At 42.7% G+C, this 144,179-nt stretch overlaps 2 protein-coding genes across 3 annotated transcripts; both read left to right on the top strand.

Moving 5' to 3' along the window:
- The first annotated feature begins 1,194 nt into the window (after positions 1-1,194).
- Positions 1,195-10,855, top strand: LOC120391125 (norrin cystine knot growth factor NDP). Its single transcript, XM_039514488.1, has 2 exons — positions 1,195-1,404; positions 9,988-10,855. Exons 1-2 carry the CDS (start codon positions 1,231-1,233, stop codon positions 10,213-10,215), a joined length of 402 nt encoding a protein of 133 aa, XP_039370422.1. The 5' UTR covers positions 1,195-1,230; the 3' UTR covers positions 10,216-10,855.
- Positions 10,856-50,056: 39,201 nt separating this feature from the next.
- On the top strand, positions 50,057-125,059 carry LOC120395245 (amine oxidase [flavin-containing] B-like). Of its 2 annotated transcripts, XM_039519447.1 has the most exons (16): positions 50,057-50,310; positions 82,774-82,868; positions 83,343-83,480; positions 96,878-96,982; positions 98,242-98,333; positions 103,561-103,702; positions 104,926-105,075; positions 105,733-105,892; positions 106,987-107,083; positions 108,515-108,568; positions 115,381-115,438; positions 116,679-116,776; positions 117,932-118,043; positions 120,083-120,145; positions 121,024-121,184; positions 121,764-125,059. In XM_039519447.1, exons 1-15 carry the CDS (start codon positions 50,265-50,267, stop codon positions 121,177-121,179), a joined length of 1,566 nt encoding a protein of 521 aa, XP_039375381.1. In that variant the 5' UTR covers positions 50,057-50,264; the 3' UTR covers positions 121,180-121,184; positions 121,764-125,059. The 2 variants fall into 2 exon arrangements, with proteins under 2 accessions (XP_039375381.1, XP_039375380.1); XM_039519446.1 differs by lacking the exon at positions 121,764-125,059 and having other exon boundaries at positions 121,024-121,575.
- The last annotated feature ends 19,120 nt before the right edge of the window (positions 125,060-144,179 follow it).

The raw sequence follows: 144,179 nt of genomic DNA, 5'->3' as shown, positions 1-144,179 counted from the left end.
TGTTCCTTAATTAATGGTGGGGAGAGAGTGAAACTCAGGAAGTGCAACCTGATGAGCAAGCAAGTAAAAAATTTTAAACCTTTCTGTGGGTGAATTTGGTGCTCATGAAAGTGAAGGTCTAAGACCACTAACTGGAGCCAGATATGTAGGTAGGGGCTCTGCAACCTTCCCTATTGGATATGTCTACACTGCAATCAAAAACCTGTGTCTGGCCCAGCTGGCTTGGGCTAAGGGGCTGTTTAATTGTGGTATAGATGCTTGGGCTCAGGCTGGAGCATGGGCTCTGGGACCCTCCCTTCTTAGAGCCCTCAGCAGGGGAGGGTCCCAGGGTCTGGGCTCCACCCTGAGCCTGAACATCTACACCACAATTAAACAGCCCCTTAGCCCGAGCCCTGTGAGCCAGAGTCAGCTGGCATGGGCCAGTCAGGGGGGTTTAATTGCAGTATAGACATACCCTTAGGGCACACTGCTAATGTACCTCAGCTTTGACCTGCAATATCCCTTCCATTCCAGTCCCAGGCCTCTCTTGAATAAAGACTGACAGTTATGCCAAATTGTGTGATGGCTTGTTGATGTGGATGTATGACCACTAGAGATTGTGATGAGACTGCCAAATACATTTTCACACGCTATCTGAGCCAGAATTTCCATCTTTTAATGCAGAAGATAGTTTATTTTAGTTCCTTGAAATATGCCCTTCAGCATTTTAAGTGAAGGCAGGCTCTTTCATTTGCAGAAATCCTAAATTGTGTTACAAATCATCAGTACTAAAGTGAACCCATTATAAAGTAAAAAGCGCTGGCATTACAGCACTTGTGATCATGGAAGTTAATATCATCATTATTAAAATGATAGAGAAGTGCTTAAAGTAACAAGGCCTTGACCTTTTCCTTCATAATCTCGTATACTGTACCTACAGTGAAAATGATGTTCACTCAGTGACAAATATTTTGGTTAACAGAAATCCCCTGAGCCTTATTTATGTCTGTTTTTATCTTGCAGGCTTTTTTGGGGGGTCAGGACTGTAATTTATGTTGTTTTTGTTCCAGCCCTGGAGAAGATTCTTTGATGGATTACAACCTCAACAAAACGCCAATTTAAAAAGAACAATGACAACCAAGAGACTTAAACCAGGTTTTTCATCTTTCTTGAAAGGAACTGAGTCCCATATTTAGAGTTTTTTTAATACTCTACCTCCCTCTGCTGTTATTACTGAGAAGTTCTTCAGCAATGGGAAATCATGTACTAGCAGCTTCGATTTCCATGCTCTCCCTTCTTGCAATAATGGGAGACACAGACAGTAAAACGGACAGTTCGTTCATGATTGACTCAGACCCAGGTCGCTGTATGAGGCATCATTATGTTGATTCCATCAGTCATCCATTGTACAAGTGTAACTCAAAGGTAAGTACCTATTTAAAAAAATGATACCAGGACTTTGTTATCAAGAATATTTCTGAAACCAACTAATAATAATAATTATTCTGATGTGAAATATTAGTACCAAAAAAACAGAGCAGGAAGCTGAATGCTTAGATCAGAGGTTTTGTGCTTTCTCAACAGCATAGTATGTGAATTTGTGAACAATAGTTATCAGATTCATTTTTAAAAGGAGCAAGATTAAAGCTGAGTTGCTTGTACAATGCTCCTAAGGTTGGAATCTCAGATCACCTTTTAACTTTCTCCCTCAATGTTTAGGCTTACTCAGAGTGAATATTTGATTCCAAAGAAATGGTGGTATGTAGACAGGTACCTGAGCCACAGATTTCACATCCAGATCTGAATTGTCCCGAGGTGTTGGGACTGTACCTGGAAACTTCCTTGGGAGATCTCGAAGTGCTTTATCATGGAAGGCAGTATCATTATCCCCATTTTATAGATGGGGAAACTGAGGCACAGAGCAGTGACGTGACTTGCCCAAAGTCATACAGCAGGCTGCTAGCAGAGCCAGGAATAGAATCCAGGTCTCTTGAGTCCACGTCCAGTACACTGACCACTAGCTAACACTGCTCAGGATTTTGATACAACCCATTATAGGGAGGGGTCTAGCTGTGAGGTCAAATCATCACAATCCAAACTTCCTATAAACTCGGATCCAGTTTTGGTTTGGGCCAAGATCAGTTAATATGGGTCGCATAAGACATGCACTTTGACTGGCTATGCTTGAGGTAAAGAATTAAGCTATACAAAAGTAATGAAAAAGAGTCTGAAAAACTTCTCAACATTTTTACTATTTAGTTTCTAGTGATTTTTCACCGGTCAATATTGCTTTTCCACCAAATTTCAGCTGGCTTATTGGGGAGGGATAGCTCAGTGGTTTGAGCATTGGTCTGCTAAACCTAGGGTTGTGAGTTCAATTCTTGAGGGGGCCACGTAGGGATCTGGGGCAAAAATCAGTAGTTGGTCCACCTAGTGAAGGCAGGGGGATGGACTTGATGACCTTTTAAGGTCCCTTCCAGTTCTAGGAGATAGGTATATCACCTATTTTTTTTTTTTTTTTTTTTTACTTTTGGCTTGGGCTATTTTGCATTTGCTCATGTTTCTATCTTTCATTTGAAATTTCAAGCTTGGAAAACTTTGAGCCAAAGTGTTATATTAGCCTCTGTAAATAGTCTACAGTAGCTTCTGACATGAATTATAAATGAGGCAAGAAGGAAGACATAGAGTGAGAGAACCATTACTGATCCCTTTCTTTTCCTTTGAAAAAGTTAGACCAGTGTGCATTCAAACATGTGGTCAATGGTCTGGCCATTAGAACTGTGTGAATAACTGATTTTTTTGATTCACTGACTGAACCAAAACATTGGGAGTAGGGGGAGGGGAATAATTGTGTCAAAAGAAATGTTTCATTGTGTTTTTGAGGCTTTTTAAACCTTTTTTTGAAAAATAAAATAGCCGTAAAATTCAAAACAAGAAGTCATTTTGAATAAAACAACTGAAACATCATGTTGAAAATGTCAGTGTTTAATTTTTTTCAGAATTGTTGTTCATTTTTCAGCTGAAACAAGTTAGCGAATTCCACACAAACTCACAAAATGTTTAGATTGACCCAGATCTACATTTTTTGGCAAAAAAATTGTCCACAAATTTTCACCCAGCTCTGCTGACCATCCCGCTCTCTGTTGGCTGCTGGAATGGCCTCCTCCGCTCCCAGATCAACAAAAGAGAACAATGAATGCCAGCGCTGTGTAGGTGCCCTTCAAGCTCTCCTCTCAGTGAGTTCCCATAAACGCCCACAGTTGCTAATGAATAACAAGGGGTTGCTCTATTAGGGCTGCCAGAAATACAAAGTGCAGTTCAAGTTACAAACAAAAGATGATAAACACAACAGGTCCCAACTCAGCCTGTACAGCAAGTCAGCACAGGAATACAAAGGTGGGGCTCCCCGGGTCTAGCGCTGGGGATATTCAGATCAGGCTATCCTTCTCCTGGAGGCAATCACATGCTGGCCTGCAGATCCCCCAGACAGAGTCTAGTCCTTTCATCAGGCCTGTCCCCATGTCCCCTATCCACCAGCCACAGCTTCTACTGGTCCCTCATAGCCAGGCTGTCAGCCCTTCAGCACCTAAAATGCCCTGCCTTAGCCATAGCTCCTAGGCTGCTGCTCCTGCCTACTGGTCCTGCTCACTCACAGCCTTTAGTTCCCTCCTGAGCCATGTCCCCTCTGGCAGTACTTCCCTTTCCTGTGCTGCAGGGATTTTGGAGCCCACTGGGAATTAACACAATTGCCAATAAGGAGCCAGCAGTTTTCATTATATTATTGTTTGGGTGTCTCTCTCTGCTGTGCCCTTACCCTGTGGGCATCCTGGATTGGAATGTATGAGTTTCATAATGTTGCCAACTTTTGCAATTTTATCACGAGTCTTGCAATATTTGATGTTTTTCTTAATCCCCAATCTTGAAGATGAGAGACTGCATGAAAATCTCTGCTTTCACTTAAAAGCAAAAATTTCTAGTCCTCCAGGTGGCAGAGAAAAGCCAATGTGAAGTGAGTATACTGTAAAGACTCAGAAATCAAAAGGCAAATTAAAAAATAATCATGATTTTTAAGCCAATGGCATGATTTCTTTGGGAGGAGGTGGGGCTGTGACTCATGATTTTTCAATTTTTGAGGTTGGCAATACTGATTTCAGTCCAAGATCTTGCAAAATTTCTCTTATTTCTCTGATTGTAAATGGAATGTGTTCATGCTAAATCCTTAGGTATACCATCCCTTTTAATTGGGTTTATGGTCATTGGGATGATGTGGTGCTGCTTTCTTCTGGCCTCATTAATAGATTTATTATTTAACTATTAATAGAGTTGGGGGGACTATTTTGGTATAAAAAGGTTTTCTGATGAAAAATGAGTCTTCAAAAACAGAACTTCTTGTGGAACAATTGGTGACATCTTTGAAATTTTTCATTTTGCAAAAGCTTCCGTGACATCTTAATCTATTTTTATCAAAATTTTGTTTGAAATCTGTAAGTTCCATAATAATTTTGAAAATGGTTTTGTTAAACATTTGAATTTAAAAGTTTCTATAAAAATCTTGTGGGAACTTTCATATAAACTGGAAAGTGGGTCCATTTCAAACCCTGCAAAATGGAAAAAAATTGAAAATTTCCTACGGAACAGTTTTTCAACCAGCTCATATTGTTAAGATCCTGTAGATCCAGGACATTGCTTCTGTGAGAGTGACTATTCTGAAGCTACCATACACTGCTAGCACAATATTAGATTCCCTTATGCAGTTTGGCCTCAGAATCTGTCTTAAAATATGGTCTGATAAAATATTAATTTGAAATATATAGGCATGGTATGTTCTTTATATATAGTGTAGAAACACTGAGCTTCTGTTGTATTATCTGTGTGTTTTTTGTGTGTTGTTACCCCTTGTACTGTTTCTTTGTAGAACACAGACTGATAATCTATTTCAACCATAGATTTGTGTCCTTTTTTCTGTGATGGGTTTGTTCCACTGCACACCCACTTTTCTACACAGTTCTGCTAATGGGCCTATTTCCTGATCTGTGTTATTCCTGCTACTGCATCATAAAATCATCAAAATTAGAGATGGAAAATCCCTATTAGGTTTTCTTGTCCATTCTGGGCTAATGAAGGATTATGCCCTAAAATATATCAAGTGCTTTGTTTTCGCCTTCGAGGCTGCCAATTGGGTCCACTTGGAAGGTGTTTCTGTGACATTTAATATGTCCATTGAATGCAATTCGGTTGATCAAATCCCATTCACTTGTGACCTCAACTGGATGTTGAACACAGGCTTCAGGACTGAGAAACTAACATAGTAATACACTATATACAGTATGTAGAAGACACACCAAGAAGAGACACTAGAAGGTAATTCAACCCTAAAAGACAATGTTCTTCTACTTTGACCTAAAGCAAAGCATTTGTTTCAGCTCATAATGAATTGAATTCCCTGACCAGTCTTAGATTCCATCTTACCTCTGCCACCAAGATTCATTGGACCCTAAGGCACTGAATCCCCAATGCCTTATGAATCAGTACCTCCTGAATTACATTACTGTCATAAGGCACTCTTTCTGGATGTGCCAAAAGAGTGCTGCAAGTGACATCTGAGAATGATGAAGCCAGGCTGGATAGAGGCATACTGTAAGAGGAGTTTTTAGTATATGTTTAAGATAATAGTGGTAGTGGAAAAAGATCCCATGAGATTTGCAGTAATTCCAGCTCGATGCCAGGCCAGAAGTACTACAGATATAAAATTAGGACAGCATGTCCACTTTCAGACCCAGCCAGTCACGGGAAATGTGCAAATGAGAAATACTACCACTAATAAAAGCTTGAATTCCCAAAAGGATATGGTTTGAGTTAGGGAAACGCTCTAGGCCCATTTGTAATTATCTCTGAACGTGTTATAAGAACTACTCCCACTCCTTTACCCAACCTTCAGAATAGTTGAGTCCTGCTGACTATAAATTAGGGTGGGGTTTTTGCTTATCTGATTCACTCCCAATACAGAGGGGCAATCATGATCCTCCCTGTCATTCCTGTATTGCATTAGGAAGGCGGTACTGTACTTCCTAGGGTGACCAGACGTCCTGTTTTTAAAGGGACAGTCCCGTATTTAAGCCCTCCTGCAGCTGTCCTGACTTTTTCTGAAAAACTGGCAAATTGTCCCGTATTTTCTGTCTCCCGCCCCCAATCAGTACTCCCGTCTCACCAACCGCCTGTCCACCAGCGGAGGGGGGGGGGTCCAGTGGACATCGATGGGGGTGGGTATGCAAGGCTGGTGGTGGGGCAAAGATGCAGCGGGATGGCCACTCCCCCTGCTGGTCCATCAGTGCAGTACCTCTGTGTGCCAGTTTTTGGCCAGCTGGGCCCCCCCTCATCCCGTTTCTGGCTGGCACTGGCTGCGCACTGCGAGCTGTGGTGGTTGGTGACTGCAGGCAGGCACCAGGTAGCAGCCATTTACGTGTTGCCTCTGCTGCCCACCCATTGGCCTTTTATGTGCTTCCCTTCTCGCTGTTCTCTCCCTGCTTTGCCCCTTCACCCCCACCCAGCCCTGCTGCTCCTCCATACCCCCTCCCCCACCGGCAGGGCACATCCCACTCCCAGCCCCCGGTTAGAGCGCTCAGCTTGCTGACACCCTGGCCGGCAGGCTCCTTCCTTCCCCCACTGCCTCTGGCTGGGCCGGTGCCCCAGGAAAGCCCAAGACCCTCTGGCCCAGGGCTCTGGCCAGGAGGAGCCAAGCCCTGCATGGACCAAAGCCCTGCACAGCGCTGGCATGGGGGGGGCCTCTGCACCCCTCAGCTAAGCTCTGGAGTGGTGGTGGTGGTGGGGGAGCGATTTCCAGCCTGTTCATGTCCCAAACCTGCAGGCTCCACAGCAGCCCCTGGGGCAGGAGTTTAGCACCTCACCCCCCACCCCCACCCTGGGTCCTGCCCCCAGGGAGCGCAGGGCTGTGCCATTCCCTAGGCCCTCTCCCCTGCTGAGCCACTTCTCTGGCCGGGTTCCTTAAAGCCCCTGCAGTCAGATTCCCTGGGCCCTGGTGCAGAATGCATCCTTAGGGCTTAACCCCTTCCTGTCCACACTGCCGCTGGAGGCGGCTGGGTTATGTTGTGGCCAGCAGCAGCCTGGAGGTGTCAGCTGCCTTTTGACACTGTGAAGGCAGGATGGGACAAGCTGCTTCCAGACACACACAGGGTGGGGGTGGGGGGAGGGGGAAGAGATGAGCTCTGCAAAGATACATGCTAGGTCATCCCTCCCCCCTGCCCTTCCTCCCCTGCAGCTGGAAGCAGCTCCCATCCCTTCCCTCCTGCACAGTGCTGAAAGGCTGCTGCTGGCCACGCTCAGGTATGAACCCTGGCAGAAATCTGGGGGGGGGGCACGGGGGGATATGACCCTGCATGCCCACCACGTGTTGCCTCAGGAAGACATGGCACCAGGTACCAGGAGAGGCGGGGCCATCCAGGGGGCCCAGCCATGCATGGACGGCGGAGAGCCCCAGGCAGGGAGGGTTGGGTTGGTCGATCACCGCCCCCTCCCCCTGGGTGAGAGAGGTGTATGGGAGTGTGTGTGTGTCTCCTCTCCCCTTGTGTACGTGTGGGGGTAGGTGTGTGTGTGTGTCAGTCACCCCTCCCCATGTGAACCCTAAAACCTTAAAGATAAGAAGGTAATTAAAAAGAATCCAACTACGCAGTATTTCTTTTTAACAGACTCAGTCAACTTGATGTTAATTTGAATGTTTGTACTGCATAGTTCTGATTGATTGCCATTGAACTCACTTGAATATGAGTAATTTTACCTGGTGTCCCATGTTCAGCATAGGAAAATATGGTCACCCTAGTACTTCTGGAATAGCATGACAATATGACATGTACATGGTTTTGTAGGGGAGGAGGAGAACTCACACTTGGATATTGGGTTATAAAATACCCATACATTTCTACTATATATACACACTTACTCTATTAGTGCACTATGCCATCATAGCATTACTAATTATTTAATGGAGTAATCTCTATTTCACTATTGTATACATTGCAATAAACAGCTGCTGCAATTGATTACATGGCAAAGCAAAGCTTTTAAAGTACATGCTATTTCCAGCTCATTTGCACACCTGCCAAAATATACTGGTGATGTTTGGGATTTATGAGGAGGAGGTTAAGTTACAGGTTAGTCCAGGAGTTTAAAAGGCTATCTAAATGTGAATTCTGACTACTTTTTTTCCCTACAAAGTTTATGATTCCCATGATGCAGTTCCACTCTTAAAGTTTACATTGTAACCTATAAATAGGGGCTGTAAGGAAAAAACATAGTTTTAAAAATTACCATGCACTAGAAAGCCTATCTTCCCATTGATACCTGAGCAAAATTTTGCAATTATATGATCTTCATAGAATATGATGCTTTGTTTTAAAATCACTATGTTAAATTTATTAGACTAACTAAACAATTACAATGCAGTTTTATTGCAAAAAAGTGTCTTTTTTGTGGAACACTAGTATTAGTGTCAGCTCTGAATAGATTTCTTGCTGGCACATAAAAAATTCTGCTTTGCAGTTGTGTAATATTTATCCTGTCCCCAGTTAAGTTCCCCAGTTCCATTGTTTTCTGCTGCTTCTGGCGACACCTGCAGGTTTAGGCAGAGAGTAGTGAGATTAACGTTTTGTTTTTTTTAGGACAGTAGAGCCAAAAATGTATAAACATTCCAGTGCTAAGAACACCATCATTTGCAGGTATTCTTCACCGCATGGTAATGTATCCCATGATGGATCATGTAACATTTCAGTTGAAATGCTTTTCTATTAATCTTTGAAAAAGAATTCTTGCAATCAGATAAAAGACATAGTGGCACAATTTGGCATTCTCAGGATTCTGGGGGAAAAATTAAAGTTAAAATGTTAATTGAAGAAGGTTCAGAAAAAGAGCAACAAGAATGAATAAGTAATTGGAAAATATGCCTCAGGGAACTCAATCTATTTAGTATCAAAGAGAATGTTAGGGAGTGATTTTATTGCAATCTATAAAAACCTACATGGGAACCAGATATTTGATAACAGAAGGCTCTTCAGTCTAGCAGAGAAAGGTATAACACAGTCTGGTGGCTGGAAGTTGGAGCTAGACAAAGGTAGGAATTTTGGGGCAGTTCAATGGCTTGTGTTACACAGGTGATCAGACTAGATGATCACAGTGGTCCCTTCTGGACTTGGAATCTATGAATCTGTCTTGGCTAACTAAAGTTTGCTGATCTAGTTTGAAACACCTCATGTAGGCATAGCAAATTACCAGCAGTAAAATCATGCTGGTTGGCCATGGTGTAGCTTTAAAGTTGTTAAATACTGACTGTGTCTAAATGAACTGTTAGCCACTGTGGTTTGAAATAACCTTTAACTCGAGTTAGCTAACATGGTTTTAAAAAGCACCCTTTTTTTTGTCCTTTAGACAGGGCCTAACACAGTTTCTACTCTTCTCCACAGCTGGACAGCAGATTGTTTGGAAGGGAAATAAATGGGTAATCACCATGGAAGCTCTTTAGTTCTTTCCAGGTCTGTAATACATCTTCATCTATTCACAGTTCATTCAGTGGAAGAAGAGACAGACCAGTGGGCCTTTAATATTGTTAGGAAAAGTCAGTGATAAGCTTTCAAACCCAGCAAAGAGTTTATATTGGTTTATATTTTCATTACATTATATCTTCATTACATTATATTGATTTACCTCTTTAAGGTGATCCTTGCAAAGAAAAGGTCTAGAAACTTACTTTAAAAAATAAGAAAGTTGAGATTCTTCTTTATACAACTTAACATTGAACAATCTGGACTGGGCACAATCCATTATTACTGTTATGCATCATACTAGACAGTCAAGAGCCACTACCATGTGTTTCCCAGTTAATCCTGAGACACTTAAATTCAATTACATTTGAATGAACTCCATATCTGTATTCCTTGGCCACCCACTTACACAGATGGGGTGTGTGTATGTTTCCTAATCCTTCTCTATTCTATCTTGCAGATGGTGCTGCTGGCTCGTTGCGAGGGACGCTGCAGTCAGACATCACGCTCTGAGCCGATGGTCTCCTTCAGCACAGTCCTAAAACAACCATTCCGTTCTACCTGCCACTGTTGCCGGCCCCAGACCTCCAAGCTAAAAGCAATGAGGTTGCGCTGCTCAGGTGGCATGAGGCTCACTGCTACCTACCGCTACATCCTATCCTGCCATTGTGAAGAGTGCAACTCCTAGGGGGGACACCAGATGCAATGAGGAGAGGCGGGACACTGCTCCCAGAAAGCAACCCCAGCCACTGAGAACTCACCAGCACGCTATTAAAGTATTCCTACTACCAGGGCTCATCAAGCTGGGTTGGATTTGAGAGGTAGAAAATGAAAGACACTGAGACCCTGAATTGTGCTGATTGTGAAAACAAAGACATCCATCTGCTGGTCTGTGCTGAAGACAAAATCCTGGAGACATGAACCCTTTTTTCCCCCTGAAAGGATACTTTGGGAGGTATATTTTCAGGCTCAGCCTTTCTTCTGCTCTGAATAAGGACTGATGGGAGTTTTATTTTTTTTGCCGGTGAACAATAAAGACACACAGAGAACAAAGGGGGTCCATCTGCTGGAGATACTATATTCTACAAGAGTTGACATTGGGAAGCAGGATGGCTCCATTCCTGCATATGACTGCTTATTGTGTCATTTTATTATATTGCCCTTCAAAATGAACTGCGTTGATGGTAAGGGATATATGTTACTTGATCTGGCAGACAAGTTCTGGACAATTTTAACTGTGGTTTAGCTGAAATTACAAATAAATAATTGAAAAGTGAACTGGATAGCAAACGAAGCATGGGAATTGTCCAGTTCTAAATGGTTCAAATGATTATTTGTAGTCGATTGCATCACAACTTGGTGTCTGAGTGACATTTAGAAAGAAAAAGGTCATGCAGTTCATTCTTTCTCCTTTAATATCCTGGGGGTGATCATTATAGGCAGACTGTAGCTGTCACAAAATGCACTAATTAAAAACTAGAAACTAAGCACCAGTTTACAATTTAAAAATGGAGCCTCTTAAACAGAATCTCTTCTTAAACTGGGCTGGCCTCAGGAGGAACAGATCCCAGAGCTGCCAGAATAATAACAATATGTAGGAATACTTTTTATCCATAGATCTCAAAGTACTTCATCCAAAGTGAGTAAGTATCATATCCCTGTTTTAAAGATAAAGAATCTGAGGCACAAGGGAGTTAATTGATCTGCCTACAACAAGGCCATGGCAGAGTCTGAATCCCAGTTGTGTACTAATTATTGGATCATGCTGCTTCTCTGCAAGGGAGGTTCTGACCACCAGTTGCCTTCCCCTCTAGGACCACTATTGTACAAGGAAATAGGCCTAGCCCATGAGTTACAGAGGTTGCCTGGCATGCAAACAGAGGTGATGTGGGGGGCAGGGAGGGGTTGGGTCACATGGCCCCCCAATTTGCTGCTTGGCTTGTACTGAGCATGCTTACATGGACTGAGCATGCTCAGTAACATATGCTGAAGCCACTGACCTCAATGTACATCCCCCGCCCCCCCACTATTGGAAGGCCATTGTCTCTGCAAAGTTTCAAAAAACGGTGCCCTTAAGTGGCAGATTACTTTATTTGTAGTTAAAGCTGGCTCTACTCTTAAACAGTTAGCTTTTGGGAGGGTCAGTTGAACAATAAATACCTATAGCCTTCCACAACGTGGAAACTATGTAAATTTATTTGGATCTTGGATCCTATTAATGGCGATATACTGAGTAGGACAGTCAACCTGCTACAGAATCTCTTCCCTGCACCCAGATCAACCTAAACAGGTGTTCCATGTGAGATAGTCAAAGCCAAAGAAGTAGAGAGCTCATGGAAGCTTCTTCCATGGCTTATAATGCCAGATTCAGTCCAGCTTCAAATCAGCACTGACACCCACCTGGAATATGGCTAAAGTCCAATAGTTACTCCAGCAGTAATCTGAACGTCATTGCACAATGATGAATAGGAGGGGCAGAGGTTGGGGTTGGGAGTGGGTAGTCAAATCCAGAATGCAGCCCATCTGTTGTATGCCATCTAATCTGTCTTGAACAATTGCCATATATAGCAACCAGGCTTTTGACAGTTACATCACAGGGAATCCATTGAGCATGCTCAAGGAGTCCCCAACGTCTTTCTCTAATATAAAGAAACAGATTAAGTGGCCTGAAATTGGGAAGTGAGCATTTCCACGGCTTATATATGCATTACTGTGGTCGACCAGGCAGAGCCAATGTCCTTGACCATTACTGCCCCAGGAGTACTATGGGAAGTAGCGACAAGTGACAGGCATATACTCAGCTGAATTATGGAGCAGGATATAAATCAGTAAAAGTAGAAAACGACTGGGGCCAAATGTACACAGACACTTATAGATATTAGTGATAGATAGGTGGTATCAGGGGCGGCTCCAGACCCCAGCACGCCAAGCGCGTGCTTAGGGCGGCATGCCGCTGGGGGCGCTCTGCCGGTCGCCAGGAGGGCGGCAGGCGGCTCCGGTGGACCTCCCGCATGTCTGTGGGAGGACCACCGGAGCCGTGGGACCGGCGACCAGCAGAGCGCCCCCCGCGGCGTGCCACTGTGCTTGGGGCGGCGAAATCGCTAGAGCCGCCCCTGGGTGGTATAGACTGAAAAGGGTAGCCCCTGTCTGCTGGAGAGTATCTTGTCATTGATGGCCAGTTTTAAATAAGAACTCTTAAAGCTGTGGATGAAGAGTGAATCAAATTGTTATGAGCTATGTAGCTCATTGTAAAATGCCAGGACCATGACTGAAGGACCACGATGAAATCATTGGACATGATTCATTATTTCATTCTGATGGTGATTCTTTTCATATCCAATGAATGGTTTGAACATGACAGATAAGTGTGTATACTGAGCATTATCACTTAACTAGTTTGTACAAGACCCCCACCCCCACCCAAAGGAACATTTTTGTGTGTCTTTTTGTCTGTCCAAGCTTCATCTAAAATTCTTCATTATCCACAACAGGATCATGTCTCCATATTAATTATATAGAAAATTCCCCTGATTATCTGAACCATTAATGATCTAAAATTATAGTGGTTGCCCTAATACATTTTCAGTTTTATCTTTGATAACTACATACTATTACCTCAAAATATACAAAGTATCCTGTACTTAGAATAGAGAATTCTGCATGAGCTGAAGTCATGTTATTTAGTTATCAAAGGTATTGGAAACATTTTAAGGGGTACTTGTGGCACCTTAAAGACTAACAAATTTATTTTAGCATGAGCTTTCGTGAGCTAAAGCTCACTTCTTCGGATGCATAGAATGGAACACACAGACAGGAGATATTTATACATACAGAGAACATGAAAAGGTGGAAGTATGCATACCAACAGGCAGAGTCTAATCAATTGAGATGAGCTATCGTTAGCAGGAGGAAAAAAAACTTTTTGAAGTGATAATTAAGATGGCCCATAGAAGGTGTGAGGAGAACTTAACATAGGGAAATAGATTCAATTGGTGTAATGACCCAACCATTCCCAGTCTTTGTTTAGACCACAGTTAATAGTATCTAGTTTGCATATTAATTCAAGTTCAGCAGTCTCTCTTTGGAGTCTGGTATTCAGTGTCTCTCCCCTTTTCCCCACCACATGACATCAAGGGGCAGAGCCTTAGCTCCACTGAAGTCACTAGAGCACCAGGCAGAGTCTAATCAATTGAGATGAGCTATCGTTAGCAGGAGGAAAAAAAACTTTTTGAAGTGATAATTAAGATGGCCCATAGAAGGTGTGAGGAGAACTTAATATAGGGAAATAGATTAAATTGGTGTAATGACCCAACCATTCCCAGTCTTTGTTTAGACCACAGTTAATAGTATCTAGTTTGCATATTAATTCAAGTTCAGCAGTCTCTCTTTGGAGTCTGGTATTCAGTGTCTCTCCCCTTTTCCCCACCACATGACATCAAGGGGCAGAGCCTTAGCTCCACTGAAGTCACTAGAGCGCTGACAATTTACACAGGCTAAGGATCTGCTGCTTGAAGCTTTTACTGTACAGTAGCCAATGTCTCAAGCTAGACAGGACTGGATTGATGAATAATACCAAATTGAAAAACTCATTGGTTGTGCTGTTGCTCTCCCTCTCTTTGGTAAGAAGAGAGGGGGGATTTAAAGAAAGACTTTCACACCAGAGCCAACTTAGAAAAAAGAGAATATTTATAGTGAGAGAAAAACTCGGGATTCATTTATTCCTGTGTCCCTTTTCCATCACAATGCAAGAGCTAATATTGTGACAATAGGTCTCCTAGAAGATATTTGTGTTTTAACAAAAGCTTTCTTTCACACCCAAGATTCCTTCCCCTTCTCTTGATCCAATAGTGACATCATCTCCTTGTAACCTCAAAATCTGTTGCCAGGCAAATAATTGTGATGTCAGTTCAACTTGTTTTTACTTAATTATAGGGTCAAATAAATATAATAGAGTTGGGACATGAAGGTGTCAACCCTATTTGCAAACAATTTGAATTGGTAAATAAACTCTGAGCCAAATCTTTACATTCTTACTTGGTTTTTGCTTAGCCCTTCCTCAGGTAAAACTCGTATTGACTTCAGAAGATAAGGACTGAAGGCCCAGTTTTCATGTAGCATGGGAATTGTCCAGCCCTAGACAGTTGAAATGATTATTAGTAGTGGACTTCATGACAACTCAGTGGCTGAATGATGTTTAGAAAGAAAAAGGTCATGCAGTTCATTTTTCCTCCTCTAACATCCCTGGGGGTTATCACTACAGCCAGACTGTAGCTGTCAGTAAATGAGTGTCTAAAATTTAGCACCTAAATACATATTTTGACACCTATATATCAATTTTAGGCAACTAAACAAAGCACATACATCATCAGTTATGTGCCACAATATGGATTCAAGTGCCCCATGTAGAACAACCATCTTTGAAAACAAAGGACCACAGGATTTGACTCATTGTGCGAGAAAATATGAAAATTAAATGACTTTGTTTCCTTAGCATGAGATTGTACTTGATACATATCTGATATGTTCTGAAGTTTGACTACACTCTAAGTACCTCTGTAATAATGTTGTTCCTTGAGAACAGAAAGGGATAATTGTCTAGATAATGCTGAGGAGCGGGTTCTTTGCCATAGTGTCCTCTCCTCAGCATCTGAATGTGTGTGTCTGTGTGGTTTTTCTTTTTCCACTGAGGTTCACCCTTCCTGAAGAAGGATCCACCACACTTGCAGGATGGGCAGCGTCCTCCAAGAACATTCTGTGGTTTGCCCAACAGGTGATGCTCCTACAACCAAAGGCCACCATCACCTATCCCTGCTTTCCTGTCTCATCCTACCCTTTCTTCCTTTCTCTTCATCATGTTCCTAATGTGTGGGCCACAAAATCAGACTCCCAATAATCTCTTCTGTATCCACATCTCCCATCTCCCACAGCATCATGCTACCCAATTAGTTTACTTTTTAAAACCATATACTATCGCACCAGCAGTGCTATAGTTCAATTTGAATTGGGTTAATTGCATTAAAATGATTTACTAATGGAGCCCAGACAGAGAAAGACACAAACTCGGTGCATAGAAAAGAACTATAATGAAGAGCTTCATCAGGATTGTTTATGTGTAAGAAGTATGTTATAAGCTAATGTTGTATATCGGAGACCCCATTAGGAAGAAGTTGTGATGTGCCGGAATAAAAAGACCATAATCTAGCATACGTTGAGTACTAAGGTCCCACTTCAGTGGGACCACTCGTGTGCTTAAAGTCACATGCATGTGTAAGTGCTTTTGCTGGGTCAGTCCCTATATAAATAATAACAATTAGCTTAAGAGCTCACTGTTTTCCTGAAGATGTCCACAGGGACATTAATTACGCTTTCCCTTGGCTTGTGAGCATGGAGAAGTTTTATAGATAAGAGACCCTGAGCCTGGCTGTCTCTGCTTGGCATAATCAAGTGCTTTTGTCAGCTGTTTGTACATGCTAAGTACAATAAAGGGGCCTGGTATGAAGTTCATTGACATTAAGGGGAGTCCATTGTCTTTGATGGGCTTCAGCTCAAGTCCTAAATGAGCGCTTTTTACTATCCATTAGTAACAAATTAAAACATTTTATAATCTCAGAGACAAGTGTGCGACAGGGCAGCTCTAGCAGATTTGCACTGACACACAGACCAAGATGTATAATTTGCAGTTAAATGTGTTTTTGTGAACAGGCAAGAAGAATACAAAATAAAAGTTACTGCAGCAGTGGAATATTCTGATCTCCTGCTCTTGTGTGTGTCTTTCTTCAGTGCTGCTTCTGCTTTTTAGCATCTGATTTGGGAAGAAGAGCTATTTAGAATGGTGGTGTGTCCTTTTCTGGGAGGTGAGGTGTATTTCAGTGCCATTTTCCTATGCTACTAAAGTCAATGGAAGGTTTGCAATGGCGTTTGAGAGAAATGGGATTAGGCCCTAAAGAAAAGACAGCTTTGCGTAGCAGGGAATTTGCCCTCCAGTTCTGTGCATAGGTATTTTTCAGAAAATCCAAACAGTTAAAAAAGTTCAGAGTACTGGCAGGAGACTGAAACAGATCACCACGAACATATGGAGCATCTGTATTTATAAAGGTGTTTTTCTTACCTTCTTTGACTCGATAGAAACACAAAGGTTGAAACAAAAACATTAATGCAGCACAAGTGATTGACAACTTTACTAGAAAGATTACACTACTACAGTTACTGAAACAGATGCCCTTACAAATATGCTGCACAGAGTGTTTTACACTAGCTGCAGATCAGCTTCCTATACTGTACAAGTGCAAAAAGGGGTGGTCGGAAATGTGAGTAATGAGTCTATCCTTGGTATTCTGTGAGTAATGGGTCAAAAATCTTTACATGTGGCTCAAAGAAATGCTGGACAGGTAATCAACAGCCTTCAACTTACTTAGCCAGGCAGGGTGTTGTACTGGCCCTTCAGTGATTCGTGCTAGGAGAAAGATGCTTTACATGGCTCTGAAGACAGTACTCCAGAGTTCAAGGGTCTTGTTGGTGGGAATAAGCATTCCTGTTGGGGCTTCACAGAGAAATCCATCTTCCAGAAATACCCATGTTGATAAACAGACCATTCTGGAACATTGTGAGGAATCTAAAAGGGATATCAAAGAAACACCATGAATTTTTTACCTGTGACAAAAATCAATCCCTCCTTTAGCCAGCTGACCAAAATTAACCAATAACAACATTGCTCATTTACAAAAAAATTAAAACTCTGAGTAATTTACTAACCAGGGCATCATTTGTTAGGGGATTCAGGGGGCAGTTGCCCCCTCAACTTTCATAGGTCTATTTGCTTCCTTATGTCTTCCGTTTCCCTCCAGCCCCAGCTTTGCAGGGTATAACATAATCACATAGAATGTTCTATATGCTGACACAACTTTGCCTCCCACCAGAATTTTTCTGAAATGATGCCCCTGTTTACAAATATTCTTCTTCTAGGAAGAGTTAAAGCGCTAGTCTATAGATAGATCAGTTTGCCTTGAACTGTAACCACGAGCGCTACATGGATTTTATGATTTTTCTAATTTTCCATCAGGACTAGGCTCTTTTGACTGCACTCTACTTTCAAATAGAAAAAAAAGCATCTGAAAACATAAAAGCATCCATTCCTTTCATATGAAAGCAATATGAGGTTTTCAATATTGTAATTTTGCAGGGGTACTAAGATTCTTAAGAACAATTAGCCTCAGTTTGCTGCTTTATTTAGAAGCAATTTGGTAACATTAAAAATGAGACTTAATATATATAATATTGTATTTATTAGATGGTTGAGTCTTTTTTTTTGAGGCGTCTCCCTGCAGCCTCACAACTGTCACTCCCTCTGAGCTCTATCAATGTTTCACTTCAATGACCAGCGGGTGTCCCTGTTGAGCAAGAAGAGGCTCAGCTTCTCTGATCTAGTCGCAATGCAGCCGCAGGCAGCTCAAACCCTTTTGGTTTAGGGAGCAAGAGGTTAATATTGATGCTCATTTGTAAAATACTTAGATCCAAATAAACACAATGCTCTAAATGCTATGGAAAGAGGGATGTTTACATACGCCAATAATGTTAATGAATCTATGTGCATAACACATTTATATGTATATACTGTATTGCTATCTGCCAGATATGTTGCACGGCTATAACATGTGACAATTAAGCAGCTTTTGCAAAAAGAATAACTACACTTTTGTGAGTTATAAATGCTGCATGAACAAAATGACTTGCCATGACCAAAACCACTTGCCAGATTTGGGTCACTTGGAGTTGGCTTTGTGCATAATACTATCTTGTCAGGAGCATCACTGTTTGGCACTGAGGTTTCAAATATGGGAAAGCTCACGGGCTATAAAGTTTGAATTTCAGAGTTGCCGTAGCAAGATGGCTGCAGCATAATGTACATATACTGGGGTGCAGGAGGGCAGGCCTGAGCACGCAGTGACTGATACGATAGTATTTATTTCAATAAACCAGTAAATGTTTTGTGTGCTCTGTTGACAATTTGTAAAAGTAGAAAACCTGTTTTGTGATTTTTTTTTGTGACAGAAGATGTTGGTATGCTGTTATAGACAAAGGAAGGCCTCCAATTATTTTTCAAATATGTTGTTATTTTAGTTTCTCACCGTCTCCTGTGGCTACAGAAGACCAGCAGCTGCAGTTTTTATTTGGTGGCTCATTGGGTCTGGATTCTGGTCTCACTCATATTGGTTTTGCATCACATAACTCAACTGAACTGAATCCAGTTACTTCTGATGTACATTCGTTTTAGAGGAGATGCAGGCTCTTTTTGTGCCCATAAGTGTAGAAGCCATCAGTGTAGAAGCCATTCTTCTGATCAATCTAATTTCAATAGGGGCCAAATCTGGGCATTCTTGCTCACTTTCACTAGTACCTAACTTATTGACCAGTCTCACTGAAAGCAGGTGAGTTATTCAAGAAGCAAGGCATTACTTATTGTGAGAAAAGGAGTTAGACTTTTACCTGTAGGAAGTCTCATGTCTCTAGTGGGTACACTTGCAATCTGTATTTTCTCTAGTCCTCTTCCTTATAGTCAATCCACAGATATTTTTGTTTTAATAACTTCAGGATGTTTGCCTGGTTTATTGTCTAATAAAATTATTGCTCTGGCCATTTGGAAACCGTTCCTCATGTAAACTCTTGTATGATATTAAAAAGTGCAGCTCTTTCCCCATTGACAATAACCATAGGAAGGAAAAGATGGCACAAGAGGAGCAGTGATCTCTAATTCCTTTAGTTTATTATTAAATTGTTGTGTATTTGGGGACAATGAGAGTGTGTTCTATTGAGCATAGAGTATGGGACTAGTCCCAAGAAGATTCCTTAATTAACACTACAGGCTTATCAAGAGGAACAGTTCCTGTGTTGCAGACGGGTTTAAATCTACCTTACACTAGTGTGCTGCATACCAACTGCCCATGTGGATGTGGCTGCCCCACACTAACAGTACCCTGGTGTGCTTTGATCTACTCCCATTTCAAAGCAGGGTAGATCAAAGTGCACTAGGCAGCTTTTAGTAGGGGCAGCCGGTTACACATGGATAATCATTATGTGGTGTGAATTTATACCCCCCGTCTATCCTCCACTAACTGTAAACCTAGACAAGCCCTAACTCAATTAACATTAAGGGCTTGGCTACATGGAGGCATTCAGGGAAGCTAATCTGAATTAACTTTCAAAGTGGATTAGTTAAACCACATTAAACCCCTTTATGGAAGATCCTATTCAGAATTAAAGTGCTCTTAATCTGATTTAGCTTAATTCACCTTGGAACTCTGTGTGGACACTCTTATTTAGAATTAAAGTGGCTTTAACTCGGTTTATCTTAGGGTATGTCTACACTGGCAGAGTTACAGTACCGGCAGTTACAGCGCCGCTCAGAGAGCACTGAAGGGAAAGCACTGTTGTGTGTTCATGCTGTCAGCTGCCTGCGCAATAGCGTGTTCACACTTGTGGCACTTGCAGCAGCATTCAGAGCAGTGCATTCTGGGCAGCTAGCCCACAGAGCATCTCTTCCTCTTCTGCTGCTAAGAGTTGTGGGAAGGTGGAAGGGCTCGTGGGCCATCCTGGCAGGGGCAGCTCTCTGTTTTTTGCCGCCCCAAGCACGGCAGTCAAGCAGCCTTCAGTGGCGTTTCTGTGGGAGGTCCACCGGTCACACAGATTCAGCGGCAGCTCTGTGGGTGATCTGCTGGTCCCGCACCTTCGGCGTACCCGCCGCCAAATTGCTGTCGAAACCGCGGGACCAGCGGACCTCCCACAGAAATGCCGCTGAAGGCTGCCTGACTGCCGCCCTCGCAGGGACCGGCAGGCCGCCCCCTGCATCTTGCCGCCCCAGGCACACGCTTGCTGCGCTGGTGCCTGGAGCCACCCCTGCATCCTGGGTCCTGTTCCAATTCCCCATGATGCATTGCTTCACATCCCAGCAACCTCTGTGCTTCCGTCTGCATTTGGTGCCATCTTTCAATGGTTTATGTACTGTGCGCTCTGCCTCTTCAGTCTGTAGGACTGGATCCCAAGCTGTTGACCAGTATGCTGCTTGCTCTGACTAACACGTCACAAGTGGCAGTGGAGTTATTCCTTAAACTACAGAGGCAATAGGAGTTCAACATTGATCTTGCCACGCATAGTAGCTACAACACAAGATTGCTTGTGGCATTCATGAAGGTGCTGACCACAGTGGAACGCCGCTTTTGGGCTCAGGAAACAAGCACTGAGTGGTGGGATCACATTGTGATGCACGTCTGGGATGATGAGCAGTGGCTGCAGAACTTTTGGATGAGGAAAGCCACATTTATGGGACTGTGTGATGAGCTCATCCCCAGCTCTGCAGCACAAGGACACGAAAATGAGAGCTGCCGTTGGAGAAGCATGTGGCGGTTGCACTGTGGAAGCTGGCTACTGCAGACTGCTACCGAAATGGGAAAGTCAACCGGTGGACTCGTGTTGACGGAAGTGTGTAGGGACGTTAATTGCATCTTGATCTGAAAGACTGTGACTCTAGGCAATGTGCATGACATTGTGGATGGCTTTGCAGAAATGGGCTTCCCTAACTACGGAGGTGCGATAGCTGGCACGCATATTCCAATTCTGGCACCAACCCATCTAGCCACCGAGTATGTTAATCGGAAGTGATATTTCTCTATGGTTCTCCAGGCACTTGTGGATCTCCATGGGCATTTCACAGACATTAACGCAGGCTGGTCTGGAAAGGTGTATGATGCACATATCTTTTGGAACACTGGCCTGTTCAAGAAGCTGCAAGCTGGGACTTTCTTCCCTGACCAGAAGATCACCCTAGGGGAAGTCGAAATGCTGTTTCTTTATTTGAGATACCCTTGTTTCTTGCTCGCTTGTCCTGTGTTGGGGAAATTGCTGCCCAGCCTTCTGCTTATAAAATGTGCAGATGACACGAAGCTGGGAGGAGTTGCAAGTACTTCAGAGGACAGGATTAAAATTTAAAATGATTTTGACAAAGTGGAGAATTAGTCTGAAATTGACAAGATGAAATTCAATAAAGATAAGTGCAAAGGATGTCACTTAAGAAGGGGAAAAAAATCAAACACACAGCTACAAAATGGGGAATAACTGGCTAGGCAGTAATTCTGCAGAAAATATGAGGCCAACAATGTAATGCAGTTGCAAAAAAGCTAATATCATTTTGAGATGTATTAACAGGACTATAATTTGTAAGACAAGGACGGTAATTGTCCCACTCCACTTGGCACTGGTGAGAACTCAGCTGGAGTATTTGATTCAGTTTTGGGTGCCACCCTTTAAGAAAAATATGAACAAATTGGACAGTGTCCAAGGGAGAGAAACAAAAATGACAGAAAATTTAGAAAAAAGTGAGTATATTTTGGCTCGAGAAAAGATGACTCGGGGGGGGGGTTGTAATAATAGTTTCCAAATACATTAAGGGCTATTAAAAAGAGGACGGTGATAATTTGTTCTCCCTGACTGCTGAAGTTAGGACAAGAAGTTATTGGAGATTTAGGTTAGATATCAGGAACAACTTCCTAGCTCTAAGATAGGTAAGTATTGGAAGGGACGTTATAGAATTCCCATCACTGGTGATTTTTAAGAGCAGATTAGACAAACACCTGTCAGGGATGGCATAGGTATGTTTGGTCCTGCCTCAGCACAGGGGGCCAGAGGTGCTGGAACTATGGGTGCTGGGGGCCCTGGGTTGAAATGGTTTCCATCATATACAAGATTTACAGTTTGGTTCAATGGCTCCCAGCACCCCCACTATACAAATTGTTCCAGGACCCCTGCAGGTGGCTGGATGAAATGATCACTTCAAGTCCCTTCCAGCCCTGTATTTCTATGATTCTGTGATTCATTATAACCCTGGCAGTTTCAAGAAAGATACAAGAGAAAAAAAGACTTGGAGACTCTTAATTTATTCTTGACAATATTTTCAAGCACTGAATGATAATTCTGTAATTCAGACCTTATATTCACAGGTACTATAGAGTTTTGGATCCTCTGGATAATCTGACTTCTGCTGAAACATTTAGAAAACACTCTCTGTTTTTCCCCTCTTAAGGCTAGGTTTGGATTTTAAATTTTAGAGCAACAGAAAAATATCCTGTTTATTGTCAAATGCTGGTTTCCAGCCATGACTTGAGTAACAGCAGCTTGGAGGAAATGGTTTGCAACCTTTCAGCAAGAGGTAAAAAATTTACAGATGGGTTTTAAACTTTAATATTGCTATTGCTTACAGATAAAATAGGTGCATGAATGACAGCCTGACCTTGAGCAGTTCAGAGGTTTTAAAAAAGAAAGCAGTTGGGCAAACATAAAAATCCTTTTGATCTGAGATGCTTTCTGGGATGATGGAGTACAGAAATTCCACATCTGCTTATTTCTCTCTGCATGTAATATGCCCTTCTCCAGGGAATCGGCGCATAATCACAGCCACAGACAATGACATTCCTCCTGTTTGTTCATCCATTTCTGATGAGAACTGAAGAGAACTGGAGTTAACTATGTAGCCTGTAGGTGGTGCTCCTGTATCACTGCATTCTGGGAATAGCAATGCTTCAGTTCATGCTGCACACAGCTCACTTTCTTATCCTCTGCACATAGAGACATCTGGGAATATAGAACCGCTGTCCTTATTTTCACAGTTTGCATTAACTGGAGCACACCTCATAAACTGAAATATTGTCTCTGTGGAAGGCTGTTTTAATGAGACTTTTGTTCTGAGTTGTAGCATTGACTGTGTGGGGTTTGTGGCATAAATTTGCTAGTGAATTCATCCTGATTAGGCTTTATTGCTCCTAAAGGGTGATACATATTTTGTAGCTTCTGTAGGCAGAGCTTATAGGACATACCGAGGACTCCTTGCATCCATCCAATCCTCCCACAAGCTCCCTATGTGCCACCCTCTCATCCCCCTCTATTTCAGGGACTCCCTACAAGCCCATCACCATCTCCCTCCCTTGCCAAGGGCTCTGTGTGCTCCCTGTTTCCTCCTTCCACTTCATACCAGAGCTGCCCCATACCCACTACCAGCCATAGCAGGCTGTCCCTTCTCCCTCTCTGCCAGGGGCGCTATGTGCCCTCCTATTCCTGCTTCACACATCCCAAACCAGAGTCTCCCACTCTTCCCCTCAGGGGTTCTGTGTTCCCCCCTATTTTCCCCCCATACCAGGGGTGCTTATTGCCTCCATGCCAGGGTCCCCCATTTTTCTTCTCATGCCAGGGGCTCTGTATGCCCCCCTTTCCCATGTTACCCACCATTTTAAATTCTATTGGGAGGATAAACTTAACTGGGCAGGAAATGCTCTACAGGGCGAGGGGAGGGGCGGGGCGGGGACTACAGTCTACAAGTAGAAACTCACTGTTCAAACCCCGGCATGTTGTTGTTACTCAGTAAAACAGCCTGTAAAAAAATACCAGTCTAAGTCAGCACTGACCTCTTTGAGACTGGAATCTCAATGGATTTTGACAAGAATGAAGAATGTTATTGTTATATTTTATTCCTACATAGCGCCTATAATGAGAAGTAGCCAAGAGTTGTACTATGGTATTCAAACCTATAGAATCCAACTGTCAATGAGAAAAATCAATAGTGTCCCATCCTCTTACGCCAACTGATTTAAAACAGCCATTAATTCAGCAGTGTCCAGGGAAAAGCCTGAGCATGGTCTGACACTTGTCATTCTCTGGCTCAGCTGAACAGTCAGGGAGAGCAAGTTTCAAAAGCAGGAGCCTTACACTGAAAATACCCTGCTACCAGCCATGGACAGTTGAGATCCATGAAACTACAGCAGAGATGTCTCAGCAGATGTCAGACAGCATGGCAGGATGCTGGGAAAGAAGAGCATGTAGGGCGTTAGTGATTGGACATGTACCTGAACTGAGCAGCCAGTCATACAAGACACCATAGCCCTGAAGTTATTTTCTGGAATACTCCATGGCACAAAGTCACCAGGGCGATGCTCTGGAACTACTCCCTATGAAGCCAGTCAGGTCTCTGGGGGAGCCTTCTCTCTCTGAGCATACTGTCTCCAGGGCAAGAAGCTTACACAGCTTTGACCTTCCTGGGTCTGACCGCAGAGCATTCAGCATCCCCTTCAACACCATGCCTTCCCACAGCGAGTCCACCAGGGTGGGGCTCCTGGGTAAGCCAGAGGGCCCTGAACCCCAACTCCTCAGTTAGCAGTGACTCTCAGCCAGCCGGTAAAGCAGAAGGTTTATTAGTAGACAGGAACACAGCATAGAACAGAACTTGTTAGCACAGAAATCAGTGACTTTCAGCAAAGTCCATCTTGCAGGGAGGGGAGCCCAGAGCCAGGACTCTGATCCTTCCCCTGCGCCCCAAGCCAGTCCAGACTTACTTACTTCCAGCTGCCTGGCTCCTGCCCTGCCTGTTGCTCCTCCTCCAGCCTTTATCTCGCTTCCCGGGCCAAGAGTCACCTGGTCGCATCCCTCTCCTGGGTCTCAGGTTATGAAAGGGTGGCCATAGCATCCATGCAGGCAGCTGGAGCAGCCCCGCAAAAGTCACACACCCTTATTCCCACCACCTAGACATTGGTGGAATACACAGGGAAACTGAGGCACACACAGCATTCATGCAGAACAGTAAGACTAACGTAGGCTCGCATACAACATAACAAGGGAAAATCCCCACTTCGTCACACTCCACCACAATCTGCTTCCATAGTGGTGACATGTGTCAATGGAGAGATTGCCATAATGCTGGTGTTATAATATAATTAATATACTATAATTTAATATAATTAATATAATATATAAACTATCATGCCTTTAAACTATTGCACTTACTGTAACCTGATATGAAATCTTGTTATGGGCTAAATGACACTGTGATTGTGACACCTGTCATTCAAGGAGACTTCTATTAACAACAGCCTTATTTACATAACTGGAGAACCCTACGGGGAGTGGAATTCAAAAAAGCAATTGGCAGCAAAGATTTATAAAGAACAAATCTCGCCGGACAGATTTGATTGCTTTTTATGATGGAATTAGAAAATTAGTGGCAGATGGCAATGGAACAGATGTAATAGACCCAGTTTGTAGTCAAGAATTTGACAGAGTGTCTCATGAAATCTGACTTGGGAAAATAAATCAAAATGGCTTGGAAATGAACACTGCCTTCTGAACTGATAATGGGTGGAAAGACCAAAGATAAAGAGTTACAATCTAGAGCAATGGATTGAGTTTTTTGGGTGTGTGTGTGGGGGGCGGATTAATGGGATGTTTAGCCTGCTCCTGTGTAATATCTCCATGACTGACCTGGAAAAGGGCTAAAGATTCACAAATGACTGTAAACAAGGAAGTTTTGTGTACCCCAGTGAGGACAGAGAAATAATAAAAATACACTAGAGGAGTGCAGAATAATAACAGGGATTTTGAACCACCAGCTGTTTTCATAAGGGGGAGGAAGGGGACTGGAAAAGGGCTTTCACTTGAGCGTTGTATTGATATTGTAAGTCTTCACTTACAAATGTGGAAGCCTAAAGGAGGAATTACAACAGTATTACATAGTTCCTAGACACTGTTCAAAACAACAAGGAATCCGGTGGCACCTTAAAGACTAACAGATTTATTTGGGCATCAGCTTTTGTGGGTAAAAAACCTCACTTCTTCAGATGCATGGATGCATGACTCCATGCATCTGAAGAAGTGAAGTTTTTTACCCACGAAAGCTGATGCCCAAATAAATCTGTTAGTCTTTAAGGTGCCACCGGACTCCTTGTTGTTTTTGTGGATACAGACTAACACGGCTACCCCCTGATACTAGACACTGTTTACTTTATTCATGGCTAGTCACAGCTACGTAGCTTCTGAGGGAGAGAGCTGCCATTTTACAAAATACTGTCCTAGCTCTTTAACATTCCTCCTGACCTGATGGAAGGAAGTGTAGTTTTTTTTTCAACAGGAACTCAGTATTGTTCCATGGAGTTTATCCAACAGGGCAGGAAATGCTTTGCAGGGCAGGAGGAATTTTAAAGAATTAAGACAGGACTACATTATATAACTAGAAACATGCTATTCAGACCCTACACATTTATTATTACTAAATAAAAACTAAATTAAAAAAAAATTCACAGTCTAATTCAATATTGACCCCTTTGGGAATGGAGTTGCAGAAACTCATATGTGCTTCCTGAAAATTAGCTATTACTCGCAGAATTTTGGAATGGTACACCACCCACACCTGTAAAGTCAGGGGCATGCACAGGAATTTACATTCCCCAGCTTTTGGAAGGGCATGTTTTGTGGCCATGGGATGGAGGAGCAATGGGGGCTGCAGGAAGCGGCGCAGGCTGAGGGATGTGCTGGCTGCCCTTCCCGCAGCCCCCATTGGCCTGGAGCGGTGAACCGTGGCCACTGGGAGCTGCAATCGGCCAAACCTGCAAACGCGGCAGGTAAACAAATTGGCCCGGCCCGCCACGGCCTTTCCCTGAACAATCAGCGCCCCTAGTTTGGGAACCACAGCTGTAGAGGAACCTGCAGTGTTGTGTAGACAAGCCCTAGGCTGGAGGAGTTCTGTGCCCTCCACGATTATTTGGGGGGGGTGCCCCTGCTTGCACCAACTTTTGCATGCCTCTGTGTACAGTAAATGCTTTCTCTGCCACAAAATACCATAAGAAGGGTTTTCTTATTCATATTATTATTTCTTATACAAACATCAGAGTTAATTGTGATCATCTCAGTGCTCCATGGCTCCCAGACTGTGAGGTCTATTATTTTCCCATTTTCATATGTAAAATGTATCCTCTTAGGTTACCCAGGATGGATTTTCTTTATGATGCATTTTGCATGTTCCTTTCCAGAACAGTCACGATGCAACACAGTTTCTACAATGTCTATATATATGGTGAAAGCACACATATCTTTGTGCAAGATGGGATGTTTTAGTCACAGAAATATGCATATGGAGTAAAGGGTAACATTTTCAAAGGTGCCTAAGGCATTGTCTACACTGGGTGTGGCATGTAGGGTAGGTGTAGCCAAACACCACAGGCTGCCTCAGTGCTGCAGTGTGTAGCTAAAAGTGTTAGTGAAAGGCTCTGAGAGCTCCCCACTACTGGAGCCTTTCCCCACTGCCTCCCCTCTGCCAGCGCCTTTCCCCACTGCTGGAGTCTTTCCCTGTGGCAGGGAAAGTCTCCAGCCATGGCTTGTGGTGGGGAAAGGCTACAGCAGTAGGGAGCTAAGATGCCCTAATATTCTAGCATGTCTTTACTCTACTCACCTAAGCCATGCCTCACCACCTACATTGCTATTTATACCTGTGCTCGGGTGCGTGCGCGCAATGCATGTACTCCACACCCCACCATCAGTGAGTGTGCGGTATAGACACCGAAAAGGTGATTTGAAAATGACCTTAGGCTTTTAAATCATAAGGGCTTGTAAAAACGGTGCCACAGTGTTCTCTACAGGGATGTTAATTGTATGTGTTGCATTCTAACTGCCCTGTGGAGACCCTGCTGGAATGAATGGAAAGGTACCTAGTTTGCACTGATGTAGTCCCTTTTCAAGCAGGACTACAGTAACATGCACTAGGTGCCTCTTGGTTTGTGCCAGCAGAGTCTAAATGGGGCAGTTAGAGTGCAATATGTTAGAGCACTCTACAGTTACATCCCTGTAGAGCAGTAGTTCCCAAACTAGGGGCGCCGCCTGTTCAGGGAAAGCCCCTGGCGGGCCGGGCTGGTATGTTTACCTGCCACGTCCTCAGGTTCGGCCGATCACAGCTCCCAGTGGCCGCAGTTCGCTGTTCTCGGCCAATGGGGGCTGCAGGAAGCGGCATGGGCAGAGGGATGTGCTGGCCGCCCTTCCCGCAGCCTCCATTGGCCTGGAGCGGTGAACCGCGGCCACTGGGAGCTGCGATCGGCCAAACCTGCGGATGCAGCAGGTAAACAAATTGGCCCGGCCCGCTAGGGTGCTTATCCTGAACAAGCGGCGCCCCTAGTTTGGGAACCACTGCTGTAGAGTAGCCTGCAGTGTTGTGTAGTCAAGCCTTAAGGTGCTTTGGAAATGATACCAAAAGATTCTTTGCAAGTTTCTGTATCAGACAGAACCCTCCTCCCAATGGCTTCTATCATTGTAGAACTTCTTTCCTCAGAAAGGCCACATAGACCTCAGAAGGAAGGACCTACGTTTGTCCCCTGACTCCCTAGCCCACTTTATCCATAGCTACTTGGTCCCTCTGGGTCCCACACTCCCCCCGTACATAAAAGAGCTCCAAGCCTTTAGCCCCACCCTGGCACTGTTCTTATCATCCCACTATTTTCCATATGCCCCAACACAGCTCTAGCTTTGTTGCTCTTCTCCCCTATTTGAGAAAGCTCTGGGGCCCCCACATCCCTTCCACACACACCCCAACTCCAATTTTTTTAAATTTCCCAAATACAAGTGAATTTATCTATACAACACCTCTGAGAGATAAGGAACTAGTGTTATCGCCATTTTATAGAGACGAAATTTTGAGGCACAGAGGTGAAAGCCAAAGATAGCAGCCACCTCCAAAAGTTCTAGTTAAAGTGACTTGTCCAAGATCACGCAGGAGGGCTGTAGCAAAGACCATGGATGGAACCCAGTTCTCCTTGCTCCTAGTTCTTTGTATTAATCATGTGACTATTCTTTGTTTTCCGTTTATAGTGTCCTCCTCATTCAACTGTTTTCAGGAGGATCCTGGACCTTGCGTTTTCTCTGCCTGTGGTCAAAAAAGCATTGTAAGAATATTGATTTTTTTAAAATTAGGACATACTTTGAAGAGTTGTAGCTCAGATAAACCTTGATCAAATGGAATAAAATACGCATCACAAATTCTACTCCAATCCCTGAAATGACACACTTATTTCCAAGCCTACCTGCCCACACACATTGATTTTAAAGAGGGTGCAAAATTCATATTTAAATAAAAACTATCCTGCAAACTTAACTTTGGTACATGTGTTGCTGGCCCATAATTGAAGAGCATGCTTTTTCATGCCATTTTTTTCTTATTTTCCTTTCCACATTTTCCCCTTAATTTGAGTAAAACTCAGTAATTATACAAATAAGGAGCAATATTAAATAAAGATGTCACAGGAATGTTGGCAAAAGGCTAAACTTCATTTCCTGGCTCCAGTCACCGTACACGGGTCAGGGCTACAAAGCTTAATACCCTTTCACATGAGAGGGGTCACTGACGATGTTTATCATTACAGTAAATAATGATAGACTCTGTGGTTACCATATTATTCCTATTTGCATTAAATCATATTTATTGCTTTCAGCTGCTTTCCCCCAACCTCTAAAAACATGTGTCAAGCATGAATAAAATAGTGAACACAGCACATTAACCTTGCCATTGGCTTGTGATCTGTCACTGTACATTGAGTGTAATGAGATATTACATTAGTAATTATTATTTGTATTGCAGTAGCACCTAGCACCCCCAGTCCTGGACCAGGACCCCATTGTGCTAGGTGCTGTACAAACACAGGTCGAAAAGACAGTGTTTGCCCCAAAGAGCTTACAATCATAATATAACATGGCCCAGATCCTCTGAGGTTTGTAGGTGCCATGAGAGTTAGCAGCTTCAATATCTTTAAGGGTCTGGAGTCATATGCATAACATCACATCATGATGGTTTCTTAATCTGTAGCACAAGTAGTGCAGGCTGAGCAGCGAAAGGGTCAGGTAAACATTCAGACAGAAGGATGCTTTGTTATAGGGTATATAGACCATGGCTCAGCTTTGGTGAGGAGAGGTCCCTGAGCAAGGGAGTTACAGGTGTCTAGTCTCACTGCAGGGATTACAGAGAAACTACTATTGAATGGGCATGAGCTCAGGTGATGATGATTCCTGTATCAGGAAGCAGGAATATGTATAAGAAGGGAGATCCAGTAGTGAATCAGTTTCTGAGGAAGCTGAGCTAAAAGGATGGTAGAGACATGATAACATTAAAAAGTGCTTCTACCACAGACTTATTTAACCTCAGGAGACTTGCTATGTAGATACCTTGCACCGTTTGCTTGTTTGCTTTGCTAGTGAATGGACTGTGAGAAGCTGTCTATTGGGTATTATATTTTGGCCACAGGAGGTCTGGTTTGAGCCTGAAGCTGCTGGGTAGTGAGCATGAGCCCTCAGTTTCTGCTGTAGATAGATAGCGGGTTGCCTATCCTACAATATGCTTAATGTACATTCTTTCAGGATCTTTAATCATGTCTTCTTGCACCTGCTCTTACCTGATTTTCCTTCTACCCTCTGACAGATGCTTAATTCTGTTCCAACTGACCTACATTTCCTTCTTCAGGTCTTTGGCTGTGCCCTGCGTATTTTTCTAAGGTCTACAACACCTCCATCACATGCTGAGCAGGCTTAGGAGTCTCTGAAGGCTTGACTTAATGGTTTCCAATTGCCCAAAAGGTTCTTGCTGCAATCAGTAACAACGATAGCACTTTTTTTACAACAGGGCCTAAGTAGAACAGTAGGCCATCTGTTTAATACGGTAACATGCAGGAGGGAAAAAATAAGACAGATAACTGTATTCCTGAAGAAAGATACAAAGGTATCCATGCAAATAGCTGAATAACACATAGGGGGAAAATACTTGGAACCCTCAGAAACAGAACAAAAATGTTTTGAGATTGTAAGGCACAGGCCAGGCCTGTGACTCGTAATCACACAATTCAAAGAAGAGGGAATGCTGGTTCAGTGGAGGATAGATAAATGGAATTAAACGCAAAGTGAGGTTACTTGTTTTCTGGGAGTCTACCTAATGAAAAAGAGTTTTGGATAAATGAAACAGTATTGTGGAGCACTACCTCCTTCAAGACTGGGCCCTAGGGGAATTTTGGTGTAAGTACATGTTTACAAAAATATTATAGCTATGAGATTGTGGTTGCATACTCCTCTGAGGAACACAAATACCATCCTAAGGGCTTGGCCACATGTACAGCGCTGCACAGGTGTAGCTGCACTGCTGTAGCGCTTTAGTGAAGATGCTACTACACCGATGGGAGAGCTTCTCCTGTCGGCATAGTTAATGCACCTCTGCGAGAGGCGGCAGCTATGTCAATGGCAGAAGTGTTTTACAATTATTAATATGATATTGGGATCGGAACAAATCATAACAAGGGGTTAGGATGAGATCACAAAGTCACTTTCACTTGCAACCTAAGTTAGGATTTGAACCTGCCAACTTTGTTATTTATGTAGTTTTCTTTAAAAAGATGCACCAGGCAATGAAATACCTTTGGCTTATTTCTTTTAATTGCTATGTTGTACCTTTTAACTCCCGTACTAAAGATTACTGTGTACTGAGAGCTAACTGTTGGACACCTGTATAAACACTGTAGCCTCTTGGGCCTACAATTACAACCAAAGCTTCAGTTTTGATTACAGTCTTAGGTTTCTGATTTCACTCAGGTGAGAATTATTGTTGAATAATGTTATCAGACAAAACTACTACAACTAGAATTGCGTGGAAAAAATATCTCCTGTTGGGCAAAGCTGCTGAGATTTACCCTATTGTTGCTTTTTGAAATAGGGTGAACAATTCACTTAATCCAGGTGGTTGCATCAGTTTCATTATAAGTAATTATCAGTTTGTCAGCAATTATAACTAGTGCATCTCACCAGGGGAATTTTACTTCAATGGAAGAAGGATTAGACCAGGGGTTGGCAACCTTTCAGAAGTGCTGTGCCAAGTCTTCATTTATTCACTCTAATTTAAGGTTTCACGTGCCAGTAATACATTTTAATGTTTTTAGAAGGTCTCTTGCTATAAATATATAATATATAACTAAACTATTGTTGTATGTAAAGTAAATAAGGTTTTAAAAAATGTTTAAGAAGCTTCATTTAAAATTAAATTAAAATGCAGAGGCCCCGGACCGGTGGCGAGGACCAGGGCAGTGAGAGTGTCACTGAAAATCAGCTCGCAGCTGCCTCTGGCACGCATGCCATAGGTTGCCTACCCCTGGATTAGACAGAGGAACAGAAGTCTTGATTACTTATAACTAAAGTCAAGAGAATATAATAGAAGACTGCCCCAGTCAGAATGAGAAAAAAGAACAGGTGTTTGATAATACAGACGAGATTAATCCACTTTTTGCTATTGTGCCAGAAAACAAAATTAAAATACTATGTCTTACAATGAATGCAGATTAAAATAATTTGATAACACAATAAGATAACCAGATCAGGCAATCAAATAATAAAAGCTATCATAAAACATTTTGCTGTGTTTCTAAATCTTTTAAAATTCTAGTTTTTCGTTAACTGTTAGCTAATTCTAAATAGAAAAATCCATTTTATAGCCCTAATGCTATTAATTAAAACATAACTAAATAATGCCATTAATTAATAATAAATACTGTTAGTAATATTACACAATTTTATATAGGTATATAGGCATAATTACATCTGTGACCCTTTGAAATAAACCCATTAACATGGTGTGAGGGCATGTGGGTAACAATCTGTGGAAAGACAATGAAAGCAAACTCCCATCCAGATGTGTTGGTAAGATCTCATAGCAAGACATGCAAGCTCAGATCGTCTTAAAATCAGTGGGAGTGATGTACCTACATTCGGTTAAGGATCTGAGGCACAAACCTTGTGCTGTCTCTCTACTGAGATAAAACTGAGAAATGCTGAGATAAAACTGTCAACTAGAAACAAGCATTTGTGGCCAGAAAATCCTCTCTCACCTTTAAACATGCCTGACCATATCACAGAGTGGCACTGGCCCATTAAGAGGGCAGAGGCTAGTGCACTTGTGACTCATCAGCTCACTCCAAGTGGTCTTAAAAGAGGGCATCTGGGCCCTAGAAGGGAGGGAGCCCTGGTGGCCAGTCAGGGAAAGATCAGGTGAGAGCTGCCTGAGAGAGACAAGATTTTGGCAGGTGAGTGCTGTCAAAGTATGTGGGAGGTCCCTGCTGGAAGCTGTAGGTGGTTCCTGGGAGAAGGCTGAAGGCAAGACTGCACCAGGAGCAGTTTGCTGCTCCCCAAGCTTGACCTTCCCCAGCAGAGAGCCAGGGCTGGAGAGGGCTGAAGGCTTGGAGCAGTAGAGGAAGATGTCTGCTGGCTCTCTGAGCAGGAGCCAGAGGGCTGGAGAGGCTAGCAGAGAGATGACCGCTCCCCTGGTGGTGATGCCCTCCCAGCAGAGGAGCTGTAGGGATTTCTGCTGGGAAGACGGGGTTACACTCCAGCTGGAAGGGTTATGGTGACTGTCCTGGCAATAGGGCAGGAGGGGACTGAAGAACTACCCAAGAGTGGAAGAAGTTGCTGGAGTGTGGTACGTGCTATGTCAATTGGTTAGATGGGGAGGTAGGATTTTAAGGACATTGCATGTGAGAAATGGACTCTGACTGGGACTCCTGTTATGGGTTATTTGAACTATATTATGGTAATAAATTGGCCCTAAGGAGGGTATTAGTGAGTCAAGAACACATGTGTGGAATTAGGGGGGACACTGATGGAGGACCTGATCCATTACTGTGGTTGCCCCAGGCAGGGCTGTCTTATGACAGCCCATAATCAAAATAATCAGCCTAATAAAGAATGTTACTCTGAGCCCTAAAAATTATGGCATCAGATAGAAGGATAATTGTACCATCTACCATGATACATTACACAAACACTAATATTAATCCTTACTCCTCCAAACCCTACAAAAGGACACAATATGATCCCATGTATCCTTTGGCACTGCAAACATTTACAAGATACTCAGGGACATTTTCCTACTCAAAATGATGTTATTGGGTGTTTAATAAGTACCTACAATGACCATGGTACAGGTGCTTGTTTAGGATGTACTTCCTGGCACAATCAGGCAGATGGTGAAAATGGCATGGCTGCACTGCAGCTGGGAGAGAGCTCTCAGCCTGGTTAGAAAGACTCATGCTGGCAGGGCTTGAGCTAGCATGAAAAATAAGAACATAAGAACGGCCGTACCGGGTCAGACCAAAGGTCCATCTAGCCCAGTATCTGTCTACCGACAGTGGCCAATGCCAGGTGCCCCAGAGGGAGTGAACCTAACAGGCAATGATCAAGTGATCTTCCTCCTGCCATCCATCTCCATCCTCTGACGAACAGAGGCTAGGGACACCATTCTTACCCATCCTGGCTAATAGCCATTTATGGACTTAGCCACCATGAATTTATCCAGTTCCCTTTTAAACATTGTTATAGTCCTAGCCTTCACAACCTCCTCAGGTAAGGAGTTCCACAAGTTGACTGTGCGCTGCGTGAAGAAGAATTTCCTTTTATTTGTTTTAAACCTGCTGCCTATTAATTTCATTTGGTGACCCCTAGTTCTCGTATTATGGGAATAAGTAAATAACTTCTCCTTATCCACTTTCTCAACATCACTCATGATTTTATATACCTCTATCATATCCCCCCTTAGTCTCCTCTTTTCCAAGCTGAAAAGTCCTAGCCTCTTTAATCTTTCCTCATATGGGACCCTCTCCAAACCCCTAATCATTTTAGTTGCCCTTTTCTGAACCTTTTCTAGTGCTAGAATATCTTTTTTGAGGTGAGGAGACCACATCTGTACACAGTATTCGAGATGTGGGCGTACCATGGATTTATATAAGGGCAATACTATATTCTCCGTCTTGTTCTCTATCCCCTTTTTAATGATTCCTAACATCCTGTTTGCTTTTTTGACCGCCTCTGCACACTGCGTGGACATCTTCAGAGAACTATCCACAATGACTCCAAGATCTTTTCCCTGACTCGTTGTAGCTAAATTAGCCCCCATCATATTGTATGTATAGTTGGGGTTAGCATGAAAAATAGCAGTGTAGACGTTGCAGCTCTGGCAGAGACTCCGGCTAGCTTCCCCAGGTCAGACCCAGGGGGTCAGGTGAGCTTGAGAGCCCAAGCTTCCACCCTAACTACAATGTCCACGGTGCTATTTTTAGTGTGCTCGCTTGAGATGAGCTAGTGTGAGTCTGTTTGTCTGGACTGGGAGGCTCCCTCAGAGCTGCAGTGTAGACATTGTTTTACAAAGATTATTACGCTGCTTCCCATGGAGCCTTACCATCCAACTCTCATGTCTAGAGGCAGAGACCATTCCAAAGGATTATGCACAGAGTTGCACACTTGTCCTTGCCAGGATCTTCCCGAATCATATGCTACACTAGCTAGCAAATGGGGTAGCATAACATGATACATAACCTGTTTCTATGATTATAAGTCAACCCCAGTTTGTTTGCAGCTCGGGAGATCCCTGTATAGGCCACCGACCATACTTGTTAAAAGTGGGCATAGACATGAACATGACTGAAAACACATTCATCATACAACATCAAACAGCTACCACGACAACATTCTACGTCCAGATCAACGTAGTATTCTTCCACTAGCTCTCCTGAGGCATCACAGACCCTCGTCTCCCATATGTCTAGGTCTTCTCTTCCACCTCACTGTGTGGGGTTTTACTGATATCATCTCTCTTAACAGTAAGCCAGTCATTGTTTTTAGACATAGCAAGCCACAATATTATTAGGGATTACTACAGTGATAGGAGAATGGAGTAGCAGGAGATGATACACCGGGAAAGCAGGTCACTACACTGCATGATTTTGCCAATTTATCATATTAGATTTACTTTTCTTTACCTACAGTACATTACTTTTACTGGGCAATCAATCTCAGATATATCAGAGGCAAACAATAATTACTGTTCTAATGAGTTCAGGGTATTTGAAATCACTAGACAATATTCAAAAGGCCATTTCTTCCTGCCATGGTCTATAATTTAAATAACTTTGCAGAGCTACTTTTGAGCACAAAACTTCACATACCATAAGGAGAAAAAAAAAGCTTCCAAAACATGAAACTGCACAAATATAGGTTTTTTTAAAAATACTGTAAAAGCTTAGATAAATGCTAAAGCTTGTAGAGTTGTGAATTCAGAAGACTTGACTGCTCATGTGAAATGTTGTGATAGACCCAGGCCAGTTGGGAACAGCAGAGTAGTCAAAGGCAGATATACTGGCCACTGGATAAGCAGTTTTCTGTTCCCTGAGTGACCAGAGCAGGGGCTCCTCCAGGATAATGAGAACACCTGACTCCAATTAACCTGCTAGGTGAGGCTGTTAAGCACCTGACTCTAATTAAGGCCCCTCTCATGCTATAAAAGGGCTCACTCCAGTCAGGCAAAAGGGAGCCAAAGGAAAGGAAAGGCACGTGAGGAATTGGGAGCAAGAGGTGTGCAAGAAGCTGAGAGTGAGTAGGCATACTGCTGGATGACTGAGAAGTACAAGTGTTATCAGACATCAGTAGGAAGGTCTGGTGGTGAGGACAAAGAAGGTGTTTGGAGGAGGCCATGGGGAAGTAGCCCAGGGAGTTGTAGCTGTCGCGGAATTGTACCAGGAGGCACTCTAGACAGCTGCAGTCCACAGGGCACTGGGCTGGAACCTGGAGTAGAGGGCAGGCCTGGGTTCCCCCCAAACCTCCCAACTTCTGATCAAACACAGGAGGAATTGATCTGGACTGTGGCTTCTACCAGAGAGGAAGGTCTCTGGGCTGTTTCCCGACCCACAGGGTAAATCTGTGAGGCGAGCAAATCCGCCAATATGTACAGGACCCACCAAGGTAGAGGAGAAAATTTGTCACAAGGTATATAGTGGAAATATAGCAAGAGTTACAATATTTCTTTGCTAGAAACCCAGATGGCTCAGATTAGTCACAGGCATGTTTGTTCTAGCCTGTAATACTTAACTACCCGTCCAGTTCTGGACTCCTGCAGTTTTTTGCCCAAAAGAAAATGAAATGGAGTCCAGTAAACTCCTCCACTGCATTACACATGTTGTGACCTAACAAATCAGCTTATCACAACAGTGATTTCAAAACAACAATTAAGAACACACAGTCTGAACCTGACAACCAAAGTTACACTGCACAGTATGAGCAGAATTATTGGACCAATCAACTAGCAATGTGACAAAATTGGTCCACTGAATACTCCATATTGTAAGGGTAACTTTGGTTGTAATGGGAGACTAAAGGGACAACAGCAAAAACACCACACTTAGACAGTGAGGGTCCAGAACGCCGAATATCCTTGGCACGTTGTACAGCTTTATTCACAGTATCAAAAGCTCCCCAGGTTTATTACAGGTCAGGTGCAGCTAGATTAATCATGCATGATCGTGTTGCTGTTGCCAGTCCATAGCTGGGCAATGTCCCCTCCTGACAACAAGTCCGATCTTCAGGGCTCCACGTGCAAGGGCTTTGTCTCTGAGGTGGGCTGTCTGACCAAAAAGTGCCAGCAATCTGTATTACTGATAAAATCAAACCAATTTATGACCAGTAGTCACTACTACCAATGCACATGAAATGCCTCCAGTCTCCTGATGTCTTGTTCAAGCAACATTCATATTTCAGATCCATATAAGAGGATCAGAAGTACACAGGTTTGATAAATCCGTACTTTTATATATAATTTCCTTTTTTTTTAACTCCGGACCCTATGCAGATCCTTCATAGCTGATGCTGCTAAATGATTCTCCTTAGGATGTCTGTCTGGCTGTACCTATTGGATAGATGAAATCACCCACTACTTCCACCATTTGTCTGGCAACACAGATGTCTTCTATCACAACTTTTGTGCCAACACTCTGGATTTTTGTTCTTGCCCAAGAAACCCTTAGCCCAAGGGCAGCTGCCATGTGCTTCTAGTGTGTCTTCAAGGTCGTTTGTGTCATCACTGAAGAGGACAACATCATCCACATAATGCAGGTCAAGTAAATGAAATTGAACTGATACTTACACCAGTATTTATGGAAATATGTTCAAGAAGCCAATCCTTTGCAGGGCAGAATAAGCCTAGGGGAAGGATGCATCCCTACTTCACCCTGGATCTAGTGTAAAACTTGCCAGACGGTGACCTGTGTCCCTTGCCCTCTACTCCCCAATCGCACCCGTGCCCCTGACATCTTGAATTAATCTTATGAGGAATGTCAGGAACAGAACATACTTTCACTTGAGTGTTATTGGTCAATGTCTGTATGCAATGGCAATTGGTCCTCTAGCAACACCTAAGTTAAATATAATGAGGAGACCTTGTGGCACCTTAGAGACTAATAAATTTAGGAAAAATGGGCCACTCTCTTACCACTTCAAAAGTTATTTTTCCTCCCTTGGTATCCTGCTGTTAACCATTTTATCTCATTAGACTGACCTCACATTTGATAAAGCAACCCCCATTCTTTCACGTATTTATACCTGCGCCTGTATTTTTCACTTCATGCATCCGATGAAGTGGGTTCTAGCCCGTGAAAGCATAGGCCCAAATAAATTTGTTAGTCTCTAAGGTGCCACAAGGACTCCTCGTGGTTTTTACTGATACAGACTAACACGGCTACCACTCTGAAATAAGTTAAATATGTTGATTTTTATTGAAGATAGGGAGAAGATCTGATTATAAATGAAAAGTAAACTCCTCAGCATAATTTTGCAGTAAGCAAGGAGACAGATGGCTGATCCTGTCTGCACTGTAGAAAAATATTAAGAAAAAACAAACAAAAACACTTTGCAAGTTAGGGTTATATTGTTTCAAGAAAAGCAGGATTTAAAAATTAAGGACAGTAATGTGAAGGCATAGTTATATATTTAGAAACACCAGATATCATCATAAAGATAAGAACAACAAAAGGCCCTAATGGATTTTGAAATCCTGGTTCTGAATTTTTTAAACTACAGTACAGCTAATAAATAAAAACATGCTAATTTTTGGTTTAAGATTACTTTTCAGATGAAGTTTCGCTTTATTAAAGCTCTGTTTAAAGGAGGGAACAAAGAAATGTCCACAAGAAGATTAATTTGTGAATTGATAGGGTAATTAAAGATTTTAAAGAAAGACTAGTGCTTAAAAGGAATGAAACAGAGTATTCAATGGAAAGAAAAACCCTAAAATGAATATGGAAAATCTCACTGATAACTGACTGAGAAACCTGAGTATAATTCCAAGGTCCTGACCCCTCTGTGTTTAGTATAGAAAGCTTTGGATTAGATTGAGTACATGAGGTGGCATTGTTCTGAATATTTAGAAAATACAGTGCGTAGAATGCAACTATAATGTAGGAAATTAGTTCAGGCCCAGCATGTGGCAGAGGTTGGCTCTCTCTGTGTGTGTGTGTGTGTGTGTGAGAGCTTAAAATCCTTGCAGGGGCACTAATACTTAATAACTAAAAACCTAATCATCCTTCTGAGATTAGTGTGTAGCGGGGACCATGCATGCCAGTGCAGGAGTCCTTATCTGCATGGTTCCAGAGAGCTAGAACACACTGAACAGGGAGACGGGAAGTATGTGGAGAGGCACAGGTCCTTTGCAGAGTTGTCTCTGGTCTCCACCTTATCACTGAGGATCAGCAGGGCTTTGAGGCACAACTGCTTGCTGCTTATGAGGAGAGAGGGAACAAAAACTCACCCACTATACAGAAGAATTTGGAAGGTTAATTCACTGAAGAGATCCTCCCAGAGTTGCATTAATAGATTAATAGATTTTAAAGACAGAAGGGACTATTGTGATCATCTAGTCTGACCTCCTGTACAACACAGGCCATAGGACTTCCCTGAATTAATTCCTGTTTGAAATGGAGCATGTCTTTTGTAAAAACAACCAATCTCGATTTAAAAATTTACAGCAATGGAGAATTAAATTGTTCCATGATTAGTTACCCTAGCTATAAAAAATGTGCAACTTAGTTTTAGTATGAATTTGCCTAGCTTCAACTTCCAGCCATTGGAGCATGTTATATCTTTGTCTATTAGACAAAAAGAGCCTCCTATTATCAAATTTCTGTCCTCCGTGAGGTATTTATAGATTGTGATCAAATCATCCCTTAATGTTCTCTTTCGCACTAAATAGATAGATTCAAGGAACTCAGCCACTATAAGGTATGGTTGCCTAACATTTAAATCATCCTTTAATTTCACAGGCTCATCTGTGAACCCTCTCCAATTTGTCAATATCCTTCTTGAATTGTGGACATCAGAACTGGACACTATTCCAGCAACAGTTGCACCAGTACCCGCATCTACTCAATATTCCCATGTTTATTTATCCAAGGACTGCATTGGCCCTTTTGGGTACCCCATCCCAAAGGGAGTGCATGTTCTTGCCTCCGGAGTTCCTCCCTGTGGATTTCTCTGTAAGAGTGGGAAACTGGGCCCAGAGTTTAGTTGCTGGTGCAATTTTTTTGTCTAGTGACTGGCAATGAGAGAGTGAGACATTAGAATAATCATTGGAGAGACGACAATCTAACATGCTGAGAAGTGAGACGAATGCCAAAGTGGAAATGCTTCTGATTCCAGTTCAAGAGAAATAATTTAGCAACAAACTAATAATAGGTGGCAATGGCTTGTCTAAAAAAAGAGCTATCCTTCAAGACCTGGGTATAAAGTGGAAGATGTGGCGTTGGTAGTTGCTAAGCAGCAGCACCAGTATGATAAAAATGAAAGGTCGCACACTGTGAAAGCATTAGACATAACTGAGGGGTGAAAACTGTTTCTCTGTGGGAACTTTGTGAGGCAGAGGGAGAAGAGTTTATTTTGTTAATTGGATGCAAATGTATTGTTTCATCAGGAGCATAGAATACATTTTATTCAGGACAATTTCAGCTTGATAGCGGTGGCAGGCAGCAATTTCTCTGTCACTGCTACAGTTTGTTCTGCATCTTTAAACTTTACTCTTTAAATTCAAGGTTAAGACTGAGATCACCAAGGCTGTAGTGGGAGGGTGGGAATTGAAAATGGCATTACATAGCAATGAGAACCCTGAGAGCTCTTGTCACAAGAAGAGAAATTAACCAGGTTTTAAAAAGAAAAGATTTTATTAAAGAAAGGGGAAAAAAAGTACACTGTCTCTGTAATCCAAGATAGAACAATACAGGGTCTAAACTCTAATTAATACTCACTATTAAACAGTAGAAACTACTCCAGGAGAACTTGGAGAGACATGACCTCTCTCTTAGAAAAAAAGCTCTGAGCAAGCAAACAACAGACACAGACTTCCCTTCTCTCCAGAGAGATTTGAAAATAATCCTGTTCCTTGATTGGTCCTGTGGTCAGGTGTTTCTCAGGTTACTGAGCTTGTTAACCCTTTCCAGGGAAAAGAGACCTTAACCCTGATCTGTTTATTTATGACAGCTCTCTTCTGGCCATTGCTCACAGAACAAAAATAGTAACTCTGGATTGAAAAATTAGACATGGCTCTGTCTCAGGGATTGGCAACCTTTGGCATGCGGCCCGTCAAGGAAAGCCACTGGTGGGCCAGGCCGGTTTGTTTACCTGCAGGTTCGGCTGATCGCAACTTCCACTGACCGCGGTTTGCCGCTCCAGCCAATGGGGGCTGCAGGAAGTTGCGGCCAGCATATCTGTCAGCCCGCACTGCTTCCTGCAGCCCCTATTGGCCTGGAGCAGTGAACTGTGGCCAGTGGGAGCTGCGATTGGCCAAACCTGCGGACACAGCAGGTAAACAAACTGGCCCAGCCTGCCAGGGGGCTTATCCTGGTAGGCTGTGTGCCAAAGGTTGCTGATCCCTGCTCTATCTGAACCTTTTTGATTTCCATTTGGCCTGCTTTCTCCCACTCTGGCTTGTCCATAAACTAGCATTCCCTTCTGCAGCACTCAGAGTTATTTTACATTACTCATTTTTTTTTAATCTCCATGTCTCTCTCCACCTGTGGCCTATCACATACAGCACTCCCCAGCTCCCTCTCATATGACAGAGAGATGAGAAGGTAGGAAGAGCTGCAGGCTGTTAGAGAGAGGACCAGCTAGGAAACCTTCTGAAAGCAGCACTCTCAGTATCTTCCCCAGTTGCCCAGCCAGTGCTGCCAACTTTTTCGGCATTGCTGTTTACTTTCTGGGCCTTCTGTGGCTGCAACCTCCCTCTCTTGATGGAGACACCTCTGTTAGAGTCTCTGCTGGTAGAAGCTGGCATAGACTCTGGGTCAACTGAGCATTTATTTTGAAACTAGTTGAAGGCAAAGGGTGGCAGTGCCAGGAACCTCTGCTGCTGGGTAAAAGCAGGGTCCCATGGCAGACAGCACATCTCAGTTAACTTCTCCCAATGTGATTGTGGGGATACTCTGGAGGGAAACATGCAAAAGAGATAGAAATAATAGGAACTTGGAAACAGCAGTGACCGTGGCCAGTAGGCAGAAAGGGGGCACACGTATCTGTAGTATCCCTGACAAAGGAAGAACTGAAATCCTAAACCCCAGCAAAGAAAATTATTCTCACAACACCAAACCAGCCAAGGCCCCATGTACTCCTTTCTGATTACTGGCCACAGCCACAATCATTTCCAGTTTCCTACTACTTCTATCTCTTTTGCCTAGATTTTTCTCCAAATTAGCCCCAGAGTCACATTTGGGGAAGTTTCCTGAAATGTGGTATCTGCCATTGGTCCCTGCAATCACCTACTGCAGAGGGATTCTGGCACTGCCATATAGATAGCTATAGCAACTGGTGGAAGTTTTAAATAATCAAATTGGGGAAATGAGGGGGAAATGAGTCTGCTGATGAAAAACTGAATGATTCAGTGTGTAACATATTTGCATTTACTCACCAATCCATCTGTTTCATTTTGTAGGCTGTCTTGTTGAATCTGGTCTAATGTAACTGGGATCTAACTAATATTAAAAATAATTTGATTATTTGTATGACAGTAGTGCTTATAGATTCAACTGAGATTTGGGCCCATTGTTCTGGGCACTCTACAAACACATAATATGAGACAGTCCCTGCCCTGAAGAGCTAGCAATCAAAATAGACAGACAAATAAAGGGTGAGAGTAGAAACAGCTTTTGTAACCTGAAAGTTACACACTTGTATTTATTTCATATAATGTTAACAGGATCCTTATTTTGTTGACTTTTCTAATAATTAATCTGATAAATATGGACAAAGAGTCCTGTGGCACCTTATAGACTAACAGACGTATTGGAGCACAAGCTTTCGTGGATGTATAATCACTTTGTCGGATGCATGTACAAAGTGAGTATTCACCCACGAAAGCTCATGCTCCAATTCGTCTGTTAGTCTATAAGGTGCCACAGGACTCTTTGCTGTTTTTACAGATCCAGACTAACACGGCTACCACTCTGATACCTGATAAATATGCAAACCAGTTTGTGACACAGATCCGTGTATTATTCTTGTATTAAAGTTCTGTGTTCTCAAGAGTCATATGTTTGCATTCACTCACCACTTAATGGGCTTAATTTTAATCCTGTTGGATTTTTGCATTTAATTAAAAACCAGTCAAATTTAACTGATATATGGTTGATGAAATATTCAGTTTTGGCTTATTAGTTCTAGATTATATGTTAAATTCTCATATACTGGAATAAAATTGTTTAGTATAAGCACCTAGCATTTGTATATTACATTCTCTTTTGTTCAAGGTATACTGAGGATTTGGCAATGAGGTTATATTCATTTTATTGCACAATATTGCCTTGGTGCTGGAATGCGCTTGTCAATTTTTGCTGTGATTGTTTTATTGATCTGCCTTTTGAAATTATACATAATATTCATATATATTTTGTAATATAATAAAGCATCTTTTCCATAGCACATCTGTCTACCTGAAGCAAAGCTGCGACTGACAAAACTAGACTCCCTTGGTTTCAGACTATAGAAAGACAGGGATAGTTACTATGCCCTCACAGAGATTTGTCCTGGGACTGTTAGTCTTGATCTGATGATGAAATTTAAGCATAAAATAACCTGTTGCCTGCAGGGGCGGCTCCAGGCACCAGCACACCAAGCATGTGCCCGGGGCGGCAAGCCGCGGGGATGGCCTGCCGGTCACCATGAGGGCAGCAATCAGACTGCCTTCCGCGGCTTGCCTGCGGGAGGTCCGCCGATCCTGCGGTTTCGGTGGCAATTTGGCAGTGGGTATGCCAAAGGCACAGGACCGACGGACCTCCCGCAGACATGCCGCCGAATCCGCGTGACCAGCGGACCTCCTGCAGGCATTCCGACAAAGACTGCCTGACTGCTGTACTTGGGGTAGCAAGATACATAGAGCCACCCCTGGTTGCCTGAAACTGTTAAAATCTTAGAATGCAATTGTGTTTCTGGAAGATGGAGTACCTTTAGATGTCCTTGTCTGCCCCCTTGGCTAGCATTCTCTTTTAAAAGTTTCCTTGTGTGTGTGTGTGTGTGTGTGTGTGTGATTGGTACTATGTATACAGCTAACTGATGAAGGAGAATTCCTTTCTATTGCTATGATTAAAAGCTATGTCAATATTTCCACTACATGCTGCTTTCTCAAAGGCGGTGGTTTTCAACCTGTGGTCCACAGATTCCTTGGGATCTGCAGACTATGTCTAAGATGTCCAAAGGGGTTTGCACTTCCATTTGATATTTTTCAGAGGTCTGCAAATGAAAAAAGGTTAAAAAAACCACTGCTCAAAGGGATTTATTTCTCAGCAGTGAAAATTTGCTTCTTCTGTAGCCGAAACTTGCTCTCTGCATACAATCAACACACAACAAAAGATGAAGTTTGCTGTGCAAGGGACTGCCCCATAAAAAGCAGAAGCTGAGTGGATATGTGATTTTTAAATTGCTTGGTTTAAAAACATTTGAATGTTTCCATAACTAGTCAGGCAAGAAATTTGAGTATTTACACAAATGTGAATGATATTCATGAATCAAGTGTCTGAAATCTTCCAAAGAACTTCTGCAAATTTGGCCGATAGAATAGTTGTTTGAAATTGATTAGTCAAAATAAATTACCTACCCACCAACTTTTGAATATCTAGTCCACAATGTCAGTTCAGTATGCTTATCCAATGTCTCCAGTTATTTAGGTCACACTCATAACCACAATATCACAGTGCCTGGCAAAAACAAACACCTCTCCCATCCTGGTAAGCCCTATTCAAATGTTGAAAGCTCTTTTTTACTCTGGTTTCCTTATCTCTTCTCCATCATCCACCCTCCCTTTTTTCTTCTTCCACATGTTTCTGCTTTCTCTTTCCCACATTTCTCCTTTGATAGCTTGTGTTAGTTCAGTTATTTTGGTCTCTGATAGGAGGTAGTTAGATAGTCATGATCCAGCCTCCAAGAAAGCCATAAATGGTTAGTAACTTGCTCTGAAAATTTGCCTTTTTCCCCAAATGGTGCTGCTGCAGCATTTTCAAGGACAGTAAATTAGATCAAATTTTAAATGAAATAGAGTATTCTTAGTGTCAAACATCTTATAGAAAGATATGGCTACAAAGTGAATCTCTGATCTATATAAAGACATATACTGTTCAATTAACTTCATCTTGTGGTTAGGATACACTATAAGTATCTATCTACAGTATAAGTACTAACCACTAACCTGTTGGTTAAAAAGTAACAAATCTATCAGGTGAGCCAAAAGAAAACCTCCTCCTATCTGAGCCCATAAGAGCTGTGCTAAACTAGTTTGAGCTGGATGTTGCTCTCTATAGATTTATAGAATCTCTAGTTAATATTAAATAACCCAACCTCTTCCCTTATCCTGAAATCAAAAGTTTCAGAGTTTGCCGCCTGCTTGGGTTTATATTGGGAGAGCCAGTTATTTTAGTTCGCTGCTTTCTAATCTGCTCCTTCAGTTTCTGGAGGCATTCATTTATGGTGCATTTCTCTGATAGGTAAAACAGGCATCTGATGCCAATATTTTACAGGGCAAGAGAAGGAAAGTTGTAGTGCGTGGTATGGAGGGGACTAGAGAAGGGTAAAAAGAGGAAAGGACAGATACAGAGAATGGCTAGGGAATGACAGACCAAGCGGACATGGAGGGAAAGGTGAGGTGAGGAATAGGAGAAATACACAGCTAAGGAGAAAAGAGGACAGCAAGATGGTGCACCAGGGAAAGTGAAGACAACCAACCAAAAATGGACAAGTTAGTAGCACAACTTGACTTCTGAATTAATGAATACAGTCCTTGGGCCCATGGGGGAGGTATGTGACTTTGTAGGAGGGCTAAGAGAAAACTTGGTTAAGTTTAATTGCAAGGGGAAGGTAATACTTATGCCATTTGAATTTCTTACATAGAAAAATCCAAGGAAAGGGCCAAACCAAAGACAATCTGCCCATCTATCCACCTTAAGTATTTCTAAGGGACCTTATCATGGTATGTGAGTGCCAAAGTATCCAGGAGTCTTTGCTGGGTGGGAGGGTGAAGCAGTCGGGTCTGCGGATGGGCTCCCACCTGCCCTTTGCAACCTGAGACCGGAACGGGACACCCTTGGACCAGGGCAGAAGGCTGTAAGGGCCAAGGATTATCATTGATTAGGCTTTATTTGTGGCTAGACTGTAAAGGGCCTTGCATATCCATCCCAGCCAGTGTTTTCCCCAGGAATTGAAATTAGGGGGGGTGTTCAAATTTACGGGGGGGGGGTGTCAGGGCCAATGAGGGGTGAGATTGTAAGGGTGAAGGTGGGCTGTATGGCACCATAGTAAAAACTGAAAAATGTTTCATGACCATTTTATTAAATTTAACTCATGTTTTAAAATCATCACACAAATTAAAGTTTGGCTACTCAAGCCTTCTATGAAGCACTACATCTACATCCTTCTTTGTTTCTTGTTATAATTTTGCACAACTCTGTTAATAAACGTATTGAATGCAATGCGTTCATCTTTGGTGGCTTCTCGTGTGTCTGGTACTTCCATTCCTTCAGTTGATATGCTCATTAGTTCATTCACATGATCAGGCAGAAGGCGACTTCTTTCAGAACAGAAAATTCTATTCAGTGATGAAAAACAACGCTCAACTGTAGCTGTTGTGACTGGGAGTAGCATGAGATGAATTCCTACCTCTTCCATCCCGGGAATCATACCATAAAGATTGGGTCAAGCCACTAGGGATGATAAAAAAGAAGTTGAAGTCAAATCTTCATTAATTTGTCATATGATATTCCACTCTGTGTTCAAATTCTCTATTCTGTCCTGAGCACAAAGCAGCCCCATTGCTGGTACTGCCTCACTACACTCAACTGTCAGTGTTTTATAGGACAGGGATCTGTAAAAGCTACGTAGAGGTTGAGTAGAATTTAGAGGTCACTGTTGTAGATCTTTAAGGATCAAGTCTCTGTACTTTTTCAGTTGTTTTAACAAACACTTCTTGTCCTCTTCACTTAAGGATTCAATATAAATGCCTTTATTAGTCAACTTCTTGACGGAAGTCTTTGCTTCTTCCAGTGCTTTTTTAATGGATAGCTCTCTGATTGAGCCGCATGTAGCTTCTATTGCTGGAAAAAAATCTACTACTGTTTTAGCAGATGCCTGGATGGCATTGTGTAATGACCCAAGTGGTTTCAACAGTAGACTTACAAGAGAGAGAATGGCAATAGTCTTCTCTGAACATAGTAGCAAAAGTAATCCACCAGCTTCACTACTTAGATCCATCCCATCTTGGTAGATACTTACCAATGTCAGTAATAATGGCTGGAGTAATTTTAAGACAACAGACAAGGATTGCTCATGGGAAAGCCAGAGGGTTTTCCCAGGTTGGACTAATTTGAACTTCAGTCCCAGTGTATCTTCTATATTTTCCAAGATATTCAGTCTTTTTGGACTCTTGCTGAAAAAATATAATGAAGACATTACATTTATAGCTTTTTTTAAATGTCTTTTGAAGAGTCTGCAGCTTGTATTAGTGCTAGTTGGAGTAGATGGCCTCTGCGGTGTGTATAGGAGAGATTAGGGTTACACTTTTCTCTGAGCAAAGCTTGTACTCCACCATGTTTTCCAGAGAAGTTTACAGCTCTGTGAAATGCACTAGCAGCCATCTGTTTGGGGTCCAACTGACAAGCATTTAACTCTTCTAAGATGTGGGTTGTCACAGATGCAGCCGATGTGTCTTCTATAACTTGAACATCTAGAAATGCATCTACTGGCCTACCACTGACATCAAGATAATGTACACAGTGACTTAATACTTGATGCTCATTTGCATCGGTGCATTCATCAGCCATGTATGCAATTTTTTTTGAATGTTGTGAAAGAGTTCTTCACTTTTTCAACTGTTGAGACTTTCACTGTTGCACCACATGCTTCTAACCAGTCAGTTGAGTTTCTTGCAGAAAGATAGTGAGCATTTGCTGGTCTTGTTTGGAACCAGTGTTCAATTTCAGGACGAATAAGTGACAGTGCACTTAACATTGGCCTCCAGTTTGTAGTGTGTGGTATCCCTTGCTTAAATAGAAAGTATGATGCCACAGCCATGTTTGTTCACATGAACTGTATTGTGTCTCCAGCATTGTTAACAGCCTCATTAACACTCACAGGTGTTGTCCTTGGTCAGTGGAGACTCAGAGGTGCTTTCACATGAGTTCACCTCCCAGGTGGGGGGCAAGAAGGCACCTTGCTCTTTCCTCCAGCTGTTCGCTCTGGCCACTGTTGTTCGTTGTGCCACCGTTCACTTCATTGCTCTGTTGCCAATGGCCCTGCGCAGTCACCTTCTGCTGCCACTGTGACCGCTGCGAGTTGGTATCTTGAGGTTCCACCAGCTCTCAGTGATTTCAGGTGAGCTCTCAGTGGGGGAACCTCACTGCTGGCGCAGACTGGGCCATCTCTACCATAGAAACACTGTCCCACAGCAGGTCTAAGAACTTAGACCTGATTATCAGTGATTTCAGCTGCAGTGGTCACTTAATAAAACATAAGACTATCTATGGAGCCTAATCAGCTCTATCTTTAAACAGTGGAGAGGGGCAGGTCAAATAGTACCATCAAGCAAAACACCTGTCCCCACCCTCTCTTGTGATGCCCTCAATCAGCACAGGCTAAGTACAGTTCTACTGCCCTTGATTCATACAATAAGAACAACATTTCATTCCCCGCCCCTCCCCCCGCATTCAAGTGATTTGTAACCCAACCCCAGCCAAAATCTATCACTTGGGAAACACAGCTCTGTTTGCTGGATACCTAGGTAGATTAGGTGTGAATGTAAATACAATCTGGTCCTGAAGCCTTTCCCCCCAGCCCCAGCTCATCACTAACTGTCAGGGAGAGCTCATTTAGACTTTGCTTACAAATCATCATTTGAAATGATTAGGTTGGCCAACATCACTGAAATGAATGGACTGACATTGTCATAAAAAACAACAGCTGTATAAGGAAGCTGGTCTATGTTCTTACTTTTCAAATCTATTATACTTTTTCAGATGCATGTATTTTATCATACACACTTTAAAAGCATATAAAGTATATTAATGTTTCAATTTCAATTCAAATTTCCAAACAATCACTAAATTGGCAACACTGTGATGTAACTAGTTCACAAAACTGGGGAGGGGGAGCCGGTTGTTGGAACAATTCAGGGGGGTATACACCCCCTAGGGGTGTGTGTGTAGGGAAATCCCTGATCCCAGCTACAGCAGATGAGGTGCCCCAGCCAAGGGACAGGACAGCAGCATGTTTCAGTCGCTTGACCATAAACTCCCCCCCCCTCCCCCCGCTTTAGAGGTTAGAGCCCCTGGTTAGAAAGGGGGTTGCTGGGGGGGCGGGGGGCTCCCACCTGCCCTTTGCAGCCTGAGCCGGTCGCGCTCTCCGCTCCCCAGCCCCGTCTCGCCCCCCCGCGCTGCCATTGGCGGGGCGGCGGGCGGAGCCGGGGGCGCCGCTGTCAGACGCGGCCGGGCAGCGAGGGAGGCGCGAGCGGCAGCTGCTCCGGGAGCAACAGCCGCGCCGAGCCCAGCCCAGTCCGGGAGCGGGAGCCGGAGCCGAAGCGGCGCCATGAGCCAGAAATGCGACGTGCTGGTGGTCGGGGCCGGCATCTCAGGTCAGTGCAGCCCCGCTCCGGGCGCACCCCGGGGGTCCCAGCCCGCTCCCTTTGCGCGCGGATGGGGCTGGGAGCGGGGCGAGGGCGGAGACACTGGTGCCCTGGCCGGGGGGAGGCAGGTGCCTGTGGCTGGGAGTCTGCTCTCTCCGGGGTCAGCGCTGCAGGGAGAGCTGGAAACTGCTTCTCTCGGTGTCATTGCGCGGCGTGGGGCTGGACACTGCCTCCCGCCGCCGCTCCTCTGGGCAGAGCTGACATTTGTCCGCTGGAGGAGCCGCTGCCTTCATCCCCACCGCTCGCCCCCGGCTGGCCTCGCTCCGCGCCACAAGTGCAAGGGGGGTCAGTGCTTGGTAGGAGGGCACCTTGTTTAATGGCCCAACACACGAGCTCATTACCCAAACTAATGTACTAGAATTTAGCTCATTATATGCATATCATCTGAGCACCCTAACCACCTGCAAGCCCTTTCTTCATAGCTCAGCTCTTTCGATGGACTAAATTGTGCACTTTGCACAGAAACCAACCTGACTGTGTAGGAATTGCATTTCTGAAACTGGAAAGGCTTATTATTCAGGTAGGCTAGGAAAAAAACCAAGAGGGGAAATCTGGCACCAAATGTTTTCTTGTCTCAGGCGCTTGATGCAGCAGTGCATTCTGTCAGCAAACAGGGTGATCAGATGTCCCGATTTTATAGGGACAGTCCTGATTTTTGGGTCTTTTTCTTACATAGGCTCCTATTAGCCCCACCCCCTGTCCCGATTTTTCACATTTGCTGTCTGGTCACCTTATCAGCAAACCTAGAATACTTACATAGTTTATCAGTTATTAGCTCACTAGAGCTAAGTTAATGTAAATAATACTTTTTGCAAGAATTAATACATTTGGGTAACAAAGAGTATGCTCACTTTCTTCAAGAAAGAAGTATAATTAGAAGATTCACTACCCCTGAAATGTGGCTGCGGTTGAGGGTGGAGCATAGGTGAAGGGAGGGGATTGCTTCTAGGTTTGCTTTGTTACTGAATTTCAGTAAATATTGCATTACAAAGGAAATGGAGCACCCATGAGTGAGATGATGATGTCTAACACGAGGGCTAATCTGGTATTTATGCAGCTTTTAGTCAAGCACACTCTCACTGCAATTGCTGCAAGGCTAGCAGGATTGAGAGGTCTGCTTTGCCACAGATTTAATAATCAAATTGTTTCTTAACATTGTTATCAAGTTCTAGTTACATTTTGAATCAAAATAGCACTCTTCTGTGGCAGGACTCTATAGAACTCAATAAAGAATTGAGAGCTGCCCTGAAAACCACATAGCACTTATTTCTACAAGCTGTCTAGGGAGGGTGACCATCAACTACTCTACCCTCTACCTTCCCACCTCTTCCAGGATTCCATGCTAGTGCTTCCTCATGGATATCTAATGTGCTACATACATTTTACTTCAGACATTACCTAGGTATTTTTCTAAAAGCAGCTGATGGGTGCCCCTGTTATCATGTTGATTGAAGGCGATTGGAGAGCTGTTGGCATGGATCTTATGGATTAATGAAAAACAAAGTTGAAAGTAAAGATGGATGAACTAGCTCTTATGAAATACAGAGCTGGGTCAAGGCTTGCCTTGTTTTCTCAGTCAGACACTTCAGGATTGGCATAGGGGACCCTCTGGTCAACCTCCAGTGCTCATACCATCTAGTAGAGACCTGCTGTGGGGTCCAGCTTGTTTGACAGTTGTTAATAGACCCCAAGCAATGTTGCACTCACCTTTTATGCACTCTGGGATGTGTCTGTCAAGGGAAGCCCTGAACATGCAAAAATGTAACTGCAGTGGTGCCCAGGGGCCAGCTAAGTGAATGCCATGCTGTACCCTGCAAGGAGTTCTGAACATGAGGAGTAAAGCTTTCCTACAGCAGCAGAGTGAAACATACAGCTGAAAGGGTATTTATTATTGTTATTATGGGAGTGACTATACTAATGCCGGTGTTAAATCTTCAAGCATGACCCATGTGAACTAGCTTTCTTCAGAAGCCTGAGCAGACTCAGCATGAGCCGAGTGCTCATGCAATTAATAAAATTGATGTGCTGTCTCCAAACAGCTTGACTTCTTAGTTTTTACTAACTGCTACAACATAGACAATTCCTGCCTTCTTTGTTTGTTTTACTACCCAGTCATGCATTTGTTGCATGCAAAACTCCCATGTTGTCGACAGAAGTTTTACCTACATAAGGAATGCAGGATTTGTCTCTCATCCACTGATTTCAGTATTGCTGTGAGGGGGTGCAAGTCAGACAGTGCTAATTTTGAAACTTCTGGGATTTTACCTGTTTGGAGGAGGAAGAGGGGTAGGAGGAGTGAAAGGGAAAGTGAAAATGTGAAGTGAAAGCCCTGAAAATGGGCTAAATTATTTTAAGATATTCTAAGCATTTGTGCAGAAAAACTCCTCAGTAGTCCCATTAAAATCAATGGGATTGCTCATGTGTTGAAAGTGAAGCACAGGCTTAAGCCCTCAAATCATCCAGGAATTTATTCCATAACTAGGAATAAATAAATAAATCTGTGCACTTGTTACAAAGCAAATGACAAAATCTAACTTTTTGCATGACATTTTTATTGCAACTATTTGCTTTTTATATCTTACCCACTTAGGATATTTTTTAACCATCATATTTAAGGGGTGTAATTTACAAATTGGGCTTCTTCCATATGTAGTGTCACTTTCAGAGGCCTTCCTAAGTAGTGTTCAATTAACTTAAAAGTTATCTATTTGTACAGACTACTTTTTATGGCACTTGGCACTAGATTCATTGACAAAATTATCCAAAACCAGTTCCGTGATGACTACATTTTATTAATTATTAAAAGTTCCAAATACTTGATATGTCTGCAGTTTTCTGTTAGCTGATTTTTTTAAACTGTCAGAAAAAAGAAATCACTAATATTTTGTAAACTAAGAGTGATTCTGAGAATTTGTCTAATTTTTAACTGATACCTTATTTCACACTGCAAGGCTATTATAGTACATTTTACTGTAGTTTCCAAATGAAACAGATTTCAGTAGAAAGTTTTTAGACAGCATCAGTGCTATGGGTCCCTTCTGCTTAATGAGTGGAGTTGGAGAGTTCAGCACAACATAAATAGGTTGTTTTTAATATAATCTTGTTTTTCATTGTTGCCATGGGAACATTTGTGTGTAATTCCGGTACAGCTTCTGTAATAAATTCTGAAAGAATGGTCAAAAGCCAGGCAGAGACGAGGTGGTTTATGCTGTTCAAACAATAGCTTCCTTCTTTGCTACCTGCAGACAGAAATAAATAACGGGGGTTGCAAGGAACCACTTTGCTTTGTCATTATAAGGATAAAGTCAGTCCCTCTCCAAAACACTCTACCTTCTCTTGGCCTAATAATGCTAGTCCTGCACTCCAAGAGATGTTAGCAAAATAACACACACATGCACATCCACAAAGAAAGTGGAACCAAGCAAGATATTAAACACTTCCACTCACTCATTTATCTTCAGTTATTTCCTACCAGCCATCCTCCACCTATGAGTTTTCTATCTAGTTTTTAAAATTCTTGGGGCAGTGACCTTGTATTTATACTTGTTTGAGAAGCACCTACCACACTTTTGAATGATAAAATAATAGTTATGTCTCCATGCTCCTGTAGAGAACACCAAATAGAGTGTCACTTAGTGCCAGTTGCTGTGTGGTTATGTTGGTTCCATTGGGAAATGGAACAGATCAACTTTAAAGCAAGTCACATTACTAAATCCAGATTTGTCCCCAATCCAGATTGGAGGGGTTATTCCTCCACAAAGGCATTGCCTTCACACTACAGGAATAGCAGCCAAGTCTCTTATTCTTCATTTTTGTCATGTCTTCTGGTGAGACAGGCATCGTTAGCCCCACTGAGGCAAAATGCTCAGGAAATCGTCAGTAAAGGTTTGAACAATCCTTGATTTAGCAGTTACAGAAACCAGCAAAAAAGAAGGCAAAATACAGGTGGAAATGCATCATTTGCAGTGCTGATCTAGCAATGTGAGCGAACATACAAAACAGATTCCTTCCAACGATGTTTGTTATTTAGATGCATGCAAATGTTTAAAAGAATGCGTATCCATTATGCTCTAGCCACCCTTGACAAGCAGCTCCATTCGTCGTGGCTTCTGCACATCCAGATTTAGATAGGAGATTCTCAACCTTTAGGGATGGAAAGGATCTATTAGATCTTAGTCCACGACTTTGCCAGTTCCTTATAATTCAGAGCCATCACAGTCAGTGTCCTCTTAGTAAGGTGAGGAGATTCTAACCCAAGATGCTACTCGCCCAGTTTAATCATTTTTAGGCTCTTTTAGTATAGAAGTTTGTTAAAAAGCAAACAATAAAACTGAACAGCTGGATGATTCAGCTCCTAACTCAGTAATGAAAATCTGCTCTTCTCCATATTCTTCAGGTGTCACTACAGTGCAGTGGGAAGCAAGCCTCCCAGCCTGGGTACACAGGCATGCGCTCACTCTGCCTGAGCTACCACATTACAAAGAATAGCACAGAGGTGGTGGCATAGGTGGTGGCTTGGGCTAGCTGACCAAATCCTAGCCTGCCTGACACCTTAGGTCTGAGTTTGGGTGGCTAGCCTGAGCCACCGCCTGTGTCACAGCGTCCGCACGGCTGTTTTTAGTGTGTTAGTTTGGGCGAAACTAGCCTGAGTCTGCCTACCTCGCTGGGAGGCTCGTTCCCAGCTGGAGTGTGGACATACCCTTAGAGGCTAAAGAACCTATTGTTGTGGCTTGTTTGAAGATTTCAGGTCATCTCTTAATGCGACTATTAAGCCAACTAAGGAAGCAGAGGAACAGGAGGCATTAGCTCTCTGCCTGTGGGAAGAGGTAACCTCCAAAATGCTATGTCTGATCATCTTGCAGTTTTTAAGGGTCAGATTCTATTCTGAGGGTAGAACTTCTGCTGAAGTCACTGGAGTTTCTGTGCATGGAGTGACTAAAGAAATGGGCTCTATTCGGGAAGAAACTCTCCTGAATTAAAAATGTATTTGTGAAAGCACCAGGCAGTACATTATATAATGCCGTTTGATATGAAACAAAAATTTTGCACAGGAGGTGTAAGAAAGCTTAAACTCTCTTGGGGATAGATTCGTCTCTTACTTTAGACTCAGCTGTTTGCTCCTGAAGAGACTCCTAGACGGAAGGATGGAGACAACTATGAGAAAAGCAATAGGGCTCCCATCATATCTGCCGAGAGCCTTAATTTATGTGATACCAGTGGCAATAACTACTTTGCATGTTTTTTTAATCTCTTCAGAGTGTAACAGTTTCTCTAAATTTCCTAGTAGTGTTTTCAGAACAGCCTTCCTTTGCCATTTCTCGCTGTTCAGATTGCTTTAAGAATGAAATTTAGGTGGTTTCTTGGCTTTAAAAGAGGCTGGGTTAAAAGAGATTATAAATCTTTAAGCTAACATCATGGCAGAGGCATCTTTTCTTTCTCAGCATGAGAAACCTGACATATCCACTTTGTTTAAACCAAAAACTACTGGAAGAAAATAATCCAACCAAAATTTTGGATCTGTAAGATAATTCTAGATATTTAGAGCATGATGGTACCATGAGACTATCCTCCTCTTTCTCCTGAGACTTGTTTACTGTTTATATGATGCTTGAAGTCATTGCCTACTTGCTGTAGCTCTCACTATATCTGTGATCCAATAAAAATTTACTTTATGAAAGCAGGTCAGATGTACTAGAGGTAATATATGATGATGATCATCTCATTTCTCAGAAGACTTCAGTAGAGGACAACCTGTCACTGTTGAAGGATAAACTGGTGTATGTTGCAGCAGGACTATAGATGATCTAGGCTTATTTACCTCTTTTGTCCTGGAAAGTAATTTAGACTTTCCTGATATCCCACTTAGTGGGGGGTGGGAGGCAGGACGATGACATTTTTTATCATAATTAAATATCTTTGATGAGAGCAGTATTAATGTAAATATCTCCAAAGTGTAAATTATAAGATATTTATGTCAGATATTTCACTGTTTAAAAACATTAGGGTGGATGAAACAACCTTAAATGGGTGAAGCAGTCCCTGTGAGTGTAGTCCTTCAGAATGTCAATTATGTCTGCTCTGATACCCATTGATCCAGGGAATTTCTAGCATCTTAGATTTAATGGTCCTCCCTACATCCACATTCCCACTGCTCTCTTTCATCAAAGGTTCTTCCTTTTGTCCTCAGTTACCTTCATTTTCACTACAAAAGTGAAATGAGACTAAATATCTGGAACCTGACATTTGGCCTCTCAATGGTTCCTTGTATATTCACAAATACGGTGTAGTAACCAGCAGTAAACCTTGACAGGAAACAGGACTATTATGTAGTATCAGGATGACTTGGTAATCATTCACATGTCAAATAGGCAAAATGTGTGGGCCTGTTTCAATCAATGGGCCTGGTAGTGGATTTTGAAAAAGTTTTCCACTATAATTGCAAAAGATGTAATGTCTGGAGGCCCAGCTAAATGTATCAGCAGGAAAAGCTTTTATATTATCATCATCATCATGAGAAAACATTCAGAATATGTGACATTATTAGACAAACAATGTTAATTGACTCTGCACATAGAAAATAGAAATTACTTCACTTATGATATATTTGGCATCTACATGCTATGGTGATTGGCACTTTAAAAAAAAAGAATAAGGTAGAAGACCTACTCTTTGTATGAAGAATTCACTGGTGACTCTTTTGGATACACATACTGGAAGAATCCACATCTTTTGTTTGTAATGACTGATGCCAATGTTATGGACTGCAAAAGTGCATAAAGGTAGAGAGATTACACGTGAATTATACAAGGAGGCTTCACATCATCAATCTGTTTAGGCTAAAAGCTATTAATCAGTCTCACTTCACTTTCAAGGATCAGATAATAGAACATTTTATTAAGAATAGACAACTCATCAGTGGTGTCTAACATTTTATGAAATAGCGGATGAAGCACTATGTGGAATAATCCTTCACTGACAGTGGGATAGATTAGCTGACATAATAATTTTTAAATCTCTGTGTTTTTATGCTACTGCATGGCAGAAAGACCTTGCATTTATCAGGTTTAAAGCACCTTTCTGCATTCTTACGTAAGCTTGACTAGCCAAGTCAACATTACTAATCTGATCCAGATTTGCTAACAGAACAGGATGGATTGATTGAAATCAAAGCCAGTCAATAATTTTAATTGTGATTTAAATAAGCAAGCAGGAAACATTGATATAAACAGTTGATTTTAATGTTGTTTTGCATCTGTACTTTTTAATAATGTTCCTAAAGAAAGGTTCATTCTCTTTGGTTGGTATAATCATTAAAACATGTTTATTTGCAACTCAGTTTAGCCTTTACGCTATATTTGGCTCTTCTTTTTGCTTACCAAGAAGTTACATTATATTTATATACATTTATTTAAGGGATTATATTGTCCAAAATACATCTTATTCAGAGTCTGAATTTTTACATTTCTTATTAAGTTAGAAAATGGTGACTGTTGCATTTCTTATTTATTAGATTTTATTTTTAATTACTTTGGATTTTTGTCAAGCCGCATTTGGATGGAAATTGGCATTCAACTAAAAATGGAGAAAAACAGCATTTTAAAATTGTTTTCTATTACGGTAGTTAAATAAAGCTAGCTTAAATGTGTTTGTCATACACAGATAGTTAAGGGTTAAGGCCTCTTTTACCTGTAAAGGGTTAACAAGCTCAGTAACCTGACGGACACCTGACCAGAGGACCAATCAAGGGACAAGATAATTTCAAATCTCTGTGGAGGGAAGTTTTTGTCTGTGTTCTTTGTTTGGGGGTTGTTTTCTCTTTGGATCTAAGAGGGACCAGACGTATACCCAGGCTCTCCAAGTTTCCTGAAGTATTTTCTTCTATTCAGTATAGTGAGTATTAGAAAGGTGGATTAGTCTTATAATTAATTTCTGTATTTGCAAATGTGTGTTGGCTGGAGAAATCTCTTTATTTCTGTTTGCTGTTACTTTGATTATTCTGAGAAAAGTGGGGAGGGAAGTCTCTCCAGGTTTATAAGTTAGACCTTGTATTTTTTTCATCCTGGTGTTACAGAGATAGTGTACTTTCTTTCTTTCTTTTAATAAAATCTTTTCTTTTTAGAACCTGATTGATTTCTTCCCTTGTTTGGAATCTCAAGGGAAGAGGAGGAGGGAGGGGAGAAAGGGAATCCCTCTTTGTTTGATTCAAGGAGTTTGAATCAAGGTGATCTCTCCCGACGGATAAGGGAGTGGGAGGTGGGCGAATGGGCTATTTCCCTTTGTCTTAAGATCCAAGGAGTTGGATCTGTGTTCCCCAGGGAAAGTTTTGGGGGAACAGGGAGTGTGCTAGACATTGGAATTTCTAGCTGGTGGCAGCGTACCAGATCTGAACTAGGATTTTAGTTTAGAGGAGTCCATGCAGGTCCCCATCTTGTGGACGCTAAAGTTCAAAGTGGGGAATAAACCTATGACAGTGTTGGATCATTGAGAAAAAAGTTTATCACAATAAATTTTGCATTTAAAACTAACTGATTTATTAAACAAAGGAAGTATTAATTGTAGTTGGTGAATCGATGGATTGTTTCTGGTCACCATGGGCCAGATTTGCAGAGGTTTTTGAGTGCCTAAAGATGTAGATGCCTAGTGGGAGTTTTAAAAACACCTAAGCAGGTTAGGTGCCTAATTCTCATTGATTTCAATGGGAGTAACTGATTTGTATCCACATTGAACAGAGGTCATGTTGGTTCAGTAAGACCTCTGGTGGGCCATGTGGTCTTTCTATCCAATTTCTCCTTTTCCTTCATCACAATATCTACTCACCACTACAAAGTTAGTATCAGTGTACATATGTATTTTATACCACATACTCAACTTGTTACCCCTTGGACAACAGTCTCATTCAAATCAAGCCAAGAACTAACCAGTAATATTTATTCCCGCGGTTATAAGGACACTGATCACTGGACGGAGTTTAGTTTTAATATTTTCTGAAAGGACATTTTCCTTAAACAGCAAAATAGCTTGCAACATGATACTTTAGTATAATATTGAAGACACAGGGTGAAATCCTTGCCATATTGAAGTCAATGGGAGCTTTGCCATTAGCTTCAATGGAAGAGGATTTCACCCACAGTGTAGAACAAGAGTCAGTAACCTATGGCACGTGTGTCAAAGGCGGCACTCTGCTGCCGGCCTGGGGTCCCGGCCGCCGACCACTGGTCCCCGGGGTTCTGCTGCTGGTCTGGGGTTCCAGCCGCCGGCCCCTTGCCAGCTGGGACCCGGCCGTCGGTCCTGCTCAGCCCACTGCCAGCCTAGGATACCAGCCGCCAGTCCCGCTCAGCTCGCTGCCGGTTTGGGGTTCCGGCCACTGGCCCCCTGCCAGCCAGGGTCCCGGCTGCCGGCCCCTCTCAGCCTGGTGCTGGCCTGGGGTACTGGCTGCCAGCCTGGGGCTCTTCTCCTGGCCTCGGCCCGGCACTCTGCAGCCGCCCCCAGCTGTGGCCCACTGGCCCCGGCCTGGGGCAGTGAGGGGTGCAGATAGGGGCAAGAGGGGATGCAGCTCAGCACCCCCATCTTAAAAATTGTTCCAGGTCAGCTCCTAAGAAAGCAAAGTTAGATGTCCGTTCATTTCAGCCTTCTGGACAGACACATTTGGATTTATTCAAAAGAAGGACCGTGCTGTGTGTGCTTTCTGTTGTGAAAATGTTGTTTTTCGCACATCAAGTGTTCAACGACATTTTGAAACGAAGCACAAGAAAACCTTTCTTGATGAAGCAGACAAGACTGAATTGATCAAAAAGGCAGTAGCAGGATATGAGAAGCAAAGCAGTGTTTTTAAATGCTTAAGTGTGAGTAAAAATCAAGCTACATAAGGAACTTACAAGATTGCACAGTGCATTTCAAAAAATGGAAAGCTGTTTACAGATGGGGAATATATAAAAGAAGTTTTTCTCAGCAGTTCAGAGGTTTTGTTCAATGATTTGCCAAATAAAGATACAATCATATCTAGAACAAAAGAACTGCCTGTCTGCCAGAACAGTTGAGAGATGCATAAGCGAAATGGCAGAAAACATTAACAAAAAGAAGACGACTGTATTAAAAGACACAGCAGTGTTTAGCGTTGCAGTTGATGAAAGCATGGATATAAATGACGTTCCACCTTTGGCAGTTGTTGCAAGATATTGTGCTTCCGATGAAATCCAAGAGGAACTTTGTTGCCTAAAACCCCTGCAGGGCACAACAAAGGGGGACAATATAGTGGAAAGTTTTATAAACCATTTTGAAGATTGAGGAGTTGACATCAGAAAAATATTTTGTGTGACAACAGATGGTGCTCCTGCAATGGTAGGAAAACAGAAGGGATTTATAAAGTTACTTGAAGATCAAATTGGCCACCTGACAGTCAAATTTCACTGTATCATACATCAAGAAAACGTGTGCTAAAATTTCTAATTCAGAGCTGCTTAATGTGATGACTATATTGGTGCGAATTGTGAATTTCCTTGTTGTTCGATCTGCTTTGACTCTCAGACAATTTCAAGCACTGCTAGAAGAGATGGACAGTGCTTATAACGCCATTCCACTTCACAGCAACATTCGGTGGCTAAGTCAGGCAAGGTTTTGGTGCACTTTGTAAACTGTTTTGATGGAATCAAGACCTTTTTGTCGGAAAAAGAACAAAACTACCCCGAACTGGATGATGACAAATGGCTGTGTAAGCTCATGTTTCTAACTGACATCACCACTCACCTAAATGAACTCAACCTCTGTCTCCAGGGTGCAGGGCAAATGGTTCTGCATCTGTATGAAGCCTGGAAGGCATTTGTTGTAAAACTAGCAGTTTTTTTCTCAGGATATTCAAACTTCTACTTTCTGCTACATCCAACTCATAAAAGAGCTATCGACACATTGCACTGTCAATGTCGATGAGATTGGAATGTACATGCAAGAACTGGAATCAGAATTTCTAACAGATTTCAAGACTTCCAGCGATTTGGCCCAATGCTTTCTTTTCTAATTAAACCTGAAAATTTTAATGAAAGAGACTTGGATTTGTCTGTATTTCAGTGGATGGGTGGTGAAGATTTCGAAATGCAGCTCATTCAGTTAAAAAGTTCAGAATTGTGGGCATCAAAGTTTGGAAATCTGCAGAGTGCACTTGAAGCTACCGAGAGAGATCATGGGGCCTGTATTCTGACCTACTGGACACTCCTGCTAGAGAAATTTAACTGTTTGAAGAAAATTGTGTTTGCAATGCTTTCAGCATTTGGATCCACATCCCTGTGTGAACAGGTATTTTCACACATGAAATCTGTCCTTTGTCCAGTTAACAACTTATCACCCAGAAACCTGTGTGCAGCTTAAAGTATCCAAATACGTGCCAGAAATTGGAAAACTCAGCAAGGAAAAGCAAGAGCAAGGATCACACTAAACTGATGAGATCTGCATTTTAATTTAATTTTAAATGAAGCTTCTTAAACATTTTAAAAACCTTATTTACTTTACATACAACAATAGTTTAGTTATATAATATAGACTTATAGAAAGAGACCTTCTAAAAATGTTAAAATGTATTCCTGGCACGTGAAACCTTAAATTAGAGTGAATAAATGAAGACTTGGCACACCGCTTCTAAAAGGTTGCCAACCCCGGTGTAGAAGCATAAAAGTCTGCATCTTTCTAATGACCTACACTATTTTAAATAACACTTTTAACTGGGTCTCTGCTCTGCAGTAGGCAACTATGTACAAAAAATGTGTGTGTACATATACACTGAGCATGTGTTGCAAAACTGGGGAAAGCTAAAACCCACATATTGGGAAAGTTATCAGTCAGCCTTAAGACTATAAAAGAGCAAAGGTAAGCAAGATGCTTTCCAAATTCTAGAGCTGAGTTTTCTTAGAAAGTAGGGGTAGGCAGAGGAAATACTGTCTCAGCTTTGTCTCAAAGTTCAGCTCGTTATTTATTTAAGACACAAATTGCAACCCTAATTTTATTTGAGTAAATTTTCCAGACTCTCTGATTCAGCTCTAATTCTGGGCTTTGATATTAAAGGTCTCCATTTGATCAAGTGGTCAGCAAGTTTGGATTCTCAGTAAAACTGCCTTTATTATGGCACACACATCTTGCATATTTGCAGTCTTTAGAAATTCTAATTGTATCAGGGCTGACACTATGCTAAACGTTTTGGGGATTTTTTTGAGGGGTCTCAGAAATAGTCATAGGTAAATACTGTAGTACAGGGGTCGGCATCCTTTCAGAAGTGGTGTGCCGAGTCTTCATTTATTCACTCTAATTTAAGGTTTCACATGCCAGTAATACATTTTAACGTTTTTAGAAGAGCTCTTTCTATAAGTCTATAATATATAACTAAACTATTGTTGTATGTAAAGTAAATAAGGTTTTTAAATGTTTAAGAAGCTTCATTTAAAATTAAATTAAAATGCAGAGTTCCCCGGACTGGTGACCTGGACCCGGGCAGTGTGAGTGCCACTGAAAATCAGCTTGTGTGCCGCCATCAGCACACGTGCCATAGGTTGCCTATCCCTGCTGTAGTAACTAATCTGAATGCTATGTTTCCAGTGAGGTACATGTAAAGGCAATTTACTTTACCATCTTGGGCACAAATGAGTTGCAACATTTTCCTGATTCCCTTTCAACTTTCTCTCTCCTCTCTGTTTTCTCTTTTTCTCTTCTCTTTAGTTTTTATCAAAACCGCAGGAGTCAAGCGGTCACCTACAGATCCAGTTCTGTGCCTCTGGGAACACTGATCTCTCTTTAATTTCTGGTTAGCAACAATAATTCTAGGGACATGCTTTTCCACGTGCAGCTATTGACCCCACTCTTAACTCCCAGATGCTTAAGCACTGTGGTTCTCTATGATGTCTTCTCTTTGTGTGCAGTTGTAATGCATGTTGTTATGACAGCTGCAGACACCAAGTGCCATATTTTATTATTATTATTATTATTTATTATTTATTTTATATCTGGATTGTAGTAAAGTCTAGAGTTCCTAGTCAAGGTAAGGGCTCCATTTTGCTAGGTGCTGTACAAACACCCTTGCTAGGATTGCCAAAACAGATCTTGTTCGTTTGATAGTCCCCAAGATACAGCTGGTAAGTGGATAGGATGCAGTCCAAAAAGTCCAAAGAGTGGAATTGTGGCCAGAAGCTGAGGTGGCTTGTTTGTTGTGCACAAAGAGAAAAGAAAACCTGAGCACTGCAGGTTCATGCTGCAATGATGTCTCAGCAGAAATAACCTGCCAATACTTTTAGGATACAATAAACTATTCAGGAGTTTATTACATGAATAGCTAATAGGTAATAATTGGAGATATACCAATCTCCTAGAACTGGAAGGGACCTTGAAAAGTCATTGAGTCCAACCCCCTGCCTTCACTAGCAGGACCAATTTTTGCCCCAGATCCCTAAGTGGCCTCCTCAAGGATTGAACTCACAACCCTGGGTTTAGCAGGCCAATGCTCAAACCACTGAGCTATCCCTCCCCCCAAGCTAAGGATGTGTTTGCATAATTTCAGCACGAGCTAATGATGGACTTGTCACATCTTCAGGGTAACTGCACCTCTTCCTCATTCCATGACACCCCCTTAGGTCTCAAGCCTCCAGCCATCATCATTACTCTATAGGCAGAGTCCCATGACTCTACTTCCAGATGGGGGATTTGCAGTCTCCCTTTTATTCACTGTGATCATCCCAACAGATCTGAGCTAGCTCAGTACTTGCAGTATCATTCTCTCAAAGGTTAAGACAGTGGTTTACCAGAGACCAAATATCCTGACACGGGGCACAGTACATTTATTTTAGGATAAAAGCATTATGCAGAAAAACATATGATAACAATAAAAGGTCTAATTGCATGCTAAGCTTACCAGAAGTCCCCCCTCTTCTGCCTGGAAATGCTAGTAAAGTCAGTCGTTCACGTCCTTCAGCAGGGTTTGCTTCCTCTCCCCTTTGGTCAAAGGGGAATGTCAGTTGTTGGATGAAAATGAGGGCCTCTTGGTGAGTTTAAGCTGACACGTTATACCAAAAATCTTTCTTTGATCCCAGTGTCTCTTGAACCAGTCTGAGGTAGCATATGCAATTCATCCCAGAGGCTGGTATTTCTTTGAAGTTGGCTACCTCTCCTATGGTCTGCAGTAATTACCCCTTGTCATAGGTTTGTTCCCCACTTTGAACTTTAGCGTCCAAAAGATGGGGACCTGCCTGGATCCTTCTAAGCTTAAATCCTAGCTTAGATCTGGTACCACTGCCACCAGCCAGGTTTCAGTGTCTGGCACACTCTCTGTTCCCCCAGACCTTTCCCTGGGGAACACAGATCCAAACTCCTGGGATCTTAACACAAAGGGAAATAAACCATTCCCCCTCCCAGACTTTCCCTCCCTTGGTCGTCAGGGAAAACTTCTTTGATTCAAACTCCTTGAATCTAAAATAAAGAGGGATTTACCTTCCCTGCCCTCCTCTCTTCCCCCCGACCTATCCCTGGTGAGTCAGACTAATCCCCTGAGGTCTCAAACAAGGGGAAAAATCAATCAGGTTCTTAAAAAGAAAAGCTTTTAATTAAAGAAAGAAAAGTAAAAATATCTCTGTAAAATCAGGATGGAAATGTTTACAGGGTATACAGCTTATAAAAACTAGAGGGACTCCACCCCCCCTCTTCTAGTATAAGCACCAGTAACAGCAAACAAAAATAAAATATTTCTCCAGCAAAACACACATTTGCAAATACAGAAATCAATCAAAAAGACTAATCCGCCTTTCTAATACTCACTATACTGAATAGAAGAGAATACTTCAGGAAGCTTGGAGAGCCTGGATATACGTCTGGCCCCTCTTAGATCCAAAGAGAGAACACCCCCCCAAAAAAAGAACACAAACAAAGACTTCCCTCCACCGAGGTTTGAAAGTATCCTGTCCCTTGATTGGTCCTCTGGTCAGGTGTTAGCCAGGTCCACTGAGCTTGTTAACCCTTTACAGGTAAAAGAGACCTTAACCCTTAACTATCTGTTTATGACACCCCTCTCCCCCACTGATTTTAGTTCCTGGAACGAGCTTGGTAACCTTCCCCAACCAGACAGCATATAGCCCCTGACAAACAGAGGTAGAGATAATATTTACAAAGTTTTTACATTAGTCTCAAAGCTATAACTGTGTTAGTCAAAGCTGGCTTAGGATTTGCAAGTGGTTTCATCATAAGGTCAATGTTTCTTCTTATAAAACTACCAGAGTTTAATTAAGCTGGGTGGTATTGGTCAAATTCCCATTGTCATGGTTTGGTTCTGTTGTAGTAAAGCTGATAGTTGTAGTTTAATATTTCTATTACTTAAAGATAAGATCGTGGTATTGTCTTTCTGCCGGTTCCCTGAGTTGTAAGAATACATTTGTTCTAATATTTCATCATAGTTTTATAGTAGTTACTGTACTGAACTCACTGAACTTTGATTGTAATGGCAAAATTCCATGTTGCCTACAAAACCATTACAGAACTTAAAAGTGGGCATGACGGATGTGAGACATTGGAAGCATGGAAACTTCAAAGACTATTATTTTGAGATGTGCCAGACACTAGAGGCACATGCAGTATTCGTAGAGTCTTGTATCAGTAAGCATTATACATGTCTTTGTTTTCCTGGCTCACCAGGTGGGTTTCCTGTGAAATCTGGAATAAATAGGGAGTGATTAATTGAAAGTCCCGTTGCCAATTATGCAGCTACCCAGACTTTGAAGTTTTACCCCGAGGGGAAAGGGGCATTGACTGGTTTTACCTGTTTTAATAGCCTGGGGAACAAAGGCCCCAAGTGTATAAAGTGTCAGTCCCAACTGACTCCAAGATTAGGGTGACCAGATAGCAAGTATGAAAAACCGGGACGGGGGTAGGGGTAATTGGTGACTATATAAGAAAAAGCCCCAAATATCAGGACTGTCCCTATAAAATCAGGACATCTGGTCACCCTACCCAAGATGGGTCTTCATTTGATCCATAAACTGACATGAAACTTTAACCAAAGGGTAAAATCCTGCTGGAGCGGGTTGAAGGACTTTGGAAACTTGCCAGGAGCTCCCTGTAGAAGATAGGTGACACCTGATAGGCTTAGCATTCATGTAGACTTATTATTATGTTATTGTAATGTTTTTGTCTGAAATATGTTTTGTGCTTTGTAAAAGCTGGCTGGTCACTGGTAACCCTGTCGTAGCCCCTGGGTGTTGGAGGTGGGGGCAGAACTGCAGGCACTGGACTCAGGTCAGATCTCAGTGGGATACGCACAGTGAATTGCACAGGGACTGCAACCCTAAAATTCTGGTATGGAGGGAGAGGAATGCAGGTACCTGCCCATAGAGAGGTGATGTCTGTAGGCCTGAGCCCTAAAGGGGCACCTTTGAGCAGACCATGGAAGGGGCAGAGGTGTAGTTAACCCCAGAACTGTTGACAGAACTTGTGTGAAAAACTTCCTTAAATTTTACTTTGCACAGAATGTATCCTGGTGCACTCACAAGCACACAGTTAAGCTATCTGTATTGTCAGTGTATGGGCAGTGAGGATGTGCAGTGTGTGCTGATAATGATCTAGCCATGCTGCTAAACTGATCATACAGTGTATTGTGCTTCCTGTGGCGTAAAGTGGGTTTTCATGTGGTGTAGACTCTTGTGCAAAACCGATAAAAAGCCAAATAACACTGAGGCCAATGGGATTGTTACCTGTGTAAGGACTGCAAGATTTAGACCTTTGTGATTTAAACTGTGGACATTTAGGATTCTTTTAAATACATTTTCCACTTTTTTGTACTTTAATGGTCACAGATCATGTTGCCCAAGATTTGAAGCGTTTGTGTGGGAATTCTGCATGTGGCTCAATGGAATGTTGGAGATTTAGCTGGGCCACTTGTAAAGCCGTTTTAATGTCTAGAAGTTATGGTTGGGATTTTTAAAGAAGCCTAAGGGAGTTAGGACCCAAATCTCATTCACTGGAATTTTGATGCCTTAATCTCTTAGCCCATGTCTAGATTAGGGGTGCTTTACTGGTATAAGAATGCCATTATACAATACCAGCACAGCGCTCCTAGTGTGGACACAGCTATACTGGCAAAACTGTGCTTTGTAATGGTATAGTAAAACTACCCCCCACGAGTGAGACAAGGTACACTGGTAAAAGAACAGCTTTGCCAATTTAACTGCGTGTGCTTCTGCTGCTCTAGGGGCACAGCTATATCAGTTGGGGAATCACATCTCTTCACATCCCTGACTAACATAGCTATGCTTGCAGAAGGCTGCAGTGTAGACATAGGATGTGGCTCTTTTGACAAATTGAAAACACTTGGCAAGACATCTCAGGTCGTCCCATATATCTTCACAAAGGCAGTACAAGCCTTTTTTGTGATGTCAGTTCAGACAACTTGCTTGATAATAATGTTAGTGTGTAGTCCCTCTAAAAATTGTGTTTGCTCAACAAAATTGTATCATGATTGTTTGTTTGGCACAGAATGCATTGAAGGGCAGAAAAAAAAAAGATATGGCCTCAATAGTACTTGGTTGTCCAGAACCTGAAATCAAGCTAAAACAACGAGGAATCCTTGTGGCACCTTAGAGATTAACACATTCATAAACTTTCATGGGCTATAACCCACTTCATCAGATGTGTGGAGTGGAAAATACAGCAGGCAGGTATAAAAATACAGCACATGAAAAGATGGGAGTTGCCTTACCAAGTGGGGGGTCAGTGCTAACGAGGCCAATTCAGTTAAAATGGATGTGGCCCATTCCCAACAGTTGACAAGAAGGGGTGAGTATCAACTGAGGGAAACTTATTTTTTTGTAGTGACCCAGCCATTCCCAGTCTTTATTCAGGCCTAATTTGATGGTGTCAAGTTTGCAAATTAATTCCAGTTCTGCAGTTTCTCGTTGAAGTCTGTTTTTGAAGTTTTTTTGTTGAAGAATGGCCACTTTTAAGTCTGTTATTGAGTGTCCAGGGAGATTGAAGTGCTCGCCTACTGTTTTTTTAATGTTACATTGTACATTGGCCAAACCAGACAGACTCTATGCTAGGGGTTCCCAAACTTGGTTCGCAGCTTGTTCAGGGTAAGCCCCTGATGGGCTGTGAGACACTTCGTTTACCTGAACATCCGCAGGTGCGGCTGCTCGCAGTTCCCAGTGGGCGAGGTTTGCTGTTCCCGGCAAATGGGAGGTGTGGGAAGTGGTGGCCCGGCCCGCGCCGCTTCCCGCAGCTCCCATTGGCCAGGAACGGTGAACCGCAGCCCTGGGAGCTGGGAGCAGCTGTACCTGCGGACGCTCAGGTAAACAAAGCGTCTCGTGGCCCGCCAGGGGCTTACCCTGAACAAGCCGCAAACCAAGTTTGGGAACCCCTGCTTTACACCCACTTTGCACAGTATAACAATTCCATGAGGTGCAAGGCAAAAGAGTGGAGAATCTGGCCCTGTAGAGGCTCTTGGTATCTCTCCACTGTTGTTGGTTGTGAGAATGATTATTACTATTTGATGATTCATGTTATAATTGGGCAAAAAGTTCTGATAAGTTTTAACCAACTCGAACCCTTTTGCTCATCGTACAAATAATCTATTTATTCCTCTGCTAGACAAACTTCTTCTATTATGTTGTTTAGCTCCTACCTTGTAATTCAGTTGGAAGAGATAAAAAAGATGTCTTCGCAACCTCCTGCTTGTCAGCCAGATGGTCTTTATATGCTGTTTAGACCATTGAGATCAAATATTGAATGCAGTCTGTTTAGTCCATTACACACTGTGACAGCTGATCAAACAGCCAGTTCATGCTGTACTTTCTGATTACATAGCTTGCATATAAACCGTATGTTATGTTTGGTTTGGGGTAGGTAGCTGGTTGGAACACATTAAATATTGAAGCAAGATACCTCCTTTGTACACTATTAGTTTATTCTGCTTTACAAAATGAGTCCAATTTAACTGGTGACTTAATCAGTGGGGAAGGTACCTATGGGATGTAAATGAAGCAGGAAAGGGGTATAAGTCATGTTGGTTTACACCTGTCTGTTAGTTGCTTCTCCTGTTACATCCTATCTACTCCCTTGCTTTTGCACACCACTACCAAATTGGTGCAAACTATGCTGTAACAGTTTTGATTCAATCTTTTATCCAGGGAGCCCCACCTGAGCTTTGCTGGCTGACAGGTCTGTGTTTGGAATGATCAGTTTTAAGCCACACAGCCTTATCTCAGCTAGGGAGCAACCCATCCCCCACTTCTACATCAAAAACACTCCTCTTCTGAAGCAATCACTCTTTAAGTGTGTAAATGCATTTCCTCCCCCTCTCCCGCCAAACACCTCTGTGCTTTTTCCCCATGATACTGTGTGAGAGTGGGAAAAAATCACCGACAAAATTAATCAAACCATAACTTTATCTTCCTTTAAATCCCTCTTTAAAATTAATCTCTGAGGTGATGTCTTCAGAAAACTACCACCTGACAATGAGACTGCAGGTGGCAAGCTAGGACTAATGCTAGCACATGCCTGTGGAACTCCTTGGCAGAGGATATTGTGAAGGCGCAGACTATAACAGGGTTCAAAAAAAAACTAGATAAGTTCATGGAGGATAGGTCCATCAATGGCTATTAGCCAGGATGGGCAGGGATGGTGTCCCTAGCCTCTTTTTGAAAGAAGCTGGGAATGAGCGACAGGGAATGGATCACTTGATGATTGCCTGTTCTGTTCATTCCCTCTGAAGCACCTGGCATTGGCCACTGTCAGCAGACAGGATACTGAGCTAGATGGACCTTTGGTCTGATCCAGTATGGCCGTTCTTATGTAATGCTCATTGTGCTAAAATATGCTTGTGCTTTACTGACACCTCATCTGCCACTTCTCTTCCCTCCACCCTCTCATTTGTTTGTTTCATCCACCTGTTCTGTTCTGATGCAACCTAGATTGTGAGTTATTAGGCACAGGGATTGTCTCTCTTTTTAAAATAGGTGCTGGTAGGGTGCCTAGCAAAACAGGGTCCTGGTTGGAGCCCTCAGGCACTACTACTACTACTATTACTACTAGTACAAATGTATCTTCTTTTCCCAATAGATCCTTGGGGCTCTATTCATAAGAACAAAATAGAGAGCATTTAAACCCCATTGGTGTTGATTTTTTTTTTACCTCAGTAGAACCTACAACTGTTTGTGTTTGAAAAAATTGAAAATAAAAATATTCTCCTGAAGCCTTGAAGGCCCAGTTTTAGCAACTGAAAATTTGCACCTGAAAATAGAAAACACAATGGAACCAATAGGAAGCCTTTACTCCACTGTTGGGCACTCCCAGAGTAATTAGATAGTCCAGTTCTGCCCTCAGCTACCACCGCCTTGATTTTGAAGGGAATTGTACCCATGTGACTGGAATGAAACTGCACCCTAAGGCCCTGATCTGCATATGTGCGCACAGTTGCATCAAGTAGAGACTCACTGAAGTTAATGGAGCTCCACACAGGTGCAGTGAACTGCTTGCATGCCACAATTTGCAGGATTGGGGCCTACGATACCATAGCTGTGCTTAAAACTGTCCAGATTCCATAATACCTAGCAGATACTCTGCTTGGAACAAATCCAGCTGGAATGATTTCAATGGCAATTGTTCCCTTCCCCCCCCCCCCCCAATACTGCTATCTGTGCAGTACATGAATTGCATGAAAGTATTGTACTAGGAGAAGGGTCATTGATAACTATGGGCCAGATTCGATAAACCTGTCTCATGTTAAGCAATATTAACTCACAGAAGTACTCCCATTGAGGTCAATGGGAAAATTATAGAATCAGGCCTGCTATGGAGCAGACTCAGTATATGCACTAGTCTGTGAAATGTCAGCAAAAAACAAATTGTGCTTGCATATCCCAGGCAGAAATTCTTTATCCCTGTACAAATATTTTAAACAAACAAGCATATTGACAGTCTACGCACCTTAGTGTTTCAGAAATTGTCACTTCTTGGAAGCTCTCACGCTGTTACAGAATGATATTCATTTTAATGGCATTCAAAACTGCGTTCAGTGCATGTACTATAGTGACCAAAAGTATTGCTCTACTTCTACAGAGCTATTTCCTGCAGAAAAGTTTGTCTGCCTTAACATTTTTTCAGGTGACTCTGACTGCAGTATCTAACCGCTAACCTCTAAGATATTTAATATAATGCAGATTTCCTGAAGAATTAAGGCTAACAAACTAGCTAACATGGCCCTCTTTTATTTGATTGAACCATCATATAAAATGGCATGGTGAAAGAACTGTCCTCTTCCTGAAAGCATATGTATTATGTATGTGTTAGTTCAGTAAATGGCATCAGATAGGGCATGGCTTCTCAGCCTCATAGTATCCAGGCCATGCTGTAGCACATCACAGAAGTTCTGAATAGCATCCTGGCTGAGACTGTACCTTGGGATTGCACTTTTGAGCAATACTGTCATCTAGAAATGCAGGAGCAACTTGGATGTTGAAACGTCCCCAAGATGCAAGCCTCTCTCTTCAGCGATAAAAGTGGGACTATCTATTTTGTCCTCATTTGCCCTAGCAACATCGCTGTCATGTGAACTGATTTTCGGCCAGTTAACTCTCCTTCATCGCTGTTGCTTGCGTACAGATCACAGTGTGTCTACTGAAAATATAACACACACTTGTAATCTTCTTTGAAAGAGCAAAAAACCTCAACCTTTCAGTAAAGTCAATAAAAATTAAAAAGTCCCTGCATAACCCACCTCTCCCATCAAATTGAAACTGGGCCAAGGTTAGGGCTTTAAAACTAATATATGATGTCTTGCTGGTGATGGTGTCACAAGCCATTATTGCCATGAAAACATTTCTGTTGACTAACAATGAGCGAGCACAGAGGTAAAGGTGATCAGTGCCAGGTTTAATTTCTCAGTCGCTGAGTGGTAATCAGATTGTGTTCATTAGAGCAGTCAGCAACATAAAAACAATGTTATTAAATACCAGTTTCTAGCACAGTAATGCAATAAAGATGATGTCGGGATTGCAAAGAAAAACAAAACATGGGAAATTGCTGCTTAGCTGTGAACAAAAGATGTGTGTCCTGTCCACTTCTCTGCCCTAGGGTCCGTTGCTTTCAATATTGTAGTGAGCTGCACCATATATCATGCTGCTGAGACTAAACTTGGAGGGTGTTTTAAAGAAAGTGCTAAAAAGTAGGTCAGGGAGCCAAAAGTGTAACCAGACAGGTTTTGTATTTTAATTTTAGAGTAATGTGGTCTGAACAAAAGCTACCATATTTTCCATTTGCAGAGCTAGATTTTGTAGCCTGTGAAATTGGCACAGAGGGTTGGTTCCTCTGATTCATGGAGCCATGACTGTTTTTCCCACCACCTCCACCTCACCTCTTGCTCTGTAACTTCAACTTTAATCAAATTAATTTATTCATATTGCATATATTCACTCTGTTGTCTGCTGTTAGTTCCCGACTGAGAAGTAGAGCATCAGAGATTATAGATAATAGATAATGACTATTGTGGTGAAGAAGTGTATTCCTCATTGCAGTTTCTTTCCCCACGTGCCGTCCTCCCTCTCCCCAGCAATGTTGACAACTCCTAATTTTATAGTAAGTCTCATATCTGGTGTTTTTTTCTTAAAGTTTCAGCTCTTGAAGTCGGTTGATTTTGTGGGAATGTCAGCTTTCATTTGAAAAGAGAAAGTAAAGGATGGGCGAATGGTTAAGGCAGTAGTTTGGGACTCTGGAGACAGGAGTTCAAGTTTCTGCCCTGTGACTGTGGGCTAGTCACTTAGGTTCTGTGTGCCTCAGTTCCCCATCTTACAGATGGAGATACTAACACTTCCTTACCTCGCAAGGGATTTGTGAGGATAAATATATTACAGCTTGTGCCATGCTCAGATAATATGACAATGGGGGCCATCAAAGTGCTTAAAATAGAATCCATGCTCCTCCTCCATGTTGCAGAACTCACCCATCTTGTGGGCTGCTGTGGCAAATGAAATCTTGGGGTACGTCTACACTACGGGACTATTCCGAATTTGCATAAACCGGTTTTGTAAAACAGATTTTATAAAATCAAGTGCGCGCGGCCACACTAAACACATTAAATCGGTAGTGTGCGTCCATGGTCCGAGGCTAGCGTCGATTTCTGGAGCGTTGCACTGTGGGTAGCTATCCCGTAGCTATCCCATAGTTCCCGCAGCCTCCCCCGCCCCTTGGCATTTCCGGGTTGAGATCCCAGTGCCTGATAGGGCAAAAATCATTGTCGCGGGTGGTTCTGGGTACAGCCTCACCCCTCCCTCCCTGAGCAGCAGACAACCGTTTCGCGCCTTTTTTTGCTTGGTGAACTGTGCAGACGCCATAGCACAGCAAGCACAGCAAGCATGGACCCTGCTCAGCTCCATACCGCAATCGTGAATGTTTTAAACACCTCGCGCACTCTCGTGCAGTCTATGGTGAACCAGGACCTTCAATCCGAGGCGAGGAGGAGGCGGATACGGCAGCGCGGCGATGACAGTGATGAGGACGTAGACACAGAATTCTCTCAAACCGCGGGCCCCTGCGCTTTGGAGATCCTGATGGTAATGGGGCAGATTCTATCCATTGAACGCCGATTTTGGGCCCGGGAAACAAGCACTGACTGGTGGGACCGCATTGTGTTGCAGGTGTGGGACGATTCCCAGTGGCTGCGAAACTTTCGCATGCGTAAGGGCACTTTCATGGAACTTTGTGACTTGCTTGCCCCTGCCCTGAAACGCCATAATACCAAGATGAGAGCAGCCCTCACAGTAGAGAAGCGAGTGGCGATAGCCCTGTGGAAGCTTGCAACGCCAGACAGCTACCGGTCAATCGGGAATCAATTTGGAGTTGGAAAATCTACTGTGGGGGCTGCTGTGATGCAAGTAGCCAAAGCAATCACTAAGCTGCTGCTACGAAAGGTTGTGACTCTGGGAAACGTGCAGGCCATAGTGGATGGCTTTGCTGCACTGGGATTCCCTAACTGTGGGGGAGCGATAGATGGAACCCATATCCCTATCTTGGCACCGCAGCGCCAGGGCACCCAGTACGTAAACCGCAAGGGGTACTTTTCAATGGTGCTGCAAGTACTGGTAGATCACAAGGGACGTTTCACAAACATCCACGTGGGATGGCCAGGGAGGGTTCATGACGCTCGCGTCTTCAGAAGCACTACTCTGTTTAAACGGCTGCAGCAAGGGACTTACTTCCCAGACCAGAAAATAACAGTTGGGGATGTTGAAATGCCTGTCGTTATCCTGGGGGACCCATCCTACCCCTTGATGCCATGGCTCATGAAGCCATACACAGGCAGCCTGGACAGTGGTCAGGTTCTGTTCAATTACAGGCTGAGCAAGTGCAGAATGGTGGTGGAATGTGCATTTGGCCGTTTAAAGGCGCGCTGGCGGACATTACTGACTCGCTCAGACCTCAGCCAAACCAATGTCTCCTATGTTATTACTGCTTGCTGTATTCTCCACAATCTCTGTGAGAGTAAGGGGGAGACCTTTATGGCGGGGTGGGAGGCTGAGGCAAATCACCTGGCCGCTGATTACGCGCAGCCAGACACCAGGGAGATTAGAAGAGCACACCAGGAAGCGGTGCGCATCAGAGAAGCTTTGAAAACGAGCTTCATCAATGGCCAGGGTACAGTGTGACTGCTGTGTTTGTTGATGAACACCCAACCCCCTTGATTGACTCAGTCCCTGTAAGCAACTCCCCCACCCCCTTCGAGTACAGCTTACTTATGCAAATAAAGTCACTCTCATTTAAAAAGCATGAGTTCTTTATTGATTCATTATAAAAAGAGGGAGAGAAGTAAGGGTGTGGTTTGGGAGGAGGATAGGAGGGATGGAGAAGGCCATTAAAAAAAAATTCAGAGTAACGACATCCTTCTGGTTGGGCTGTCCACGGGGGTGGAGTGGGCGGGTGCACGGAGCCTCCCCCCATGCATTCTTACACATCTGGGTGAGGAGGATGTGGAACATGGTGAGGGTTGAGGGTGGTTATACAGGGGCTGCAGCGGCACTCTGTGATCCTGCTGCCGTTCCTGAAGCTCCACAAGATGCCGGAGCATGTCAGTTTGATCACGCAGCAGCCCCAGAGTTGCATCCCGCCACCGCTGATCTTCCTGCCGCCACCGCTGATTTTCCTGCCGGTCTTCCTGCTGCCACCTCTCATCTCGGTTGTCCCTCCTGTCCTCACGTTCATCCCTCCTGTCCTCACGTTCACTGGCCTCTTTCCTGTAATTTGAAACCACGTCCTTCCACTCATTCAGATGAGCTCTTTCATTGCCTGTAACTTCCATAATATCCGAGAACATCTAATCTCACGTCTTCTTTTTCCTCCGCCTTATCTGTGCTAGCCTTTGGGATGGAGGAGGGATGGTTGAAAAATTTGCAGCTGCATGAGGGAGATAAATATTTAGAAAGATACATTTTACAGAACAATGGTTATACTCTTTCACAGTGAACATCACTACTCACCTAGCACATGTGATTTCCCTACAAGGTCGCATTTTTCATCTTAATAGTGAGTGCTTGCAGCTCTGGAGTTACAGATCTCACAGACACAGGTCCAGGCATCAGAATTCAGCTTGCATGCGGCCATGGTAAGCCACTGTCTCAGTGATTTACCCATCCCCCCCAACGCATGGCTAATACCACGCTAGCTCCCTGCTAATCAACAACCTTCCCCCTCCCCTCCACCCACTGCGTGTCTGGTAGCTTGGGGAAGATCGCCGGTGACCAAACACAAAAGATCATCGGCATTTCACTCCTCCCCTCCCCCCGCTTCGCTACGTGCAGGAAAGTTTTTTTTTTTAAGCTGATGCAGTCCACGAACCCAGTAGAAAAATGGCCACCCCCCTTACTTAAATTCCTGATTTTTAACCAGGTTATCCTGAACGATATCACTTTGCTGAGGATAACAGAACAAGATAAAGAACGGATCCTTCTTGAATGCCAGCAGTCACCGGGACCATACGCTGCTATGCTTTGCCACGCAATGATACCTGATTACTTGCTACATGCATGGCGTGGTAAAGTGTCCTACCACGGTGGGCGGAACAAGGCTGCCTTGCCCAGAAACCTTCTGCAAAGGCTTCTGGAGTACCTACAGGAGCGCTTCATCGAGATGTCCCTGGAGGATTTCCTCTCAATCCCCGGACATGTTAACAAACTTTTCTAAGTAACTATACTGTCTGCGAATGCATCCCAAGTCCTCAGGGCAAATCAATCATTAAAAAAGGCTTACTTAAAAAACAATGTTTGCTATTTGCAAAGGTACACTCACCAGAGCTCCCTTCTATGGCGTCATTGTCTGGGATAGTGGCTTGTGAGGGCTGGGAGGACGGTAATTCCGTCAGGGTGATGAAAAGCTCCTGGCTGCTGGGGCTCACGGAGTGTTGTGTGCTCTCTGCTAGGTCTTCCTCCTCTTTTTCATCTTCATCTTCCCCGTCTGCATAATCCTCAGCCATGGCAGAGATTACAACCCCCACCTCGGAATCCACGATCAGGGGTGGGGTACTTGTGGCGCAGCCCCCTAAAATTGCATGCAGCTCAGCATAGAAGCGGCATGTTTTTCGACCTGCCCCGGGCCTTCCATTTGCTTCTTTGGTTTTCTGGTAGCCTTGTCTGAGCTCCTTAACTTTCACTCTGCACTGCACTGAGTCCCGGCTGTGGCCTTTATCCGTCATAGCCTTAGAAATTCTTTCAAATACTTTTTCATTTCGTCTTTTGGAATGCAGTTCTGTTAGCACTGAATCCTCTCCCCAGATAGCGATCAGATCCAGTACCTCCCGTGCAGTCCATGCTGGGGCTCTTTTACGATTATCAGGAGACTGCATTGTTAACTGTGCTGATGAGCTGTGCGTGGTCACCTGTGCTGATGAGATGAGATCTCCACGCTGGGGAAGCAGGAAATGAATTTCAAAAGTTCGCGGGGCTTTTCCTGTCTACCTGGCCAGTGCATCCGAGTTCAGAATGCTGTCCAGAGCGGTCACTGGTGCACTGTGGGATAGCTCCCGGAGGCCAATGCCGTCGATCAGCATCCACACTAACCTTAATCCGATATTTTAATACCGATACTAGCGTTACTCCTCTCGTTAGGGAGGAGTACAGAAACCGGTTTAAAGAGCCATTAAAATCGATATATGGTGCCTCCTAGTGTGGACGGTTGTGGCGTTAAATTGGTTTTACGCTCCTAAAACCGGTTTAAACGCCTAGTGTAGACCAGGCTTTGGTAACCCAAGAGCTGATGTTGATGGACACAAGGGCTCCATGCAAGTGGCCTTGTTTTCATGTGGATGCCCTGATAATCCTCAGGTTCTGAAGAGATAATCCACTGTTTGGTCTGTGGGGGAAGCATGTGTGCATGTTGACCCCTCTTGAAATTGTTTGTCAAAATGTCCCTGTAGGAAGATCTTTTTTGTTTGCTTCCCCCAGGAACCCATTTCCATGGGATTTTCTGCAGAAAGAGGTAAATGAACCTGAAGAGAGATTTTTTTTTTAAATGATCCATTTACTTCTTCATAGACAACGGTGGTACTGGAGACTTAGTATGCTGCAGAGTTGTTGTGCTTAGTTTGAGGGAGAAGGAAAGTCATGACTGACTTGTTGTATGCAGCTTTAACAATCCTAGGAACAATAGGCTTTTCTCAATACGCAGAAACTATATGGAAATGCCGTAAGTATCATTTAGAAAGTACTGGAGGTTCAACTTATCCTGTGTTTTGTAATACATTTGTCATAGAAATACTAAAGTTTAAAATGGAAAGAGTTTTACAATCCTAATGAAATGTATACTGGCTCTGGATAGAGTTGGGTCTGAGCTCTAAAATTTGGATCCACTTTAGAACACCCCAAATTTCAGCTTGGCTCTGGGGCTTCTTTTTATCTCAGAATACAGAGTGGGGGGCAGTGGAAAAATTTGGATCAGATCTGAGTTTGGATTCTGCACTTGGACAAAGTCTGAGCCTGTCTCTATGCTTTGAACAACTGACAAAAGATCACAGCTTTTGTTGTCTCACTTATCATTCTTCTTTGTCTTATTTTAAGGAAGCTGGGAGGAGGATGTTGGTGGGGACGTTCTGTTATTTAAAGCTCTATTCCAGGATGTTCAGCAGGTACACAAACAACAACAACAACTGAAATAAGCTTGGATTTTATATGAAATAATTGTTATGATTGAAGATGCTTCAGTAAAACAGTCATTTGAATGCAAATTACTGTCTGATGGAGAAACAATTTCCACAGCTTGAACTCACAGTATTAAAGCCCTTAGAAGACAATCTCATCCCAGTATCTTCAAGTGGATGCATTTTGATATCAGGTTGCCATAGTAACTTCTGAAGGCTTGCTGCTTTTCCCTTGTTTAACCTGTTCTAAGCACAACTGTATCCTCAGTCTGAGGCTTCAGATAAGACCTGTCCTCTTTGCTTCTGTATTGTTTGTATTAATTTTCTAGGTATTGATTCTCATGGAGGAATCAGAGTTAAGGCTACTGCACTGCCATGACAGCACTCAGCATGTCTTTTTCATTATATGAATTGGATGTAGATATAACTCTCTCTTTTCTTTTGAAGTAAGCAAGTCTGTAATGGAAGCTATACTAAATTATTGTCCTCTGAACTGGTGACAAAAGATAGCTGGTGCTTCTTTTTTCCATAGGTGAAATCTGCACTGTTCTTTACGTAGCAATGAGTGTGTGTAGAAATCTCTCTGGAAAGAATACCATTTTGATAAAAAATATCCTGCAGAAGAAATCTGAATGATAAGGGCAGTAATCATATTTGTGGACACATTCCTTTATGTTGATCTGTTTGCCTAAACTCTAAAATCTTAGGCAAAGTTAGAGGGATTGCATTCTGTTTGCAATCCAAGAAAAATTGACAGGCAAACCAGCAGCTGTGCTGAAATGTGTACAGTTCTGAACAGCTGACAAGATTTCACACCACGTAAGAGCTTTTTTTCCTGGACTTTGCTTTATGGGGTCAATACTTGCTTATTCTGTTCATAGGAGTTTAAAAAATAACCTCTGAGTCCCCACAAAAGGTATAATTCTGAATTTGGTCCAGGGTTACCATTTGTATGCTTTTCCCATTGCAACTCTTACTACATTTTTAAACAGCTTTCTCCCATCCCCCGCAAAATGTAGCTAACAAAATGGTGCCAGTCATCACTATGTTAATTTATATCATTGTCCCCAACCCTTTGGCTATAAATGTATCACTCTGGGCATGGAATTGCCTCTTCATTCAGAGTTATCATTATTAATAAAATCTGGGTAATTATATTTACCTTCTTTTGTAAAGTGCTTTGAAATCTGTTAATGAAAAGTGATCTATAAGAGCTGGGTATAATTATTAATTATTATAGGGGCATGTAGAGGCCCCCATCATGGATTTGGGTCATGTTGTGCTAAGTGTTGTACAAACACAGGACAAAAAGATGATTCTTGCCCCAAATTGCTTAGAATCTATTTATGAGATGAGAGACAACAGGGTGGATGCAACAAGTAGATGGGGAGAGAGAAGAAGGCAACAACAGACAATACTGACAGTACATCAACATGATAAGTGGATTAAGCCCCATTCCTAATTGGAGCTTTTGGGTGCTATTGTAATATAAATGATTAATAATATCATTGACTCTTGCTTTGGCAGATTTAATAATGGTCTGTTATGATGGACACTGCATTTTTCAGAGCTCCAATTCTTTAGACAGTAAAACAATCTCTGAATGGAAAGTGTTTGACGCTCTGGCAAGCATTTGAACATACTGAATATTTTTTTACTCTCAAAATATGCTGTTCCTGCCTTATAGTCTGCTCCTTTTATGGGAAAGATCAGGTTTAACTGCATTTCATAGACTCTCATTTGCTCTGTTATGGGGTACGAAGAGCGCATTGTATCAGGGTTGTTTGAAAGCGTGCTGTTCTTATTGGTATGCTGAAGTGAAAAGTTGAGGTAACCTTCAGAACAGGGTGGGCAAACTTTTTGGCCTGAGGGCCACATCTGGGAATGGAAATTGTATGGCGGGCCATGAATGCTCATGAAATTGGGTGTTGGGATGCGGGAGGGGGTGAGGGCTTTGTGGTGGGTTCAGAAATGAGGAGTTCAGTGTGTGGGAAGGAGCTATTGATTGGGGCACGGTGTTGGGGTGAGAGGGGGAGTGAGGGTTCTGGCTGGGGGTGCAGGCTCTGGGAAGGGGTTTTGGGGTGCAGGAGGGTGCTCCGGGCTGGGACCAAGGGGTTCGGCAGGCAGGAGGGGGATCAGGGCTGGCGCAGGGGGTTGGGGCGTGGGAGGAGAGTGGGGTGCAGGCTCCGGGCAGGGCAGAAGCAGCGGCATGTCCCCCCTCTAGCTCCTACATGGAGGCGTGGCCAGGCAAATCTGCATGCTGCCCTGTCCACAGGCTCTGCCCCTGCAGCTCCCATTGGCCATGGTTCCTGGCCAGTGGGAGCTGTGGGGGCGGTACTTGAGGCGGGGGTAGTGTGCAGAGCCCCTTGGCTGCCTCTACATGTAGGAGCTGTAGGTGGGACATGCCGCTGCTTCCAGGAGCTGCACTGAGCCATGGTACGCGTGGAGCAGGGCAAGCCCCGGACCCTGCTCCCCAACGGATGCCCAAGGGCAGGACTAAAATGTCTGAAGGGTCAGATGCGGCCCCCAGGATGTAGTTTGCTCACCCCTGCTTCAGAAGCTACTCCACTGTGGCTGGAAGTAAACACTGTTGTGTAACAATAATTCTGAGATCTTCCATCATGCTTTTCATCAGTAGGTCTCAAAGTGCTTCACAGAGGAACTCAGTATTATTATTGCCATTTTACAGATGAGGAAACTGAGACACAAAGGGCAAGTGACTTGCCCAAGGTTACACCACAGGCCAATGGCTGAGCTGCGAGTAGGACCCAGGTCTCCAGAGTTACAGTAACACTCTTTTGATGTTACTGTGTAAAGGTATTCACTGTTGAATCCCTGGAGATAGGTTAACCACATGTGCTGGTTCTCAGTCAGGCCCTCTGGGGAATTCACAATGAGTTGAAGAGGGACTGCAAGCCTAAACCCCTGGTCTTGAGGAAGAGAGATGCAGGTCTCCACCTGAGAGAAGCGATGGCTTGGACCCTGAAATTTTAAATTGGTGCCCTCAAGAAATACCAGATGGGTGGGAGTCAAAGGTGCAGTTAACGTTGAAAGCTGTAACGGCACCTATGGGAAATTACCAGCTGATAATAAGAGAGAATGAATTGTCATCAGCTCCAGCTACCAACATCACCTATACTTAAAGTTGCTTGACACTTCTTATTGGCAGGGGAGTTACCCTGTTAGGGATGTGCCTTTTGCTGGCCCCATGAAAATTTACCCATATATGGCCAAGTTACGAGCCTCTGAAAAATCTGTTTGTACGTGGTGAGCAGAGACTTGTTGAAGTTTGGCAACTCTGAATTCTCTGAAGATTCTGTTTGCACTGAGCATGCTTCCCACTCCCTCACAGCTACTCCTGTATGCCAGCCGGACTGTGCATATGCCATTGCCACAGGGAGACTGGGCATGCTGCAACCCAGGGCTGTGGAGACTGAATCTGGCTTTCCCTGCAGTTTCTCCTCCTGGCTGCAGGGCACCAAATCTGAGTACAAGGAGACAGTCTCTCCTGTGCTCTCAATGCTGTCCCTGCTGGTGTCCAGCCAGGAAGGAAGAGAATGAAGTAGTTGTATATAATGCAGAGAGGCAAGGAAGGGAACCATGTTCTCTTGGTTACTCACCCTCCATTTCCCTCCTACTATTTGCCACACTCACTAGTTCTGTTTAGTTTTTGGTTAAAGTATAAGCTCTTAAGGGCAGGGAACCTGCCTTCTGACTTCTTCTAAACATTAATGGACTCTAAAATGATTTAGCTTGGAAAGGAGGCAGCTTAGAGCAGGCTTGACTGAATCATTCAAAATGAGGAGAAGCCTAATATAAACTTGACTCCATCCATTTTACCTGAAGGGGTTTAAAGAAAAGACAACACTTGCAGAAATTAGAGAACAGAATTAGAGAATAAAATACTTCTTCCCCCTTCCCCTCAGAGAACTGCACGTGTATGTGTGTTCCGTGTACAACAAAATGACACTTCCTCTCATTGTTACCCAGCTAGGGCTGTCTTACAGAGGGGCTAAGCTCACTCTGCCCCGGTTGAAGCCACTGGGAGCTGAAGGTGCTTGGCACATGTGAAAATGTGACCACTATCTTGTTTTATATTTACCTTTAGTTGCCTTTGGGGATTTCCGCGCCCCCTCCCCCCCACCTTACAAGCTCTTTATAGTCAAAATTCATGACACCTCTTACTAAATATCTGGGAGCGCTGACTACTGACTGTCTAGAAGCCATGCAGGCTACAGAATCCACTGTATGGAGTTGTTCAGTGTTGTTTCTCATTTGTGCTTTAGGTCTGTCGGCAGCCAAGTTGCTGACTGAGTCAGGGCTGAGTGTTGTGGTGTTGGAAGCCCGTGACAGAGTTGGAGGAAGAACTTTCACTGCAAGGGTAATTATCTAAATTATTGCACTGATTTTTTGAGCAGAGCCGCCTGCATACTGAAGAACCCCTCATGAGGGTAGAATTCCAGGGCGGTGGCACATAGGGAAGTCCTTGATGGTGCTGAACCAGGGGCGAGAAAAAGTATGACGTGTCTGTGGCAACACAACATTTTCCAGGATATTTGCAGGTTCTAGGGTTATCACACCTCCCCTCCCACTTGTTCCACATGGAAGGAAAAGATGATTATGTATGTAGCGAAAACTGCCCTTGGAGAGATGCTCTGGAGAAATATCTCTAAAGAAAACTAATGCAGAATTTTCGCTTCTGTGGCTTCCTCTTGCAGGTTTTCTCCAGGATGGGGAGCGGGGAATCTGGCCTCAAATACTCAATTAACATAAATAGTTTCTTTGGGTTACATTGTTTATCTCATGATTGATTGCAAAAGACTTGTCTTTCTTCTTTTGTCTTTTGGGAAACCAGAATAAGCAAGTCCAGTATGTGGACCTTGGAGGAGCATATGTGGGGCCGACACAAAATCGCATCCTGCGGTTGTCTAAGGAGCTAGGAATAGAGACGTATAAAGTGAATGAAGTAGAACATCTTATTCACCATGTCAAGGTAAGGTAGAATGCATCTCTAAAACACAGCGATGTAGATGAGTGTAGATTGTTGTTAGTTGCTTTTTTTTATTTCTGTGGGGATGTCACCAGTTTAGAAGTACTATCTCCTGTATTGTCTCTTAAAAGAAATTGGTAGCAAAGTACCATAAACATGTCCTGCTAATTAATCCATTTATGAAGTTTTAATGTAACAATTTGTGCTTACATATTGTGCCTTCAATTAAAAGATAAATGCGTCAAACTCTAAGGTCAATGTTTTTGACAGTGATCACTGACTCTAGATGACCCTTTTTTTGGTGCACTGCTTGGGCTGCCTGGAGCCTGACTTTCAGAAGTGCTGGAAACTCACAACTGCAGCTGAAGTTAGCAGAAGCTGTGGATGCTCAGCACTCTTGAAAATCAGGCCTAAGGTATCTCAAGTTGGGCTCAGCTAAGACAGTGACTACTTTTGAAAATTTTGGACTAAGAATTAAACTTTACAAGTCAAATATTAGGCCGATTTTACCAATGGGGAACTAAAATACAGAGTAAATAATGCTCTGATCTCACGAGGTGCCGAGTGCCCTGGGACTTGAGGGTGCTCAGAAGCTTGTGCAAACACGTCCCAAATGACTTGTCCAAGATCTAAAACAAGACATCTGTGTGGCAGATCTGGTAAAAGCCCAGATTTTCTGAGTCCTTGTCCTATGCTCTGACACAAAAGAGCATCCTTCCACCTGTTAAACATGGAACAATAGTGCATCTTCCCAGAGGAGAGAATTTCCAAGTTTTGCAGCTGCTCCTGTGGAAATGAGCTTCAAATTTAATGTTACACACATGAGTGAAAAGCTATTGTTATATGGTCTTGTGACAGGTGAAATGTGTCAGCCAGTCAAGTTTCAGGATTTCTGATGCTTAATCAAAATTTAAAAAAAAATTCAAGGGACTTAAAACAGTAACTGCAACAACAGGTCTGCACTCATAGATTTTTCTCAACTGTTTTTCCTGCTTGATTCTTATGAAAAATAAGCCTCTTCTCAAACCAATGATGCAGCTTTTTATGCTGACATTGAACAGTTGTTACTACTGAACTATAATCCGTGAGACCATAGGACAGAATGTATATAATGTATCTTTTATATTATAATAAGAATAAAATTGATGAGATATTAAATGCTGACATGGGTTAAATATTTCTTTCTTTATAAGTAAATGTTTTGATTTCACCATGATTATTTTTTCCATTCACCTCTATATTTATCCAACAATGGGAGAATATTGTTATAATATTATTGTCACAGATCCACAGGGCAGGATCTGCCTCTGGTCTTTAAACAGTTTTTCTGGAAGTGTCTCCCTCTTGGTGATTCTGGAAGTGTCTCTCTCTCAAGGAAGGGCCATGATTCCGCTACTTTGAGACTCGGTCTGTGGCTTCAGCACCGCTGTGTCTCACTGTGGCTTTTTCAGCAGATCCAAAGTAGCTTGGAACTCAGTGGGAGACTTCCCCTCTTGTGAGGTATGCAACCAGCAGATGTTTTCGGTGACACAGGACAACCTTTTCAAAATAAGCCATTATTAATTAGAAAACAGGAGTATGGTATTTAGGAACGCTGGGTCAAGAAAGTATATCAAAGCCAAAATGTATAACTCTCGCCTGACTTGATCGTTGATCCTTGTTTAGTTAGGAGAGTCCCTCGTTGCCCTTGCAGCTAACCTTCCTCTGTCTCTGTGATTGCCAACCTGTCATTTTTTCACTGACACCCTGGGAAGTCCCTTGCAGTTCACCCAGACCCCCTCCTTTTTCTAAGGTCTTTGAGGTTTTCTAATGTTGTAGTGTTCCCTTTGATTTCTCTGTTCTCAGCCTTGGCATAACAGCTGTGTTTCCGGGATTTGGCAGAGGAGTTGCCTCTTCAAAGCTTTGAACCTGGCTGTTGTGTTTGAATTTTTGCTGGGATGTTCCTTATTTAGATCATTGTTTTACATCTTCTGCTCAGTTTCTCTAACAATTCCTCTTGATCTAAGTCCATAGTAAGTAACCCATCATAAACACACACAGAGGCATGCATCATACTCATAAAAATAATACCATTTGTAACAGTGTATCATAAATAGAAACCTTAATTACAATTAAATAGTTAGGCTGGATCCTTTACATGAGACAGAAAGCACATACACTGGCCAGGAGCTTCTCTGGTGCAGCTAAATCTATTTCAGAATCTTGGCTTCCTGCAACCAGATTTCTTGGTTCTTATTTATACAGTGCCTAAGTATACTCCTTACAGATCTCTTGTCTTTTACCATACAACCTCCCAAAGCTTTTCCCCGCATTATTCCAGAAGCAATGCAAGCATTGGAGGCCAGTCTAGATGGTGACAAATGGAGAATATACTTGTCTGCACCCTGGAATCTAGGTGATGATATTAAAACTTTTGACTGGAGTTCTATCCTGTAAGCTCAACTCCAAAAGTTGAAAGTGTCCAAAAGTCTGTCAGCTCTAAGTAGGTTCAGATCCAAATACTAACCCAGACTTTGTAGTGCAGGCCAAATCTACTCAAATTCTGGAAGATGTGTCCCTTGAGAAATGGAAGACATCTAATTTTTTCGATTCCCTTTCCAGTATTCTAGCAAGGATCCCTGTGCATCTTTTAAAATCAACTACTGCCTTTACATATACACAAGAGCAAAATCAAACCTTTTAAAGTCAATTTAATTCATTTCAGAGGCTTTTTAAATTCAAATAATGTATGGATCTTCCTTTGTACTACAAAACGAAAAGACTGGGTCTTGTTTATCTCTGAGTGAGTCCCTCCTCATTAGGCTTTGCCATCTAGATTGGCTTCTATGTTTATTTCTCTTTAATCTTTTTTAAGTGCCCAGATCTACTGCAGGATTTTTTTTCCCTCCTTGCTTTTGCATTGCTTATGATACCTTCCTAGAAGTTTGAAAATAATAATTTTTGCCCTGCATATTTTGTTTTGGTGAAAAGTGACCTCTCTCTTCGCTAGTCTTCTAAAGGAGATTATATCAACATATTTGTTTTTGCTTGCTGTTGTGTCAGCCTTACTGAGAAAAATAATCACAGCTCTGGGACTAGTGTTTGTTAGTTTAACTGCTGCAAAAAGCCAGAACAAGCAATGTGTACTTGTAGGCCAAAATTTTCAAACATGCATGCCTAATACATGCATGCCTAAATACATGCTTTTTATTTAGCTGTTTAAATAACTGGATTTTCAGAGGTTCTAAGCACATGCAGATCCTATTGACTTGAGCTGTGGGAGTTAAGCACTTCTTAAAATCAAACCATTTTTATTTAGGAGCCTAAATATGGATTTAAGAAAATGTTGTCCAGAGGTTTTATTTGCCTTACCAAAATGTTGGCTGTTGTGTTCTACTGTTGGTCAAATGTTGGATTTAAAAAAACAACAGAAAAGATATTTATAATCTAGATAATATTTACCACCTGATTACATCACTGTTAATTTATATCAAATATGGGACCTAAACCATTTAAGTATCCCTTTATAGTAACATAATTAAATATGGGTGTGGGTTTACCATTTGTCAGGATCAAATTATCAACAGATCTGCCTATTTATTTAACTATTATTGTATTCCAGACTTGGTCTAATCCCATTATCGATGCCCATATGATCATGAAGATTTGGTGTTTAAAACACAGTTCTGCAATTTTTATTGTGTACAAAATAGAAATTGATTTGTCAAGTGTAATGTCTGGAATTAGGAGGCTGTGCTACATAAAATCCATGTAAACATTCTATGTGTTTGAAAGTAATGATCCTCCAACTTTGAATTTAAAAATGTGCTTCTTTCATGTAGAAAGAGAACAGTATACCCTTGCACCAATGCATCTCACGGCAGCTGCACTTGCTCATGTCTGTGGCCTTGTCTTTCCCATTCTCACCTGCAGAAAATTTCCTGATGTACTCACCGGCATCACAACATTCCATTTACACCTGTGTTTCAGCAGCCTGACGGATCTCACTTCTCTAAGTCCATCCATGAGACTGGGGTGGACTCACTAGTGCTATTTTTATATTTCAAACTCATGTTCCTTACCACAATCAGAACTTTTCATAATATCATGTTTCTCATGTTGCCCCAGACCTGGACGTCATCAATATAAGTGGAACAACACATCTATTCCTTTTAAACTTCCTACTGTCTTATTTTGGTGTACTGAAAATACCAAGCAGTAACCACTGAAAATGGTATCTGTCTATCTGTTCTGAAATATACTATACCTGGAACTTTCCTCATGCAGTGACAATTGCCAAAATCCCATTGGATGTTTCCAAAACACTAAAGGCTGGACAGGCCATGTCCTACACAAGTTCATGGAAGGCCATCAATGCAACAAGGAGCATCCCCATCACAGGGTTGGGACAGATTCTTGAGAGCAAGTACAGTTCCTGTTTCCCCCCTAGCACCCTCACAGGAGCTATGTGCCCGACAGAGAGGGGGGTGGAGCTCTGACCCCACCTATGTGTTAGCCAACAGTGCTGGCCGGTTGTGGGTCAGGTAGTGTGTTGTACCCTATTCAAGACTGAGCCAGCAGTAACACTGGTGTTTGTACAGCCTGAGAACTCCTAGGAGGAATTCCAGGTGAGCCAAATTGTCTGGCATGTCACTGAAATCACTAGATGGTGAATATTTACTCTTGTCTACATAAAACCTTTCACTGAAACCACCAATCTGCGTTAATGAGAATGCTCATCTGTATCTGTGTAGAAAATCTTTGCAGTCCTCCTGCGTGTCATTCATTTTTTATATTATCGTGGAACTGACGGTGTTATTAAAATGCAGTTTGCTATGGTCTTGTTTATGAATTATAGATGTGATACCACTGTTGTACAGGGGATTTAATTGGCAATGGGATAAATGATTACTGTATCCCTAGGTACATAGTTCAGTGGTGTTTGTGTATTTCTGTGGTATCAGTGATATGTACATACATTAGAGTTAAGCAATATGATTTATTTAAGTCTGTGACCTGCTTTACAAAAATTAATGGCAGTTTCTGTTAGCATAGCTTAGAGTATAATGGCTTAAATGGATTTTAAATGACTAGATGAAATTGAAGCAATTTTTCTTAGTGCATATCTTCTTTCTCTGAATGCATTGTAATTAAAGTATGTGAGACTCTTAGTTGCTGTTGGTGATAGGTGACTCAAAATGTCATCATCCCTCCTTCCCCAGGCCTTATTTATTGGGGATTATTTAATTGAAAAACTGATAGCTGTGTGCAAGTGGGAATTAGACCACTGAATAGAATCAATTTGCATCTTTTCTGAAGTTGAGTCTCTCATGGTTTGGAAACGATGTCAAATAAATTTAAAATCACTTTTTAAATTACATGATCACAGAAGGACTTGGTGGTTGAATGTGTTGGTAGTGGTGTATCGAACTTTTTGACTTCTAGGTCATCAGCTCATATTTTTCCCAGCTATAAAATGGTCTCAAGAGTGGGGAGAGGTAGCAGTCCACATCATGAAAAACATCCTTTTATAGTCAGCCTCATTGACGCTCTCAAAAGAGAGGCCAAAGATTGAATGGGGAGAGAGACGAAAATATGGTCTGACCTCCAGGCTTGATTCTCTCCATGTTGTAGTTAAGGTAGCAATCAGTGATGGGCCTGTGTAGAAAGCTTGCTCTTGTGCTGTCTGCCTTGGCCCTGCCCTGTGGATAAATGGACATCTTCACTTCCCAGAGCCGGCCATCTGGCAATGATTGCAAAGGGTGAATTCACAGTTAGATTTTTTTTAACAAATGAAAGTATTATAGCAGAGGTAAAAGATGCTACGTGATGTACAGACAAAATTGCAAAAGCAAAGTTGTACAGTACGTGGTCACTTCTCCCAGCACTGTCTGTAGAGCAGGTCTGGTCAGAGATGCTAAATATCAGTGAAGTTCACTTGAACTCTGGCAACTGTGCCCTTATGGTTTGTGTGTGGATGGAAGGAATAAGAAAAAATTACATGATCAAACAAGGTTTTTTGATTAATTAGAATTGGCAGATGAATGGAAGGAACCTTTCCGAGTCCTTTCCTTCTGTTTCCTAGGAGATAAGGATAAGCAGCCATCGTACCCACTCAGCTTGTTTAATCCAGGCTGCTTGGAGCAAAGCCTAAATTGCACTCGATTGTAATAACTGTTTTTTTCCTTATATTGCTGATTGAGCATCATCATAGAAATGGAAACTAGACAAATGTGTATTTCATACAGGCACAGCTGCTTGATTCCCGTGGATTTCACACATGCCTGTTGGAGCCGATCTGGTGTCATGCATCACTTTTAAACAACAAATTTCAGAGCCTGGAGCATCATAAAAATTCGAGTGATCCCAACATTCTCTTCTGTTTTAAATAAAATATATTTTCTGGTTTTGCACAGTGGCCCATCTCTTTACCAGCAAGTCAACCCAGGGTGATTTTTTCCCCCAAGCTGAAACTCCTCTCCCCCACATTTTTTTCTTTAAAAGAACAGAAAAGAGGGAAAAAAATCCAAAAATACCCACAAAGGTTTTTATGGAATGAAATAGCAAACATTTTCAATGAAAGCTCATGCTGCAAAACGTCTGTTAGTCTATAAGGTGCCACAGGATTCTTTGCTGCTTTTACAATCTAATTTTATATTCTGCAAAACGTCTGTTAGTCTATAAGGTGCCACAGGATTCTTTGCTGCTTTTACAGAACCAGACTAACACGGCTACCCCTCTGAAAATTAGATTGATTACTCCAGCTGTATATTTATAGCATACAGATGAATATGGTAACTATTTATCTCAACATATGGAGTCCAGAACAAGAGAGAGAGAATGGAGCTTGTAGATCAAACTGGCCTTTTTCTAATAAGAAATAAATTTCTTTGACAACTCTAATACAATTGTATGTGTAGGTCTAGTTGTTCATCACAGCACTAGATGGCTTGGTTTGCTAGCCAGCATGCTTTAATAAGAGTTATGTTTGCAAAGGAATTAAGTGACAAATTCTGCACAATTTTAGGTGTCTTACTCATTGTGTAAGTGAGTGCAAATTTCCAGATATATTCAGTAGAGCTGCAGCTGAGAAACAGTGAGGTTTATATATATATATATATATTATTAAATTTCGTACTGACATAGCTCTTTACCATGTATCTCTTGCACCTTGTTCCAGGGGCAGCTCCAGGCACTAGCACGCCAAGCACATGCCTGGGGCGGCAAGCCACGGGGGACGCTCTGCTGGTCGCTGCGAGGGCGGCAGGCAGGCTGCCTTCGGTGGCATGCCTGCAGAGGATTTGCTGGTCCCGCGGCTTGGGCGGACCTCCCGCAGGCATGCCGCCGAATCTGCGGGACCGAGGACCTCCCGCAGGCAAGCCGCTGAAGGCAGCCTGCTTGCCGTGCTTGGGGTGGCAAAATACCTAGAGCTGCCCCTGCTTTGTTCCTTGCTGTATCAGACATCACTCATTTTTAAGTAGGGAAGAGAACTGGTATAATTGTGCACATGCTGTAAATCAATACAGGGCACCACATACTTACAAACATACATAGCAATGAATCAATTTATAGGGTGACATTTGTGGTGGGATTAGAACCTATGTCTCCAGGATTGAGACGGTTTAGCTAAAGGAATAACTCTGGTACCATGATGCAGAGAATGCTTTGCACATTACATGCAATTTCTTAGAGCAGTGGTTTTCAACCTTTTTTCATTTGTGGACCGCTAAAACATTCCAAATGGGGATACAGACCCCTTTTAGAAATCTTAGATATAGTCTGTGAACCTCCAGGGTCCGCAGACCACAGGTTGAAAACCACTGTCTTAAAATAAGAACAGATTATTTTTAGTTAAGATAAATGATTATGGTGTTTTACAGACGAATGGGGGACACGGCTTCCACTTCTAATATCTTACAGACAAAGGGCTGCTTCATCATTCTTTAACACTCTACTCTTGGTAGGGGTGGTGCATAAGCACCAGGAGGCATTGTGCCTCAGAGATGCATAGTTTCATTCGGGGTCCCCTAGCTGCTGGAAGGGGACAGTAGTAGGCAACACCGCTTTGTGGGGTGCAATAGAAACCCCTCCCATTACTCTCTCTTGTAACCTGCAAGCTCTGCTGTTTGGCATGTGGGGGAAGGGCAGACTTATGGCTTCCTGCTCCATGCTCTCTCTTTCTCTCTCTCTGCTTGATCCCAGGAGAAAGCACCTGGAACACAACCTCTGCACCCCCAGTTCAGGCAATCCCTACTGTGGCTGTGCTACATTTCTATGGTTCTATCATGACTACAATTTTCTCTTTTTGTGCCATGGGTTTAATATAATCTAAGAATGGGTGTGCACGGGAGGCTGACACCGATAGCCCTTATATTAGCTAAGCAAGGCATTATTTGTAATGGTATTTTCCAAAGCAGATGCATGGAATAATTTCCTTTTAGAGCCCTGGTTGGGGTTGTAATATCTGGTGAGACTTTACCTTAAGCTCTTTGGTGCTCTTTTTGTTTGTGTCTAAGTTTGATGGTTTGCCTGGTTTTGTTACATCAATTTGCCCTTTGTACAGTCAGTCTCTTCAACATCCTCTGGTATTGTATAACATGGCATCAACCTTTCAAAGCAGCCAAGAGTCCTATCCTGAAGCAGGTCCAGCTTCTGCTATTCTCTCCGGGGCTCTGTTTTTGGCAAAATCACAAGTGAAGTTATGAATAAAATGCCTTTGAAAATCCATGCCTTTGGGCATTTTGGTACTGATGTTGAGAAGTGAAATTAAATACGCAGCTGGAGTAACATTTAAAGTTATATTTCCGATGCCAGTCTGACTTGATCATATGGTTATATATAAAGAAATGGAAAGAGGTAAAAAGTTTGCACATTCTGGCACATGATTTTCATCAGTGGGCCTGGCCTTTCTTTGGAAAGCCTTTGGCATCAGTAGTCATGGCCCTACACGGTAAAGTAAAACTAGAATGACTATAGCAGTGTACATGTAATGCTGACACCCCTGGGTGGGTTGTTAGCAGCAGGGTTCAAACCTAGGACCTCTTGATCTTAATGCATAAGCCCCTGCTGGCAGAGCTAGAAGATGCATTTCTCTTAGCCAGGGCTGTAACAGTCTCAGCGATCTCTCTATCTGGCCTAGCCACTACTAGACAGGGGCAGAGTGCCACACTGAGCAGGCATGGCTTACACATATGTTTACATAGCTTGCATCCAAGGCATCTTTAGTTCTAGAATTGTTGTTCTTTATCCAGACTGGAAGACCCTTGTGCTATATGAGAAATCAGGCATCACAGTTTTCTGCACAGGAGACACGTCTGAGTTCTCCCTTTCTGCAGTTCAAATGCAATAAAAGAGTAAGAAGAATACCAAAACAAGAATATTTTAAGTGTATTGTTAGTCAGCAGAAGTATTATAGGGAACTCATGAGACTTGAGTTAATTCAGAGGGGATAACTCACACAGAAGTGCCTCAGGTGGAGAAGGAAGCACAGAACAAAATCAATAATTAGAATAAAGAGAATGCTGTCTGCTTCTGTCTTGGTTTTTTTTCGAGCACAGCATGCATGTGTGTTTCATGCTTGTAGGCCTGGAAAATGTAAGGTACTTGAAACAGAACAGTTTTACACTTTCTTAGGGAAGACGGGTACAAGATTTACACTTGTGAAATGTAGCCCCACCATTCCAAAATCGTTTAGGCTTACAGTCAAGTTTGTCTTCACTGCTGTAAAAATTATTTATTAAGAGCCATAATGCTTGGCATTAGCCTTTCCTGAGAGGCTAAAAGAAATTGCCAACATGTTTCAAATGCAGCTTCTTTGGATGGAAAGCGTTATCTAGTGTCACTGGGCACCTCTCCTGGAACGCCCTCCTGCTTCAGGCTGCAGCATAAGTATGCCTGCCTCAGTTTCCCTCCTTCAGATTCCCCAGAAATAGTCCAAAGCATCTTCCCAAGTATAAATATAGTTCTTGTTGGGTTCATTTATTACAAGAGTCCTGTGCACACAAGTCATAACGAAAGTCCCATAGTCCAGAATTCCTCCAGCATAAGCCAAACAATACATGCAACACACCACCTTGGCATCTCTCACCACACCCTGGCTCTTCAGTGCAGTCCTCTCCTGTCCTTGTCCCATGACAACCATCCCAGCCATCCAGCTGGAGGGCAACCCTACTCTTTCCAGTGGGAACTTGCCTGGAGAGCATCCATTACTCTCCCAGGTCCTCTTACAGTTCCTATGGATCCCGCTCTCCAAATCTGGCAATGTCAGCGTGTAAGCGCCTCTGCTGCTCCCCTGCCTTCAGAACTCTCTGGCCCTTGGCTTTGTCTTAGAGCCAGCAGGCAGTTCCATTCGCTCTTCCTGCCTTCAGTTCCCCAGCCCTGGCTCTCTGGCTTGGGGACACCAGCCAGCAAACCCCTCTTGCTGCCTTCAGCCTTCTCGCAGGAACCACCTTCTGTTTCTTTCTGGGACTCCTCCAGTCCCCTGCTCTCTGGCAACTCTCACCTGCCCCTGACTGAGCCAGTCTGCTCTGAGTCACTGGGACATCCTCTCGTTGCGTCTCTTCCTCATCTTTCATAGCCCACAGCATCTGCCCCACCCTCTCAATTGGCCAAACAGGGAATACTTGTTCTGGCACAAGGGAACTGGACCTACTTCATTTACAGGGGCCAGCCACCCTGTGACACCTAGTTTATGTAATAGTGCAACTTTCTTGTAGCTACGCTAATTTTCCTGCAAAACTCAAAGATGTATCCCACCTCAAAGGAACAATTAACAATTGTAGCAGTATAAACCAAAGGTCCATCTAATCCAGGATCTTGTGTCTGGCCAATGGTGGATTTTTAAAAAAAATGCATAAATTTACTGTGATGCTCTGTACGTCGGGGGAACACCCTACACACCCATGTTCATCTTTATAAAATGATTGTGTGGTATCCAATGCAAAGTTTGTCATGTTGGGTGTCTTCGGAAGGCTCATAATGCACTGAGCATCATTGTTATAGTAATTGTTACAGTAATGTTATAGTAAGGTTATAGATTATAATTTCATGTATATAGTTAGGAATCTGAAAATGTATCCTCATGGCTTAAAGCAAGCCCGTGCAAAAAAACAACAATTCTTTATGGAGAACACTCTACTCAGCAGTCTCCTCTTTGCTACACTTGCAGGAGGACTGATTGCAACTGCAACATTTTACAATGGGATAGGAGCCTCCCTAAATCGTGGAAAGATTTGATAATCTAAGGACAGACTCCTTCAATGAAGGGCAAGGTGGTAGTGGGAGTTAGATCTTCCAAGTGTTTCCCTCTTGAGCATCATCTCATTCTTGCCCAGGTTCATCTTCAGCCAATTACGGTGCAGAAAGAAAACAAATGTTGAAACCTCAAAGATTACCACAAAATGGAATTGTTGTCCTCCAGTCACCACCAAAATTTTTTGTTTTGTTTCCCTTTGGAATAAAATCAAAACCTTTTAAATGTTTTCATGAAATAAACCGGCGTTGAAACAGCAGTTTTCAGGTTGAAAAGGTCAAGTTTTCCATCAGAGTCTCTCTCTTTTTCTCTGGAAGTGACTGGACAATCCACCCTGGAGCTCAGAAACCTTTTTAACACAAACTTCATCAAAACTGACATGTCTTTGCAAAACATTTTGGCTTTGATGAAACAGCATTTTTTGACAACAAATTCCCCACATGGCAAGTTACTGTGAAAGGACATGATGTTCTCAGGCATCCCTAGTAATAACTGTTATGTCCATATGTAAAATAAAATAAAAAAACCCAAAACTCCTTCCACTGCTTTCCTCCTATTTGTATTGCTTTGGTTTTGCTTACAAGCCTTCCCAGCTGTCTTCCACTAGGCTCCCTGTGTCCTGACAAACACTGTACGGAAAACAGTCTCTCTTTCATCTTATCCAAAATGGCATTGTGTCTTTTATTGCTCAATCTCATTACAAATTGATTTGCAATTTGCTATTAGTATCACCCTTTGGTTTGTTTTTGACATTACTGCTTTCTAAGTAGCTCCCTCCCTTTGAATTAGATTTCCTCAAAGGTTGTTAGCTTGTGTTTTTCAAGGTTGTATTTCACTTTATTTCCATCCCACTTTTCTAATCTCTCAGGATCCCTTTGTGTTGTGTTGTGTTGCTGCACCCTCTGGTGTCTGCAACAGCTGCAGATTTAACTAATTTGCATCTTATCCCCTCTTCCGGACTGCTAATAAAGAGGTTAAATAAAACCAGGCCTAAGACTGCTGCATACAACAGTCCAATAGATGCTTCTCAACATGATACATTGTTGTTTATTGTTATCCATTTCTTAACATTTTAATCGTGTTATAATGCTTATATATAAGTCAATTTGAATTTGTTTTCAGTAATCATTTTGTGGGACACTGTATGAAATGTTTATTACAATTTAATATTATAGCCATTGTATTCCTGTTGCTGCAATACCATCTTAAATGCATGAGAGTGATTTTTTTTCCCCACCAAGGCTGTATATTCCTGCAACATTAAATAACCTGTAGTGTTCTTACCAGAGAATATTCTCAGTAGGCCCTGGAATGTGTTTTTTGGGAAAGGAATAAGAAAGGTCAGTGACTTTTAGTAGCTTCACAAAGCTATCAAGTCTGCCAGCCACAAAAACAACCAGGGAAATCCCCTGCAAACAAAATAGTACCTACAAATTAGCCATCTTCTCACTCCTTCCATGAAGCCAGCCTTCCTTAATTCATAGTAATAACTACATGCAAAATCTAATATTTATACAGCCCAAGAAATAATGACTTCCATACTCGTTAGCCTATCTCCATGATACGTATATATACCAAAAATATTGTGGAAAATATGGATGGCTAATAAAGATTAATGATTCACAAATGCTACCTTTCTAATTAGTCTTTTTGAAACTATAAATTGTTGTGTTTGTTTCAGAAAACCTCTGAGCTATGGCCAAAATAGTCTTCCTATCACAGTCACTTTGCTTTGATTTTAAAATGAATAACAATATAGTATTTTTTCAATCTCATTTAGGAAAGAAAATGTAATCAAACGTAAATATTCAGTACAAAACTGATCACCCCAAATAAATGCCAACACTCCAAAGCTGCCTGCTTTTTGTGCTGGCCTTTACAACCTTACTTTTTGTCTTGGTTGGAGGTGTCAGTCTAAAACCTACTTACTCAGCTTTTAAAGATACAAGGCTATAGCATTCTTATCATTTGTTCTTCCTATTAACTCTACTCTCTTGTGCAGCAGATTAACTAATCTGTCACATGATTACTATTATGTGTACTGGTTGGAGCTGTCTGGTGACTGTTTAAGTCTTGGGTACTAACTTATGTACATTGAGGTTGTGGTCATTCAAGTGAATTAGTAGTTTTAAAAATTGTATTCTGATTATGCTTTTTTTTTTTCTTTTAGGGTAAAAGTTATCCCTTTAAGGGTGCATTTCCTACTATGTGGAACCCTTTTGTCATCTTAGATTTCAACAATCTGTGGAGGACGATGGATGAAATGGGAAAGGAGGTGTGTAGAGGCTCAGCTATCCAATTCAGTTAGCCCTTGTATGAGATTCAAAGGTGTGATGTTAGCACATATTAAATGACACATACTAACTAACATGTCTTAATAGCCTTGTGTAGGCAAGGCACAGTGCCTTTAACATATACTAAACTCCTTCCCCAGAGGCTTTAACTAACTTGACCAGCTAAGTATGTGTTAAAGGTGATGTACACTGGTTCTCACTATACTGTTGAGCTAGGAGTGTTTAAAAAGGAAAGTGCTGGTTCTTCAAAACATAAACAGGGGAGCTATAGAATTGCACACTTCGCTCCAGCACAACATTTTACCTCACTAGGCAACATTTTAGTCTATTTTTTTTAAATCTTCTGCCAAATCCACTTTATTTCTGTTTAGAACTTGTGTAAATTTCCAGCAAGAACATTTAACAGCATTCTGTAGTGCAGGTGAGCTTGTAACTGTGGTCTTGCATTGTTATGATTGAAACTGAATTAGTGCCCCCAAAATAATACATGTTTTTATTACTCGGTTTCTAAGACTGACTCTCTTCTCAGATATTTTTTTCTACCCATAAGAGTTGCTCTCTTGCCTTTAAAAAGCCCCTCAATGTTTATAGAATAAATAATAATAGCAAAAATTTGTACTGATCAGAGAAAATTATTCAAATATGTCGTTTCTTTAAACGGTTTGTTTTAAAAATGAGTCTTAAATCACAGTCAGTATCTTCTAATTTTAATGTTAAATCAATCGACAGTTAAAAATTAGTCTGTGTTAAGAGACAAGTTTACTATTGTAAACGGGAGAAAGGCTGGTGTTTTTCAGAAAAGCAGAATTTTGTGCTAAGTGTTCTCACTGAAAATGTATGTAAGAATTCTGCCTATAAAGTTAAAATAGAAATAATCTTATCTGGAATAGAAAGCTCAGGTAAGTGCTGAGAAGAAACCTTTTGTCCCAATAAAAATGATTGGTATAAATCTGGGAAAGCATAATTTCTGGATCATTTTTCTAGTCCCGTCCTTTATATCATTAAGACAATTCCTGAAAAAAAATCATAGTGTGTTGATGGAAGAATGCATCCATTCAGGGAGGTGGTGTTCCTGCACAAACAGAAAAATCCTTTCTGTCCATGTGTGCTGCGTCTACGCTATGGGGTTGTGTCAGCATAGCTGCACAATGTAGCTGTGCCAGTCTAGTGTATGTAGTGAAGACATAGCCACAGTGTGCAATTTTGTTACTGAACATTCACTGTTCTTATGTTGTCATAGATTCCTAATGAAGCCCCATGGAAGGCACCACATGCAGAAGAATGGGACAAAATGTCTATGCAAGATTTCATCGACAAAGTTTGTTGGACAAAGTAAGAATCACTTTAATATTAAAGTGTATAAGAGGTTATAGTTGGATAGTGCTGCAGGCAAAACTGTGCAGAGCAACAGCTAAGTACAGGAAGTGAGGAATACAATGTCCCATTGAAAGTGCCAGGAGAAATTTGACCACAGCTAACACTACTTTTGCAAAATATGCCAAGAGGTTTAATGACCACAGATGAAAAGGATATTGGTTTTACATCTTAATCTGAAAGACAAAACTTCCAGCAATACAATGTTCACTGACATTATGATGGGGCATTGAATCAGTACTAACTCAGAGAGAGAGAGAGAGAGACACCAAATCACCAGTAGCACTTCTTGCAGCACTTGATGTTTTTCTCTGGAGGCATCCCATCCAAATACTGCCTTGGCTTGACACTTACGCTTGAACGTCCATGGCTCATCCTCATTAATATGACCTTCAAAGTTCACTTCACTGGGAAGAAAAGCAGAGGGTTCTAAATAGTGATCAGGTTTGATAACTATAATAACTGAGCAAATACACAGTGCATCCCATTATTTTCCATACGTTATTTTAACTCAAATAAAGGTCAGATGAAAACATAATGTTTGCTAGCATTGAAACCATGGGTAACATCTCTGCTTGTTATGTACTAATTTATTTCATTTGCTGATGACCTGCTTATAACTGGATTCAGCTGTCTCTGTATCAGGCCTGTTTGGACGAACTGAAAAATATCTGCAAAAAAGAACAGGAGTACTTGTGGCACCTTAGAGACTAACAAATTTATTGTAGCATAAGCTTTCGTGGGCTACAGCTCACTTCCGAAAGCTTATGCTACAATAAATGTGTTAGTCTCTAAGGTGCCACAAGTACTCCGATTCTTTTTGTGGATACAGACTAACACGACTACTACTCTGGAACTCGAAAAATATCTGCTTGCCTCATGCACTAAACTTGGAAATTATGTTGTATGTATCTTGGGCATTCCAGAAATCAGAGATAGTTAAGTTCTCAGATACGTAGTTTTTCGATATCTATTGATAGCTAGCAGCACCCTTAAATTCTGGAATTTAATCTGGCAGCATAGCAGCTAGGGATACCGTAGTTTTAAGAGCAACTAAACAGCACAAAGCAACTACAGACTTGAATCTTCATAGTGGTATTGCTTCATGGTGGCAAATTTGTAGCTTTTCTGTTGTTCTTGTAAATAGTTTTTGTGGACAAAAAGATTATTTGCTTTTTGGTTAGTCTAGTGTAATGCTTCCAGTCAGATGACAGAAGATTTAACAAGGCTCTGATTTTGTAATTGGTTTACTCAGAAGTTCTGAATGTTTGACAATAAAACAGATATACTCTGGTGTAGCCAGGTTCCTGTACTGAACTTTTGATGAGATAATTATTTAGTGTAAGGTAGCTGATTTTCTACAATCACTATAAGAATTCAAGTATCAGAGGGGTAGCCATGTTAGTCTGGATCTGTAAAAAGCAACAAAGAGTCCTGTGGCACCTTTAAGACTAACAGATGTATTGGAACATAAGGTTTCATGGGTGAATACCCACTTCATCAGACGCATGTAAGAATTCAGTATACAGTCCTGAGACTGTGACTGAATTACCTGAACACCCAAGTGGCCCCTTTTGTTACCACTGTACCGTATATAGCATGGAGGTACTGACAATACTGCTTGTTGTTATGCATACAGCACATGAATTTTTATTTCACCTGTAACTCAAGAACAGTTTGACTAGATTTTGTCATACATAAGAAAATTATAGCGTGGTGCTACCATTTCTACAAGTACACTATCCGAATTACTAAATAAACTACACCCAGGAGCTAGAACCAGGATGAGCCTACAGCTCTAGAAACACAGACCTGTGCCTGCTTAAGCTAAAGGAAGTGATTTGCTACCGTTCACCTATAAAATGGACACTTAATGTTCTTTCTAAGCTTCAACCAGCCACTGGTGGCCACATGCTCACTGTGAATGGGTGAAATTCCTACCCTAGTCTTCCACACAATACAGTTGCAACAGGCTGTTGTCCAAAACCTTCCTGTGGTTTTTGCCTTTATTTGTGCCTTTGGAAATGTGACATAAATAACAAAATCCTAAGGCATCTAACTGCAATCGGTTATCCATAGACCTTGCCGAAGGAAGTCCTGAAGGGAATAAACCATTATAGATAGATTCTATGGAGAACAAGTTTGACCAACAACAGTAAATGCTACTGACTTAATTGTGTTTGTACTGTCTATAAGAAAAGCATTCAGGTATCCAATAGCGTATACTATGGCATAAAGGCCTTCAGAGAGTTTCTCATTGGTAGCATCATCCATGACAACTGAAACAGAATAAGAACGAATGAAATGTTACTTGAATTGGGCAATGTGCATTTTCAAAATCTTTGGTAGGTAACTTCAGCATAGTGTTTGTTAATGCATGGTGTAGCTCAGACATCTATATGATATATTATTATTGATATTTCCAGGTGATAAATGAAAAAATCTGACAATCAAGCTGTACAACATCGCCACACAGAGAGAGTCACATCTTTCTAATCTAATCTGTGATATGATATGACAATTTTTTTATGAAATTTGTTTTGTCAGTCAGCCTGTCTTTAATCTCTTGCTTTTTTTTTTTTTTTATGTGCATCTAAACTTGATCTGCCATGTGCAATCAAAAGTTAGGTTACATGCCATAGCAGTTTTCCTATCCCTAGAATGCAATGGTCCAGAAGGGTAATCCTCCATTCTTTCCTTTTGTCTGACAGATTGTGCAGATTTGCTTTAGTTTGGCATTTCATGCTGAAATAGCATTGTGTGCTAATGATTGAAACCAAATAGCCATTTCCATATGAAATAATAGATGACATTGTGCTAAAAAATAAAAAAATAATGAAAAAAAAAAAAATATTAAAAAAAAAAGATCATTGCCTAAAAGTATTATATGTCTGTAAAATATTAATATACATGTATTTATTCCTCCAATAAATATAATAAAACCTCTTTCAGAGCTGATCATATTTACAATATATGTAAATAAGAACTGAATAAACGCCTGTTTCATCATAACCTTTTTATGGCTCTAAAGGAAGAGAGGTAGAATCTTTATAGGCACAGATTGCATGCAATTTCTCAGTGGCTAACAGAGAGGAAATAGCATGAAGACACTAAACATGCACACGTGGTAGTATCACATTAGCAGGGGTGATCAATCACTACTTCAAAGAGCTTCAGAGCCCAACACTCCCACACATCTAATCTTCTCAAAGCTATATAGTAACTTATTATAATAAAGGATTATAACAATACTGGCACAAGGAATCTTTCTACTAAACTGAAATGCCGGGTTTCATCTTTGTTGAATTGCTGCCTCCAGAAAGGCTTTCTTTTCAATGACATGGATATATCATGGACAAGTATCTAATCAATAGCTTAAAGTATCACATAGCACTAAAAAAATCCCCCACTCGTCCCTACAGGATTACTTCTTTTATTGCTTCCTTTATTGGCGAGCACTGGGCACCCAGTTAAGATGCTGATAAATAACTGAAATATGGTGGTCAAAACATACAAATGATCCTGCATATCAAATTGTAGTGTTGCTATTGCCGCGGTTGCCCATATACAAATATTCCCGGGCTGTCAAGGACATTTATAAAAGCAGATCAAAGGTCAAGCCTCCCTAGAGGGCAACTCTGTTCTTAGCCTTTTGCTTCTGTGGAAATGTCTGTTTATTAAGCAGATAAAGAAGATGCTGTTTCTGTGAAGAATTAAAACTGTGAAGAATTGAATTTAAACTTGCTTAAATGCTTTTATTTTTTTAAAAGCCTTTTTTGCTTTAAAAAATGTTTGACTAAACAAAAGAGAAAATAGTTTAAAACCAGGATTTTTTACTGGCTTTGGAGGTTATTTGCTGGGAGGCAGTTGACAAAAGCAGTAACCACGGAGACCCTTTTGGGGTTACACAGCTAAAATGAGTATCTTCTGCTTGGAAGACATGGGACTTCCTTCCCATGGCTTTAATACACCTATACAGATGTGCAATGTGAGGATAGAGGGAGTAACTGAAATTCAGTGAGAGAATGTTTACTCCTGCCTGTATTCACACATCTTTTAACCCATCCTGAAACCTTGTACAGATCTTTCATCTGTAATAATTCTCAGTAGATTTGTCATCTGTTAAATCAAAGCACAAAGAGTAAGAGAGAAAACAACTATCAAACATCAGACACAGCCCACTTTTAGTTGTGACACTTTTCTACATGTATGCTCATCAGCAGAGGCCATTGCACGTGCCCAGGGTCCGATGCACATCATAGTTACATGGCTGTGCAAATAGCATCACGATTTCTCCTTTATTGTCAATCTGCCTCATAAATCTGTACCGATTCTACTCAAGGCCTGCTCGCCATTCTACTTTTTTTCCAACTCCCCCCAGGCTGTTTCTTTGTTCTGTGTGTCCCCATAAAGCGGAATTCTGACTGATTTCCTGCATGCTGCTACTCTTAAAAGGGCAGAGGAGGAGGCAGCTGGATGGCAATCCATCCAAAATGTGGACAGAACAAGGATGAGAATGATCACCACCCACCTGGACCTTCTCTCACAGTCTCTGCTGAGCTTTACTGTCCTCATAAACTCCCCTATTCCTGAAGGGTTCTGAAGCTTATACAGCAGAGGAGACTGTGGCTGGCTGAAGGAGTGGGGAGACAGGTACAGTCTGCAGCAGAAAGGACTGCAGGTCTCATGGGTGATACGGGGGGGCGGGGGGAGGGGGTAGGATTGGAGGACTAGGTAGCTGACATGCAGAGCTTCAAAGCCCATTAGAGCTGTCCGGCCTTGCTCCATTGTTCCCAGAACCTTGAATGACTGATAATTGTCTCCAAATGTTAGCAGAAGAAAATATAATCTCCCGTGGAGTGTGTCACCCAGAAAAGGTCACTTAGCCACTTTTAAAACAGGGATAATACTAACCTCACTGGGATGTTGTAGGGCTTAATTAATTTTTGGCAAGCTCTTTTGAAATTCTCCTGTGTAAAGCACTGTATAAGAGCAATTATTTGAATTACTACGGGCCATTCCTGGTCCCATTGAAGTTGAAGGCAAAATACCTGTTAACATCACTGTCAGAGGAGGATTGCGAGGCTCCTTTCTTTCGCTGTTGCTAGAGAACAGGACTAGGCGATGGATATCATCTTACGGCTTTTATAGTAACATACTATCTTTACTTTGATCCCATGTGCAGTGCTAGTAAGAGGTTTGCAACACTGTTTGTGAATGTGGATGTCACCTCTGAGCCTCACGAGGTCTCTGCTCTCTGGTTCCTGTGGTACGTGAAGCAGTGCGGGGGGACAGGCAGGATATTCTCCACCACCAACGGTGGGCAGGTACAGTAAAGCCATCAGCTTCTTATCTTTGGAAGAACACAGCATGCTTCTTGGCAGAAGCCCTTTAAACTTATTTATTTTGTTTGTTTTTAAAAGGAAGAACAAGAATCATGTAGACACTGTTCACTGCTGCATTAACAGGGCAGCCAAACTCCCATAGTTTTTACTTTACATAGAAACAATAGGTGCCATTGATTTCAGTATTAATAGGGTTCAGGTTGTATCAATGTGGAAGGCCATTCTTGTGGTTCAGGCCCTGGACTGGGGATCAGGAGATTTGGGTTCAATTCCTGACTCTAACTTTGGGCAGATCACCCCCTTTTGCTTAGTTCATCCTATGAAAAATGAGAATATTAGTAATATTTCCTGTCCTCATAGGCTAAATATATGAAAGGTATTTAAGTAGTGTAAGGTGATGGGAACTGCAAAAGTGCCTAGATAGATACAGACTAATATTTGAAACACAACCACCAATAGCTGGGTAACTAAAATCAAATATTTCCAATGTTTGTAGTTGATAAGACTGTCAGAGCACTCTGATGAAGATAAATGCCTGTATTTATGTGTTATATAACCCTAAAATGTGTGTGAAGTGATGTATTTAATGCAAATAACACACATGAAGAAAAGGAAGAATCGGCTAATGTTCTTGCACAAAATGAATGTACATTTAATTGCACTCTACTATACTGAAATGAACCTATTTGACTCACCTCTGATATATGTGAGACAGGGTTTTTTAAAAATTTCTAGTTATAATTAATACTACTGGCAGATTTCAGGCCCATGCTACTTGCTTTTTATAGCTTGTTTATGTATAATTATGGCAATCGTTACTATTACTGGTGGGCAGACCTCCAAAAAGGATGAGACTGACTTCAGCTGAGCATTCGCAAGTTCGAATGCTTACCCAAACCTTAGCTGAACCTCTGGGATCTCCAGGATTGGTTTGGAAGTCACATGAGAACAGCTTTCTCATGAGATTTCTGGCACTTTTGGTCCCATTGGTGAACAGACCCAGCAAGCTCAGAGGTCTCTGCTCTCAAAAGGGAAAAAAATACTAGGAATACGGTCTCCAAATTAAGTCACCTAACTTTCCAAAAGGTCAAAAAGGAGTTGGGTTTATTTTGAGTGTTGAGAGCAAAAGTTCTATATAATTCTTATTTTATCCAAACCAAGTTTGTCCATCTCACATTGTTGAACTGTCTCTTTTTCTCTTCCAGGAGAGGAAGTTTGTTGGAGGTTCTGGTCAGATTAGTGAGAAGTTAATGGAATGCTTGGGAGGCCGAGTGAAGCTAGAGAAACCTGTAGTCCGCATTGATCAGTCAGGTGAAAATGTCATTGTGGAGACCTTAGACCATGAATCATACGAGGTAATTCAATACCTTACATTAGAGCAAATATTTGTAGGGGTCTGTTTTTAAATCTTTAATTGCTCCACTCGTCTTCTCAATAAGCCTGTAGCACAGAGGCAGTGTAACAAAGAAGTGAGCCACAATAACCAGGAATCACATTTTCTGCTATTCCCTAAGTAATACCAATGACACAGCTTGGGATGGGCACTGGAGAAGCAGAGAATTCTAGAATGTGTATTTGTGTCATTCCTTTACTATTTCTACTTCTTTGCATTCAGTTAGCTTCAGAATAAAAGAATATCTCCAGGGATGATTATAGAAATTCAGTGCAAGCGAAACATTCTCCAGAAACATTTCAGAGATAGCTTCCAAGCCACAAAATGGAAGGTCAATCAAAAAGGAGCCAAGTGTAAGAGGAATGGTCTTCTGACCAGTTAGAAGAGAATAGTTTCCCAATTGGATGGTCATTTATACAGTACTTGTTGTCATTTTACAGTTTCCACAACCAAGACATCCTGAGAGGTCTACTTTGTAACTTGCATGCTATGGGCCAAACTTTCTTTGCTTTGGAAGATATTACTGTCAGCACACATACTGTAAAGCTTCCCCAGCTGTAATAGAGAGAGGCTCAAATACTGGATAATGTATTTCGTTTACGTACTATTTCTTTTCCAGGCCAAGTATGTTATTAGTGCCATTCCACCAGTTCTTGATTTGAAGATTCATTTCAACCCACCATTACCACCAATGAGAAACCAGCTGATCAGCCGGGTTCCCATGGGCTCAGTCATCAAGTGCATGATATACTACAAAGAACCTTTCTGGAGGAAAAAGGGTATTACATTTTAATCGGGAGTTTTCTTTTGTATTGTATTATGCTAATACAAGAGTTCACATTAGAAGGGGATTTCATCTCTTTTCAGCTACTTCTCTGAGAGTCCTAAAAAGAGAGGGGGGAGAGAAAGAGAGAGAGTCTAGAGAGTATATAGGACATGAGGGAAGAAGTTGGGATACACTAACTCTTGTTCCTTGTTGTTCTCCTTACCCCCGTCCACCATTTTTCTTCAGTGGCATCTTGGAACGAGACTTATCTCTGCCATTAGTTACCTAAACATAATGGTGGAATTGGGGCATAATGGGGAGCGATTTTATGCCATATACTGCATGACTGTGACAATGTTTTCTTGAGAATAGTTTGTAGCTAAAAACATATAGCCATATGTCTTGGCCAGCTAGAGATCCTAAGAGTGCGGAAGTTGAAATATTGCCCAAACCATTTAAAGTGACAGCACTGAACACAGTGCCTCTTTAATTCTTGCAGGAGTACACCAGACAGTCTTTGTTTGCCTTTAAGCTTTTGGGTAGATTTGCATCAGGTGACTGTAAAGCTGTCCAGTGTGTTCTGGAAAAACTGGTGCTTTGAGAGCCATGTTTTTAATAACAATTGTACTCTGTGTTTCCAGAACATTTAGTACAAGCATCCTGAAATCTTTTGTATCCGGCATATGCCTGTCATAAAAACCTAGTGTGCTTGCCAAAATGTTAAACACCGGCAATACTCAAGAACAGTGTGTTTCTGTGCAATTAACTGGTACCCCAGTCATGTTGGTTATAACACCATTTTTTTGGTCATAAATTCAATTATATGAATATCCTTATGTTGTCTCTGCTTTTTTAAAGATGCCCAGAACAGGTTGCTAAAAGTCTCAGGAGCCCATATCTAAAATATCTCACCTAGGTAGAAAATAGTACTTCCCAGAGCCCGAGGAACAGGGCACACAATCTCTGGCAGAACAATTCCCTGGAGCAAGAGAGTGGTGTCATATTCTTTGTCACACCACGCTGGTGGTTTCACCTCTTTCTCTGTCGTAGTTCTCCAAATTACCTGGATTAATAAAATCCATTTTTTTTCTCCTCTTTGGTTTCTAGACTACTGTGGTACCATGCTCATTGAAGATGAGGAAGCTGTGATTGGAATGACACTTGATGATACCAAACCCAATTGCAGTGTTCCTGCCATAATGGGGTAAAAGAGAAGAGGGACAATTGCCCATTAATTTTTGTGGGCCTGGGGTTTGAGGAGATATGGAAACCTACCAGTGGGGGAAAAATCTGAAAATATTAACAAAAAGGTAGAGCTGGTCGAAAAGTGATGAATTACTTTATTTCACATAATATATTCAATATTTTTCTCCCCAAATTTTGTCTTTAAAATTTTTTCAACTTTTTTTTTTTAAATTTTCAATTGTTTTGGTGTGGAAAAAACTGGAAAAAGATGTTTGTTTTATTTCTGTTTCCCTCCCTGCCCCTGTCCCTTTTGTCCCTGGCCTCCCCAACGTCAAAATAAGAAAAGGAAAAGGGGAGAGAGAGGAGGAAAGAATGTAAAGTGAGTTGGTGGTGGCCAGGGGAAATCCTCCAAAATCAAACATTTTTAAAAAAAAAAATCAAAAATTTTCTACAATCCCTCCCTCCCGTTTTTTTTGAATGAAAATTTTCAGTCAACTCTATTAAAAGGGATTTCCTTCCAATAAATGTGTTTTTCCTCCCTGCCCCCAGTAATCAAAAATGAAATGCAACATTTCCTTATATAAGGCTATTGAGCCATACCACCTAATTCCACTCTAGTCTTGGTAATTTGCTATTACTATACCAAATCCTACAGCTGTCATGAGTGGGTTTACTATGCCATGAAAACAGCTGCTATGGCTCTTCTGACCCTGACCAGAGTGTGGGTCCCTGCATGCAGGGACCAAAGCAAGAGGTCTGTACATCGCCAATGCCATGGCACACACCTGTGGAGGAAGTGTTTGGGGATGAGACTGGAGCTGTGCTTAATTTATAATGAAAGAGGTGCCAGGGCTCAACCAATTAGGTGCTGGAGGCTTAAGCAATTTTTTTACATTCATAACTTTGCAGAAAGCCCAGAGGTGCTCGGGCTATGAACTGCCAAGTTACAGGTGCCAGGGCTCTGTCCTGACAAGCCCTGGCACAAATTAAGCCTTGGCCTGGAGAAAAGTGACTTCATAGATCCACCAGCCAGTCTGTCCCCCCACGCCCTCCCCACAGGAGAAAGAGTGCACCAGATGCAGTGGCTACTGTTGCCCTGTGGCTATTTTCCCCTCTGCTGCATGGGGAAGGATGTTTCCTCTTTTTCCATTAGTGTAACCCTAGTAAATGTCTCCAGCAGACAGCCTGAGATAAAGATTTGACCTTTAGAAACTTTCTGAAAGCTGAGCTTAAATCCTGCAGAACTGAAGAAAAGTGTATAGCCACATTTCTCAGTAAGAATTGAAAGGGTTGGAAAGTGGCCGCCAGGTAAAGACTTAAAGACCTAAAGATAAGAGACAAATGTTAGAAGCTGGCATCATCAAGCCACCAACCAATAGCATTTTAAAGGGCACTATTTTTTAATGGATGCCATCATTCCTTTTGTGTGTGTGTGGTTTTCTTTTTTCAGTTTTATTCTCGCTCGAAAGTGTAGAAGACTGACACATCTCACAAAGGAAGAAAGGTAAAAACAAAGTGCCATAGTTTTACACAGGATCTAATTTAAGTTTTTGTTTTAAATTCTCATAGTCTATCTCTCTCTCTCTCTCTCTTTATGTATCAGACAAAACATTTCCTGCATGCAATAATTACAGGGATGTTGGCTATTAACTAAGCATGGTTCGCAGTGCTGTCACGTCAAAACTGCAACACTTAAATTTTGTTTCCTTAGGAGCCATGTGAAGCCTTTATCCAAAATGGCAGTAATCATGGCAGCGTCTATCTGTCCTTTGTAAAGCCAAGTCCTCAAGCTCCCATTTGACTGCTTTGAGCTGTTTGGACTAAGCTTCACTTAGTGGGCAACTGGGGATTCCCATTGTATTCGGGAGTGCCTGGGTAGCATAAAGCCAGACTAGCCAGCTCCATGCTCCCCACTGCTGCTCCTCTGTCCCCACACAGTGGAGTGGGTGTGTTCAGAGAGTGCCAGAAGTGGGAGCGGCTGAGCTGGAGTGCTCAGCACCCTAATGGTCTTGGATCAGACCCTAGAGAGCTATTTCAGCCTTTGTAAGTTAGCGCAGCCTTAAAGCTGCTTCAGTTTGTCATGGGATGAACCAGCCCTAAGGATTAGGGGGTAGAAAGGTGACAGAAAGCTGCCTTTGACCCTGTGCTCAGAGCTCAACACACTTGAAGATCTAGTCCACTATTTTGTTATAGCAGTCTCCTCCCTGCTATTGTTTAAACATAAATAAAAATAGGTTTTAAAGGGTAGTAGAGTTTTGCCCTCAAAAATATATTCCCAGCATTTCACTGAACTAATCAACAAAGCTAAATTTATATGGCAGGGTTGGGGGAAGGGGGAGACCTTTATTTAAATGGGGACACAGTATTTTCAAAATTAAAAACGTGGGATGCTCCATGTTCAGTTACACATTTTAACAGTGATGGTCAGCCCAATTAGAGACGATGTTGGTGTCCTCAAATCAGGGATATATGAGCTCTCGCAGCTTTTGTAAAGTGGGATCATGTGGAGCATTGCTCCACCAGCTCTTAGAGCAGCAGCACTGTTCCACCGAGCCTCTTTAGTTTTTCAGGAATAGACCAGATATTCTCCATCTGCATTTAAGCTTTGGGCTGGAACTACAAGAGGTGATTGTCACAACAAAAGCTGGATGAGCTTGAAGTCCATTGTGTTCAGCATTTCAGGCTCTCATTAACACCAAATGCCCCGTTTCACCGTGTATCAGCATATTAAGTGCAATCGAACATTTGCAGCACTTGAGAACAGCTTATGTTTCTGTGCAATAAAAGGACACCTTTGTTATTTATAAGGGTGCCACATCCTTATAGACAGACAGACCAATTTATCAATCAGTGTCAGAAGCATTAACATGTTTATCTGACTCTGAGATTAATTTTTATACAGTGGGACTTGGAATATTTACTGAATGAACATTACACTGTTGATGACTCTCAGTGGTGAAGAACGGTTCTGACATACGCTGTGCTTAATGTGGTACATTACGTACAAGGAGAAATCCATCCTGCACACAATTTAAGCCTCACTTTAGTTCTACACAGGGAAAAGGGGCAGACTGAGTGGCTGGCCAGGAGGCGTCTCCACACCCAATGGTAAGCTAGTGGGACAGATACACCGAGTCACTGATGTTGGGACTGGGTTTCCAAGGATCCAGAAACTGTGTTCCAGGGGTTGCATGCAGGGCTGGCTTTAGGAAGTGCGGGGCCCAATTTGAACATTTTCGGCAGGGCCTCAGCAGGGATGACTTAAAAAAAAAAAAACACGTAAAAAAACCCTTTCATTTCTTCCATGTATTATTTACTTTCCATAACTATATAAATAATAACAAAATTATATATTACGTACATTGCGCAATGTGTGCGGATGCATGTTAACCCCATCTAAAGTTCTTGACGCCCCTCCAGGGACCCCTGCCCCATCCACCCCCTTCCCTGTCCCCTGCCGCCCCATCCAACCACCCCTTCTCTCTGTCCCCGACTGCCCCTGGAACCCCTGCTCCTGACTGCCCCCCACTGCCCCATCCAACCCCTGCTCCTTCCTGACTGCCCCCCCGGGACCCTTGCCCCCATTCAATCCCACTGTTCCCTGCCCTCTGATCGCCCCGACCCCTATCCACCCACCCACAAGCGCCCAAACTCCCCTGCCCTCTTCCAACACCCCATCCCTGCTCCCTGCCCAATTACCGCGCTACCTGGAGCCGCTCAGCTGGGGCTGGGGCTGGGCTGGAGCCACTCGGCCAGGATCAGGGCCGGCGCTGCGAGGCCCGAGCCAGCGCCCCTTGGCTGGGGCCAGGGCCGGGCTGGGGCTGGGGGCGTTCAGACGGGGCCAGGCTGGGGCCTGGGGGCCAGGCCAGAGGGACCGGGGCTGGAGCCAGGCCGGAGGAAGCCGCTCGGCTGGGGCCGGACTGAGCCGCGCCGCGCCTCCCTGGAGCCCTCCTCGCGCCCCCTGCCCCAGCTTACCTGCCCCTGCTTGTTTCCAGGCTTCCCGCGAACACCAGATTCGCGGGAAGGAGGGGAGGGGGAAGAGAAGGGGGCGGAGCGTTCAGGGGAGGAGAGGGAAGTGAGCTGGGACTGGGGGCGGGGTGGACAGCTGCGGGGCCCAATTCAGAAGAATTGGTTGAATCGGCCTAAAGCCGGCCCTGGTTGCATGCAGGGGCTATGGCCACTACACTGCCCCATTGGCTGGAACAGGAGTCACAGTGCAACAGTGCTGCAGCCTGCCCACCTGTTGTGCGAGTGAAACCCATCTCCACCTACTACCTGAGATTCCCCTAGACAAAGACTAATCACTAATGACAGTGGGTTAGATTGTGGCCCAGTGGGGCATCTTGTGCTCCCTTATGCCAGCTGCCCAGACTGAGTATTAGTGCAGGGAGGAGAACAGCCTCCATTGACTGCGACAGTGCCACCTCCATCTCCTGTGCAGTGCAACAGGGGCAATACAATACCTGCTGGCTAGCAGAGCTACACTATGCACTGGGGAAGTACCCTGCACCAGGTACTTCCTCCACAGAGCAGAGGGAATCCAGGAGGATGCTTAGAGTCACAATATGCTTCCTTGGCTGCTTCTGGAGCAATGCAGCAATACGTTCCCTTTGCTCAAGGCTTGTGGGAAACCATGACTGAGCACAGGGCCTGGAGATGAGGATTTTGCCCACAGCGCATGTAGATGTACGGTACGCTCTGGACAGAATATTAGCAATAGGTCATTTAAATAAAATACTAAACCGTTCCAGGGCAAAAGGCACAGCTGTGTGAGCAGCAGGCACATCTGCAAAGATTCACCCTTGTTGTGGGGACCACTCAGATAAATCTCTTCAATAAAATGTTGTCACCGACCCCATTCAACCCTTTTGAAATGGCATATTTGTTATTGAGAATTAAAGCTATATAATGCCCTCCTATGCATTTATTTGCTTGGCTGTCTGAAAATGCCATTTTCAGGTTAATACACCTCTACCTCGATATAACGTGGTCCTCGGGAGACAAAAAATCTCACCGCATTATAGGTGAGACCATGTTCCCTGACCGCCCCCTCCAGAGACCCCCCCCATCACTCCCAGGACCTCACCCCCTACTCAACCCCCCTGTCTCCTGACTGCTCTGACCCCTATCCACCCCCTCGCCCCCTGACAGGCACTCTCCGCCAGCGGCAGGAAGCGGAGCATCACGGCCCCAGTCTGCTCCACTCCGCCAGCTCTCAGCCGCGGCGCTCCACTTCCTGCCGCCGCTGAGTGCGGAGGTTGGGGAAAGGATGCCCCCCGCACTCACCTGCGGCGGGAAGCGGAGCGACACAACCCCAGCCCGCTCCGCTTTCCTTGCCCCGGCCCCAGCCGTGTCGCTGCGGGGCGGCTGGGGAAAGGTCCTGCACTCACCTGCAGCAGGAAGTGGAGCACCATGGCTGGGAGCTGGCGGAGTGGAGCTGGCTGGGGCTGGGCTGCTTCGCTTCCCGCCACCGGTGAGTGCGGGGAGGTTGGGGAAAGGATGCCCCCCGTTCTCACCTGCGGTGGGAAGCGGAGCGCTGCAGCTGGGAGCTGGCAGAGTGGAGCAGGCTGGGGCCAGGCTGCTCCGCTTCTGCCGCTGCTGGTGAGTGCGGGGGGGATCCCTTCCCCCAAAGACCCTCCCCCGAGAGACATGGCTGGGGCCGGGGCGAGGGAAGCAGAGCGGGCTGCTCCCATCCCCCTGCTAATCCCCCGGGCCACTCTGGGACTGTGGGGCCCCCAAAAGTGCCCTCCCACAGCTCCTGCCTCCCGAACCCTGGGGAGGGGGGAGCCTCTGACTGCCCCTGAGACCATCTGCCCCTTATCGAACCCCTCAGCCCCGGCCTGGTCTGGCACCCTTAACACGCTGCTCAGAACAGTGTGTCAGAGCTTTACCGTGTTGTATGCAAACCTGCGTTATATCGGGGTAGAGGTGTATTTACTTTTGCTTTTGTAAAGTCATTTTGTCTTTGCAATTTAGTTATCAAATAGTGGTGCTTACAGCTTCTCGGAACCAAATTGCTCTCTTCCCGCAAGGACCTCCACCTTCCCGCAGCGAAGTTGGTTACCTCTGCTACACAATTCGCCTTCCTAGGACCCTGCAATGGGCTCTCTGGAGGTTCTGTGATCCACATCGGGGAAGAGGGCAGAGCAGACCTAGGTTTGGAGGGATGCTAATTATTCCTACCACAATTCTGTGAGGAACAGTCAGGACAGTTAATACAGCCTGAAGTTGTATTAACTTTTCTGTGGAGCTCCTCTGTGTGATGGAGACACCCAGGATGAGTCCAGGAACATCTGCAGGGTGAGCTGTCAATGGCCATATGGCTCCAATGGACTGCAGTGTTAGAGAGCTGCGGGGGGAGGGAGCAGAGTGTCCTATGCATAGTCCAGTGGCCTGTGACTTTTGGAGATTCCTGAGAACCCCGGGCTTTCAGGGCTGACCCCCCGTTGTTTTTGAAGGTTGGAAACCCAGCCTCCAGTGGAAGAATGCAGCGTCCTCTGGCACTTTTCTGTGAATTGCCTTGCTAGAGCACCCGAGCTGGGCCTTTGTCTGAGATGGATAGAAGGGACTTTCTTTAGGTCGGATAAAGAAAGAGCTAGCAAAGAGGTCTCCTTCTAATCATTGTCACTGGCTCCCTTTCCCTGTCGACTGCAGTGTGACTCCCACATTGAGTTTTTGCAGCTCTCTGAGCTCCCCCTAGTGTTACTTAGGGCTGCTTGGCATGTCTGTGGAATTGAATTGTGACAAGAGTTTGGAAGAGCTTGTGTTTTGGCTCACAGTATGTGACAGCACAATATTAATTAGCACAGTCAGTGTGTGATACACACACCCACACACCATAATGGGCACAGATCCAGCAAGTCTCCAGAAGCCCCAGGCACTTACCTGAACCCAACTCTGAAAATCCTGTGAGAACAGTGAATCTCGCAGTCTGTCACATTAAGCATTTCTGCTCCCAGAACAGGTGATTCCTCAAAGGGCAGAAAGGAGAGGAAATATAACAAAGGACCAAATCTTTCCTCCCTGTCAGAAGCCCAGGTAGCTGGGCCTGGCACGGCGGGGTCCTGCGAAGGTGGAGCGGGAAAGAAATCCTCCTCTGGGCACAGACCAACGGTCCAGTCCCTCCATGGTCGCTACTGTAACTCTGAATGTGTAAAGTATCAGAGGGGTAGCTGTGTTAGTCTGGTTCTGTAGAAGCAGCAAAGAATCCTGTGGCACCTTATAGACTAACAGACGTTTTGCAGCATGAGCTTTCGTGGGTGAATACCCACTTCTTCTACTTGCATCCAAAGAAGTGGGTATTCACCCACGAAAGCTCATGCTGCAAAACGTCTGTTAGTCTATAAGGTGCCACAGGATTCTTTGTTGCTTCTGAATGTGTAGTAGCCTCCACTCTTACTGTTTCCACATTATTCAGCATGGAATAGGGTTTGGAGCTGCATAGTGGGGCATCCTCTGTCCCCACTTTTCCCCAGTCCACTGCTGCAGCACCCCTGAAACCTGCTGCACAGGGAAGTAGCTGAATCACCACAAACCTGGGCTCCCTAATACCTGGGGGTTGTGGTCCACTTGTGCAGATTCCCTATATACCCTGCACTCCTGTATTTCTGCTGTGTCTGGGGCCCTACATTTCTTCTATGATTGGGACAGGATTTGCATCCAAAATGGATTGAGCATGGGTCTGTTTTTCTTTTTTGGTTCTTAACTGGTGCACTTGTCTCATTCTGATCTTTTCCCTTTTGGGAAATGGTGGGATATGTCTAGTACTAGACAACAAGGGCCAGCAAATCAGTGGGAAGTGGGAACCGACTCCATTACTATTGCTTTGTTACCAAAGGAAGTACAGGCCCATACAAATGAAGAAGTGAAAAAGGAAGAGGGACTTTGAAAATTCATACTGGTTCCCTGAGATCACAAGCAGCAGTGTCTGTTTCCCTCATCAAAATTCAGCACAGGCTGTCTGCCAGGAGACAAAAGTACAAAACCTCACTTCTCTCTTTCTCTGGCAGATTAAATGACTTTTGGATAATATACAAATTTGAGATGATAGAGATCAATGTCTTAGGGAGTGATTTGCAAAACTGCTCGTAAAGTTAGCTCTCATAAAACAGAGCATGTCAGTACACAGATCAAGTTTATTGACTCATTTCTGAAGTACAACTCCCGGCCTCCAAACTCAGTAATCAGAATAAAACCAAAAGAGCTGAAACCTCCAACTTAGACACAGAATAACCTTTGTTCTCTCAAAATAAGAACACATCAGCAATGGATTATTTTCTTTCTTGTCTTTAAATCTTTGCTGCATTTCTCCCATAGGAAGAAGAGGATCTGCGAGCTCTATGCAAAGGTTTTGGGATCAGAGGAAGCCTTACACGTAAGAACATAACTTTAAGTGTGTTTTGCTTACAACATAGCACATCCTGCCGATCTCATTATTGTAGTTGGGAGGCACAGGGTGAAGTTGGAAAATAGCAGTAAAATCGGTGTTCTTGGCACTGTGTCCCACGTTTAATTGGGATTAGTGTCTTCACCGTGCTTATTAGTTTGTACAGAAGAGTGATGAAAAATACTGACACGCTTTACATCCCATTTGAGAGTGATTAACACGTGTTTGTGTGAAGCAGTTAAAAATACAGGAGCTCATTTTAAAATGAGCCACTAAAGCCTCAGTGCAGAGTGTTACCTTCATTATTAGTATATGCTAAATCTCGGCCATTTTCAGCTGCTGCGCCACGGCTTGCCTCCCCATCCAGCCTAGGCCCGGCATAGTGTTCTGTTTTATCTCATGATTGCTCCCTCCCATAGCAACATCTGCTTTTGTTTCTTTCTGTTTTTCCCTTCCTAGTAAAGGAAAATGACAGTTAGGATTTGTATGCTCTCCCAGTTTCTGAAAACTCGTCCGCTTTATATTATAAACATCCTTTATTTTATTGGAGGCAATTTTAGGTGGTTGAAATGTTTAGACATGAATCACAATAGCATGCCATTTTACACATGGCTCCCACATACTGTATTGCTACAAAAGTGGCATACTTTGCAGACTCATTGTATAAGAACATAAGAACAGCCATACTGGGTCTGACCAGTGGCCCATCTAGCCCAGTATCCTGTCTTCCAACAGTGGCCAATACCAGGTGTCCCAGAGGGAATGAACAGAACAGAGCAATTATTGAGTAATGTATATAAGTAAGGATGGGTTATGGGGGTCCTTTCCAGTCATGATTTTGGTGCTTTAGGCAGCCTGGGAGTAAGCAGGTGCAATTTACACTGAACACAATGGGAAATTACACCTGCTTACACCAGGGCTGAATTTGACTCCATGTTGTCTCTGCTGCCTGAAGCTCAAGTCTACATAAACAAGAGAATTAGGAGGATCCAGTTCTACAGTGTCCAAATTAACCAGTAAAAAAAGCCAGCAGTGTCTAAAGTTAAGGCTTATGTCTCATCCACGTTGCATTAAGAGACTTGTTAAATGTGCTCATCTCTAGTCAGGCATTGTAAAGTGATACTGTAAATCATAAGCTATTATTCACTGCTGTTTTCTCAGTTCTTGTAATAGATTCATCCTTAGGGGTTTTTCCCCCTTCTGAGGTTTCATTAACTCTGTTTTACAGCCAGTGCATTATGAAGAGAAGAACTGGTGTGAGGAGCAGTATTCTGGCGGGTGCTACACAGCTTACTTCCCACCAGGGATAATGACACAGTTCGGAAGGTACAGTATCTCACGAAGGGACTCAACACCAGAACGATAAGAATGACCAGATAAATATCCTTTGTAAGGGCTGTAAGTCCTCTGTGAACAAATTTTCTTTATACCTGGAGTATTGCTTAGGGAATACTTCAAACAGCCTTGTGAAATTTTACTTCCCCACTTGCCTGGTTTAGATATTTTTGATGGATGAGTCTCATTATTAGTATTTTCACTTTCATCATTGACTACTGGGAAGAGTAGGTGAGTAGATTGCTTGATTGTTGGGGAAGGTGGGGGGTTGGTTGTTTTATTTTGTGTGCCCGAACTGGTAAATTTTCATGACAATTTTGCTTTTCAGATTTGGGTTTGGCATTACCATTTCCTTTGTGTTTTTTAATATATTTTATTGGTATTTTAAAAATAAAGTAAAAAGGCCTGATCCTGTAAATATTTATGAACATGAGTAACTTCAATGGACTGTTCCTATTAGCAGACAGGCCTAATGCAGTAACTACTGTGCCACCATGTATGTCCTCCCCGATTCAGGTTGTGAATGAAAACAAGAGTGACCCCAAAAAGCAGCAGTGGCCAACCTGGCTGTTGCTGTTCAGTTATGTTCAGTTAAGCGCTCTGGATCCTTTTTGAAATGTAAATTTCTGCAATTCTAAAATTGCTAAGAGCACTAAAGAAATCCTGATTTATGACCATATAGTGCCTTCAATTTTTAAAGTAGACAGAACTTACCTTAAAGTAGATGATTGCAGATCCCAGCAAAGCTATATGAGCCAGGAAAGTGTTATGAGGGCTACAGCATGCCATTCAGAGTGCTAGCGACTCCATCTTTCATCTAGAGTCTTGGCTGTGATAACAAGTGAGAACAAGCCTTGTCTCAGTCTAGTTCTCATTTAGACGTCCATGAGCCCCCGAATCACTCTCAGAAATAGCATTAGCAGGATTGCAGTAATACTTTCTGAGCCTTTAGAAAACATAAGGAGCACCAGGAAGTGTCTAAGGTAAGAAATGTAATGAAAGGCTGACTATCCTAATAGCCTGCTGCATTGCTAACTCTTAAGTGTTGATTGATATTTAAAGCACCCTTCTCCTGTTTTTTACGCAAGTAATTTTATCATGTTTTCCTGATCTGGCTGATATGACCTGTTTTTGTCCATTTTAAAGGATCATTCGCCAGCCAGTTGGTAGGATCTACTTTGCTGGCACAGAGACAGCTACAGAATGGAGCGGGTACATGGAGGGGGCTGTGCAGGCTGGAGAGAGAGCAGCTAGAGAGGTACAGCCCCACACTTATGGCATGCTGCATGGGGAGAACATTTAAGTGTGTTTTGCAAAATCAAGGCTGAGATTCTTAAAGCCATGTAAGGGATTTAGATACCCAGTGGGAATTAATTTTAAGGAAAATTCAGTATTGCCAAGATTGGATTAAAAATGAGATTTGAAAAAAAAATTAAAATTGGGTTCTTTTTATTTGCAATTCCATTTTTGAGCCTTTCGGAGCACCCAGGTCATGCTTTCAAGCTTTCCTCTGCAACTGTGAGGGCTAGACATTTCATTTTTTAAAGCTGAGATTCTTACCTAATCATGTGTCTCTAGGAACTGGAGCTGTGAGCTAAACATCAAATACTGTCAGACCTGCAATAAAAGGACAGGAATTGGTAACAATGGTGTCCAAATCCCATAGACAGCTTTGAAAAGCTCAGCCCCAAAGTTTATTTTCAAGAAAGATAGTTGTGCTGCGGGCCTGGAGAACAAGTTAGGCCTCGTGCTCAGTTGATTCTGAATAAAGATGATTCATAGGAACGTACACACTTCATTGTCTGTAAAAATGCCATTTTCCTAGCTATTTTTATAAGCATTGTGTTTTATGGGCAGATACACTTCAACAAAATAAATCTCCATATTTGTTTCATAAGAGGTTAAAGCAAGGGTCCCCAACATGGTGCCCGCGGGCGCCATGGCGCCCATGGGGGCATCTAAATGCACCCGCGTCCTGGCCGGCAGTCAAGCATCCGCCGAAATGCTGCCGAATTTCTGTGGCATTTCTGCAGTGACGCCTCTAGATGACGCCGCTTGCCGCCAACAAGCGCCGTCATCGAGAGGCGTCGCCGCCGAAATGCTGCTGAAATTCGGCAGCATTTCGGCGGATGCTCGACCACCGCAACAGTCCTTCATCTGGCGCCCGCCGGATGAAAAGGTTGGGGACCACTGGGTTAAGGGGTCAGCTTTGGGATCTCATATGAGGGAGGTAATCAATAAAATATCGTCATGTGTCAAGTGATGCAAGCATTAAAGCAGAACCTCTAGAGACCTCTGCTCAGGACAAAGCTGAAGAGCTTAGATGTTGGGCAACAGGAAAGAGTTGTATCCTGGGAGTGACATATACTTAAGAACTAATCCCCATAACACTGTTAATTGTGCTAACTCATAGATAGACCTGCCAGTCATCTTAGATCTGTCTGAAATGGGACCACATCTCAGGAGACATCAGATTTTGTTAACTCTGCAAAGGACTGGGATAGAATAACAAGAAATTAAGATATCCACATCATATTTCGGAAACATGTGCATTAAAAGAATAATGTTCACCTTACTGTCATACTCTCCTCCTTGTTTCATGTAATCCTAGCACTTTCTCATGTTCCCAATAGACACCAACTAATTTTTTAAAAATATATTTTGCATTTATGGCACTGAACCCTAGGCTCTCCCTCCCTCACATGACCTCAATCCTATTCCTGTGTTGGGGCAACATTTTTCAAAATTAGCTTCCGATACATTTTGCATGTACCTGTTTTACATCTACACGTCTTGTGTGCACTACTTTGATGTCAATTTTATAGGCTATAACCCACAGATTTGTGGTTAATATGAGGCCCTAGTTCAACAAGATCTTTAAGCCTGTGCTTAATTTGCAGCCTGACTGACTTCAGTGGCAGTACTCACATATGAAATTAGGGATCTGCTGAAGTACCTTGCTGAGTTAGGGTCTGAATGAGTTAAGGAGGCTTCTTCCACTCCTTCATCCTGAACCATTATCTTTCTTTCATAGAAAAATCAACATCACTCACACTGGAATGATTAAACAGATAGGAAAGAGGTGCTTCTCTGGGAGTATGTCAGTAAATAACAACCCTCCCCCCCCCAGCAAACTGATGTGCAAATATCAGATTTTCTGTTAAATCTGAATACACACAATCTTATTTGCTAAGCCTTTATCTTGATTATAGCAGCATCAGCTTAGACCAAAAACTGAAAGCCAAATGTTTTGCCCTTTAAAAGAATGAATAGGACTGATCAGTTCTTTATTTTCAGATACTGTGTTCTATGGGGAAAATCTCAGAAGGTGAAATTTGGAAGTCAGAACCAGAATCAGTTGTAAGTTTTCCTTCAATTCCTGTGAACTTTCCTTTGATATTAATGATGAGATAAAATATGTGTTACCTTTACGTTCATAAACTACAGCTACAATTACTATTCGACTGCCTGCCAAAACTGTCCATGGATAACTGGGAACATGACGGGTACCCAGAGAGGGGTGTGGGTGTCTAAATACTCTGTAAACGTGGAAAAGGAAAAAGAGTATTCAACTTTTAATAAGGCTAAAAATCCGTACAGGTATCTTTTACAATGCTTACCTTAAATTGATGGGAACGCTTTGGGCCTCGTATTTTTTCACAACCTATTATAGTTTTGGAAGCTTTTCAAGCTCAGGTATATTCATTGCTCACAGCCACCTTTAATTGTGCTGGTTGAATTTTTTTTTTAATTTGGATTAAAAAAATTGCTGAAATTTTTATGAGAAAAATAAGGAACAATTTTGGCAAAAAAATGTTTCCCGCCTTTTAAACAGCTCTTCTTTTTATTGAAGTGAGTACAAGGGAATGCAAATGGCCATCTTGGTCTTTTTCTTTAAAATATGTTAATTTCAGGTTTCAGGGACCCTCATCAAACATGTCCTGTTTAATTTGTTTTCTCAAGTAGAAGCTATCTACCCAGTTCTGGTTGTTTCCTGATTCATCAACAGGTCATTAACAGCAACAGACTGCCAGACCTTGCCTGAATATACTATACTTCTGTTTAAAAGATAAAATATGCATGTAAAGAAGTGGGTTTTTTACCCACGAAGCTGATGCCCAAATAAATCTGTTAGTCTTTAAGATGCCACCGGACTCCTTGTTGTTTTTGTTGATATTTATATTCTCCTTTCATAGCGGAGGTGATCCTGCACTAATACTGAATGTTCTCCCATCCAGGATGTCCCAGCCCGGCCAATCACTACCACCTTTTGGGAGAGAAACTTGCCGTCTGTACCAGGACTGCTGAGGCTGGTTGGATTTTCCACTTTCTTCACTTCCGTGGCTGCTGTTGGGCTGTTTGCCTACAAAAAGGGGCTGCTGGTTCGAAACTGAGAAAGGTGCCAGCACAAAGCTGCATACTTGTGTTCTTTTTCCAAAGTTTGTTTTGACGGGCACTTACCTGTCTTCAAAAGTAGATCAGGACTGGTAACGGGGGTGGGGGAAAGTAGAGATGCAACTTTAGAGTGAGGATGAGTGGAGGGGTTCAAATAAGGTAAGGACCCCCTGAATATTGACCTATTTTTAGCACCATCATTTGAGGTTCTGAGACAGTGGTGGGCAACCTGCAGCCCACGGGCCGCACATGGCCCATCAGGGTAATCCGCTAGTGGACCACCAGACAGTTTGCTTACATTTGCACAGCTGCCCGCAGCTCCCAGTGGCCGTGGTTCACTGTTCCCGGCCAATGGGAGCCGCAGGGAGCGGCGTGGGCCACACAGACGTGCTGGCTGCTGCTTTCCGCAGCTGCCATTGGCTGGGAAGGGCGAACTGCAGCCCCTGGGAGCTGCAGGCAGCTGTGCAAATTTAAACAAACTGTCTGGCGGCCCACGAGTGGATTACCCGGACGGACTGCAGGTTGCCCACCACTGTTCTGAGATGTTCCACTATGTGTTACTTCACTTTGAGTTTCTATCCAGGTCTGCAAATGAAAATGCCAAAATACCATGAGAAAGCTGTTCTGATGATATTTTCAGCTTTTTGTACACTTGTATCTGACCCAACCTGAACTCTGAACATTTAAAGGCACGCCCGGCCCTACTTATAAGTGGAATATTGCCACACTCAACTTCTGGAGATCTAAAAGACTTCAGTTGTAGCTTAAAATAACTTTTGAATAAATGCAAATGGCAGGTGAGGATCTTTTGATGTATTTTTTCCCAAAATGCCTCGAGCCCAAACAGCACTTACAAAAAAATGTGCGGCTAAATTTAGAGAGTTTGTTCCAAACTGTGCAAGTGCTCATGAGTTTGGCAAGAGTATAATTCCTCACATGACATTTCCAATCGCATGTTATGGACTATGGACCCAGTGGCACAAAAGAGGCTATAAAGCTGGCTTAAGTGGCCTCCTGAGGATTCCCCCTGGCTAGCGTCTCTGCAGCACCCTTATCCCAGCTGGGTTCCACCAGGCTGCTATGGGTAGTGCCAGGGATCAAATTAACCCTCCTGCTGACCCCAGGGAGCCGTGAAGTAACTTTTACAGCACTTACTTTTCTGCACCCTTGTCTAAGCTTTCTGGGGTAGGGGCTCTCTCTCACCTTGTGCTTGTAGGGTACAGTGGGCCCTAGGTCTCAGCTGGAGCCTACAGGCACTACCATAATAAGTAATAACTTTGTCCAGTGTTGAAAACAGCTTATCTGAGCCAGAGAATCTGAGCTAATGTCTACACATTTTCCCAACAATTAGTCCTTGAAATATAAATGGAAATCTCTAAATAACATTTCAATTTGTATTCCTTGGAATTGATGTTGTGTTGAGGAATGCACCTGGAATTGCGAGGGTGATTTCCCTTATGTTCTTCTGCTCTACAAAAATAAAAAAAAGCCCCTGCTCAGCTTTGCTTCTTGATTCATATCACTCTAAATTGGACTCTTTTATATGCACAATTAATAGAGTTATCTCCAACAGACCTATAGTCATCCAAGATGTGACCTGCCTCTCAGTCCTCTGTATTTCACTTAGGAGGAAAGGTTATTGTGGTTCTGCTCTTTTGAATATAATCTCCAGAAGAAGGGGATCTTACTACTTTCCCTTAGCACCATCAGGTTTCGTTATTTTTTGTAACAAAGCAAGACAAGGCAAGAGAAGAGCTTGAAAATCCTTCCAGATCACTATAAAGCTCTGTGTTAGTGAAAAGTATCCAACCCTTGTAGGTACCAAAGGCCCAGGACAATGGAGTTCAGTGTGAGTGACAGCAGCATGGTTTCCAGGGCGGTAGAATCATCTTCCTGCCCCTCACTTCTTTTCTGGACTGTAATTGCTTCCGAGGAGAAGTAGTTTCTACTTCCTGAGAGTGAGAGCAGCCGAACTGTGTTTGTTAGTCAGCCATTCTTTGACAAGATCTTGTCTTAAGCTTTCGGGCCTGAGTTTCAGCCTGCTAGCAAAATGGAGTACAATTTTTTTCTACCACATCTCTAGTCAGATCTAGTTTTCACCTTTTGTGTACCTTTGAAAACTATATTATTAAGAAATGTACAATCCTGCAGTGGGAGTTTTGGAAGTCCTAGGAGCAAATTCTCTGCTGGTGTAAACGGACACAGCACTACTGACATAAGTGAAACACTGAGATACCAACATTACAATATTTTCAATTGTCCTTTTCTATTCAACCTTCAGTCAAAGACTTTCTGGCATTACACTAGTTAATATGAAGCTATTATTCCATGCTACACTGAATGCCATTCTAACTATGCTCCATAAAGTCTTCTCTTGGTGACATTTCACACTGCTTGGCTCGCAGTTTTATGAGGAGAAGGTGTGAATGATTAAGCACAAGATCGTTGCTTGCCCTATATGCTTGCACAAAGGAATGAGGGGGCATCAAATGTCTTGCACAGGCTATCGGCGTTGCAGCTCTCAGTGCAGAAAGGAGAGCGGCCTCTGAGGAGTCACTACTCAGCCTCCCGCTCAGGTGTGCAGAATGGGGATGGGAAAGGTGGAGCCTTGACTAAGCCCCACAGCAAACCAGTCAGCATAGCTGAGGCAACATGAAGAGAGGGAAGTAATCTCTGTGTGGTTAAAGACTGGGGCAGATTACTTCCCACTGGAGTAAGAGAGGAGCAGGAGACTGAATTGTGACTTTCAACGTCTGCCCCTGGGGCAGTGCAGCTTGTGCATGGTAGACTGCTAAGCAACAACCTAGTCCTGGGCTATCACCTCCAGATCCATATGTCTGGTGAGAGACTTCATGATCTAGCTAGTCAAGATTTTGTAGGATCTTTAAAACAACCCCCCTGGAATCAAGATTAGGAGGACAGCTCATCAGCAGGGTGTTAACTGTAAAAGGGTCAATTGCTAAGCTATGCAAAATGCAATAAGCTCTTCCACATCAGTAGAAATGCAGTACAAGTCCAACGGATGTTCCCAAGATCTTAGTAACTATTCAGGGGGTTGAATCACAAAGAGATCAAGTGGAGCCCTTAAGGTTAAGCATGTACCGGTGCTTCTGTCCTCCCTGATTTGGGGCCTTTGAAACAATGTACACAAGAATGAAAAAAAATTGCTGTCTGCTATACGCAGAGTGTCACAGTTCGGGTCAACTGCACCTCTGTTTCCTCTTATTGGGTCAGCAAGTGTACCCACTCTTAGGCTTCCTTTCCCCTAGCCATTGCCTTTCTTGGGTGGATAGCTGTGTCTCTCTCCCTCCTGATGGGGGTATTTCCAGGTTGAACAGTTCCCTGCCTTCACTGTGATATTCCCAGCAAACAGCAGTCTGCCCAGACAGGCCTGCTTGCTTTCTCTTCAGAGACTAGTAATACAGTGGTTGCCAACAGCTAGAAGTTACTACACAGCACATCCTATGCAAGCCTCTTTTACTCTTAAGGTAAAAGCACTTCAGAAAAAACACATTAAAACAATACAAATCTCCATGCATACTATATGATCTTACCAGAGATCCCCTCCTCCAATTCTCTCCAGCATGATTTCTAGCAAGTGAGTCCTTTACACCCCTCAAATGAGTCTTTTTTTTGGGCACAAGTTCACAACAGCCTCAGCTCAGAACTAGCACACTCATGTGGTTGGAGGTCTTTGGATTGGAGTTTTTTAGAAGCAGGTAATCAGTATACAATTTGTTTCTCTCCCCAGGGCATAGTTTCAAAAGGATGGATTTGAGGTGGGTCCTTGCATTCTCCTCACCCCCCAGGTATTTCCTAGGAAATCCATTTAACATGTATTGTCCCCGAAATCCTTTGAAGTTCCTGATCTAGCTAAAGGCCTTGGCTACACTTGCAAATTTGCAGCGCTGCAGCAGGGTGTGAAAACACACCCTCTCCAGCGCTGCAAATTGTGGCGCTGCAAAGCGCCAGTGTGGTCAAAGCCCCAGCACTGGGAGCGCGGCTCCCAGCGCTGTCCGTTATTCCCCACAGGGAGGTGGAGTACGGACAGCGCTGGGAGAGCTCTCTCCCAGCGCTGGCGCTTTGACTACACTTAGCGCTTCAAAGCGCTGCCGCGGCAGCGCTTTGAAGTGCAAGTGTAGCCAAAGCCTTAATCCTGTTTTCCTGCTAAAGGAGTTCCATACAGCCCACAATAGTACACAAACATTTGCATTTTTAATAGAATGAACTCCAGAAGTGTTGAGCTTAATTCAGTAGGGCTTAGCTTAATTCAGTTACGTTTGTCCAGGACATTGCCATAAGTGTCACACAGAGTACATTGCACCAAATTCTTCTCTCCTCCTCCTTTCAATGGAAAGTCATAGGTGTAATTGAGAGCACAATTTAGGCCAGTGCACATAGAATTCTAAGAGATCTAAACTGGTCAGCCAGCTGGAACTATTTTGAGCCTATTTGCACTTTTTGCTCCAATTGACGATGATTTAAACTAACTGCAATTGCACTGCAGTAAAACGTGGAGTGAGGCAAGCAAACAATGATCTCAATCAGCAGCTGGGGCATACATAAGGCAGAGAAATTGTATAGTTAGCGTCATGTAGATCTTCAAGGCCAGAGTCTGATGCCCTGGGCTCACACTTAGTAGTACTTTATTCTGCTCGTGGTCCCATTGAACTACTCATGGAGTTGTTGTCATTGTGAATAAGGGTATCAGAATCTGGCTCTTAGATTTCATTCTGTGTCTTTGAATTGGATGCACCAGACAGAAAGCCTCTTGGATAAAATCCAAGATGCTGGTACAAGTATGTGTTCTCACATCAGCCTTTAAACTAAATAGGAGAATTCTTCAGATGCCAAGTTCTTGAAGTCAGAGGAACGGGGTACAGTAGTAGATGTGACCTTTCTCACTTTGTCACACAGAGAAGCAGTTGGATAGGGTACTTCTAAGACCTATTCTTGTAGATTGATTTGTAATCTATCCCATGACTCCCCTTCTTTGACCGATTCATGTCTCCGGGAATTGATGGGGGTGTCGGTCTACCAAAATGAAATTATGTCGGCCTTTGGCTTGATAGCTTTTGCTGGCTCCTCCTGCTTTAGATTCTAATCTGCTTTACCTGGGCACACTGGCCTGGCTTTTCATTCTTGACAGTCAGACTCCCTGGAAAGCACAGCAGAAAGCAAGTTTGGTTTTTCTTCTTGGCTTTTAACAGTTAGCTATTCACAAGTCCATCCTGGCACCCAGTGACCTTTCAGTATCTCTTACTCATTTACTCATATCACAGCCTTTCTCTTTCTCCCCACCCTAAAGTTGGCAGTCCTCTCAGGCTCACAGGCAGCTCACTGGAAGATTTTTTTCCCTAAAAAGGACAGGACTGTAAGAGGAGCTGAACAATGTGAGCCATGCAGACACAGCAAGCAGAAGAGAAAATTACATCAATGAGAGCAGTTTGATGTAAATAGCTTCTCTTCAGTGTTTATACAGTCTGAAAGAGGCTAAACCCAGTTGTACTTTGTTAGTAACTGATGGCTCAGATTTTTTTTTCCGAAAGGAGTAGTGGGATGCTCAGCATTTGTGAAAATCAGACCTCTTACGTAGGGGCCTAAATACAGACGGACAAGCTTTAGTTTAGTCACCCATTTATAAAAATCTTGGCCTGATACTTATAAGTTTGACCGTGAAAACATACATAACACACAGTGTACTGCTACATTTGTGGAATAATAATAACAGTGCCCCATTCTTTCCATCAGTAGATCTCAACGTGCTTTACAAAGGTCAGTCTCAGTAGGGCTGAATGATTTTGCTGACAAAGGTGTTTGGGGTATGAGTGTTGGTGCTATCCTAGAAACATTTGGAAGGACTGGATAGGGGAACTACTAGTGAGGTTCATACAGGCAAATAGCTTTTCTTCATGTCCAAAAGTTATCCAGCTTTTTCTCATGCGCTGGCTAGAAATTTCCCAGTCAAACCAGCATGTGTTGTGTCTCATAGAAGCAGAGCAGTCAAGTGAGGGAGAACTGATTTGGATAAAATTAGAACTGGTCTGAACCATCACCAATACTTCAACCCAGCTCTGACTTTTCATGAGCATGATTAACTTTTTACACAGAATTATTTTTCACTGCTCTTAAATTCTTGGTTTCCATGGAGGGTGGAAATTGAAATACTAAAAGAAAGGCAACTCTCCTGATCCTTCTAGCCCAATCAGAAGTAGAAAGCACTTGATATCTCATGATAAAACTGAATTCCATGAGATTTCCGGCCTCATTTTGCAGACTTACGGTGTTTAGAATGAAATGTTTGTATAAACACTTAAAGTTTTTTAGTGTGTTTTTTTTTTCATTCTCAAACCTCTCAGGCTTTTGAAATATACTAATTGCCGCTACAAATGATTCTTTTTACAAATAAGTCATGTATCCTAAGAACACTGTGTGATTAAAGATAAGTGCAGTCTGTTGTCCTTTTGTTTTATTAAATATTTTTTGAATAAATTAAAAGTGACATTGTGTATGTATGTACATCATGATGTCATCAATAAATTGATCACATGTGGTTACACAATCCATGCCCCTTTGCACACAATGAAGGAACTTAGCACTAACTTACCTCTTTACACTCATTCTAACAGACTGTTAAAGGAAAGAAATTTGAAAATCAGGTTTGAAATGGGATTATCAGTGTAGTATTCTTAACTGATTGATGTCTAATGGGAAATATGCCCCCATGAAAAATCCTTCACTGTACCGATCTATTCAAATGTATTGTATAAATTGTGATGTTCATAATTTGTATTCTCACATATATTTTTGATGATCTTAAGGTCTGTTTTTAAAGGCAGTGTACTTGTTTGTATACTGTATCATATAACTATTAATGTGACTGGTTTCAAAACACGATATGTAAATCTGTTCATGGCAACCACAGTATTTGGTAGTGATAAAATTAAAAGCCAATTATACATGTTACTCAACAGTACAGTAAAGTGAACAGTGAGAGAAAGCACAAGATGTCAGTTCTTTAACTGGTTCATTACTTCTCAACACAGACCCAAATTCAAGAAAGCACCCTATCAAGGATAGCATTTAAGCAGGTACTTAAGGTTAAGCAAGTGTTTTCCTGATTTAGGGCCTAAAAGCTGGAGAACAAGCTAGTGACTTTTATTACATGAATCATGGTATTTCCTAGATGGGACAGTGATAATTAAGGCAGAAATTATAGAGGTCCAAAATTCTTACCATTTTATTTTCTCAGATGAAAGCAAATGTTTACATCTGAGGAAGAAAGTACTGTATACCTCCACCGAACGTTTATGCTCAAAAGGAAATTGGAAAGAAATCACAGCAGAAGTGCCAGTACCTCTAGGCAACAACCAACAGTGCAGTTCAAATGCAGATTAGAGTGCCCACAAAATAGACTAGGCCTGTGGTTAAAGAGAGTAGCATTCCCTCTAGCATCTCCACCTCGAGACCATGTTGATTCTGCAACCCTCCCTCTGATGAAGCTAAAAGTAAAATAGCCAAAGTAATTTTGTTTTCAGAGTATCCCCACAGTCAAATAGTTTTCACAGCTTATAGTTTGTCTCCTGTGGTCACATGCAGGACAGTGTCAGTTGTGTCTGTCTCTGTGGTTTGAAAATAAAAATGACTTCCCTTTGCAGGAATATGGATTCTGTGCGCGTGATTCATTTGTGCCTTAACTAATGGTAGCATTTTCTAAAGTGCCTCTGTGTTGGCTGTCTCACTTGGTTCCCTTCTTACGTTCCCCTTTCAATAGGCTCGTCAGATATTTTTATCTATCAGCTGTGGACCTTTTTTTTTAAACATCTAGAATCAATAAATATTGTTCATGTCAAACTTGTGTGTGTCCATTTCTTTTGTGAATCCAGAAACGTGTTTTGATCTCTGTGTGATCTTGATTATTATTTTGTGGTAACACAATATTTTATACTAACATTTGTGAGAACTTTGACATTTGAGAATTTTGTAATGCTGTTGCAAAAAAAGCAAACATCATTCTGGGATGTATTAGCAGGAATATTGTAAGCAAGACACGAAAAGTAATTCTTGCACTATACTCCACATTGATTAGGCCTCAGCTGGAGTGCTGTGTCCAGTTCTGGGCGCCACATTTCAGGAAAGATGTGGACATATTGGAGAAGGTCCAGAGAAGAGCAATAAAAATGATTAAAGGTCCAGAAAACATGTCCTATGAGGGAAGATTGAAAAGATTGGGGTTGTTTAGTCTGGAGAAGAGAAGACCGAGAGGGGACATAACAGTTTTCAAGTATATAAAAGGTTGTTAGAAGGAAGAGGGGGAAAAATTGTTGTTCTTAACCTCTGAGGATAGGACAAGAAGCAATGGGCTTAAATTGCAGCAAGGGCAGTTTAGGTTGGACATTAGGAAAAGCTTCCTAACTGTCAGGGTGGTTAAGCACTGGAATAAATTGCCCAGGGAGGTTGTGGAATCTCCATCATTGGGGATTTTTAAGCAGATTAGATAAACACCTGCCAGGGATGGTCTAGATCAGGGGTCGGCAAACTTTCAGAAGCGGTGTGCCGAGTCTTCATTTATTCACTCTAATTTAAGGTTTCGCATGCCAGTTACACATTTTAACGTTTTTAGAAGGTCTCTTTCTATAAGTCTATAATATATAACTAAACTATTGTTGTATGTAAAGTAAATAAGGTTTTTAAAATGTTTAAGAAGATTCATTTAAAATTAAATTAAAATGCAGAGCCCCCCAGACCGGTGGCCAGGACCCAGGCAATGAGTGCCACTGAAAATCAGCTCGCGTGCTGCCTTCGGCACATGTGCCATAGGTTGCCTACCCCTGGTCTAGATAATACATAGTCCTGTCTTGATTGCAGGGGACTGGACTAGATGACCTCTCGAGGTCCCTATGATTCTATGATTTCTAACAAAATGCAGCTGTGTAGAGCAGAAAATAGCATGTGGGGAAGACTTGCTCTGAAAAAGGAGGTGACCTATTGTTTAAAATGTAAGAAATGGTCAAAAATTCCTAGGAATATTTCAACTATTTGTATTCATTATTTTATTATTACTTTTCTTATTTATTAATATGGTTTTTTATTATGGCTGTGTTTAGAGGGTCCTATTGATATCAGGGCTCTATTTCGCATGTGGTAAGAGAGATTGCTTGCCCCAAAATGCTTACAGTATAAATAGACAAGACACACAAGGGGCTCAGGAGAAAGCGAGGCACAGAGAGGTGAAATGACTTGCACAAGGTCACAGAGCAGGTCGGTGGCAAAGCTGGAGAAGGTCTCGTGAGTCTCCATCATGTTGGATTTACCAGACTATGATTAATGAACCAAATTATTTTCTTCTCTTACATAGGTCAGAAGCAATGGAACTGCTTGGGTACAAGTGAAGGCAGAATGGGGTCAGAAGAAACATTTGTTTCACGTAAATACAACCTATTAACATTTGAGTTGTTATAAAGCGCATATGGAAATGCACCACATGGATACAATACTGCTTTTACATACATACCATTCAGTAGTTCAATGTTTCATATAGTTTGAAAAGAAACACATGTGCCATGAATGAGGATGATATGCTCAACCAGGGCTGGCCCACAACATTTTGCCACCTGAGGCGGGGAGCTCAAATGATGCCCCCATGCTCTCTCACTTGGGCCAAAACTTTGAAAGGTCTCAATTCTGCCTTCCTCCTGTTCTACTCCTCTCATGGTACTGCTTTGCTACATACCCCAATAACGGAGAACTAACAACTTAAAATGCCTTGTTCAAAACTTTTAAGTAACACTTAACTTTCAAACGCCTGAACAGCAAATGTAACTTTTCTTGTCTGCATAGTAAACACTGGCATTTTTATCTGTTTGAATAATCAAAGTGGTGCTTTCCGTGTCTTCTTGGTTGCAAAGATTTGAACTGCTTCCTGAAGGTCCACAGTCTGGTCCAGCTCATGCTCTATTGAGATGGTTGCAAGGCCGACCAGCCTCTCCTGTGCCATTGTGGAGCACAGATGTATTTTTATTAACTTCAGCTTGGAGAAGCTGCGTTCTCCACTGGTAACTGTTACAGGATGTGTTAGAAGTATGAGCAGCGCAACAAAAGCATTTGGAAATAGGGTGATCATCTTATTTGTGCACATATATTCCAGAACAGCCTTTGGAGCTGATCCTGCTGAAATGTATCTTGAAAGGGCTTTCAGTCATCACCTAAATCACTCGCATCAATATAAAAAATCATTGAAAAATCATGGAACAGGTCCTCAAGGAATCAATTCTGAACCACTTAAAGGAGGGGAAAGTGATCAGGAACAGTCAGCATGGATTCACCAAGGGCAAGTCATGCATGACTAACCTAATTGCCTTCTATGATGAGGTAACCGGCTCTGTGGATGAGGGGAAAGCAGTGGATGTGCTATTTCTGGACTTTAGCAAAGCTTTTGATACGGTCTCCCACAGTATTCTTGCCAGCAAGTTAAAGAAGTATGGGCTGGATGAATGGACGGTAAGGTGGATAGAAAACTGGCTAGATGGTCGGGCTCAACGGGTAGTGATCAATGGTTCCATGTCTAGTTGGCAGCCGGTATCAAGTGGAGTGCCCCAAGGGTCGGTGCTGGGGCCGGTTTTGTTCAATATCTTCATTAACGATCTGGAGGATGGTGTGCACTGCACCCTTAGCAAGTTTGCAGATGACACTAAACTGGGAGGAGTGGTTGATACACTGGAGGGTAGGGATAGGATACAGAGGGACCTAGACAAATTAGAGGATTGGGCCAAAAGAAATCTGATGAGGTTCAACAAGGACAAGTGCAGAGTCCTGCACTTAGGACGGAAGAATCCCATGCACTGCTACAGACTAGGGACCGAATGGCTGGGTAGCAGTTCTGCAGAAAAGGACCTAGGGGTTATGGTGGACGAAAAGCTGAATATGAGTCAACAGTGTGCCCTTGTTGCCAAGAAGGCTAATGGCATTTTGGGTTGTATAAGTAGGGGCATTTCCAGCAGATCGAGGGATGTGATCATTCCCCTCTATTCAGCACTGGTGAGGCCTCATTTGGAGTACTGTGTCCAGTTTTGGGCCCCACACTACAAGAAGGATGTGGATAAATTGGAGAGAGTCCAGCGGAGGGCAACAAAAATGATTAGGGGGCTGGAGCACATGACTTATGAGGAGAGGCTGAGGGAACTGGGATTGTTTAGTCTGCAGAAGAGAAGAATGAGGGGGGATTTGATAGCTGCTTTCAACTACCTGAAAGGGGGTCCCAAAGAGGATGGATCTAGACTGTTCTCAGTGGTAGAAGATGACAGAACAAGGAGTAATGGTCTCAAGTTGCAGAGGGGGAGGTTTAGGTTGGACATTAGGAAAAACTTTTTCACTAGCTGCCTTCTCCATACAACATCCCAAATATACTGCTGTGTTCCTTGAGCTGCATGAAACATTCTTCAGCTGACTTTATTGCGCAATCTAGCACCTGGTTAAAGCATTCAACTTTGAATTGTTGTTTGGGGTCTCTTATGGGATTATCCCTTGCCTCATAATCAAAATGTCGTCTTCTTCGGTGACTCTTGTATTCTTCAATGGGTTGGAAAATAACTTCAATGTGAAGTTCCTCTACCAACTTCTGTGGTAGAACTTCAGAACATTTTGAAATCCCTCATCTTACTGGTAAGAGTGTAGGTATGGCTTTGCTTTGTCCAGTTGTTCCATTGCTCCAGATATATCAAGGTTAATGCCTTGGAGTCTCTTGCTTGCAATATTTATTTCAAACAGTATGACATGCCACAACACTAAGCCACACAGAAATTTGACCTTAGTCTCATCTTAAGCTCTTTCCACCTATGGAATGTTCTCTGGTGATTTGCTGCCTTCTCCTGGCATGCCAGATTTCTAGCCAGATTTTTCCAGTTCTTTGTTCCTGTAGAACCCAATGTGGCTAGAACATTAGACTGGAAGAGTTTGCAACAAAAACAGTATGCAGCATTCTAGATTTTTGAGTACATAAGTGGCCTCTCCACTTTGTCACCATTAGGGATTTCACATCAGTAATGTGTTGGATGGAAACTTTTATTTTCATTGTCTTTGGGGAACATGAAGTTTTCCACTTGATGTGGCCCATGCAGTACAAGGAAGTCCCTCAGGCTACTGCTCAAGTGGGTCCACAGTCCTGGATCATCTAGACTTAAGGAACTAAACTCAGCAGCAGCTGTTTCTGGCGCCTCCACCACACTCTTCTCTGATCTACACTTTTCTTCAGGAATATGCCTGGTTATATCCATTTGAGATGGAGATATGGATGCTGCAGTAGCTGCCAGGTCACCTGCACTCTGACTAACTGGAAGATCAGGCATTTCCTCACCACTCTCATCCTCACTGGGGCCATAAGGCTCACTATGAACATTTGTGTCTATGTATCTCAGGAGAGCTCCTTCCTGCTTAGATAGAAAAGCTTCCTTTGCTTTCTTTCTTTTTCTGAATGCTGCCCCAGAGGGGTGTTTTCTTTTTTCACTCATGACTGCTGTTCTGTGCCAGCTATACTGGCTCTCAACACTCAATTGAAGGGGACAAATAAGCAGGCTGGTAGCAGGGCCTGAGTGAGGGAAGCTTTCAGCGTCTTAAGGGCCTAATTGGCTCCTACTACTTCACTTGACTGTCTCTCCTCCTCAGTGGGTTCAGGGAAGCAGCAGGAAACAGGAAGCTCCCTGAGAAGCTGGTGTTAATCAGTCCATGCTCTTGGGGGTGCTAGAAAGGTACATAAAAGGCTCCTCCTCCTCCTTCTCCCTGCAGCTCCTGCTGCTTTGTTATTCCCTCTCACCTTTTCTCCTGCCTGCCTGTTATGTCTCTTGTGCCCTCCTTCCTCCAGCACAGCACTCCACCATCTCTGTGCATCTAGAGCAGAGAGAATACATATGCACCAGCAGCAGACACAATTTTCTACACTCTGGGTCTAGTGGAGCCCCCCCACCCCACACTCTGGTACCTGAGGCGGCCGCCTCAGTTCGCCTCATGGTAAGGCCAGCCCTGTGCTCAACTGAGCCAATGAATGCCATAAAAATGTATGTCCACCAAGAACACAACTGAGCCCATCAACACATTTCACACAGGCCCCAAAATAGTTAAGAAATGGTTCTGACTTTCAAGCATTATACTCTTGGGTTGGATTACAGCCAGCTCTTTAACCCAGTATCAAACCCCAGAGGGAGCCTGTCCTGCTACCAAAGTGTTACTTAAATATTTCATTTTTATTTAAACATCAACATGTAAGTCAAGGAGACACTGTCAGTGGGCATGTCACTGAATAGTCTTCAATAGAAAGAGCTGCTGAAAACAATGAAGTGTAGGAAAAATTGCCCTGGATGCTATAATACAGTAGAATAGAGGCCTGCACGGAACTATTTTGTTAATCACGCTCCCAACCTGCCTCTCAATTCCCACCCACTCCCACATTGTTTCTTGCATTTTTATCCCGCTCTCACACGCAAAACCTTAGATCCTGCAAATCCCACAAGAGAGACAGATTCCTCCATGCCACTTAAAAAACAAACCCCAGTCAGTAAGTATATATATATATACATATATGAATGAATTCAGAGACAATTTTTATCACTTAAAGAATAAAACAAATCTTGCTTTAACCATGTAAAAATACTTTAACTCATCATAATAAACATCAATTCTCTTTCTATCCCCTGCTTAAATGTAAGCATTAAAAACTTTATAAAAAAAACCATTTGCTTTATCTTGATGAAATTCTATTTATGAGAAACTGACGAGAGCTTTAGTGTTTTCCCGCAAATTATCACAGTCTGTTGTTTTTTTTTCCCTATCCCACCTGCAGCAAAATACATTTTACCAGCTCTCGCTGTCATGGCAGTGGGTCCTGCGAGTTCCCTGGGATCCCAGTCCCGCTGCAGGGCTGTACAGTAGAACTCTATTTTGTATAGCATCAGTAGAAGGATAACTAATTAATAACAATCCATTTCCTGAGAAACCAATTAACGAGCCTTCTCAAGGTTGAGGGGAAGCTGGAACATCTGCATGTTTTGTAAATTATGGTAGTAAAGACACCTGTAAACCTATCCGAAGAGTGAGAATGAAGGCCATTCTCCACCTTGTCAGTCATAATTATCCCAAGCTGCCAAAGTTATGCCTTTAAAACAAATTCCTAAAACATGTAGGGGGCTGATTCTGTTCTTAGGATTAATTTCCCTGAAGCAAGCAGAGTTAGACCAGTATAAACGCTGGGTAAATGAGAAGAGAAACTGGCCCATAGTTTTAGAGAAAGCAGCATAAACCAAAACATTGGCCAGAGACAGAACAAAGGCATAAGTAAAAGTCCACTGAAGTCAATGGGTGACTTTCCATGCATTTCAATTGCCTTTGAATCAGCCACTTAAAGAGAAAGAGCCCTGTAAGAACTGGGCACCCAATCCTACAAACTCTTATTTGTCTGCTTAATGTTAAATATATGAAACGCCCAGTTTCGAACTGGGACAAGGAGGAGAACTAGGCTCCTGTGGACCACTAACAAGTACTCAGCAGATCTTGGTTTGTGAACAGCTTATTTAAGGTGGCAGTGGCTTATTTTAAATTTATGATTTTTTACTTGATAGTGGCCCTTTAAAAATACCTTCAAATGCGTCTATAAGTGCCACAAAATTAATAGTAGAATAATTCCAATAATTGACCTTTCAGTTGTGTTATGTAGTGTGCCTTCCGTGAGGCTATGCTGGTGTTGTACAGTGTACCTTCTCTGATGGAAGACATTTCTGTGCTAAACATAGAGACCTACCAAATTCAGGGTCCATTTTGGTCAATTTCATGGTCATAGGATTTTAAAAATCGTAACTTTCATGATTTCAACTATTTAAATATGAAATTTCAGTGTTGTAGTTATAGGAGTTGTGGGGTGGGGGTCGCAAGGTTATTTTAGGGGGTTGTGGTACTGCTACCCTTACTGCTGCGCTGCTGCTGGTGGTGGCGCTGCCTTCAGAGCTGGGCAGTTGGGGAGCGGTGGCTGCTGGTCGGGAGCCCAGCTCTGAAGGCAGAACCACTGCCAGCAGCAGCACAGAAGTAAGGATGGCCTGGTATGGTATTGCCACCCTTACTTCTGCGCTGCTGCCTGCAGAGCTAGGTCATTAGTCAGCAGCCGCCTGCATTGCTGCCCAGCTCTGAAGGCAGCAATGCAGAAGTAAGGGTGACAATACCGCAACCCCTGCTAAAATAAATTTCCAACACCCCTGCAACTCCTTTTTGGATCAGGACCCCCAATTTGAGAAACTCTGGTCTCCCCCCATGAAATCTGGGGAAAGCACACAAAAGACCAGATTTCACGGGGCTGAGACCAGATTTTACGGTCCGTGACATGTTTTTTTTTATGGCCATGAATTTGGTAGGGCCCTAGCTAGATAGTGTACCTGCTCTGTGGGAGGATATCTCTGGACTATATAGCGTATCTGCTCTGTGGGAGGGCTCTGATGGAGGATATGTCTATGCTACATCGCTTACCTGTGGGCGGCGGTGTCTGTGCTATGTAGTACACCTGCTGTGAGGATATGTAGCTGTCTCTGAGCCCTTCAGTCTCCAGAGCTGTCATGCTGGAAGCTTTAGCCATTCTTAAAATCTTTCATTCTTTCTTTCATTATTTTGTAAAGACCCTGGGAAGATTTTCACACACTGTGTTTTATTAACTTCTTGTCCTCAAATATTTTAATAACAACTACTGGGATTTTCAAAGGGACCCGAGGAAGATAGCTGCGCAATTCCCATTGAATTTCACTGAGATTTAGGCTCTAAATCCCTTTGGTCATCAATGTCATTTCCTTTTAGATGAGTAGAACCTTGTTTTCACAAAGAGTGACGCATTTGTCTGACCTATGCCAAGAAAGAGTTTGAGTGAATAAATGTCAACTTCATTTGTTTAGAAACTTTATTTCATTGAACTTTAATATTAACTCTGTGTGTGGGCTGGTAAACACAATGTCCACACAGCAAATGAAAAGCTGTTAAAGAAATAATGGAGCCAGGGAGTGGCTATGCAGCAGGACACACAACTTTCAGGTGATCAGGTTTGTCAAGTGGATTTGCAAGTCCTGTGTTCTGATACCATTAGTCGCTGCACCTTGGATGTAGTTTAATGGTAAGAGGGGGGGAAAATCTAAGCATATTCATAATGCACTAAGGCAGTCCTGTCAGCTGTCATGCTGCTGGCTTTCAATTTGCATGGCTCTAAGTTGTAAGAAAACACTTTTCACAGCAGTGGTGCACTTAGCAGAAATGACATGATAATTTTGGATGTGGAAGTTAACATTGCAGAGCTGAAGCATTCAAATGTCCCAATGGATTTTACAGTCGTTATTCTAAACACTTGAAATGCATGATCATGCTTAAACAAAACCAAATGTGACAGCTACTCTAGCTTATGCTTCCCAGTTCAGTCCAGAGGATAATGAAAATATTAAACTAAAATAGAAAGCGTGTTATTTCCCACACATTTGTTTAATAAGTAGCAGAGAGCGGAAGCTGGGCAAATCCCAGTTTTGTAAGAGGTGGTGTACTCAAGCAGAAATGTCTTTCTGTTCCTGTAACTCAAACATGACATCAGAAGAACTCCTCTCCCACAAGAGAGTACAGTTAATACACATGAAGGGCCTGCTGCTCATTTCCATTCTGTTTTATATTGCTCCAGTGGTGTACAGCAGCTAGAAAGGTGGTGTAATTGTCTGCAGGTGGATTCCTCTGATGTAAGGGGAATCCTTGAGTGGCATAGAGATGGCACAGCAGCTTTTGAGCTGCTCTAGCTTGCACCAGAGACTAGCTGGTCCCAGAACTCAATGGTTGCAAAAGTGGTGTACAGCTACCCTTTCCCCCCTCGATTTACCCAGGCTGTACTGGGTGTACCTTGGACCCAGCTCTGGTTTAGGGCCTGAGATGCCAGTCTAGCTCTCCTGCTTCCAATCATTTGCTGTTTTGCACCTACAGTTTCTGTTTGTTCTACTTTTATAGGTAGATAGTTTGGATACACAGGAAGGCTGTGAGAACTAGCTCCCCAGGAGTCAGCAGGGAGGGGGGTCACTGTTGTGGTCATCTGAGCTCTCAGCCTTGCTGGGGTTTTGTCAATGAGCTGGCGAGATGATATTGTCAATTAGCCAGGACACGGTACGTTTATTTCTGTGGTAGACTCAGCTGTGCTGTGTTTTTAGAAAGAAGTGGGTCTGCAAGAACTGTTTAGTCACAGCTGCTGTAGCTGTGACTAGCATATAAAGAACAGGCTCTTTTGAATTCTAGGTGCTGCCTTTTGTTATTCAGCTGGACAGCACAGGTTTAGGCAATATTTTTGACCAAGCTGACTATGCCTGAGCTATAATCCAAGGAAATAGATCCCAAGCTGAGGGTCTGGCCATCCAGGTCCAAGCCCTAGCCACAGCAATAATCAAATCCTTTGCTTCACTTTCAATACTATTTTGAATGGAAGCCACCGGAACACATTCTGAGTGAATCAGCTGGGGTCACCGTCCGTATTTTAAGAAAATAAAGGACACCTGTATGAAAACTACAGGCCAAAGCTTATATTTAAGGGAGAGCATCCCACATGCTTTATGCTCGATAAAAATAGTATAAAATGCAAAATTATACATCTGCGTGCCAGTGTTGTGTCATTTGCATGCTTACTGCTGGAATACTAGACAGAGTGCATCCCATCGCACCAAATAAGGGAATCCTATTAAAACAGAGGCTGGGTAGTCATTTTAAGATATGGCTGACTTTTTCAATGACTCAGTAAATTGCAGGTGTACCCTGCTTGAAACTACCTGTCAGTATTGTCATGTTCTCTTACTCATTAATAAAAAACTCCAACTTTTGATGACCTTTTTCTCTTACTCTGCCTGTGTTAGATGTGGGGTAGGAAAACATGAAGTAGAACAGAAACTAAAAGAGTGAAGTGGTCTGAGTAACAGAGCAGAATGGCGAATACAACTAACGGCAGGAAAGCCAAGCTAACTAGTGCAAAGTTGAGGAACTGTGTGAAAAAAAAAATTACAGGGGTCACATTTATGTGCCCTTCCTATTTTCCACTAAATTGAAACTTGGCTTTTGCAGGCAGAAGACAATAATTTTTGCATCAAGTTTTTACAAAACCAAAGCCAGTTATTCTGTACAGCTGAACAGAGGAGAAACGTGGGGGAAAAATGCCACCACAAAACCAAAGTTGATTCCTGTTTCCCTCACTTGTATATTTTTGCTGCTGTTATAGATCTTTATTTATTTTGTCTTCTCCCCCAGGATCCAGGTAATGGAAAATGACAGCAGCAACAGAAATACTCCAACCCACACACACTTTATTTTTGGCATGGTTTCCTGGCTACAGAACAACACTCCCATGGTAGTGGGTCGAGCATAGGAATCAGGAGCATTGAGCTCTAGCCTTTGGTCTGCCACAGACTGGCTGGGTGACTTGGCTCAAATCACTCCATCTCTCTCTGCCCTTTGTTTCTTCTTTCTAAATTTGGGTATGTCTACACTGCAGTCAGAGGGCTGATTGCAGCATGTGTGGCTGTATGTGAGCTAGCGGTGATCTAGCTAGCGCAAGTACCCATAGCAGTGAAGCTGGAGTAGCATGGACTTCAATGTGGGATAGCCACCCACATAAGTATCCAGGGTCATGGGTGGGTTTGTATGATCCGCGCTGAAGTAGCTTCTCTGCTATTGGTACTCGTGCTACCTAGATTAAACCTAGTTCAGATGTGTCTGCATGTGTTGCAATCACACCTCTGAAGTACAGACCTACCCATTGTCTGTCTTGCCTATTTAAATTGAAAACTGTGCAGGGCAGGGACTGTTTCTCACAATGTGTTCATACAGTGCTGAGGTCAATGGGGCTCTGAAGACAATAGGTTTATGATAAAGATGAATTTGACCCTGTGACGTTGCACCCCATAATACTCTATGGAAATATGCTTATGAATGTATATATGACATAATTGGAATATGTTATGTTACATGGCATATGTAGCATATATCTCTGCAAAGATTATGATCTACTGAATATATTCATCCTATTTGTATGCATGTATCATTTTTGTATTCGAAGTTATGAATATTGGCTGTGTACATGTTTGATTTTTTAAGTAGCCTTAGTAAGGCATTTGGTCACCTTCTTAAGAAAGGAATTTGCATATTAAGTGCCCAATCAAGAAACACTTAACGGACAATGGAACCTTGGAAGACTCCAGGCCACATAAGAAGTCTACCTGGGGATGTTCAAGGTAGCATGTGAACAATGGCTGCCACCTGTAAATGCATGGACATGTGACTTGCCCATGTGACTCCAAAACTCCATCTTGTAGCTGGGTTTCTACACAGGGGGGAGGGAGGGGTGTCCACTCACAAGTGAGGAACTATATGAAGTCCTGGGAGACCCCTCCACTTTGTCTTCAGCTGGCTCTCCACCCCAAGGATACCTGAAAGAAACTGGAACAAAGGACAGTGACTACAGGGGTGTGAGTGATTGCTGGAACTAGACTAGAAGGAGGTTAGTCTGTAAAAGAGACTTACTGGAACATCTCTGAGGATGAGATTTTATCTGTATTCAGCTTCTTATTGTATTAGATGTAGACTTGTGTGTTTTATTTTATTTTGGTTGGTAATTCACTTTGTTCTGTCTGTTATTACTTGGAACCATTTAAATCTTACTTTTTGTATTTAATAAAATCACTTTTTACTTATTAATGAACCCAGAGTATGTATTAATACCTGGGGGGTGGGGGCAAACAGCTGTGCATATCTCTCTATCAGTGTTATAGAGGGCAAACAATTTATGAGTTTATCCTGTATAAGTTTTATACAGGGTAAAATGGATTTATTTGGGATTTGAACCCCATTGGGAACTGGAAATCTGAGTGTTGGAGACAGGAACATTTCATAAACTGTTTTCAGTTAAGCCTGCAGCTTTTGGGGGACGTAGTTCTGAGCTGGGTCTGTGTTTGTAGCAGGCAAGTGTGTCTGGCTCAAACCAGGCAGGGCACTGAAGTCCCAAGCTGGCAGGGGAAACAGGTTCAGAGGTAGTCTAAGCACATCAGGTAGCAGTCCCAAAGGGGGTTTCGGTGATCCAACCCATCACAGACCCTTTGGGAAGTGACTAGTAAAGTGAAATCAAAAGTTAGAGAGCACAGCCTGGAAAACATTAATAAAAGAATAATAGATAAAAATATTTAAACACAAATAGTTAACAAGATGCGAATAAGCAAGTCAATAAGTTTATGTTTCAGTCTATAGTATTTGGGGTGAACTTGGCTGTATTTCTTTATTGTGCAATGGAAATTAAACAATATAAGATGGATGTGATAATTTGGGGGATCAATGTAGAACAAGAAGCAATGGGCTTAAACTGCAGCAAGGGAGGTTTAGGTTGGACATTAGGAAAAAGTTCCTGTCAGGGTGGTTAAACACTGGAATAAATTGCCTAGGGAGATTGTGGAATCTCCATCTCTGGAGATATTTAAGAGTAGGTTAGATAAATGTCTATCAGGGATGGTCTAGACAGTAGTTGGTCCTGCCATGAGGGCAGGGGACTGGACTGGATGACCTCTTGAGGTCCCTTCCAGTCCTAGAATCTATGAATCTACAGTTTATGATTTCTGTCTGAGATTATGAATGCTCTGTATATGTCTTTATGAAGCTGCAAACTCCAATTTGATTGTAAGGCTCGTCTTTGCTTTCCTGCATCCTTTACCTCCATATTGGACTAAAATACCAAGGGTTGATGGCACAGGGCTAACAGTGGAAGGTCATTCAACTTTGATCATCCATTAAATGGAGTACCTTTGGACAAAAAGAGCTGGCTGCCATGCAAGGAAAAGCAATTTTTCAAGTCTCAAGTTAACTCTAGGGGGTGGTGACTAAGCAACCGGTCCCCTGATAAGGTATTTTGATCACCTGATGAGGCTGATCAAGGAGTCAGCTGACAAGGGGGCTGGTAGTTATAACCAGCCATTTTACTTTTTACAAAAAGGTTGAACAGGAAAGAGATAGAGGAAAGACTAGAGAGATGCCATGTTCTGGACGAGATGACATGTGTTGGGGAGCAGGAAGGCTCCTGAACTCTTTAGAGGACTCAGACTGAAGCCCAAAGAATATGTTAGAATGGTGAGAAAACTGAGGCAGGGAAATGCAAGTAGATGTTTTTATGATGTTTGTCTGGCTCCGTGTATCTTCTGTGCTATCCGAGGAAAGAGTAATGTGTTTAGAAACCTTTGTAAAGCCTATAGGTGTCTGCTTGCTTCACATATCATGTGTCCCTGAAGAGTTAAACTGTAAACCCAGAATATCCATAAGGTTGGAGTTGTGGGACAGGGTGCGCTTAGGCCACTGGGGAATCTGAGGGGTCAGCACAGGTCCAGGGGATTGTGGGGCTCTGCTTCTGTGAAGGGGTTACAGACAGTCCATGCTTAGGAAATGTGGCAGAGAGCTCAAGGAGAGAGACACAATGCTGCAGCCTGCTCAGACTCATGGAAGCTAATGAGCACGTGGGTCTAGTGAGCTGGGACCCAAACACAGCAGCCTGGTGAGTGTCAAGCAGAGGCCTGTGTGTGACAGGTGGCTATCCCTTGTACAAGGGCGCTGTTTGCCCCTCCCGGCTTTAATTAGGACTGAATTTGAATTAACCTCTGTCAGGTGCAACCCAACACAGGTTCAGACCTCTGAGCACTGGTTATCTTGTAATCTCTGAACCCTTTATGCAAACTAAAAGTGAAGGATGGATAGAGCAATAGCTTGGCACTTGGAAGCCATAGATCCCAGGCTGTGCCACAGACTGCCTGTGAGACTTCAGGAAAGTCACTTCGTCCCTTGGGGCCTCAGTTCTCCTCCTGTAAAATGGGGCTAAGAGCCCTTTCCTGCCCCACAGGCGTGTTGTGTGGATAAATACATTAAAGATTGTGAGGCTTTCAGGTCCTACGGTTATGGTATCTGAGATAGACAATAAAAGAGATGTTAGGGGTCTGCAGCACATTCCTCTCTTAATACTGTCTGGACATTTTGACTACTTTCTTATTTTATTTCATTGATATGTAGCTTTTTCTTCTCGCATTTGTTCCCCGAATCCGTGTTTGCTCTGATCTGTTTTACTTCAACACATCACATATCAGTCTTTCCCCTTGATTTCCCTCCCCCATACTTTTAAATTGGATTTTAACCTTAACTGCTCCCTCTTTGGAGATTTTATTTCCCCCTTTTCTCTTAGTCGCTCCTTCGCTAGCCCTTATTTTCCTGTGGTGAGCCCATAGCATTCCCCGCCTTTACAAGAGTCCAGGGGCTTGTTCCGTCATCTTCCACAGGGGGCTGGACCGTGTGGTATGTAGTCCGAGCTAAGTGATGATGCAGAGACACTTGGCCTTGCCGACTGAGTCAGCTCAGTCTTCTACAAAGACAAGCCTCACGCCGGCCATTCTGAGGGGCCTAGCATCAGGCTTAGTGCAGTCACTCCATGCCGGTAACTTGATACTGTATTTGTCCTTAAAGACAGCACACTGTGGAACCAGCTGTGAGGATAACTGTTGAGTGTTTCCTTGGGCTTTCCCAGCCGGTTAGAACATTGTCTCCTTTCTTTTAATCAGGAGATTATATCCCTGGAGAACTACAGGTCACTCCTGTTACCCATGCATTCCCTAATTCAGTACAATAAACTCATTCCACCCCTCCTTGTTGCAGCACTCCTGGGCCAGGGAGTGTTCTGGGGTGGCCTGAGGGAAAAGGCATTGGAGGGAGCGTGGCTGTTCTGAGGCTCTGCACTGGTAACGGGGTGCAAAGTAGGGCAGCTCTGAGGCTGCTGTAGTCTGTGGCAGGGGACCACATTAGTACCTGGCAGTCCCTGACTAGAGGAGGCACAATCCATTTCCCTTCTGTTGTAGCACTGATGCTTGCATTAGAGTAGGGATGAATCTGGCTCAATCCGTTCAGGGGTTTGGGCCTGCAAGATGCCAAGCACTCCAGCTAAATCCAGTGCAGA

Source organism: Mauremys reevesii, linkage group 1, assembly GCF_016161935.1.
Source record: "Mauremys reevesii isolate NIE-2019 linkage group 1, ASM1616193v1, whole genome shotgun sequence".
NCBI classification, from domain to species: Eukaryota; Metazoa; Chordata; order Testudines; family Geoemydidae; genus Mauremys; species Mauremys reevesii.
Note: the sequence above shows the minus strand (reverse complement) of the source record. Positions and strands in the feature narration are given on the sequence as shown.

Excerpts from the sequence above, each read along its gene's own strand:
- LOC120391125 (XM_039514488.1), top strand. The coding sequence starts at position 1,231 with ATGGGAAATCATGTACTAGCAGCTTCGATTTCCATGCTCTCCCTTCTT. Across the intron at positions 1,405-9,987 it reads TGTACAAGTGTAACTCAAAG|ATGGTGCTGCTGGCTCGTTG; the intron begins GTAAGTACCTAT and ends TCTATCTTGCAG.
- LOC120395245 (XM_039519447.1), top strand. The coding sequence starts at position 50,265 with ATGAGCCAGAAATGCGACGTGCTGGTGGTCGGGGCCGGCATCTCAG. Across the intron at positions 50,311-82,773 it reads GGTCGGGGCCGGCATCTCAG|GTCTGTCGGCAGCCAAGTTG; the intron begins GTCAGTGCAGCC and ends TTTGTGCTTTAG. Across the intron at positions 98,334-103,560 it reads GACAAAGTTTGTTGGACAAA|TGCTAGTAAGAGGTTTGCAA; the intron begins GTAAGAATCACT and ends TCCCATGTGCAG.